Genomic DNA, 144,179 nt, shown 5'->3' on the forward strand with positions numbered 1-144,179 from the left:
CCAATTTACCATTTTCTGGACATTGTCAAGAGAATTCTGATGTCTCGCTAGCCATTAGGAGATGAGGATAGTGCAGTGTGGCTTGAAGATTGGTAAAGATTTCTGTTTGTAACACATTTTTCTCCTTCAGTTCTAAGACTACTTTCTACATCCTGAACTGACACTTGATTATCTAGCCAAAACTGTGAAGTGGTGAAAAACCCCACAGCAGCTCAGTTTGGTTTCCCCTGTAGTTAGTATTGTTTTAGTAAATGAACTGCTGCTGGTTGCTGTGTGTGTCTGCATGTGTTTGCATAACCCACACATGTCTGTGGGACTGCACAGAGATCCCAGCTAAAGAATAAGGTGTGCATTTGTCCATGATGCAAATGTATAGCAGACCAGTACAGTTCTAAATGCAGATATGCAAAATGTATACATTCATTCACAATTAACGCCAGGAAAGTATCATTTGATTTCTACCATGTCAGCAAAAGTTGAGCAAAGCAAGACTTCATGCAGCCACCTGGACTTGCACAATTGTTGGATTAATTTGAGTCCCAATCGGTTGAGCTTGTCTCTAAGAAAGGAATATACATTTTTTGTTTTGTTTTGGTCAAAAATGTTATTTACCCTTAATATTGGAACGTAAAATAAATAAACAATAATACTACAACTGTGAGAATGAATCTGGAGCAGCTGTGCTAATATGGTACTGTACTGCTGGAGCTTTTTTAATAGCAGTGTTACAGTGACAGTGGTGACAGTGTTGGTTCAAACTATTATCTTCAGTACAGAGCTATTGGATTGGCATTGCAGTTCAACAGCATAGTAGCCATTGAAGGTATTGTGGTAAGGGCTTGTACAGCATGTGAATATGATATGTGTGTGAAGGGGTGCTCGGTCCAGCAGCCTGACCACTCACATCCATTATTAATGAACTGTTCTACCTCTCCACATGACTTAACATACTGAATGCCAAGTCCTACTTCCTTATTATAAATACAGTAAACTGCCTCTTTGGAAACCTGGCACACTTCTCCATTTCTTAAGAATCAGCTTCAGAAAAGGGAAAACATATTTTAGAAGGTCACACTTCTTGTGACACAACACTGAAGGGGTTATTTTGAAATGCAGAAGCAAGGACACATGTTGTGAGCAAGAAACAACCTCGTTTTTATGAAGGAGCAGTTCAATTAGTGTTCTGAGTAACTACTCCACATGACTACAGTAGCTAGCTAAGTGTAAATACAATGAAAGTACAAGCAGGACATGGCCACTTTATTAGAAAATAGTCAGGCAATGGAAAGAAACTGAACCTCTTTATTGTGCAGGGTGTAGCTCCTAGAGTAGTTAGCTGTCAGTCAGTCAGAAAATGAAAAGTCAAATGTTTAAAATAGAAAACTAATCAACTACAGGAAGCACTACTGCAAGCGACATGTTGAAAATAGAAAACTAATCAACTACAGGAAGCACTACTGCAAGCGACATGTTGAAAATAGAAAACTAATCAACTACAGGAAACACTACTGCAAGCGGCATGTTTAAAATAGAAAACGAATCAACTACAGGAAACACTACTGCAAGCGGCATGTTTAAAATAGAAAACCAATCAACTAGAGGGAACACTACTGCAAGCGGCATGTTTAAAATAGAAAACTAATCAACTACAGGAAACACTACTGCAAGCGGCATGTTTAAAATAGAAAACTAATCAACTACAGGAAGCACTACTGCAAGCGGCATGTTTAAAATAGAAAACTAATCAACTACAGGAAACACTACTGCAAGCGGCATGTTTAAAATAGAAAACTAATCAACTACAGGAAGCACTACTGCAAGCGGCATGTTTAAAATAGAAAACTAATCAACTACAGGAAACACTACTGCAAGCGGCATGTTTAAAATAGAAAACTAATCAACTACAGGAAACACTACTGCAAGCGGCATGTTTAAAATAGAAAACTAATCAACTACAGGAAACACTACTGCAAGCGGCATGTTTAAAATAGAAAACTAATCAACTACAGGAAACACTACTGCAAGAGGCATGTTTAAAATAGAAAACTAATCAACTACAGGAAACACTACTGCAAGCGGCATGTTTAAAATAGAAAACTAATCAACTACAGGAAACACTACTGCAAGCGGCATGTTTAAAATAGAAAACTAATCAACTACAGGAAACACTACTGCAAGAGGCATGTTTAAAATAGAAAACTAATCAACTACAGGAAACACTACTGCAAGCGGCATGTTTAAAATAGAAAACTAATCAACTACAGGAAACACTACTGCAAGCGGCATGTTTAAAATAGAAAACTAATCAACTACAGGAAACACTACTGCAAGCGGCATGTTTAAAATAGAAAACTAATCAACTACAGGAAACACTACTGCAAGAGGCATGTTTAAAATAGAAAACTAATCAACTACAGGAAACACTACTGCAAGCGGCATGTTTAAAATAGAAAACTAATCAACTACAGGAAACACTACTGCAAGCGGCATGTTTAAAATAGAAAACTAATCAACTACAGTAAACACTACTGCAAGCGGCATGTTTAAAATAGAAAACTAATCAACTACAGGAAACACTACTGCAAGCGGCATGTTTAAAATAGAAAACTAATCAACTACAGGAAACACTACTGCAAGCGGCATGTTTAAAATAGAAAACTAATCAACTACAGGAAACACTACTGCAAGCGGCATGTTTAAAATAGAAAACTAATCAACTACAGGAAACACTACTGCAAGCGGCATGTTTAAAATAGAAAACTAATCAACTACAGGAAGCACTACTGCAAGCGGCATGTTTAAAATAGAAAACTAATCAACTACAGGAAACACTACTGCAAGCGGCATGTTTAAAATAGAAAACTAATCAACTACAGGAAACACTACTGCAAGCGGCATGTTTAAAATAGAAAACTAATCAACTACAGGAAACACTACTGCAAGCGGCATGTTTAAAATAGAAAACTAATCAACTACAGGAAACACTACTGCAAGCGGCATGTTTAAAATAGAAAACTAATCAACTACAGGAAACACTACTGCAAGCGGCATGTTTAAAATAGAAAACTAATCAACTACAGGAAACACTACTGCAAGCGGCATGTTTAAAATAGAAAACTAATCAACTACAGGAAACACTACTGCAAGCGGCATGTTTAAAATAGAAAACTAATCAACTACAGGAAGCACTACTGCAAGCGGCATGTTTAAAATAGAAAACTAATCAACTACAGGAAACACTACTGCAAGCGGCATGTTTAAAATAGAAAACTAATCAACTACAGGAAACACTACTGCAAGCGGCATGTTTAAAATAGAAAACTAATTAACTACAGGAAACACTACTGCAAGCAGCATGTTTAAAATGTACCATCTGTATTTTTCAAAGTAGTACTGTATTAACATCTTCATTGTGGGAGAATAATAACACAAAACAAATATGTATTACAGCACACAAAGAAATCTGCAATTGTGAGTGGTAACACACATATTTCCCTTCCACAGTCTATGTGAATACTTGAAGCATTTTTTCTCCGTATATGTTTTGTTAAAATGTTCAATATGTGAAAGCAAAACATTATCTGGTGAGATGGGAAATACCCCCCACCCCTCACAACAATTGTTAAATACTGATTTTGAAATGAAATAGCAGACATCACGCAATTTTTCATAACTTGCATATTTATAAACTACGTTTGGCATCAGGACTATGCCCTCTTGGCGTTAACACATATCTGATTAATATGTATATGCTTCATACTTCATCGCAGTGCAAAGATGTGCGGTTACAGGACCGCAGGCCTCAATAGCCCGCACTTCACTTCTCCCGCCTCCTACTCTCACGACCCTCAACAATCAATAGAGGTTCGGTAAACCACGTGAAAGACTCGTTTTTGTTCGGACGTAGTCGTCTTTTCCCGGACAATGCTCCCGAAGCCTTTTTTGTTAGCTATCCCCCGCCTCCCTCTTCTCTGCCCATCCCAGACTGGCTTTTATGTCTGGGTGCTCCGCTGCAGCAGGGAGCATGCGCCGTCGCCATGTTAGCAAGCTCTCCTCCCCCCAGACTCGTCAGTGAGAGAAACGCTGTGCTGTGCAAGGGTGGCAGGCAGAAAGAAACACAGACAGAGGGGTGATACAGCAAACACTGGATACAAACAGAGGCATGAAGGCTGCGATTAAACTACTGTTTTGAAAAACGAGGAGTCACGTATCATTTGATATCAGTTCCACTGCAGCTACGGACTGTTTCATTTATTTTGAAATATAATGCGCCTTAACGTCTGGTCGTGATGGGGGAAATCATCTGCTGCACTACTGGTAGATGTATATTACTGACTCTGCGTTATATTACGGATTTAAATTAAAATAAAAAGTAAGGGATGTTGAACTGTGTTTAAGAAGAATAACAACACACGCCCGGGGAATACAAAAACATTACGTGCGTACCACTTTGTTGAACAGAAGCTCTGAGGGGGAATATTAAAAAAATAAAATAAAAAAGTTGAATGGCGGCGGCTTGAATTAACATTACAAATTGGAGGTACGTTAATTTGTTTTTGTTTTATTCTGTGGAAAACAGTCAGCTAGCTGTCAGGCCCGGCTTGGTAAATACTGCTGTGAGTTCTGTCTGAATTTACAACAATAAAGTACCCTGGGATTTTACAAAATGCATCATCCCGAGTCTGCAGGAGAATCTACTAGTAGGAAGATGGCGAACCCGGCAATATTTCATAGAAGGGGTAGCAGTACTGGCAGCAACGCTTTGGCGACAGCAGCTGGTACCAGTATTAACAGTAATGTCATTCCTACTGACGATTACTCATCTTCGATATTGATACAGCCGCCACCACCACCGACCGGGTCTTCCTCCCCGGGGCCGCAGCACCCTCCCCAGAGCCTGAACCTCCACTCCTCTCAGTCGCAGCTGCAGCCTCAGCCTCTCCCACTGGCAGGGGCACAGGTGAAAAAAAAGAGTGGTTTTCAAATCACCAGTGTCACCCCAGCCCACATCTCGGCTAGCACCAACAACAGCATCACAGAAGACACTGAGAGCTATGACGACCTGGATGAGTCACACACAGAAGACCTGTCTTCATCTGAGATCCTGGATGTGTCATTGTCCAGGGCCACGGACATGGGGGGCCCAGAGAGGAGCTCCTCTGAGGAGACTTTAAACAACTTCCACGAGGTAGAGACTCCTGGAGCAGTGTCCCCCAACCAGCATCTCCTCCACCAGTCGCATCACCAGCCCCAACCTGGTGTGCTGGCGAACGGGAATATGCACCACCACCACCACCACCACCCCCAGCCCCATGGGCTTCCCCACCGTCCATCTCATGCTCACCCTGGAATAATGCCTTCGGTTGCAATGCCAGGAGGAGGAGGTGTCACTGTTATCCCGCCTCTCAACACTGTTACCACTGCTCCGAAATTATCTGCACACGCTGACACAGTTCCTGAGAATACCTCTGTTGTCGGCAATGTGGTTGCCCAGCCTCAGTCAGCCGGCACCCCAGGAATGCCAAGCGGCATGAATGCAGCAGCAGGTACCCCAGTTAATGTTGTTAATCCTGTGACGAGCAATGTGAATAATGTGAGCGTGGCTGGTTTGGTGGGCACTAGTAGTAGTAATGGCAGTAGTAGTGGCGCCCCACCTGGCTTAATGAACTTGAACAGTGGCTTAACGGGAACCAGCAACCCAAATGTTATTGTGATGCAACAGCAACAAGGGACTGGGGGTGCTGTGACTATGAATATTGTAAAGGGGGCTTGTAGTGTTACAGGTGGTGCCCTCTCAAATGTGATCAGCGGGGCATCAGGTGACATTGTAGTGGCAGCGCCAGTGGTTGTGATGACAACAGCACAAACTGCGCCAGTGGCCACCCCCCCAAGCCAGCAGCAGGCTCCACCTCCCACCAGCTCCCGCTTCAGGGTGGTCAAGCTGGATTCCAGCTCGGAGCCTTTCAAGAAAGGCAGATGGATTTGCACTGAGTATTATGATAAGGAGCCCCCAGTATCAGTAGCTGTAGCAAGTGCCACATCAGAAACTGTGCCCAGTCACAGGGCAGTGGAGAGCATCAGGCAGACCCAGCCTGACACTACTCTGGGTTCAGAGCGAGAGAGCACCAGTGGGAGCTCAGTCAGTAGCACCATCAGCACCCTGAGCCACTACACAGAGAGTGTTGGAAGTGGAGAGATGGGAGCCCCCTCCATTTTACAAGGCTTCCAGCAGCCACAAGTAGTGGACTATGGCAGCCCCCAGAGCTTGCAAGCTTCACTCCCTGGCTTGCCTCAGAGTGTCTCGCAGCCTCAGCTTGCTCAAGCCCAGATACACTCGCAGGAGGTGGCTCACTCCCTTATGAAAACAAGCGGGACCCCTTCTGTGCCCTCAAGCATTGGCAATGTTCAGCAACAGCAGCCTCCAATGAATTTAGGAAGCATACAGACCTCCATAGGGCTCCCCACTGCTACCATTCCTCAGCAGCAGCAACTGCCCTACACTCAACAGCCTCAGCAACCTGCCACAGCACAAATGTTCCACCCACCACTGCAGCAGCAGGCGGCACCTACTCAGATGGCATCGGAGCATGTTATGCCTGTGAGTCAAGGTGGTGGCGTGGTGGGCAGCCTTCCACCAGAGTTTGTACACCAACAGATCATTCAGCCTCCAATGCAGCCCGGGCCCCCTGGAATGGGAGCAGCTGGGCAGTCACTACAGCATGTGCCCCACATTCCTGGCACCATCCAACCTCCTCCGGTGTCTGGGAATGGCCAGATGATGGGCATGGGCCAGCATGGGGGCAACATACCGCCTGGGAATTACCAGACACCCCCCCAGGGAATTTTGCAACAGCAGCAGACCACTTCACCTCCACAAGGTGGGATCCTGCATCAGATCTTGCCTGGAACTGTATCAGGGCTGGCACAACAGCATCATCAGAGTTTGGCCCAGCTCCCAACACACCTGCCAGTAGAGCAGCAGCAGCAGTCAATGGCTCAAGGACTAGCCGGGCAGCAGCCTTGCGCTGTTTCCTTGGGTCAAGTTACATCAAACGTGCCTCTTCCAGCTGCGGCCCAGTCTGGCATGCCCCCGAGTGCTGCCCAGCCTTTGCAGAACGGCAGCATGATCCCCGGCGGTGGTCAGCCTACCATGATGCCAGCCAGCTCGGCAGCCAGCACTGGCCACTACCTGGCCCTGCGGCCTTTTTCTGCCGCACAGCTGGAAGATGCTCGCCGCCTGCTTCTTCAGGACCAGACCCTGCTCTCTTTGCCCAAGCTGGCTGTTGGAGATGGAGCTGCCAACAGCATGAGTGCCTTCGCAGCCTCGGCAAGCCTCTTTCCACTGAAGACCCTGCCGCTGGCAGGACAGGTGGTGGACGGTGAAGAGGACAGGTAAGACTCTGCTGTAAAGCTATTGAATGCAGTTAGCAGACTCGTAAAACACAACATTGAGATTTTAGCTTTCAGGATGTGAGACTGCAAGAACAAAATCAACAATAATATCCACACAGTAAGTTGCCATTTGTTGTGCTGATATTGTTCTCTGCCTACTGCTGTTTTAGGTATTCATGATGTTAAACAAACATTCATTATTTAATTTGTGTGTAAAACTGGAGTCTCTTTAGGCTCTATAATCAGGCAGGCTGGAGATTATGAACCGTAGATGTTAAACTTGGGATGACTTGCCTGAGCATCCCTTAGTAGACGGTAGGTCTGTTAATGTTTAAGTGATTTCTGTGAAGAGCAGGGCACGCTGTAAAATACTGAGTACATTTAGACACTCTAGGTTAATCTTGCTGCGCATTTAGTTTATTCATGTATTTATTTGTTAAATCAAATCCCCACTTGAATGCTATTGGCTGGTCAACAGCTGCCTAGTCACTGCACTGCCATTGTGCCAAACTGTCTATATTATGTAGGCCTGTAATTTTAATAATAGTAAGCCAACAGACTGCATTTTGCTTTGTAACTGCATTGTGTTACTTTCATCATTTGCTCCTGACAGCAGCTGATGAGTTGCATGCCTGTGCTGAGATGTTGTAGTTGCCTGTTTTAGACTTGCAGTACACATGTGATGGTAGTGTGTGTGTGTGTGTGTGTGTGTGGCAGCACAGGCAGTGTGGAAAGAAGCCAAGTGTTAAATATCACATTTCTGAACACGATTGTGACAAATCTGACCGCTGTAAAAGGATTATTAGCATGAACAAGGACTCTTGGGATCTTAGATAGTGAATTAAAGGTGTTCTTTTCACAATCAAACTGTTTCAAGGATCATTCAGAAATGCAGTATCAGTAGATGACTTCACAATAATACAATGAAGATTTTTTTTCAACTGTGCTACATCTTCCAGCTTTTGCTGGTGGTCATTGATGACTTTCAGTGGATCTGTTTAAAACTCTGTCTCTGCATAACCACATACTGAGGCCCTTACTTCTGTTTAGAGTAATTTTATGTATTTATTTAAAATAGCTTTTATATCAGCCTTTGGTAATCCCTGTATCTAATCTCTAGTATTTGAAGGTAGAGGCCCTGTACTCTACAGCCTATAGAAATCATGAACTCAATTCATGGTATTGATTGGTCTTTACATGAGCATTATATTAAAGGGCACCACTGTTTCCTTTAAAAAAAAAAGAAAAGAAAACGTTTTCAGTGATCTGTTGACACAGTTATAGTGTAATATGGATTTGCTTGTGCTTTTCAGTTAGTTTGACAAAAGCAGAAGGAGGCCAATATACATGATAGCACAGCAGGCTCACTATTAGGAGGGATGCTGGTGGTGCAGTCTATTCTTTTAAACTGGCAGAGTGCTTGCAAGGGCTGTTTGTATTATTTGTAATTAGAGGTGGGCTGCAGGACTTCCATGAGGATTGATTTCTAGAGAGTTGCTGCTGTATTGTTCTAGCCCTCTCTCCAGGTACCTCTGCCCTGTGACAGCCAGTGCAGTCAGCATGGTGGGGCAGTGCTGTACCTGCAGTACTTTATCCTGAGGGGATTACAGACCATGCTTTTACAGTACTTTTGTTTCTCCAAAAAAACCAAAAAATGCTTGCCTAGAATTTCAGTAGCTTTAAATGTACAGTAATTCTGTTGTCGATGTGGAACAATATAGGCTACGTCCTACAGTGCGTCATTGCAACGTGCGAATCTACAGACTTCTTTGTTTTAATACAAACATACATTTCGTGATCTGTCATGCAAAATAACATGTTTCTGTTGGTTACTGACGTGATATTATAATCCTGAAGAAACGGGTCCTTTGCCTGTACATTTCTTGTAAAGATGTACAGCATGCTTTGTGGAACATGTGTTTCTGGGGCTCTGGAATTCGAGGAAGAAGCCTGGACTTCATGGAGCAGCGACAGTGTTGTCTTAACTGCAGAGTCACTCCAGACTATGTTGCAGTGTTTGTGTTCGCCAAAGGATTTGGTCGGGAGTCGAAGATTAAATTAAGACATAGGGTCATATTTACTGTTTTCAGGATGATGGGTATTTGGTTAAATGTTTTATACCTTTTCTGTATATTCGTTCCATCAAAAGCTCTCAATTATAAATACAGTATTGTAAATGTAAAATTCCTACACTCAGCTAATTTATTTATTTGCACAGCAATGGCAATTTAGACTCCATCATTTTGGTATCATTTTATTCTACATCAATTTAGATGCCCCTGATACTTTTAAATTTTTTTATTACCTTCTGTCAAATCTATACTTGGGTGTCATTTACACAACACATTCAACTCCATCCCAACACACACTCGCGTGTGCTAAAGCACCCAATTCTACCGGGAATTTGTGCATTCTACACCATTTTTTTTTGGTAAATGACATTACTAATAGCTAAATAAGATTTAAAATAATTGACATTTTAAATAATGCTCTTTTCTGTAAATTAGTAAAATATTTAAGGAGGGGAAGCATATGAGAGGCATATTTAAAATGTTTCCAATAAACCAGTAAAGAAAGAAATGTTTACAACAGAGCTGTGTCTAAGATGTAACCCACAATAATGCTCATGCCGGCTTTGTCTCCCAACCCCCCTGATCTAGTGTCCCGAAGGTTTGTAGTCTGAGCCCTGAAGATTTTGGACGTTCTGCTACCCTAGAGTATGGGAAATTGCGATGTTCAATTTCTCTTAATACAATATTTAAATAGTTATATTTACATGTTTTACTGTAGAATGAGAAACGGAGCTGCAGCAGTGTCACAGAGAATACCAATGTGTCATAAACAAAATTGTTGATTTTGATAAGCCATATCGCTGATTTAATTTCATTCACCAGATACATACTGTACCAGGGAGAATTTCATAATAGTGACGGTTCAGTTTTGTTCGGTTTCAGTCTTTTGCAAGATGAAAATGCATTTGTGTGTTGAAGCAACACGAATAGCTTGGTCTGGAAATCCACCGACTCGCTTTGTGTCCTTAGGCAAGTAAGTGTCTTGTGTGGGTTTTGGTAACTGTTAGTTTAATGTAGCTCTTTTAAAGCTATACTAGTATCTGCTAGTAATTAGTGCTGCTATGTAGGGAAGTTATTTATAGCAGCTACAGGGCACCTGCTGTACATGTTCCTTGTTCTGTAATTTGTTAATTGATTTACACAATTCATAATAATAATCTAGATATTTTAATGGAATTGTCTACAACTATGTTTATGTTCAATAGAAAGGGTGTAGTACTGATTGAGAACAAAAAGAAAAAAATCATCTGATGGCTCATTTAATGTGTTGATATTAAAACTTGAAAAAAATATCAGGTTGGTATTACAGTGTTTTTAGATGAGCCGCTGTTCCTCTGTCAGTCTGTTGTTTTAATGGATCATTCAGGGAAGTACAATGATCCATGTGCATGGTAGAGGGTGGGCTCTCTCAGTCAGCATGGCAGCCTCCAGTAGCAGGGATTTTCTTCTATAGCAAAGTGTTTATAAAAATTGGCAGGCAGATGCAGGAGGCAAAGCGTGGATATATTTATCCGTCCCTGCCTTTGCTTTTGCTTGATTAGGTTTTATTTTGTATGTATTTTGTTGTTTTTATTGCAGTGTGGCATCCATCCCCAGAATGCTGCTGATTAAACCAGTGGACGCATCTCTCAGGCTTATCCTGGAGAAATAATTGAGCGAGAATTCTTTGGGAGTTAAGTTTGAGTTAATAACAGCACGCCATAAACAGAAAGGCAGAAGCTGAGCTGTTTCCAATGGATTGAAACTGTCATGCTTTTTATATTTGGGAGGAAGTATGCTTTAAGATTGATAAAGACGACATTAGGTACAGTTGCTGCAGATGAAAAATAATGAAATATCTCATCATTTAAAAAATACAAACATTTTGCAACAAGATATCATTTCACACATCAGCATAATTTACTCATATTAGGTTTGGCTTGAAAATCAGATGGCCATTATTATGAATGACATATGAACCATTACCATGGACATGCTTTCTAACATATGTCAGTGTTGAATATAGAATGACTGTAATATGAAATGCAATCTCTCACTTCATTTCTTAGAGAGTCGATGGACAGATGCAGCAGTTGTTGCTAGATTCTTCATGCCTGATCTGTTTCTTCTCAAATGTACAGAAGAGCTGTAATCAGAATTGACCTTGGTATCTCTGTCAGGTTTAAGTTTATTGTAACTACCGCTATTGTGTTGTGGCGTTGGCTGCCAAAAAAGAGCAGCTTTTGTTGGATTGGATCCTGTTGCTGCAGGCATTGTTTTTCCAAGAGGTTGCAAGTTTTGTTGCAGACTTTGAGCTTGCAGTGGATCAGGTTTAATGTTTCTTGTTGCTCGTACTGTAGCCTCCAAGTTTGCAATTAAGGAATTCTTTTAGAAGCTGTCGGCTGTGAAAGAAGTATAACGTGTACGCTTTGTCATGAGAAGAATCCCCTTCTTACATGAATCCATTAACGCATTACATCATCTGACGTATAACTTGTTTGAAAATATTTTGAGAATGGAATATTGAATTACATGACAATAATAAATGAACAACCCCAAAGTCTGTGTGCAGTGAAGTATTGAAAAAGTTCAGTTTTGAGGTGGCTGGTGATGGAATAGTGAAACAATATAACAAGACCTTGTTTTTCTCCAGGGATATTGTGAAGCAAAGCACCACTAAGTTAAAGTAAGTTATTGCTTTTCACATGTAAATATCTGTTAATGCCGAGATATTCAGATATACAAAGTAACCTTCTGAAGCTACAATAACTATAGCTTTTTATGGTACGTGCTATAGCTATATGTTAAAGTGTTAACAACGGGTGGGGATTACTACTATTATTATTTATTATTATTATTATTATTATTATTATTATTATTATTATTAATGAGTTTCTGAATACCTTAAAAGCATTTATCCTAGTGTTTTTGACAAAAGGGTCTTTTTAAAATGTATTTATTTTTTCAGTTTGTGAAACATTTGTTTTTGTTGAAATGTGGGCTGCACAGCAGTTTGGTCCAGAAAGCCTGCGTGTCGTGGTTTAAAATCCAGTCCAGATGAGGCTGGTCGGCATCACTAACACCATACTGTATGTGCTGGGGGTCTTCACTCAGTCTTGAGCCCCCCCCGCACCCCTCCGAAAAAATCATATCTTGCTCCATGCAGCTGCATATGCTGCCTAATGGGTTTTGTTTTATTTATTTTTATTTATTCAAATTGCAGGGACATTGAGCAAGCAAGGCTGGTGTGCGCCACTATCATCTGGGGCTGAAATAATTAGTCCAGGCACTTACAGGACTGCCTGCTTTAGTTTGATTCAAGTCACCAAGGAACCCATGGTGAGAACAGTCAGGCTTAGTGTGATGTCTTGGAGTGTGCTTGCTCAACTGATTTCAGTGCATTGAATGTAAAGAGGATTTAGTGAGTACTGGCTGCACGTGCACACCGAACCCCCCCCCCCCCCCCCCCCCCCCTATTGTGACCCTTGCTAGACCCATACTGCATCTTAATTTTTCCATACTGGAACATATAGTTCCACACTGCATCTTAATTTGCTGTTCGACCTCACTGTGCTTTTCAACTCGGAGGGTAGATACACGATCATGTCTTTTAAGGCGAGTAGAATTTCATTGTGATTCATGAGTGATTAAATTGTATAGATCCATGTGTTTTTTTTTTTAATATAACAAACTGGATTACCATTTTAAAGTACGGTTGCAGTATTACATTTTGAATTAAAATAACTGTACTAAAAAGCATTATTTTTGTTTGTTTAATAGCTGCTGTACCTTCATGGAACATAGTTTACATTCTAGCAGACCGCATGACAAGTACATTGGTTCTTTGGTAACTTAAAGGCGTGTCAACAATTGATTCTGAAAAGTAGTAGTTAGTGATGCAAAGTAGGCTATTGAATGAATGATATAGATAGATTTTGGCTGTGACAAAGGTGCACATGCAGTAAATCAAATGGATAATATATCTGATTAACAGGGCCCATGTAGCTGGCACAGGGAAAGAAGTGGTTTAAGAAAGGTACAGTATGTGCTTGAGTGACAGTACTGTAATAAGGGGTGTGTAAGTTGCAGTGTAGCAGACACCTAGCATGCAGAGTTGGTACAGTACAGTAGTGTAATCTGTTAACTGCTCTTAAATTACAAAATACCACTGGCACATCCTGAACTGTGGCCAGTTATCCAACAGGCAGTGCCTGTCGTGTAGAGAACTATTATAAACTGATAATGTTTTGTTTTCTGAGAAAGGGGGCTATTCAGATACTTACAGTAAAGTTACTGTGTGTTGAACATTGAATCCTTATTGGCTAGCTTTGCTGTTTTTAACAATTTTACGTAATCAATAAAAAAAAAAAAAATAATAATAATAATCATCATGTAACCTTAAATAATTTTTGTAGATTTTTTTTTTTAAGGGGAGATACTAAAACAATAAGTACCTTGTGTCCTTAGAGGAACTTTATTCCTAGAACAATCAAAAGCCTCACATTAGTAAGAGCTGTGGCTGTGGCATGTTATGGAGTGAGCGGGCATTGTAGCTACCCCTCCTAGCACTTCAGTTTTTGAATCAGGTTCTTAGGATTGCCAGGAGCCTGCTGTTGGCTAATCCTGGAGTATGCTCTGGAGTGGAACAGTGGGGGAATAACTGTAGCTCCCTCAAACAGGCAGGACCACAACCCTGAACAGGTGCAAGTCCACAGTTTTACTTTTTATATAAAACCTCATAAGCTGGTTTCATGGAAAAGACTGATTACTTTGAAAGTACTACCGCTGGCTTCCAGGCCTGACTGCAATGATGTTGACCCACTTGAGGTAATGAATGCTGTTTCTGGTAAGTCTTTTCTTTTCCACATGTAGTAGCTTAGACACCCAGAATCTGTCCAGTTTTGTTCCCAGTGAAGAAGTTCGACGCAATATCATTTACATTTATCCTACACATAAAAGGAGCATTGAACCAAAATAGCACTGAGGGTAGCAAAGACCACCTAAAATCAGTCTTTCTGTTGTTTGCAAAGGTTGCTGTCGTCAGCTGCAGCTCAATAAACAATTAACATAGCTTTCTGTAGTTATAATAGGAGACAGCTGAGACCCAGGGGTTTGAAGGGTATTTTGTGAACAAAGCATTTTAGATACTATTGTGTTTATCTTTTGTGTATCCTACTTATTTTGATGTGCTACAGAGACGACCCTGGTGTGTATCATTAATGAAATGATACTGCGATGTGTTGCGGTGTATTGTAAAACACTGAGCTGGGGTTTAGAGTAGCTTGTGTGTGACCTCTGCTAATGGGTGTTGAATTTTACAGCCAGACTGTTTTTAATTAGTATTTTACTGGCTCACTTTTTGTTATAATACGTAATTTAACAGTTTGAGGGAAGCCCATGGTTTGCAGTGGACAGGAATCGGGATGTCTTGGTTGCAAACTCAGGTTGAGCCGCAGGGCTTGGTTTGACCCCATAGTTGGCGACTGTTCAGTTTGAAAGTGCAGACTTGCGTCTTCGTCAAGCTGCCGTACATTGTTTGGAATGTAACTCTTCAACAGGATCTGCCAGCACCACATGCAGATGAGTAAACAGAGATAACTGCAGTAGATCCAGCGCCAGCGCCACTGTATGTGCTTCTAGAGATCTGTAGAAACCCCAGTGACATGGACAGTGCAGTACACGGTAGAATGAAGGTTGATAAATACATGGCAAACTGTGTAAGCCTTACTTTGCTAATACATCTTGTTCTTTGGTTCCACCCGTCCCCAAGACAGAGGATAGATAACAAGAACCTTGAGTTGTGTTCTGTGAATCAAAAACAGCAGACATTAAGAACGAAAGTGTTGTTGTTAAATCCATAACTCCATTTAAAATACAGAAGTCATAGTAGGGTATACATACAGTACCTGTTGCAGTGGCCTTGACCCCTAACTTCATATAACTGCAGCCTATTAAAGAAAAAAGAAAGGGTCATTTGAAGATTATTTTATATCCAGCTGGTTTTATCCACATTATATTTGAACTTGTGTTACAGTACACACCCTAGTGGAAAGACTTTTGTAATGAAAAAAGTGATTAAATATTTTATAAGGGAAGTGGATCACTTGATACTTGTGTCTTTAATAAAGGATGCAGTTTATATTACTTTTTAAAAGGTAAAAGGCACATTAAACATTGACGTGACTCACTTGGGCTTCAGGGGGGTAATGAGGGACTCTTAATTACATTTTGTTTGCTGCTGTTCATGATGTCATTACTTCAGAGTACATTGTTGTCAAGTCTGTTCTGAAATAACTTCTACTTTCTCATAAATGACTTTCATACTAATTGCAGGAGTGCAATTTAACCATCAGTTGCAGTTCTTCAAATTAAAAGCACTTCCCTTCCCTGTAGTTTCAGGGTTGGAGCTAAGCTGTGACAGCGTGTTGTTCTGAACAGTACATAAAACACCACTACTTTAAACACATCTGTTGGCAACGCAGGCGTGCTAAGAACCAAACTCCCAATTACTGCATGGCAGTAATCTGCATGTTCTTGGGCTGTACATTTTCTGGTGGTAAATGTTTAGCATTTTAGTGATAATGAAATGCAATTCTGTTTTGATATATTCATCCATATTCATATTCATATGGAAATGACAGGTTGCATTACTTTTTAATTTTTTTTAGATCAGGTATCTGATTTAGTAGTACTGTATTATACAGATGCCGCCTCTGAAGTTAAGTGTGTGTTAAATAAATAATAATTAAGCTCTTTTGTATTTATTTGTTGGGGGGGGACTGCTTTTTGCCAATAGGCAAGGCTCTGCCTCCTAGTTTTGGCAGTTGCAGATCCAAGTCTTTCAGTCATACAGTTTAAGAGATTACCTTTTTATATAGCAGTTTAAACTAACATGCACATCTTGTGCCTTCTTCCCTGGTGAGAAAACATTCTTGGGACTCCATTGGTTACGTTGGAGGTGTTCCCTTCTTCTTTAATAAAGCATGATGTCAGTTCTTAACAAATATTGACCGAAACAAGAAGCAATTTCATTACTCATTGCATGTGCACAGTCACAAATGCATCTCTCACCAGTGCTCTCTTGAGACGATAAGGTTGTGAGCATTTTGAAAAGTTTTATAGATGTTGATTTCTAAAGAGTGTAATCTTTGCTTCTGTATAATGGGCTGTTAGTTTTCCAGAGAAACTGCAATCTCTGAGTGTTTAACCGCTTGGATTTTTAAACTTCGAATCCTCTCAATTACTGTCGGGTACTGCAGTTTCTTTTAACACTTAGTGGTGTTAAAGAATGACATTGATTTCCTTTGATGCATTCCAGCATTAGTCACCCAGCATTCTGCTTAGCCTCCTCCTCTGGATAGATGACTAGGCAGGATTCAGAACCATAGGCAGCTGCTGTATCCAGCATCTCCTAGAACTCTAGAAAAATTAGGGGGTTTTGCACTATTAAATTGATTCAGAGATTCAAAGACATTTCGACCTGCTTGTCTTGCTGAAAAGGGGATAGTCAGCACAGCTTTGTATTAATGTGAGTGTCTGCTTTACACAGCACTTCACAGCTTTGAAAAAAATTATATCTATCTATCTATATATATATCTATCTATCTATCTATCTATCTATCTATCTATCTATCTCTCTATCTATCTATCTTCTATATATATAATAATATCATAGAATAGAATATCCCCCCCCCCCCCTTCATTGAGGATATTCCCCCCCGGGAGATCAATAGGATATCTAGATATATATTAGGTATATATATATATATATTTGATTGGTAATAATATATTATATATAATCTGACCTTTGTTGTAAACCTGTTTTCTGGTTCCCTTCTTGTGAGATCAATGAAGGTAATATTGTAGCTCTTTAATTAATCAGTTGGTCAAGCATTGGTTAGTGGTTCCGTGTTAAGAGGGATGCTGTCCTGTTTGCCACAGGAATCCAGTTGAAAAATACATTTTAAAACAGTCCTGTTTGTTTCCATCGAGGTCAGATAAATATCAAAGAGCTTTGAACTGGGACTCTTGACAGTAGGAGAAATACGTACTGGAGAATTCGATCTAGCCCAGTTACTACAATGGTGGAAGTTACCTAGTGATGTCCACAGCCATGACATTAGAGGCAGCATTTTCAAACAAGGAGTAAAAAAACAAAACAGAACAGAGGGGTGTGAATATACTCTACTATCAGAGACATATCAGAGGATCTTGAATTAATGTGCAAGTGGCAATCTGCTAAACCAAGCAAGATATATAGGTGATCACTGACCTTTTGTGTAATGTCCGGGTCTAGATGGATTGTAGATGGCAGATGGAACCAGTGGCAGTCCCAGTTTGATTATGGGTCGAGAGTTTTATAGACTGGTTTCATGGCGCAGATGGAAATGCAGCATTAGACTCTGTCTCTAGTCTTTGATTTAGTGTTCAAAAGTGGATAGCAGGCCTATGTTTGTTTAATGTATGATCTGCAGGGACTTTTGTGCGAGAGGCAGAGATCAGACAAACAGACTGAGTGATTGAAGATGGTGAAGCAATTTCTGCAATTGTATTTTCAGAGATGGCCCTTTTTTAAATTTCCTGGCTACCCTAAAGGGATTCAGAAAATTTCCTGCTGCTAAATTATCTTAAGGAAGAATTATAGTGGGGTTTATCATGCAGTTGTTTTGACTTTACTGTGGCTACATTTCTATAATATGAGAGTGATTTATTTACAGTATAGGATGGTGTGCACACACATTATAGAATACAGTGTATGTGCAGTGTAAGCCAGGGCATGTGACAAGTGCAGCGTTTGGTTTGTTTACTCTCAACTGCATAATAAACAGCACTATGAATCATCTAGCAGCAGTAACGTGATGCTAACGTAAACTTGTAAATGGAGTGCAAGTCCCTATATTGAAAGGTGGACCTGACAGCACGGCTGGTTTGCTTTCAAAACGGAAGTCAGTGCTGTATGTAGGAAACACATTTACCAAGCAAAATAAGCAGATCAACATTTGGTTGGCCTATGCAAAAAATCATGAAAATAGGTTTTTTGGGTCAACAGTTTTCAAAGTTTTCTCTTTCTACTTCTGTACTTTGTTCATTTTCCTTACCACTTTGTTTTGCCTTGTCAGTGATACAGACCACATGCTTTGAGATACTGTCTACAGTTGATATACTGCAGTTTTTCTTTCATTTTTCTCAGTCAAATTCCATTGCCGGTGTTTTCCACTAAAAAATTAACTGTTTCACTGCGACCTTGTTTTCACTACTAGCCATATGATCTTTTTCCAGATATACATTTCAGGCAGGGATTTAAACCCAGGATATCCCTTTGTTCTTTTCCAGTGCTTGCATTTCACATTTTAGAAATGAGAAATGTAGTGTAATGGCATTATGGGGCAAGAAGTAAGAGGAGAGGTGAAAAAGAAAAGCAAAGACCTGCCGATTTGAGACGTTTCGAGTACACGTTTGAAACTTTCTGATTATGAAATTAATAATGCAGTGAAATGCATCGTCTTCTCTACCGCAAAAACTTCCACACAAGATTCTATCAAAGAGCTCTCTACTGTTGCATTGCTACAATGTCACATTATATACTCTACCATGAATGAAGTAATTGGTGTAAAAATACTTTAAAACATCTAAGCATCAAAGTCGTCTGACCTTTGTTCTGTTTCCTTTGGGCTTCAAGAAAAATGTACCACACAGGTGTATAGATTTCAGGGTGTTTTAAAAAAAAAATATATATATATATATATATATATATATATATATATATATATATATATATATATATATATATATATATAATATATATAAATGATATTATGGAGTTATTTTTAAAAGCTTAACCTTGGTCACGTGTCTATCTGGGACCTGTTTCCTCCGTTCAGTGTACAATGCATTCTCGCTGACTAGGAAACCAGGCTGGGTGGAGTGAAATTAGGTCACTGAATTCAACGAAGAGCAGACTGAAATTCCTTTGTGGCAAACCTTTATGTAAGACTGCAGTTGCAGATAATTTCTTCTGCTAAGTGGTGCCAGTCAGAAGTCTTATTTGTTGGTCTTCCTCAGGATTAGAACCTGGATTTTTGGTGTGCATGTCAACAAAAAATAAAGGCAATCGATAATCTCCAAAGAAAGTATGAGCAGGCCAGAGCAGAGGATTTCACTGGTGAGGTGAACATGATGTACAGACTGTCCCCGACTATTTTCCCTTTTAGTCTATCGCATACATCATCTAGCTAATGCAGTTTTTTCAAAGGGATGCAGAGCACTTCAAGAATGATATCCTTCAAATGTGTTTTTTTTCCGTTCAAGCAGACATATTAACGTAATAACCACCACTTGTATCCAGTGGGCCATTCCCGACTAATTTTACACAAAACTGAAGCTAGCATTAATGTTGCACAAAAAAAACCCACATACAGTTATTTAGTAAATTGTTTAGTAAATGTGCTCAACAATTCAAAATACTGGGCTCTTGAGCACAGTTGCAGTGTTTTCAAAGTTGAAAATGGGAATGAATTTGCCTGTTTTTGTTTCTTAAAATATTGTTGTTTCAATAGAACGAGCTGGAAGGTAGTTTTGGCGTTCCATGTCAGCGGCTAATGATTGTGAAGTAGGACAGCTTGGAAAATGTGTCGTCCCCTCACCCAATTAGTGGAAATGGAACGGTCTAGTAATTCAGTAGTTCTCCAAACTCCAGTAGGCAGACAACTTGAGCAATTCACATTTGGGATCAGTCTGCCAGATTCTTTTAAGATTTCTCCTGTTTAAACATTTATGTCCAACTGGAAACCTGAGCTGAGTTTCCCCATTGTAATGGCATCAAAGTCATTAACCAAGTGTGCTGTTTTTGAAGTTGTGCATCCATACTATTGATAACCCACATACAGTATTGTCTTGTTCTTCATGCCAACATTCATGCATTCAGCTTTGAAAGCAGTGTCCAAAGTATGTATTTATTTATGTATGCAATTGGAAGAGTTTAGAAAAATAATTGAAATAAGGACAGTACCTTCACAGTCTTTGAACCTCTTGTGGATGATAGCTGGTACTTCAATAAGTGAGGCACTTATTGGCATAACAATACTCAAGCTTTGGCTATGTCCTCTGCAAACTGAGTTTTTAGAAAATGTGTTAGAGCTCCTTTTGACTTCTGATTTAGCAAAGCAGTCCTTTGTTAAACTCAGGGTCATTTTCAGAGACTTCAGTATTGTATAGTTCCATGACGACATACTAAACTTGCCCAGACAGTCCTGAAATGTACTGTAATCGGATGATAGGAAAGGTTCTTATGACAAACAGTTTTACAACTGAATTAAAAACTTGGTTAAAACGGCAAGTCTGCAATCGTGAGCTGTAGTTATGTATTTTTATTTAATACAATGGTATTGTTTGCAGCTTTGTAATATATTATGAACCGTAATGGAAATTATTATAATAAAATATTATAACCTTTTAATATATAAGGGGTGGGTGGGCATTTATTAAGGGAAATAATTTTAGTTCTATTTATTATGTTAACAATGGTGTTGGTATTTGGTCTCTGCTATAGTTAGAATTCTAATATAGTAAAAAAAGTTACATATGGAATTTTGGTTTCTATGAACTAATTTATTAATCTTATTGTTTTTGTTGTACTGTGCTGTTTTGCAGTTGTTGGTTGTACTCTATATCTTCTTTGGTTTCTCACAAGCCCAGGGACTTCCGATGTAAATTAGCTTCTAGCTAAGTCTGGGTACAATACATCTTGTGACTTGTCATGAATGTTAAAAATTGTATATTGTCCCTGACAAATAAAGAAGATTAATAATGAATGGAATTAAAATGCAAACTGCACTAGTGCTAATGTCTTCATAGGAAGGCAGTAAATACAAACTATGCCCTAGCACTAATGTCTTCATAGGAGGACAGTTAGGTCAAATTTATCATGCTTTATAATCATCCCTGGTCTTCAACAGGTATAGAAATCCAAATTCCTTCCTGGGTCGGTGGTTTCTCAGATTAATTTTTGCAAGGAGATATTGCTTCGTTTAAGCTGTAGAAAGAGGCACGTTGTATCTCTCTATATTAGCAGAGTGGATGCCTGTACTGAACTGGTCCTATATTGAGTTCCTCAGGAGAGAAAAAGACTGCAGATGCTGTGCAATAGGTTGTAATTGAATGCAGAGGAGCAGCTGGAATTGATGTTTCGAGTAAGTGTCTCCATAAGGCTCTCGTCTGCCTCACAGAATGTCATATCCTGTTGAACTTTGATGTCAGTTCTTATGGTTTTGGAGAAATTTTTTCTGTTGGACTTTATGGCCATGTTCATTTCAGCCACAGCTAAGCCATTTTTTTGGAAAGCACTCTGGGGACTGGAGCCAGTGTGACTGACAAACAAAAACTTTGTTTGAATGTTAAAAGTAGTCTGTTTTATTTATTTCGTGATGTCCACTAAAAATAACCGTTTTCACTGCCACATTGTTTTGACCCTTCAGACCATTTGATTCAGTGTGCCAGTGCCCTCATAGCCAGCTCCTGGGGATGCTTTGTTTTTGTTCACAGAAACTCCTATTTATAATGAAGTTGTTACGTGTGACTCTGAGAGGCCTTCTTCTAAAGCTGCAGAGGATACAGTACGTACCACTGATGCTGTGTTCTTTGCTCTCCTTGTAAATGTAGTTACAGTGCAGTACATGGGATGCCCCTTCATGATTCTAACAATTTTATTGAAAGGGTTTTGATTAAACTCTTTATTTGATCTTATTTCTGTGGATACAGAACTGTCTTTTACATCAGACATTATCCTGAAGAAAAGGACTGACACAGCCACAATTCCATCAATAACTAACACTGACCCCGATTATCAACAGTACAAGCCCCTTGCTGCAGTATGATACAGTACGGAGCTGGTGGGATCAAGACTTTTATTAAAGCGTGCATATTTAAAGAGTATGTTCTCCCAATAGGTTGCGCTTCTTTGTCTGATTTGTGTCTTTCTTACCTTACTGTGCCAAAACATACTAGAGTTTTGGGGGATTCGCATGGAGCAAGTCATTAGAAGACTAGGGATTTGAAACCTGATGGTCTTCAGATAAACTACCAGCCTCCTTATTGATGTATTTTATTGATGTAGCTTACTATGAACCTGCTTGACCTGGTAAAAATGCAGCAGTGTATGTAGAGCTACAGTAGGGTTACAACCAAGGCATGTTGTATCTTTGCTATAGCTTCACGTCTTATCACTTTCTCTTGAACTAATAATGCAGTGTATATTCGCACACTTTAAACTATGTATTGGTGAATTCACATGTGTGCCAAATAGGTACTTAAGACAACCTTAGCCTCCGAATTCTCTCAGGATAGATATATTTTCTGAAACATTACTTTTGCAAGGTTAAAACCACACATCTATTTATTTGTTATTAAGAAAACTTAACATGGTTCATGGTTTCTTTCTAACAAGTATAGGCATGGACAGAGCAACATGGTAGTATATCTATACCTGAACTCCACTGTTACTGATGAAGCTATCAGCCTGGAGGTACAGTAGTGGTTATCAGAAAAGTACAGCAGCCCAGTGTGACAAAGAGCAGGTAAGAGTTCTTAAATGATGCGTAGGGCTCCTGGCAGGGATAGATGTTCCAGCTGAATCTACAAAAGTTTGTCCCTAAGATCGGGGTGTTTTCTTTTAATTCTTTTGTGCTTGTGTTGCCTGCATTTTATCTTGACCCTTTTGTCGCAGAGAACAGTGAATTTCTACAGTATGTCTATAAGAAGCTACAAAGTTGAATGCATTGTTATCTTTGAGTAGAGCACTGTTTGTCCCTTGCCTCGACGTTGTGTTCAGTTCATTTTGTCAGCATGGAAGCCTCTGAATCATCCTCTCAGGCTGTAGAACCAGCTGTGGAATGTAATCCAGGTCATTTAAATCAGTTAGGAATGGATAACTTTTTTTTATTGGTTTCATCCTGGTTTGTGATAAATGTATTGTTAATGCGAGGTTATTGTTTATTTTCTGTCCTCGATCTACAATCTAGGTACAGAACAGGCAGCCACTATTGAAGTTTCTCATTGCCTTAACCCTGCCTATTGGAGGGACCATCTACTGAATAAACAGGGGTGAGGAGGTCATTCACGCTGTAATAACGACAGTCTACCACCTATCCAGTAGCACATCATCTTCACATGCAGGCTGACTGCAGTACAGTAGGCAGGATTGCAGTGTGTCAGCATCCTTAACAAGGGTAAAGTGCAATGTTCCGAGACACCCAAATGACTTTCAAACATTACCCTTTTACACTGCCCTGCTAATCCAGACCCCAGCCTTGAAACAGAATGACTAGCAGTGGGGCTTTCATCACTCTCTGCATGCTACTCTGACCCTTTACTTACTAAGTAAGTATCTTGGTACTGAGTCATTGAATAGATCATGATTTTGTCACTGCGGTCACGGGACCCATGAATTTTGACATTTGTTTCCACTCGGTGTGAAAATAGGACAGGAGCAGTTCACGGTTTTTGAATTGGATTCAGGGCAAAGTTTAAAACAGTTAGTAAACCTCAAATAAAGGTGAATACTTACACAGAACTATAAAAGTGGCAAAATTAAGTTCTAAGCAACTACCAGAGCAATATCCAAAAGAATATGCGGATGGAGCAGCTTGAAGGAGGAACAAACTTCAAATGAACCGAAGCCTTTTGTGTAGAAAATATACCTCTGCATACTCTTGGTAATGCAAAACGTAAAGGAAGGACGGTTTACACTTCTGCAGAAGCATGAACCCCGATCTGCAGCTCTTGCAGCCATTCCCCTGCGATGCTTAACCTGGTAACGGTGTAAATGAGAACGATCTTTCTCATCTTTTAATGTATGTCCTGCAATACCAGCACCACAGCTGTGTTTAAATAGACATTAATGAAAAGGAGCTTGTGTTATAAATACACTAAATGTATGTTTACTTTGCACAAATATTAAAATATTAGTGTATATATATATATATATTATATATATATATATATATATAATATAATATATAATATATATAAGGTAAGTTTATTTATTTTTTATTCCCCCCTCAAAGTCTTTGTAGCCGTGACCATTCTGTGAAATTGTCTATTTGTAGTAGTGACTGTGCTGTGATTTTAACCTAGTTTTACCCTGACAATTGCATCCTTAATCATGATCTCCTCTTTAAATATAAGCAACATCATTTTAATGAGAAGGTTAGTTTTTCCCACAACTGTTATCCATAAATATCTTGGAATCCAGAAGTGTCACAATTTTTACAGTGTTTCCACTATACTTGATATTCTATTTAGCTGTTCTTTCCTTGGTATGTTCCTAAAACCTGTTCTTATGGATGTCAGTGACACCGTTGTTTCCTTAATGCTTTAAGTCTGAAGGATCACAGATAAGCCTAGCATGAGTAGGGGAGCAAGCAGTCAGTAATTACACAGCTACACTCTATTCGGTTTTCCTAGCGCATTGATTTTGTGATTTTGTTCCATTGTGGTTTAAGCAGTGTTTTTATCTCTAAAAGGAGCACCTCGTGTTGCCCTGAGTGAAAATGCTGTACTGTGGCATGTTTCAATGCAGCTGTAATAATTTGAAAGATGAGATGAGATGAGATGAAATCATTAACAAAGAGGAAGGAAAAGTACAGTAATGCTTCCTTTGCAGTCGTTATTAATTCAGATTTAGTTTGTTGTTTTTCAGGAGCCCAGATGTAATGTCGTGGTCCTGTGTGGAAATCCTTTATGGCGCACACATCATATTTTGAAGCATAATATTTCCAATTTAAAAAATAAAATAAAAATACACTTCGGTTCAATAGTTCTATTGCTAACCCCACTACCTCCCTTTGATCTAAGCGTGCTATGTGGATGTTTTCATGTGCCAGTAACTTTGTGAGTTTTTTCAAGGCAGTAATACAGTATGTGTTTGTTGTACTATAAAATAACCCACCGATAGTCTTTCATTTACTGCCTCAGACACTTCTGGCAACAAATCAACTTTAATTACTGTTCTGTTCTGATTTTAGATGTGGGTAGAAACCACAGGGTCCTATAAAATATTTACAGTGCTGAACTGGATCCCAGTTTCAAAACCTTATGGAAATTTTTGAAGTGGTATAGATCCCTTTTAAAGTAACTTAATCCATCTTTATTGGTTCAGTCACTTTGCGTTAGTAGAACTTGGCCTGACGTTGGGCAGGTACTGTACAGTTCTGAGGTGCTGCAGATTATCATTGATCATCACTACCTCTGAGATGTGCTGGTCTTTAAGACCCTTACAGTGAAATAAGTTTTCAAGAACATGCCTTTTTATATTTAATCCACAGACTTGAATTTTGCAGCTGGAGGAGCTTAACGCTCAAGGAAATCATATGACTTTCATTCAAGGAGGGTCACTCTGTGAGTCGGTGGATTTGTAGCAGTTTGAACCCAGAACCTGTGCTCCAGCCCTCTCTTCTGATCTTGATTCCATGGCTTGCCTCAGGAGTGGCTCTAGATTGAATTAGCATGCAGTTAGTATGTGACGTGTCTGGGAAGCAGACCGCAGTGTGTGCTTCTGATGGCTCTCTGCCTTACTGTATGTTGTTGTAGAAACAGTAGCCATTTGTGTGTGGGAATGGGCTTTTCAACAGCGTTGATCACTGCAGCTACAGCTGTGAAGGTCTCTGTTACTTTAAGTGAAGTGTCATACTGCTATTGGACGAGGAAATCATATTCACAGAATATGATGTTTAAATGTAAGGTAAATTTTTGGCTCCTTGGCACTTGTACAGTTTTATTTTTTGTTTTTCGATTACCTCGATTTTTAAAGAAATATTCAGCTTTCCGCAGTTTAGAGTCCTTGCAATTCTCTTGTTTACATGAATTTAATTTCCTTCATTGCACTTTATGATATTGAATAAAGTGGGTAGGGTAACTGATCCATGCAGTATTCATGAGCATTTTCCTTTCACCCTACTCGTGCTATTCATTTCCTCCTCCACTGCAAGCTGCACACAGGGTCTGCTACCCGCTAATGGGAGAGAGTGCTCTTATTCCCATTGTTGTTTAAGTAGTAGAGAAGCATGTGCTGCAGTGCAATCGGGGGTCCAGTCTTCCTCCTCTGTCACCAGCAGCTCGCTCCCCTGAGGGACAGTAAGGGCAGTTTTGTCAGCACAGCTCAAAATAATCACGGCTGTCAGCTTAAGCACTGCAGTGGGATAAATATATTGATTGAAAAAAAGTGTTTTAACCCAGAGCAGCCGTCTGTGCCGATTTGGTAATAGTGGGGAGTTTAAAATCATAAAGGCAAATATTTGGAATTGAAATTGTGTCATTAGTGCCAGCGCATTATTCTAGACCTTTTTTTCATTGCCTTGATCATGCATCATTGATTAGATTCCTGGAAGGATCTGGTAGTTTGCTTCACAGTGGTGGATAACTTTTTAACTCTCGCTTTGGGAATGAAGGCAGCAGCATAACAGTTTATCCAGTCATTTGAAATATGTTGACTTCTTTTGCTAGTTCTCACAGCAATATGATATATTCCAAACAAAACACCCCATTTCTGGTGCTGCAGATCCTAAATGCCAAGTTAGGAGTGGTTGTATGTTGACTGTATTACCGACCACACCCCCAATCTTCTTGCCCAGACTCTAAAGAGAACAGCCTGGCAAATGTGAAATAAGACCACATGGAAGATCATTTAACACAGCACTGCACACTGATAAGAGGTGAGAAGAATTACTTTAGAGATGCTTAAAATTAATTTAATAAATAAAGTATATAATAAATGCCACAAATACATAGAAACACATAAATAGTGTGAAAGGCTGGTTGTATTTAAACAATGGGAGGCAGGGCATGTGGTCAGGCTACTGCAGGCATGTTCGCACAGTTAAACGTAGGGCTGCCTTAATGTTTGTCTTCTATTATATGGAACAGTGTACTGCAGTGATACAATTGCAAGTCTGGAGATTGCACATACGTTGTGCACATGTCATGTTTTACAGTAAACTTCCTCACAGTGGGTTTTCCGTTTTAATTACAAAATTTTCAAATATGTTAAAGAAACAGATTTATTGCTGAAGTTTAAGTGTTTAGTATTAAAACAAATTTTAAGCATTTTTTGAAAATGAATGGCTTATGTAGTTTGTAGTTTTTAGGAGTAATACATTAGTCAGTATTGAGAATAATTTTCCTTTATATGTACATCAAGCAGACAAGACCACATGTGCTGACTCAAGCAGCCTAAATAATTAAACACATAATCCATTTATTCTGTCTCGTATCCTCAACTCACAAGAACCGGCTCAAGAGAAGGGTCTGTCTCATTTACATTGTTTAAGCTTTACAGTACAAAAGGAAAACAAAGCAAAAAAAATATTTTACATTAGCTATATAATGTATGCAGTTTTTGTTCCTCTAAATTATTAAAATGTGCATATTATTTGATGGGTAATAAACAGGTTGAACTTGCAGAAAAATTACATATTCTTGTTGTTCTGAAGCCAATATTAAGGCTAATAAAATGCATTCTGACAAGGAGAACATTGGCTAGATTTGATACTACGCCTTAATAATCACCTGTCTTTAGTGAATGAATGCATCCTCCGCAAATGCACACACACACACTTTAGTTCTTTCCCTGCAGTCGATGGTGGATATGCACAGTTCTTCGAGCAATTGGTTCACAGTCTTATGGCATTGTCTGGCCCCTGTCATGAGATATAACTTTCAGGGCTATTTTTAAACTTGAGGCCTCTGGTTGTTGGTAGGAGCTGCCGACCGATTGCTTAAAAGTTTTGTTTAGCACATGTTGCTGTAAGAACAGATTGCCCATGACAGGTGCCTTGTTAATTCCTTAATGCATCTGTCTTTATGACTTCACCTGTGCTGTTAGTGCACTGGCCTGGAAACGGCAATGATTACAAAATAATGATAGTTTTAATGCTGCTGAAAATCTGCATCTGCATCTCAGATACCTCCAAAATACTATTGAATTGGGATTACTCTATCTACTCTGGTAGTTTTTAAACAGTTTGAGAGTACCAGTGTGAATATACTGGTGTCCTTCCTTTGGTTTATATTCTGTTCATAATACACAGAAACTTTACTAGTGCTATCCAAGGAAAGAGCATTGGAAGCGTTGCTTCAAGTAATAACCTTGCAGGTGTTTCCAGGTGTTGCAATGCAATTTTGAGCATTTTCAGATATCAGATATTTTATTTAAGTGTTAATGTATAAAACTTATGTATTTACATTTATAATGAGGAGTAGTCATCATAGTTTGTTTTTTAAATACTAGTTTGTAGTCATCCAAACATGTAGGAAAAGTAAAATACAGTAAATGGCCCCAATAGATTTTTGCACAGTGGGTTAGTTTAGGGTTATGAAAGGTCTGCAAAACAGATTATATCATTAAAGATGAGAGAACCAAAATTTAAAAAAAATTCAACAACTTAACAAAAATATATTTTGTCCCTACGTAAACTCCCAAAAACTCCGTGCATTTTTATTCTTCTGTGCATATTTTTAATATAGCCTCCTGGATGTGTGTTCTCTCTATGACAGCATTTCTAGAAATGCAAATTGCTTGAGGAAACTGGACAGCCTTTTCTCATTCCACACAGAAATGGGCCAAATTCCTTTGATTGGATGTGATTTGTTGGCAACTGTGTAACTTCATTTATTATCCTCAGAAAAAAAGCACCAAAAAAAGCATTTGTCTTTCCATTTGTATGCATAACTTGTTAGGTTACTTATCACAGTTACTTATTCTGCATAATAAGGTTCTGAAATGAATGAATGCAGAGTTGTCTAATACTGTCAAGTACTTTTCAGCCAATGGTGGTGCTTCAATTCAGCGTTCTGCACCCTTCACCCCCCCTATCTTCATTCCCTTCTGAAGTAATGAGTAGAGCTCAGATGATTTCCATGCATGGAACCGCATGTCTTTGTATTTATGAAACGCTCAGATGCTTATGCTGTTTATGGAAATGAAACAGGTTTTCCTCTGCTGAACTTCTATTGCACACCCATTCATCATTCCGCCATTCGGAAGGGATGGAACTTTACCAGGGCTAGCGTACAGAAAGGAATGGGCCTGGCTTGGTTGTTAATAGCAGTGTTTTGATTCAGTCTTTTAAATATGTTCTGGGCTGCCTCACTTCTGGATTGTATTTGGTTAGAGTTGTTAACTTTGAAGGTTTGTGTAGTGTGGGGATGTGTGAAAGGGTAGCATCACAGGCAAGACTAGTTACTGGCAGGAGGGAGACTCAGAGCCAGAGAGCTGCAGTTAAAGCACGGAGGCACACGTTTATTAACACAAACTAAACAAAAACACTGGAACAAATAAACAAGGTACTAGAACCCAAAATAAAAGGATTAAACAAAACACTACAAATACTTTAGCAAATGCACCTTACTGTTTTAGGCTGAGCAGTTGCCTTCACTGGAACACCTCCAAACTGCATCCCCCAAACAAAGGATTGTATTTCCTTTTATAATGCTCGTGGCTGGGGCTTGATTGACCATAAATTGTTTACACAGTGCTTTACCCTGTCACAGGGGGTATACAGTGTGTAACCCATTGCCTAAGGAGATGATGTATAGCCTTTTGAGAACACATTTTCTACAGTACAGTGCAGTGGCTTGCTGTGTCAACGACTTCATGAAACAGCGATTATCTGAAGCCAACTACTGTTGGAAGTTGCTGCTGTTGTAAAGGCCATAAAACATTTATAGTTTAACAAAGGAAGGGGTCAATGGGAAGTTTTGTGACTGCTGTTCTCAAGGACAAAGCACTGAAATATATACTGTGCACATGAAATAATGTGGAAATGAGCTCAAACTATTCATCTGTTGCAATGATCAAAGCAGAAACTGCAACTAATGGAGAACACACACATAACCTAAGGTAAAATTCATGCCTTCAGCAATTTCTAATTGCTAGCAATACAGTCCTGTAACATCTGTTAATCTGGAATTGGCAGTCCTTTTTTGTATTTTTTTAACATTATTATTATTATTTATTATTATTATTATTATTATTATTATTATTATTATTTATTATTATATTTTTTGGTTAAGTTAAAGGCTTCACTTTAATGCTATTCTGGAGAACTATGAATGACTTACAAGAGAAACGGTGCCAACAATGTGACTCTGCTTCTGGCTTGAACCTTGTGGTGAATACATTTCTTTCCTTGTATTATGATAATGTTGCTGACATTGTAATTGGGACTTCCTCTGGGGTTGGTTCCAATCTGCTGGTTCTCCTGGGGCCTCCAATGAGAGAATGAAGATTACTTCTGGGATTCACCAGGACTACTACCTTTTAAACTGCAAATGTTTACTTTGGTTAAGTCAAAGGGAAAAAAAAACACACTGGCTATTTTTGAAATCTCTACCTTTTCATTTTAAGAATGGAATCCTGTTGGTGAATTTATCAAAAAAATGCATCAGCCATTCAGATTTGTGTATTGAGCAGCATGATTTAGCCTCTGGTTATTTTGCAAACCAACAAAAAAGTACCTTTTTTATTTTATTTTATCAGTGGCTCGTAAAATGGCAATATGAGGCAAAGTAGGTGTTCTTCTCTTGTTTGGTTTGGTTCAGTTTATTTTTGTATTTATGCAAAGATTCAGGCGGTTTGCCACTGCTGCCAGACAGACCCTTATTGAGAGTGGATGGCATTCTTGCCAACAGCAGCTTACTGTCGCACATGATGTCAACGGCCCTTTTGTTACACTTTTCATGTCCATGTATAAAAACCCAGGGTGACATCACGGCTGGTTTTATTGAAGTCCTCTGTTGTCTTCATAGATTGACAATGGGTGGGGAATGCCAAACATTAGCACAGGTCTGCCATAAATACATGAGCTGCTTCAGCCAAAGTGTTTCCTGTGCATATTCCAATTCAGTTACAATGAACACCATTCACAGCAGAAGTATAGACTAGGATACAGAATGGGCTTGCATTCTGACCTCACAGTTGCCTCTACAGGTAGAGTGACATTATAAAAAGGAAGATGGTTCATGTTTTGTGTTTCTGCAACAGGCCAAGTTCAGTAACTCAATAATTTTTATGAGCAAGGCTCTCTCTCTCTCTCTCTCACTCTCTCTCACTCTGTCTATCTCTCTCTCTCTATATATTAAACGGTTTTATTGGGCCGTGTTCATGGACACTGATTGGCACCCAATATATTTTTGTTATTGGTTAGCTGTACCTGATGTACAGTAGGTCTTTCCTTCCTCCATCAGTATGTCACCTGGCCTTGTGAATGAAGTATGTGGCAATCTATACACCAATTTATACTGTATGTCATCAGCACATTCTTTCAGGGGGCATTTAAAGAAAGCAATCCATAAGGTAAAAGCTGATGCTTTCATTTCGTTCTCTTTCAAGAGAACAAGCCCAGTAATGCTGGAGCACATTGCAGGATTTTCAATACCATGCAAATGAAAAATGTGTAGAATCTAAAGTTAAGTTCCCAACAACTAATCCCAAATGTAAAACATTATGTAAACTTTAAATAGAGCCATTTTACAGCACTTAGAGATACTATTTGGGACATTGATAACTCATTTTCATGACCTCCACTGCTGTGCAATAGAGTAACTTCCCCTAGAAATGGTTATTTTCATACACTTGATTCAAAAGTACCTCTGCAACATAGTGTCCTATTTATTCACAATGCTGCTCTTGCCAAGCCAGCTCACATGACAGCGTAATAAAACATCAACAGAGGGCATGTTTACATACTTCAGGAAACAGGCAGTTTATAGCAAAGGTCCTTGTGCACTGACCTGGAAAAATATATTGAGGCCTGGAAGAGCTTGTTTTTTCTTGCTGTGTTTTGCAGCATGGACAGTAAAGCATGAACTGTTTGTGTGAGTCTAGTTACTGTGAGTGCCACAGGAAAACGGAAAACACACTGCTGCATATGGGACAACTTGCGCTTTTGTATTTCTATTGAGTTTCTACAGTTTAGTTCAACAGCTGTAAATTACCGATGATTCTATGAAAGATTTATAGAAAGAAATCTGGTTCAACCAAGTGCTGATTATGGACGATAGCAACGTTCTACACACATGAATTGAACAGTCAAACATTTTGGATTTAATGTACATGATAGCTGTTTAGATGTGAAGGGAGAGAGGTTAGGAGGGAATGCGGGTCATGTTCATATGAGTGTCTTTAATTGTGAACAGTATACCTCAGGGTTGACCATACTTAAGGCCCTTAATATTTTTTATTTTTCTTTAAATTTTCTGGGAATTTATCAGTGTTTGTTACACAAAATTAAAAACAGGTGAAAATTGGTGTAAATGTCGGCGTTTGTGGTGAGCAGCTGCAGTGTTTCTTTTTGCTGTCATAATCCTGCATGAAGAGAGGTGATTGGGAGGCCTGTCGGCAGTGCTGTCAGTGTTAGACTGTCTGTTCTGGGTTCTTAACTGCTTCACTGCTGTTGTCATGTGTGCTGCAGGAAGCTGGGGGAAGTTCTCATCATCTGCATTTAAACAGCAGCTGCTGTAAATGTTTTCTGGTTTGCATCGCCTAGTTACCAATTATCCAAAACAATTGCCCATTTACTTTAATAGCCACCACTGCTTGGAAAGATCCGTCAAGATTTTTTTCTTTTGCTAGCTTTTATAGATGAAAGCAAATAGAAAATTGAGTAATTGACTGCTTGGTTGTCATGTTAATGCTTAACCACTGAATGATGCGTCTCTTTTATGAAGATGTTTTGTAAACAGTGGAATGATTAAAATTGCTGTAAACTTTGTAGCCCTCGAAGCCACCACACCACCCCTTGTTGCAAGCAGCTGGTGTCACAACAATAATTCTGTTTGAAATGAAGCCACAAAAATGTCAAATATCTGCCAAAGCTTCCTGGCAAGAGACTTGTAATAACCAAGCACCACTGAGTGCTCACCTTTACATATACAGGCCAGCGAATGAAGTTTGAGCCTCATCAGCCATGGCTACACTTTGATCTGCAAAAATCCCTGATGGGTATTCTGCTCAGTTGTGCTGTGTGGTAATACTGCCCATCCCTGTAGAATTTGATCATTTAACAGAGTGGGTGGGGGGATGTGAACTATATATATGAGCTTTAGTAATTCCCATGTGGAATATAAATCTACTGGGAGCTAGTTTGTTTCCCCAGTTCAATGAGCGTTCTCTGCCAGACCCCATCAGTGGCTGTGATGAAAGTGCCTTGCTGTGCAGCATGTGTTCAGAAGCTTCTTTCATTGTCCAGCTGTGCTTTTTACACTTCATTTGTTCATCTCCTGTGACATCTAGTGTCTATCAAAGGAGTTGCACACACAATTTCTTTTTTTTTTTGCCATCCCAGTTATCTTTTTTACTGTCCAACAAAAGAAAGATGTCTCAGACTAACCAAAAATCTTTACGTTTTACAATTTTTAATCGGATACATTATCAGATAGTGTGATTAAAATGTCACAGGGTCTTGATTGTTTCTCACAGTAACAGACAATCAATTGGAAATATTTTCAGATCCGTTTCTGTATTGCCCTTTGATGCTATAATCTCCTATAGTGGTCCTGTGCAGTCATGATGCTGTAATCTCCTGTAGTGGTCCTGTGCAGTCGTGATGCTGTAATCTCCTGCAGTGGTCCTGTGCAGTCCTGATGCTGTAATCTCCTGCAGTGGTCCTGTGCAGTCATGATGCTAGAATCTCCTGTAGTGGTCCTGTGCAGTCCTGATGCTGTAATCTCCTGCAGTGGTCCTGTGCAGTCCTGATGCTGTAATCTCCTGTAGTGGTCCTGTGCAGTCCTGATGCTGTAATCTCCTGCAGTGGTCCTGTGCAGTCGTGATGCTGTAATCTCCTGCAGTGGTCCTGTGCAGTCGTGATGCTGTAATCTCCTGCAGTGGTCCTGTGCAGTCGTGATGCCAGTAGTTTCTAGTAAGTTTATTTCTAGTAAGATATGGTGTGTTCTTCACACTACTTGACAGTATCTGTTGAATAAAGTTGGAGAAGCCGGTATAGGGTTAGCATGGACTGTATTTTATGCGTTCCCAGTAAAGTGCAAATCCGTTCTGGCCATTAACTGGCGTGTAATAATGTGATATCTAAAATAGTGTCTGTGTTTGACTAAACATTGTACTCACGTTCAGGTAAATGAATTTGTACTGTGTGTTAGTATTTTTTTAAATGTAGGTACTATACTTTAACCTGTTGGCACTCTCAGTATAGAGTGAACAAGAGTACAGTAACTTCTGAGGTTCCTGTACGATCTGGCCTGGGTTTCCTGTAGTCAGTTATGCATTATTAATGTGTTTTAGTTACGGCCTTGGTGTTTGAAACATGAAATCAATGAGACAGCCCCATGGAAAAGTCTGGGCAAAATAAACTGTCTTAGAGTGCCATCTGGTGGTGGATTGGTGGCTATACCTCTGACGTATGATGATGATGCCCTGTTGCTGTTTTCTTTGTCACAGCTTGCATGGTTATTTTCATGAGTGACCAAGCCTTGTCATCTAATTTCATCTGTGGATTACAGAGAAAAATACTTAGTTTAACACAAACCAATTATTAATATAACTACTATTGGTTCAATTAAGCTGAGAGCACAAGAAATTAAAATAAATTAGTAAGAAAGCCTAATTGGCTTATTAAATCAATTCAAGGGGATCAGATTGTGTGCTTCTGTTTTCACTACAATCAGTTACTGTATGCTATAGGAAATTCAGAATGTGCAGATATTCCATACAACATAATGATCCAAAAGTGTAGCAGATTGTGTAATGTTCTCAGAGTGCATTTACAGTAGTCTGCAGTATTTAAGTTTGTGTGTAAACTGTTTTAAGATTACAGTTTGCTAAGACTACTGACCATGGGCTGCTGCATGTAGATGAATTCCTGTGTAGTGCCACAAGGGGGCATCATTGAAGCACCGTTAAACTCTGTGCAAGCTGCTTTTGGGGATACTCAATTTGTTTAAATATGTTTTGCTGAACATTTAATTTCTCAAAAAATGTTTGTAAATCAGAATATTGGAAGGCAAGCTCATTCAGCATTGCAAGTGCACATCAATGTATGATTTAGAGTCACAAGTATGGGAATGGTCCTGTGTCTGCCAACAGTACTGAAGGGTTGTCTGAATAGGTGTCTTCCTGGAAGAGTTTGTTTGTTTGATGATACTAGCTGCTGATAGATATAGGGAAGGTAAACAAACTACAATAACTCTCTGTCCAACTTTGAAACTTGCTTGCGACTACAGTATGTGAGGGGGCCGTCTCTTCGTGTTTTCTTACCGTGGGCATTCATTGCAACTGGGAAGATGTTCACAGTAATGTTTTGGTGGTAGAGCAAATGCAAAATACATTAAAAAACAACATGCTTCAGAACACTTGCTTTGTAAATGCATCCATTTCCTTTTCTGGTCCTTGGATAGCAGAGCAAAGACCTGAGTAATTTGATGCTGTAAATCATGCTGGGACTCCACTGCTGCTAGAATGGAAAGGAGGCATTTATTAACTGCTAAGAACACACTGAGGCCCCCTGCAGTATAAGGCTGCCAGAGAAGACTTTCACTTTGAACATGTGTGGTTATTTCATTCTTGTTCAATTTTCGGAAGTCACTTGGGAAAGCTTTTTGTTTCTTTTAGTGTAGAAGTGCTGTTGGAAATTGACAGCTGTTTTTTATTTTGCTGTCTACTGTACTGGTAACTAAGACCAGGCCCACACTGACAGCTGTGCCCACTCCAGCATGGTTTGATATTGGCTGATTTGAGAAGTGCCACTCTTAATAATCTGTTTTTTCTCTGCTCTTTTTTCATGTTTCCTCTTGGGCTCCCCTTGTTCTTGTTCTCCATCTTATACAGGTGTCACAAAGAAGGCCGAGTGGGTGATGTCCGACCAGAAACAGGAAAATAAACAAAGAGAGAGGTGGAGTTTGGTGGAGCTGAGTGAATTTAATTGATGAACAGACACAGAAAATAAACGGTTGTAACAATACAAAAACAGGACACGGGACATTCGCCAAAATAAATAGACAAACAAAACGGACTATACAGACAAAAGACGGTGAGCAGATATTTTACCTATTACTTATCACAATTATTACTATTACCTCCGTCTCCAATCCCATTCTCCACTCACCGAACACACAACCCAAAGTGGGTGAAAACATGCACCTTTTATGCAGCTGTACCAAGACTCAATTGCTAATCAGTCATTCATTTGGAGTCGCGGTACAACTGCACGTGAATTAATAAAGTGCAATTCCCCGTGCTCACATATTATTACTTTTTACTTGCACATGAAGTGCTGTGCAATCCTCGTGCCTAAATACACATATACATTATATACACTATACAAATATACATTATAAACACATTTATATCCCGTGTACCAATGACTATACACCAACATTAAAACACAACACATAACACAAAATACACACAGGGGTGGGCACTTTGCCACAACAGGTAATAAATGTATTTCTCTTAAGTTTGTGCAATTAATCCCAAAACACTAAAATTACCTACGGTATTAACAGAATGTATTAATTAAAATAATAATTATTATTATTTTTATTTATTATACAGGGCAGTACAGGCTTAAAATGCAAGATTAATATTTAAATACAGTATAGTTTTGAGTAAGTGCAAATAATACTACTACAAGTCGTATTGTAGTAGTGCAATAGTGCAAGGATAGTGCAGTAGCTGAGGATCTAGTAACATGGTGCGTTTAGTCAGGCAAGTCCAGTGCATAGGCGGAGTAGTCGATCCAGAGATCTACCAGTGCAGTCTAAACAGGATTCGCCTCTACCATAATGTGTGCATTTTTCACATTGGGAAAATCTGAGACCAACAACATGATAGGGTATTAGGTAAGATTTACTGGAATTGTTTTGTACTTTAAAAAAAAATCACATCCAGTAGCTGCACTAATGTCGTGATCAGTTTAAAATTCATTTTTTAAATAAACCTTTTTTATGCATGTTTAGGATTTGGGGATTTCTTCTGTTTTTAAATTTTGCGTGTTTTTTTTTTTTGACTAGCTGTATTAGAGATACATTTATTTGCAAGAATACCTTACTGGTTTAATGTTGTTAATGCCTGCCAAGTAGTGTATAAGTAAGCATGCGATGAGTGGGCACTGAATAAGCAGGGTCTGCCTTGGTGGGTTGTTCTAGTTTTTATTTCACCATTACACGTTGTGTGTAATTTATTACATGTTATGGCTTTCTGACAGAAGACCTTGAAATAAAACAAAATAAAAATAGGTGCATGTTTTTCCTTGATGGCTTTTTTCATTGAAGAAGATGAAATCCGAAGAATAATCTTGCATTTTTTAATGTAGGATTGTGTATTATGTTAGTAAAATATTTTACAGGTGAAAGTGAGACCGAGGCTTAGGTGAGTTTAGAAACTGAAGAGGAGGGTGGGTCTGTTCAGCAGTGTTCAGGGGCAGTGTGAAAAAAACTGTATTAGTGATAGTGCGGAAGAAGGTGAGTCTGTGGCTTTGAAACCCACTCGCTCTGTGATTTGAGGAGAATCACTCTGATTTCTTAGTGTGCTTCAGCAAGCTGTAAAAGTGGATAGAAGCTGTCCCAGTGGACATGCAATAGCAATTTGCTATGCAAGCTTTGCCCCTGTCCCCCACCCCCTCGGATGAATCAACCGCTGAATGAAGAAGTCCCTTCTTTAGGATACAGGGTCTACATGGATAATGTTGGGTTCAAGTTCACTTGGCTTGGTTGTGCTCTGCTAACTGCCCTGAAATTGTCCTAGAGCAGAGACCACCCATTTCCTAGCTGTGCTTTGACATCCGAATGGACTCTATTTAAAGGCAGTGCATACAAGTCGTGTTATACCCCTCTACAGTATGATGGACTGGATTTTTAATATAGGCTTAAACCTGACTTTCTATTTTAATTTAAATGATCAATTACTAGTGCATTGTGATGAGAGTTATAAAGCACTGCTGTTTTCAGTACAGGCTTTACTGTGTTTCACATTGTTATAATGTTCTATGAATACTACAAGACATTGTTTTAAAATGTGCAAGAGGGCATTTATCCAAATTGTTTCAATAAGTGACCTTGACTGTCAGCACAACATATTTTTTAAATATTTAGGCTAGTTTATGCTGTATACTTTTTGTAACTTTTTTTTTTTAAATATAAATTTGTGCTATTAAAAAAAAAAAAAAAAAAAAAAAAAAAAAAAAAAAAAAAAAAAATGCAAATGTGCATATTTGAAGTTTGATACAACTGAATTGCTTAAAATAAATAAATAAAAAGGCTCGGTAGCAGACGTGTGTTGCAGTGGAGTGTTGAATGTTATAGCTTGCAGTGACTGGATAAACCTGCCAGTATCTCAGTGTCCTACTACACTGCCAGCATAGGCAGCAAACAAAGAGGACCTCTTAAAACAAATGCAGTGTTACAGTCGACCCAAGAGGTGCAGCCCAGTAGTCAGATACAGGCATGGAGCCAGGAGGTCCATGGCTACTCCACTTCCTGTCCCTCTCCCTTTTTCAGCTGAACACTGCTGTGAAGTGGAACTACACTGTAGTGGCTCCTCCTTCTTTTAAATTCTGATCTGTATAGCTCTGTTCCAATAGATCATTTAAACAGAATGGTTTCTTACAGCAGAGGGTCACAGTGACAGATAAGATCATGGAAATCTGTGTAGAGAGGGAACAATTAAACCCAACCAAATTATCCAGGCATGGAGTTAAAGCAGAGACGCTCCTATAAATCCAGATTATACTGAACACCTCCACGTCATAGCTTTGTCATTGACGTGTGCCCCATAGTAATCTTGGTACATTTGTGACCCGTTTAATAGGGTATTGAACACTAAATCAAGGCGTGTGTGGCTGATCTGCAAATGCGTTCATATGTTACAGCCCTGCTCCAGCTATTACAGCTACTCCTAAACATTGCTAAAATGCACATTTTTCAGGATTTGGATATGGTAACAGAATAATAGGAAAGTACAGATTCTTGGGCCAGAATAAAAAAAGTTCACTGTGCTGAAGACCTGGGTCTGATTCACCTGACCTCACTCATATCATGAAATCAATCGCTATACTGCTAGGGAAGAAACTACTGGCTTTAGTGTTTTATATCGAGGGACTGGACTTCCTGTAGATTTGCAGTTAGCATAAAATGTAGAGGGAGACTCTTCTACTACAGCTTGAGATTTATCATGTTACAATGTTACAATCATAATATTTAAAATGTTCCATAATTTTACCATCTGTTTTCACCCCTCCTCTGAAGGACTGGTTTCAGAGTGTAAAACAAAAGTAATTCAAAGCAGTTCCCATAACCAACTAACCACATCCTATTTTCCTTTGTTCTACTCTGCAACAGTTTGAACAACGTGTTCGCTGAAGATTTGCCTGCATGAGACACAAACCCCATTAGCGCAGAACATTTAGATGTAATCAAAGGGCAGAAACTTTAAAGAAATGGTCCCTAAATTTCTTGTTTTCTTTAAGTTTTTTTCTTTACCTTGAATTAATTTTACAAGTTATCTGTGAACAAAAGGAGTGAGATTCTTCTGTCCCACTAGCAGCTTGTTGTTATAGTACTTGCCGCATACTGTTGTCTCAATGGCTTTTGGTAGTTCTGAGGCTCTTTTTCAGGAGTGGCTCATTGCCAGGTATCGACTCCCTTTAAAGATGATTTACACGCAGGATTTGGTCTTCACCTCTATAATAAATCTACATTACGCTGGTGTCTTGATAAGGCCATTCACATTTCCGATGCTTTGGTAGCGTTTCTAAAAGGTAGATGGCAGCATATTCCTATGCTCTTGTGAGTTATTATTGCAGCGCTGTAGTCACACACTCCTGATCACTGTTAATCTCTCATGCCAAGTCTGTTGTTCCTGACCAATGCTGTAAACAGCTGCACACGCTTGCTGGGAGATAAGAGCGTGCCCATTTCTACTCGGTGTTGCATCCACGAAATGTCAGTGGATACACATGTCCTAGTATTGTTATATTCAGAGTGGCTAATTAATTAAACTGTTGGAGCTACGGATCTCTACCTACCCCTTAAAAAAACCAAACAAAAAAAAAAACAACAATTTTTTACAGCACAATTTAAGACAAGACATCAGAAAGTAAGTGTGTGTGTGTGTGTGTGTGTGTACTAAAGGAGGACGAGTTTTTCTGTTGTAGAATGCAGCTTGTTTGATGCTTACAATTCCACCGTTGTCACTCTGGGCTTTGAAATGGTGCCATATAACTAGATTGCCGCTATTATACCCCCCCCCCCATTATGCTATTTATTTGAGATTTTGTGGTATGCTTGTTGATTTTGTCTTTGGCTGATTAAAGGGCAGTAGTGATATCCTGGCTGAATCTAACGCAGTTACTGTAGCATGAGTGATTGCATTTCAATTCTGTTTTACCATATAGCAGAGAACATACATAACTGGCCCTTCTCAGCTTGACTTTTTTGTTTTCTTAATTCGGACCCTTCTAATGATTCTTGCCACAGCGTGTGAATACAAATGAGTTTGACCTGCAATACACAGAATTAGATATTTTGATATACCCAATTGAAGCAAAAGGTGCAAGTACATGCCGTCTGGAGTCTGTAGCTATACAGTAGTTAAAAGCACTGTACCTGTAGGGTCAGTACTAGTCATGTGTCAAGTTAATAAAGTTTGATCATATTTGCAACCTGGTCATAATTAAGGCCCTGTAACAATTGCGGAAATTTTCTTTAAAATTAACACCAGTGTCATGGGTGAAGTATAGTATTTCACGGAGTGTTCACAGAAATAATTTGTAAATTGTGTGTACAGATTTTTTTTAAATTTTTTTTTTTTTTTTGAAACATCAAATAGAGGTAAATAAACTGACATCAAAATCAACTTCAGAGCTATTCAAGCACTTTACAATAGCTTCAAGGGACAGCTTTCAGTTCTAGTATGTCAGATTCATGTTAAAAACAAATACAATGTGTAACCCATACTGATCTTGGGCATCAGTCGACTCGTCAGTGACAACTGACAAGCAACCACACTGTTTTACCAATTCCATAATCTCCTGCTTGTGATACTCGCCACCTTTGGGTAAGTATTCATGTCTCAGCTGGGCTCATGAAGGAATCGCTCCACCATTTGCTACACTCGGTCTGAAGGATTTACGTAACTTTTTGTTGTCCAATTTTTCAAGAGGGATATTTGTGCAAACAAACGCCTCTGTCACGTCAAAATGTAATGTGTTTCCTGTTTCATGACCCTGTACCTTTTTGTAAAATCGATCATGTTTAAAATATTTTCTTTTAAATTTTTATGGTACTAATTTTTCCTGCTGCACTTTTGTTTTTAATAAATATCATTAGCCATTACATCACCACAGACGACACACTGAGGACGAAGTTAATGTGAAGGGCCAGCAAAACGATTGATTTTCAAGACGATGATGCTCCTACAAACCGATCCATTTTATACACTGAGCAAGTGGACAATGCTGCTGGGACTGAACTGTCCCTGATTCTCAAACACGAAATTGCCTGTGATTGGCTTTTCCAGACTAAATAAGTGCCGGTATCATAGATAACGGTAAAATAAAAACACTTTTTTTTTTTTTTTTTTTTTTTTTTTTTTTTTTTTTTTTAGTTTGTAAAATTCAATCGTTATCAAATATGTGCCTTGTCCATTTAATACTTTAAAGAATGGTGTATACCTGGCCGATTGTACTAATACCAGTAAAAAATGAATACATAAAACAGTGTTTAATACTCTGCTGGTTGCACCTCCATAGGGGGGTGCACAGTATTTCAGCTGTATTGAATGTTTTACAGTAGACCTTTTTGAAAGGTTAGGAGCAAGATAGTTAAAAATGTTTATCGAGACCCTAGAGTCTTTTAAGAGCATTTTCTCACTACAACAGCTTTTGAGAAGTGCGTCTTGCTGTATTAACAAGAGTAATAACCTCCTTCCTACACATTAACACCAAACTACCATTCAGAAGTGGGCTGCATTTAGCACAGGCTTGCCACATGATTGCCACATGATTACAGACCACTGATCTAATTAGCAAACGTACATTATTTTAGAACAGGAGATCTTGATTGGATAATAAAGGGGGGTGTAAAAGATGTATCTGAAAATGCAACATTCTCACTGAATTCCAAAACATGCACAAAATGTAGTTAAACTAGACTCTCTATGAAATGAGCCACTCTGCAGCTTGAAGGCAAGCTGCATGATATTCTAAAAGCATGAAAAGAAAAAGGGGCCTGTACTGTGTACTAGCGCAGCGTTTGTTCTTGTGCCAGGGATTGGGATTGAGCCCCCCAGCTGTGGAAATACAGCTTTCTGCTTCTCTGGGGTTTTCAGAAAAAAATATTCAATACCTTAAGTCACACAACTTCCCTGTGTGATCTGGTCTGCTCCTCTTCCCTTGTAGAGAGTAATTAAACTAAACTATGTGTGCACTGTTTGAAGATTGTCAATAACACATATTTGATCTGAAGTGATTAAAGAACTGGCACCGTTCCATGTAGTGTGCAGTGTAATAGTTAAGTAGGCCCTCGCTGGCTACAGAAATTACTGAAGTTACAAAAGAAAAGTGTCTGGAAAACATTATTGTTTTAAATAGTTTTAACTATTGGATTTTATTTTAATAATCCATTGTGTTTTATTCAGATTCAACCACCATAGTGTATTGAACTTTTTTCATGATAATTAGCCAGGAGGCATTGGATTGGAGGGATTAGGTGATAAAAACTATGGAGCTGCATACCTGATGAAAAGAGAAATGTAAGAGGACTCCAAGGAGGTGCGGTGCAAAGCAGACTCACAGAAGGCCTCCTGTGGTCCAATGTGTCTGTTTTCTATAATAAACAAACTCCGTAATGCTGGTGCACAGACTGTACTGCAGATGGTCTCCCTGGAATTAGGACAGTAAATGTTCACAGTAAATGCCAGCAAGACAGATGCGGCTACAAACTTATGAATGGAGTTTACAAATTCAGTTCTTACTTTGAATGACAGAATCTCCCTGGATTAAGCCATTATTTGAAACTAAAGTATTAAATCCTCACAGAAGGACGAGGACACCAGCAAAGGAGCTGTATTCTGTAGCATGGGTGTCGAATGTTATACTTTACTAGTGAACACAGTCACAGACGTCCGCTCTTCGCTGGCTTTCCAGACCCTTTCACACCAGCAAGGCAGTGCCTGCTGTAGATTGAGTCCAGTCCCCTGTGTGCAGCACCTCCACACAGCCGATGATTCTGCATTAAACCTCCTTACCACCTCTCGCCAAGTACTTTAGTCACAAAATGACAGCCCTGACTTCTTCAAACAGTCTATGCTTCACAGCATGATTACACCTCAACTGAGCAGACTACAAAAGGCTGCTTCAAGCCATGTCCATTGGCCCTCCCTTGCAGCTGAAGCAAGTCTTCATACTGTGGAATGGCTGCTTTCTGTGGCGTTTCCGTTTCTGCTGCTGTTGTTTTTTCTGTAACGCAGCTCATCAGCCTGGCTGTAAATAAGGGTTTGAGCGTGCAACTGCACATCTTATTAAGCTAAGAAAAAAAAGAAAACTTTTGCTTGGTTTAAAGATTAGAATGTAATGTTAACATGCCCAGATGTACTGGGCTGTTGTGTGCTGCTGTAGTTACAGTGGAGTTATGAGTAGTGTTACTGAGTAATAGAAGGGTCCAACGTCAGGGGGCGCCTTCATTGATTGGTCCCTGGTAGTCTAAATTTGGTTTGCAGACTAGCAATAGAAACCCATTGAAGACACCACAGATGCATTATTAATGAACAGACTGGGGTGTGTAATCTGGCTTTACTGTTCCTAGATTCATGGTGGACGGAGAGGTGTGTAACTGCACTGAACAAAAATAAACGCAACGTGAAGTGTTGGTCCCATGTTTCATGAGCTGAAATAAGATCCCAGAAATTTTCCATATGCACAAAAAGCTTATTTCTCTTAAATTTTGTGCACAAATTTGTTTATATCCCTGTTAGTGAGCATTTCTCCTTTGCCAAGATAATCCATCCACCTGACAGGTGTGGCATATCAAGAAGCTGATTAAACAGTATGATCATTACACAGGTGCACCTTGTGCTGAGGACAATGCCACAGATGTCTCAAGTTTTGAGGGAACGTGCAATTGGCAGAGCTGTTGCCTGAGAATTTAATGTTCATTTCTGTACTATAAGACGTCTCCAACGTCGTTTTAGAGAATTTGGCAATACGTCCAACCGGCTTGACAACCGCAGACCACGTGTAACCACGCCAGCCCAGGACCTCTACATCCGGCTTCTTCACCTGCGGGATCATCTGAGACCAGCCACTCGGACAACTGATGAAACTGTGGGTTTGCACAACCGAAGAATTTCTGCACAAACTGTCAGACACCGTCTAAGGGAAGCTCATCTGCATGCTGATTGTCCTCACCAGGGTTTTGACATGATTGCAGTTCGGCGTCGTAACCGACTTCAGTGGGCAAATGTTCAACTTCGATGGCCACTGGCACATTGTCGAAGTGTGCTCTTCATGGATGAATCCCGGTTTCAACTGTACCAGGCAGATGGCAGACAGCGTGTATGGCGTTGTGTTGGCGAGTGGTTTTCTGATGTCAGCGTTGTGAACAGAGTGCCCCATGGTGGCGGTGGGGTTATGGTATGGGCAGGCATAAGCTACGGACAACAAACACAATTGCATTTTATCAATGGCAATTTGAATGCACAGAGATACCGTGACGAGATCCTGAGGCCCATTGTCGTGCCATTCATCCGCCGCCATCACCTCATGTTTCAGCATGATAATGCACGGCCCCATGTCACAAGGATCTGTACACAATTCCTGGAAGCTGAAAATGTCCCAGTTATTCCATGGCCTACATACTCACCAGACATGTCACCCATTGAGCATGTTTGGGATGCTCTGGATTGACGTATACGACAGCGTGTTCCAGTTCCCACCAATATCCAGCAACATCGCACAGCCATTGAAGAGGAGTGGGACAACATTCCACAGGCCACAATCAACAGCCTGATCAACTCTATGCGAAGGAGATGTGTTGCGCTGCATGAGGAAAATGGTGGTCACACCAGATACTGACTGGTTTTCTGATCCACGCCCCTACCTTTTTTTTTTTTTTTTTTTTTTTTTAAGGTATCTGTGACCAACAGATGCATATCTGTATTCCCAGTCATGTGAAATCCATAGATTAGGGCCTAATGAATTTTTTTCAATTGACTGATTTCTTTATATGAACTGTAACTCAGTAAAATCTTTGAAATTGTTGCATGTTGTGTTTATATTTTTGTTCAGTGTGTATATATATATATATATATATATATATATATATATATATATATAATGTAAAACTCATGTGAGTTTGTGTAGCTTCAGTGGTTATTGGTAGAACTAATGTTTTCTGTAAAAAAGCTCAACTTTTTTTGTGCTTGCTAAGACATGGCTGAATTATCACTTTTTCTTACTTTGTTCTTTAAATCTGTTTTAAAAAGATAAGATGGTTGGTGTGGTCCTTGATGCAGATACACTTTAAAATAATGACTACAGTTTTTTTGTTTTTTTTCTGATGCGTGCATACATACATACATACCTACATTTCTGTAGGTCCAATAAAATAGGATGCTTTACACCTTTTCCAAATGTCTTTAGCCATTTCATGTTTTGGTTTTTTGGTTTTTTTCCTAAGACTTGATAGGTCTGTAAAGGGGTGATCTTGACACACCCGAATTATGTATTTTGTGTTGCAAGTGAAGGGCTTTGCAGGGGACATCTGTGCTGCTATGAGCTGGAATAGACAAAGTGCCTTTTTACTGTACAATGCTGAATATAATAAACACACTTGGGTAACCATTTACATTTCAAATCGCGAAATGTTGCCCTTATCTGAAGGATTTTCAGTCTGCCTTTATAAGCTTTGCAGTATTTACAGTATTGTAAAATGTATGCAGTTTTTGACAGCACATGTGTCTATATGTATCTCATTTGCATTTCAGGGCTCCGTCCAAGTAGTAGTAGTAGTAAATGGAAATGGTATTAATGGGACAGTGCTGTTCATGTCACGTTCCCAAGTTGCTCATCTTTTCATTTGTGCAACTTTGTTTTATTAACTAGCCCATGGATGGAAATGAGACTCCTATTGTTTTAGCAGGTTCACCCATTCCATGTTTTATGATGATCTTGATTGGTATAGGTAACAAGCTCAGATGTGTCTTATTAAACTCTTATAAAACCAGGAATGGATCAAACTGCTATGCAGTATTTCCATCCATGTAGCCTTTTGTATTCTCCTCTTGAAGGGCATATATGCTTATGATTATGTTTGAGTGAGAGAGCAGGTAAGATCTTCCTAAGGAAGGGTTAGGGATGAAGATTACTTGGATTTATGCATTGCTTGCATGTTGTGAAGTACTGGGAAATAAAACCAGCATTTTAAATACTATTCCACAGTGTGTGTGTGTTAACAGGTTTGTAAGATTCGTTTATAATGTAGTTTACAGTAATTGTGTGTGTTAATAGGTTTGTAATTCATTTACAATGTAGTTTACACTAATTGTGTGTGTTAATGGGTTTGTAAGATTCATTTACAATGTAGTTTACACTAATTGTGTGTGTTAATGGGTTTGTAAGATTCATTTACAATGTAGTTTACACTAATTGTGTGTGTTAATGGGTTTGTAAGATTCACTTACAATGTAGTTTACAGTAAGGGTGTGTGTTAATCGGTTTGTAAGATTCATTTACAGTGTACTGTACAGTAAGCTTGTGTGTTAGTAGGTCTGTAAGATTCACTTACAATGTAGTTTACAGTAAGGGTGTGTGTGAATTGGTTTGTAAGATTCATTTTCTTGAACTGGTAGGGTTACGCTTCCTTGCATACGTAGCGGTCAGGGACGTTATGATTTGTGATGTTTGACAGATTAAGCGTGAACAGAACAAATAGATTGCCGTATTGAAGAGAAAGTGAATTAACAGAGGAAAAAACAGAAACCCCTGGGAATGGATGTATTGGTTTATTGTATTTATTTATAGCGCATAACTTTGAAATTATTTCACTAGAGAAACAGGCTGTTCAAGCCACTCAGCTGTAACAGTCCATTCTCAAAACATGCTGCTTTCCTGGAGCAAAGTGCAGAATGAGAAACCCAGTTCGTCTCTACAAAAACTAAAGCCATTACCAGTGATTCAATTTCCAGTTCTTTGGTCTGTCACACTGTATCTGCACTGGGGCAGTGTACTATATAGCAATGAATAGCATCGTGTTGCAGTATTGTTATATATGTACTGGTATTTCATGTGCCTCTGTCAATTTAAAGAAACCAATGCTGTACCAGCGTTTCATTACTCTACCCTTTATATATGTTTTTTAAGCTTTTTTGTATCACTTTCGTTGCCTTTGGAAACCCTATAATAGAAATCCGAGTAGTTTAAATATAAAAATCCAAGCCACACGCCATGCAGTGAAATCACACCCGTATATTCCAGTCTCAATGGCTGTTTAGCCTGTAGAAAAGTAATAATTTGATCAAGATGACATGCTGGTATAATCATAGTGAGCAGTGAAAAGCAACTTTTAACCACTGCTGTTTTTTTCAGAGATGTTAACCCCATTGGTGATGAACAATAACAAAAGCAAAGCAGACAGCCTGGTGTTGTAAGGCAGTAGCAGAACCCCCGCTTTGCAGAGCGCTGCAGTCTGCATTTCAGATGGACTTTGCAATCCTCGATTTTATGGAACTCATTTTACATGCATTCCTTGTGTTCGTTGTCTGAGCAGTTTTGCTATCTGTTGTAAAACACTATTGTTTTAAATGTAATCATTTTAGTTTTTGCATTATGTATAGTGTGTTTTGTTTTATTACATTTGTTTCCAGAAAGTAAACCGCTCGATTAAACCGAGAGAGAGGTTTGTGGCCGAGGGGTTGTATTCTTGAGGATTGACGCAGTGTGTTTGTTCCATTTGCTTTACTCATGGGGGGACGGGGACGCGACGGGACTTGCCTGCATCTTACATCATAACACTGATTCATCTGCCACTTTATATAAAAGCTGCAGTGATTTCAGACAAAAGAGGGGAAAGTACAGCCTGGTGCAGATTCTGTGGCTATGACAGCACAAGAAAGACCAGTCTCTGCACACTTCAAGTCCTTTGTTCTGTGATGGCCCGAGGCACTTTTTCATGCTTCATGCAGTAACGATGATTCCAGCTATTTGTTCAGCGTTTTCTGCATTTTTTTTTTTTGTGGATATTCCGATAAATGGCAGGTTTTGTTTCATATTATTTACCCTACTGCCTTCCTAATTAGTAGTGTGCCTTATTACATGTGCCAGAATGTAGCAGGTAATCGGAGTTAAAGAAATTGTGTTTTTGCATTCGGCCGCCTAACATAGCCCATCCTCTTACAGAAGACAATGTGCTGAGTTGTGTCCTACGTGTTTTATATATCTCAATGGATGCCACATTTAGGAATCCCTTTTTTATACTGGATACTTAATACCTTGAATAAACTTAACTTTTAAAATAACAGAACTCTGGTTTCTTTTAATCGCGCTGTAAAATGCAAACGCTGGTCCAAAAAGAAACAATGTGGGACCAGAAGGAAGGAGGGGTTTAGACTAGAGGTGTTTTGGCAGCGAGGGAAAGGTTTTTTTTTATTTTTTTTATTTGAATGACCATTTATTTATTTATTTTCCCCTAATTTGGAATGTCCAATTATGTTTTTTTTTCTCCTCACCGCAGCAAGTCTCCACACATAACAGGCGTTCTGAGGACATGTGCACTTCCTCCGATCTCACAACCCTAAGGCCAAAATCGCTTTTAAGGCGAGCAATCCAGAGCAGAAGTAGGCGGGCTACCAATCCCGGAAGACGGATCGTCCCTGTGTCTGGCGAGTAGGGTTTGCTGTTGCGCAATGAGTAGAATAAGTCCCTGCTGGCTTCCCATACCCCACCCCGGAAGCGTCTGAGCCAATGTGACGCCCCCCCCCCCCCCCGGGGGGGCTCCAGAAAAGTTCGGCCTCTTTGCACAGCCTAGCGCCGTCCAAGCTGTATGACTCATCCTGCGCTCCCCGTGGCCACGCCTTAACTGGATGAGTCACATGGCGACCCCGAGGTAGTTTTCATAGGTGTAACTGATTTGTTTATTCAAAGGGTTGTCCTTCCTTGAGTAGAAGCAGAATGGGCCCAACACATTGTGTTGCATGCCAAGAAATACCTGGTGGGATCTTGTACTGAAGCACAGCGCCGACTTATCGACCACACTACAGCAAGAGTGCCTTGTTTAGACACTTACTCTCTACCCAAAAGAACACTACACAGATATTTGAGCATTATTTCCATTCTTGTTTTGCTGTGATTGTATTCTGCAAATAAAAGGGCCACTGTACAGTATGATAGATTCAAATATAATCTACTTCACTGATCATATTCAGAGCAGTACAAAAAAGAAAATCCACCGGGCGTTTGTGTGGTGCAGTGCAGGTGTTCAGCTGTAATGCTAGGGTTCATCCACTGTCTATTTGATTGACATTTGCCACACTTGGGGCATCAGCGGGAAAGTTATCAGGGTTTTGTTGGCCTCTTTTCCATATTGCATGTATTTTCGTCTGTCTATTTTTGTGTATAAGAAGTGTAAGCAAATGTATTATTATTATTATTATTATTATTATTATTATTATTATTATTATTATTATTATTATAAATGGCATTTAAGATGATGGGGAGCTAATACTAGTTGTAGTTTTATATACTGTCACTTCCAAACTCTCATATGCGTTAAACCATAGCCTCATCCTGTCTTCTAGTGATGTGATGTTGCAGCACTCTTAAATCATATAATTTCCTGATTTAAATAATAGCTACAATACATTAACATTTTATTGGGATTTTTAGAAATCAGTTCTTTGGCCTATTTGCAGTGGTTTCTTAGTTTTGAACCTCTTCAGCCACCTTTTCTTAATTTTAATATTGCATGTGGTTCATATTTGCTTCTTGCCGTTAGATAACATCTACTTATTTTGTTTAAACTGTCCTTCAAGGCATCTTCAACATTTATTAAAGAGCACCGTCAAATTATATTCACCAAATAGGTGCTTTCCAAATTCCAGCATATAACCTTTAGCTTTTACATTAACTGGACTGAAGTACATTATTTCAATATGTCGTTTATCACCCTCCCCTAACCCCTTTGAAGTTCACTGTGCAGCACAAATGTGATTCGGTCAGCCACAGCACAGAGCCATTTGAGAAACTGCAACAGCTTATTGCCTGGTAATCAGATTATAATATTTATATGGCACAATCTAGATATAAGGCGGTAAGTATCGGATTGCAAGGTTTCGACTTCAACCTAAACTGTTCATCTTGTCTGCACTACAGTATATTTCCTTTATTCAGTTCTGTAAGGAAAAAAAATCTTTTGCCCCTTGATGATAATATGGAGTGTGTTTGTTTTTTAAAAGTGTATTGCTTTCAACACAAACTCTAGAAAAGCAAGTAGTATCATACAGTCCAAAGACTGAAGTCTGTTTGCTGTTTTTGTTTACTTGTGTTTCTTGCTTACACCCTGAACAGCAATACAGCACTCACTTTTCAAAAGTCAGCGAGGTATTAGAATCGTAAAGCATTGTTAGCAAATATTACAGTGGTAATACATTTGTGTTAAAGAATTAAAACAAAAAAAGAATCCTCCCCTAAAGAAAATCTCTACAAGCTTGACCGGTTTCAGTGTGAAAGGTGTATTTATCCACTCCAAATCCTTTAAGACTCACTATTTTTACAGCATCGGGTCACCTTATTCCCAACAGACTGATTCTCTGTGCACTGGTCACTTGAGTCTTAAGTCTGGTCTTTGCTATGAGACAGGAAACTGAGATTGCTATGAACTAAATTTAATTATAGGGCTGTTAATTCATTTTCAGCTTCAAAAAATTGGCATTGTTTAGATCACATGGTTGCTGTAGAGAGTCTCGAAACCGTCAGAGTCCAGGATTTGGCAGGGAAGGAGTCCAACTCAGCGAGTTGTAAAATCACTAATCGTCAAAGATTTTAATCTGTGTTGATGGTTTATGTAACATCGTGTCACATGACTTGAGAGCTGCGTGACATCACGACTTGCCCTGCTTATTTTTTTTTAATCGCCCACAACCTGCCCAGAGAGCACATTGCACAGGAAGGCAAGTGAAGGAGTACTGTGCACTGAGTGTGGACAGGCTGGCCTGCTTTTCTCTCGTGTGATATTCCACGGGATATTCAGTTGTAGAAATCCCAAGGCAGCAGATCTGCAGTACTCTTCTGGAAAGTGGAGTGTTTTCAGTAGTCCGAGGTGGACGACAGATTACCAAATCAATGAGAGAAACTGCTCTTCGGGAGCAAGGCCGTGACAGGATGGCCATCAAAGTATTGCTTTATGAGCTGGAACAGCACTTGAAGAGGTATTTGTTTTATTAAGAGTGGACCAATGTTACTTATGTGTATTTTTTGTTTGTGCTTTACATTGGATTTTGTAGATTTTCTTTTTAGTTTTAACAATTTTTTTTATAGATAACTTATTGTATTTATTTATTGTTTTGTTGGTGGTCATCGAAATGTTTAAAATGTATTGAAAAGCCAGTTTACAAACTGTTTTTTTTGTTTGTTTGTTTTAAAGTTGAGAGTTGAGATTCCAAGTTTTGGTGCACTCTAGAATGTCCTGTACCTGCACTATAAAAGCCAATGCAATGCCTACATTATGTGTTTGTGGTCCAAAAGCTAACTCTTAAACTAGAAAGCTCAGGTACATGTGCTTAACCCTGCTCTTCCTAATTCCCTTGGGCTTGGGTTTTGTTGTTTTCTCTTTTGGATTTACTGAATGTTGAAAATGTGGTTATGTCAGATTTTCCCTTTTATTGATTAAATTAAATTCACGGTGGAGCAAATAGTTCTCAACACTGTGGCAAAGGTATGAAATAATTGTGGCCACCAGAGGTTTGTTGTCATCCTTGCCTTTACCAACAGGGCAGGGTGTATACATTACAAAGTCTCCTACCGCACAGACTCTCCCTGCTCAGGCATGCAGGTTCTCCTGCTGTTTTCTGTTTTGTTCTGTGTAAATAGCAGCAGGTATATTTTCTGATTTTGAACTGGTATTCTTCAAAGCAGGATATATAAAAAAAAAAAAAAATTGATCAGTGCAGTGAAAATGTACAGTTTCCTGCTTCTGCAGTGCATACTTTCAAGGTAGCTAGTCTGTGAGATATAATAGGGCTACATAACAACCTGCCATGAAGTGTGCAGGATAATTATTAACCATTCATTCAAGTATAGTGACGGTGTGCCATAATATTTCACAATCTGCATCGTTTGTGCTGCACAAAAAAGATGTGAATGTGTTCACTACTGTATGCTTATATAACATCAGGGGATAATAGGGCATGCCAATGTGAAGGGAAAGTGTGCATGCGTAAGAACACTGATGTTAGAGTATCTGTAGAGTCTGTTTTGGGGGGTGGGGTCTTCATTAATGCAACTATTCTCTGGTCAAAATACCTGCTATCTGCAAATGCAGAAGTCATATATTTAATCTAGAAATAGTACATTTCAACTGGATTGACTTTGTAATGACCTAAATTATTCACTATCTGGAGAACAGCTAGGTGTGACGATGGAGAATTAGGGTGATGGCTTATTGAAATGCAGCTCTTCCACAAAGCAGACCTAGTTTTGTGTTTTTCCACTGGGACAATCAGCCTCTAACTTGGATATGTTTCTACTCGCTGCATTCTGACCTGAATAATGCGAGAAAAGAAGACGACTAACCATTCTTGAACTGCATACTAGATGTTTTCTTCTAGTGAAATGCACAAGGTCTAATCCCTTTCTCAGTACATACTTGTGTGTGTGACGTTGTGTAATTATTCCATTCTACTGTATGGACTGTAGCCTAACTATTGCATTCTTTGTTGCTTTTTTAAAAAAAAAAAACATAATTCCTTCTAGGTGCAGTTTTATGCACTTTATGAAAAGTTTGATTTAAAATTGTTTTCTTCCTGTGTTATCTGACCTTGGCAATTAGCTTGTTTTGTTCACTGTAATTGCGTTACTCAATTTGAGAGTGATTTCCACCATTACCTGCACCATTGGTTGTCTGCATGCACTTCTAATTTGCTAAACATCCTATTTTCGTGAGGATTTTTGTATGGGGTTTTAAAGGCGTGTCAGTTTAACCAGAAGCATTTGCTTTTATTGATGTATGCTTCCTTCTGAAATGTCAGTTGAGTTGAGAGCATGGTTTCTGAAGAAAGGCTTTTGGACAGTAAACTTTCATGTTAATTGGGCTGAACTTGTACTTCTGACACCATCTGAGATTACTGATCGGTGAAAAGTACAGCACATACTAACAAGCGCTGCCCCATCTTTTTTTATAAAAAATATTGTATCGTGCGCTTTAGTGCGAGAGGTCCCGGGTTCATGCCCGCCCTCCACCTGTGTGTGGATTGCCTTGCCCAGTGCGATGCGCATACCTGTGGGAACTGAGGTACGCTACAGTATATTTGGATGTCCTAATTGCGTCACCCAGCTTCCCGTCAGAGAACTTCAGAAGAGAGAACTGTTTACTTGAAGCCACTTAGTTGGATTCATGGCATCATGGGGTAAGCAGCTACATTCAGGCTAATTGAGGATTATCTGTGTTCTGTTCTGTGCAAGGACAGGGCCCACAGTGTTTTACATTGGCATTTAACACTTTCTGGGCTTGCCAGTGACAGTGGCATGTAGGCTAGTTTATTTGAGCGTAGGTAGTGTTTCCATCAGCCATGTGGGATTCAAGGCATGTATTTTTTCAGAGTTTAAATAACAAATGGGAATGGAGCATAAAGTTGTTAGGTTTGTTTATATTTTGCCTGCAGTACAGGACACTGTTTCTTACAAGTTTACCCTGTTTAAAAATAAGTGTATTAAGAAGATTGTTGCCTTCTAGTTCTATGCTGTTTTAAAAATACCAGCATTTGTGTAAGCCATTTTTTTTCAAACAATGGAGTGCTGTCAGCTTTGTGATGAGTGAGATTGCACAGGCAGATAGACTGAATTAGTGCAGTTACCAGTGGTGTGTGGGGGGTGGCATTGGGTTACATTGTAGAAGTATGTGTGTTTTAATCCCAGGTGCTGATTCTTCTAAAAAGCCTCTCTCCAGTCTGAAATGCTGTCTTTAAGGATGCCCTGGGGCCCCTATCGTGTTGACCTCATTCTGAAATGTGTGATTGCCAAGGGAGAAGATCCCCTGTGAATTAAATTACATGACAAATCATGCAAAATCAGTGAAAAGGTCAAACTTCCCCAGTCTCTGTCGCTCCTTAGAACTCTTCAGTTAGGGTGGATAGCTGGGAAACGAATTTTATAAACCCTTGGTTTACCAGTCCGATCATATAGCAAGTCTAACATGGCTGTTCCTCCACTTAAGTTACAGACTTAAGGGAGGAGGTCTGTTGCAATGACATTGAAAGCATGTGTTTATATTATACAGTCCAGACGACAGGACAGGTTTTATTCGGCTGGACACTCCTTCGGTTACTGGATATTCTAAGGACCGGGCTGAAATATGAGGACCACTGTTTTATTGGTCTGTGATGAATATTGATAATATTGTGTAATATGTCCTCCTCTTTCATGTGTTGTTCCTGTCTCGGGTTGTTGCTTGTTTTGTAGCAGTGTGTAGCTCTCTTCTCTTGTAATACAGGGCAATGAAAGTGCCACCTGCATCACACTTACTTCAGTGGCATGCAATTCTACAGTTTAGTAGGTTTAGGTTCATAAGGAAAAATGTAAATAGTATTTATTAAAGCTGTTGGTTCAGGCGTGTTTTCTGCAAGATGTTGTGCTGCAAGGTGCAGGCTGGTTTAGCTAAATATTTATTGTTAGTTAACCAATTGCATGTCAGAAGATGTCATTAAAATTTTTGAACAGCACCATTACAGATATTTTTACTTCGGAGAAAAAAGAAAGTCAGCTGATTTGAATGGGTTTATATGTGGTATCTCTTAAGAATGTGTGCTTTCATGGTAACTGGATAATTTTGTATTGTGGTGTATTGATAAACCTGGGAATGTTGTACATGTAGCATGTCGTATAAACCGGTAGGTGGCAGTGTGGGTACATATTGTACCGAGTCTTATGTGAACGTAAAAAAAGCAACAGCACCAGTCCTGCAGCAATTGCACTGTATTTATTTTCCGTACTTTATAGATAAATCGGTTTAAATAACGTAACTGGCTGCCCTTGTTAAGTAAATGTGTCTTATTATTTTATCACGCAATAGTCTAGATTTGTCATAGTAAACATCCTACAATTCGTTCTATAATATTAATAACCACGGTGTTTTTTGTTAATCAGTTGAAGTACTGTACAGTATTTTCAATATATACTGTAGCGTCGTGTCATGTATTGTTGAAAATGGTTTAGGGCGTTCTTTCGTCTTCCAGCCGGTTCTTCCCAGTTTGTAAGCAGCCTCTGAATACATTATACTGAAACAGGTCGGCTGAGCGCCAGGTGGGGGCGGGGTTGCATATATTATTTTAATATATCGCTCTGGGCCAATGGGGTTGCGCTTAGTGCTGTTTTTCTGCCATATATTATGCAAATGATCCCGGAGCCTGCAGATTTTCAGCCGAGTGGAGATGAGCTGACCTTGGGTTTTGTGCAGCAGCTGGAGAGAAGCGGTCTCGCTGATCTGCGAGCTTTTCCATGAAGAAATAGCTTTTTCAACGAAAACCACTGAAGAAAAGCGATCGCAGCAGAATCTGAATGCTGACCAGCGGCAAGCAGAGAATCTGTTCTTACTGCATTGTGGTGTTTATGGGCGGAATAGCATGAATGTGCCGTGTTATACTGGGGCGATGGATCTTGGGGTTTGCCAGCTGAGACATTTTTCAATATCTTTTTTGTCATCATTGTTGGGCACAGACAACTCATCTGTGAGACTCGATAATAGGTAAAATAATAATAATAATCCGATGTTTTTATTACGGTTTTGCGTAGCGCTGCAGAACAACAAAACAGGACGATGCTCTCCCTAGATTGCTCATATTCCTTTTGCTTCTACCACCGCTACAGTGACTTTCTTTTTGGAATATGCGTTTGGTTTCGTTGATCGCTATCGGCTTGGCCAGCTTTTCTCTAAATGTGCTGTAAACGGGGGTCTACATTTTTCATTTTACATTCTGTTTGATATTTTGCAAAGGGAATTGTAAATGCCACTGTATCGCCACACAGTGTAACACAAATGTGTATACATACTGAACAAGCAGGCGATGTGTGTTCACAGGTTGTCATATTATGTAAACGCATCCACTCCTCTCCAGCATTTCTTGGTGCAGATGTACAGTGTTACAATTTTGAAATGGAGTTAGTAAATGCGCTTCAGTGAATAATTATCATGCCGATGCCTGTCTGAAGATTGCACAGGTGTTCCATTTCCAGGTGCATGTTCTTGTAGTCTCAAGTCGTTCAGTCAGTGAGGCGATGATAACGGTGCATTGTATTTACTGTATGGGTACTCCATGTAGTTTACGGTATTTTTAAAGTCTTTCTTGATTCTCATTTATCCTGACTCATCTTTTGGTCTTTTTCAGTTCTTCGGGTGCCAGTGTGGTGGCCATAGACAACAAAATTGAACAGGCAATGGTAAGTGCGGTACAGTAAAATACTGACTAACACAGTAAACATATTGACTGCAATACAGTAAACATACTGACTAACACAAACATACTGACTGTAACACAGTAAACATACTGACTGTAACACAGTAAACATACTGACTGTAATACAGTAAACATACTGACTGCAATACAGTAAACATACTGACTGTAACAAACATATTGACTGTAATACAGTAATTGCATTCCAAGAAATAGAGTATTTGTAACACAGGCTGGCTAAAAAATATGTGTTGCACAGTACACTCCTGACGTCATTTAAAGCCAGGAGTATGCACTGTGGGGGGTGCCGCAGAATGTACAGAGTAGGGAATACACAGAGGCGATTGGAATAGCAACGTAGCCAATAATAATGATAATAATATAGTGCATTTTTAAATGTCTGTGTAATAACCGCGTTACTAGAGTATGCAGCCAGTGCAGTTATAATGAATTTGTGCGCACATCATCACTTTTGACAAGCGAGGTTACATAGTAAGGAATACATGCTGATAAAGGCGGGTTGAAATACTTGAACACCTAGTTATGTAAAATACAAGCACCGTACTGTGTATATGTGACATCAGTTGCGTGTGTGTGTGTGTGTGTATTATATAATTCCTGCTTGGCTGTTCTTTTGTTATTGGATCTGTGCCTACAGTCGTTCTCACGCGATCTTCTCAGTGCCGGCTGTTGCCAGGCGAACATGGAGTGTTTAACACCCTGTTATAAATAGCTCCATCGCTGATTGGCTCTGCGGCGTGTGGGCCGGCCTTGTAGTTCTTTCTGACGGATTTTGTGGTTCCGGTAAGGAAGAGGGAGTAATCGTAGTGCTGCAGAAGCGCTCTGCTCCGTGACGCGCGTTTACAGAATACAGAAGACAGCAGCTAACGAAATGCTGGGCTGTGGATCAGTTTGTGTAGGTGTTCATTGTACAACTGTAATGCACAATGGTGTGTTGCACGATCCCTAGCACATACTTCATATTTTAACGATGAGCTTTACATAATGAATAATCGAGCAAATACATTAAGTAATGGAGAAGTAATGGTAGTTTCTAGAAATATAGAAAGTTGACTTGTGTAAAACAACAGTGCACAACACTGGAAAATAATATATTTGAAACACAGTCGTTTGTAAACAGCTGTATATTTAAGTATGTTACTGGAATAAACTTCACTCTTTTTTTATTGTGTTCAGGATCTAGTGAAGAGTCACTTGATGTATGCCGTGAGGGAAGAAGTGGAAGTTTTAAAGGAACAAATAAAGGAGTTGATCGACAGGAACTCGCAGTTGGAGCAGGAAAACAATCTCCTGAAGAATCTGGCCAGCCCGGAGCAGCTAGCACAGTTTCAGGCGCAGCTCCAGAGCGGCTCCCCTCCGGCCTCTTCACAGCAGCCCGGGACAGCGACACAGCCTGCCCAGCCATCATCACAGAGCTCCGGGCCCTCAGCGTAACATCCCCCGCCGCTTCCACAATGGACTGGACACAATGGGGGTCGAGTAAAAAAAAAAAAAAACAACGCAACGAGGACAGTTGCGCTCCAGTTACAGGCATATTACATTTGCCGTTTGCACATCCAGATTTCAAGGAAAAAAATGTAAAAAATAAGTAAAAGTATTTTTACTTTAGACAATCGCATGTAAAATGGAAGTAATCCCTGGAAGGGACAGTGATACTATGAAACGAATTCATTGAAATGAACAGCACGCGTCATTACAGCGCTTTGTTGTTGTTGTTTGTTTTTTACCGTGACTTGGAGAGATGCACTCAGCTGCTTCCCTGTCGTGTATATATATATATATACACACACACAACGAGTCCAAGGCTGTGGCTGACAGGTGCAAACACTTTCTTGATGGCAAATGTGAAGAACCTTAGAAGGACCAGAGGCAACTGGGGTGCCCCCCTCCCCCATCTGGAATGGGGGAAGGTGTTACAAAAAGGACACCTGTCTTTTACATCACTGTTTGGACGAATGGAGAAATCTCAAAGACCAAGGTGGTGTAAGGAATCTTTCAGTATTTAACTTGAAAACTCTCCTCATACTAGCCGTTTAAAAGTTTCAGTGTTTTGTATGTTGCACCGCTTCTTTTCAAGCAGTTATTATGAGGCTGGAGTTCAATGAGGGTTGTTAACCTAATGTATATTTGTGTATGTAGTGTAAGTACCCTGTATTATAGTAAACTGTAACTATTTAGGTTGTACAGATTGAATCTAGCTGTTTCATTGGCTGATCTGAACAAGTTTAGACGGTCTTTTTTATGCTGTAAAAGAGGAATGCAGCATTACACCTGCTTAGTGAATTAAAACTACGACAGCGACTTGTGAGTTTTTTTGTTTTCTTGGCTGCATTCTATTCTAAAGTATAACCGTTGCTGACTTAAAACTATTTTAAGTAAAGAAATGCACCGCTGTGAACTGTAGCCAGTGAAGCACTCCAGTTGTTGATCAGTACTATTGCCGACATTAAAACCACATTCTGTTTTGGGTTTTGCATATAGGTATAGTTATAGGCTTATGTTTTGTGCATGTTCCTGAAACAAAAACAAACAAACACAATGAAAGTTGTAACATTTAATTCAGTTGCACTTCTCAGCCTTCAATAAAAACCTTCCATGTTGTTCAATAAACAGTTGTCTTGCGGTTTGTAATTTTTAAGCGCAGATTTAAAATACATAGACATTCATAAAGCAGATGTCAATTACAGTTGCATATTTTCTTTTCCACAACATTTCCACTCAAAATGCTAAGCTGAAAAGCAAGCGTGCCATTGTGGACCAAGTAAATGTCCCAGTAAACAGGTTTAAGTGCATTTTTTTTTAATCATTTCTCCCCACAGTAATGTGTAATTTATACACAGTAAAACTTCTTCTCAACATGAACTCTCTACCACCCCGAGCAGTCTGTGAATTCGGGCTGGAGTTTTGAAGCGTGTTCTCTCCCCCGGAGTCCCTCCCAATCCCCGCCTCCTCACATGGTGCAGTGCGAGGGGTTCCCCGGTGACGCCAGGGGAACAGGATATGGCATGGCGCGGGTAACATTGTTTCGAAGCGCTGCAATGCACATGAGAAAGCTTTCACGAGAGAGTGTTGTTTTAACGGTAAATAAAACATCGCAACCAGTGGCATAGCCTTGCAGGAAATCCCTGAAGTTCAGCAGGGGACAGAGTCTATAACTGAATGCTGGTTGCTAAGGAATCCTGGTAACGGCAAACCTCCATGGCGACGCACTAGCAAAGGGATTCTATTTACAGGTTGGGAAAGGGGCGCATTTGTAATATACACTTGGAGCTGCATTGCCAGTTCTTACTACAAATGTGTGCTTTTTATTTTAATTTGTGAAAGTGGAAGAATGTATTGTTAATATATTTATTTATTTGTTTTTGTAGTTTGTTAAAACAAAACAAACAAAAAAAAACCGTTTTGTCTCTTTTTACCAAATACCTTTAGGTAAGATGCCAGCACATTTTTGTAAAATATTCTGTGGCTCATGGTCCTAGAAAAACTGGTTGTCATTATTTATTTATTCTCTCTCGCTATCTCATTTGGAAATGTGATCCCCAGTCAGTATCCAACAGGAGCCTTGTTCTGGTATGGCACTTACTACCCGCTGATTTGCTCAGCCTTACACTTTCAAGTGTGACGTATGCCTGCAGATATGTTGCTGCTCTTTGTCATATACATTCCCTAGCCCATTCTGAATGCATTGCTATCAGCATTGTGCATTATGTCTGTTTCACTTTCCCATTTGGTACTGAAGAAAGTGTAAGTCAGACTAAGAGATCATGGAGATATAGTGCAGGAACACATGCAGGGGTGCAAATCATTTAGAAAACGAGCTTACTGTTGCTAAATTATCAAACAGTCATCATCTATGGTTGCTAAGGAATAATAAAAACAACTAAACATGTCTACTGGAACCACAGTTTAATGTGGCTGTCACTGTGAGGTAACCTGGCAAATCTGCATGTCAAACATGAATTGGTTACATAAGTGTAATTATTCATGTTGTTTAAGATACCATACTCTAAACACTGACAGTATATACACAGCTAAATCCAAGCTCTTTTTTTTTATTGTAGCTGGATTAATAGAGTAAACACACAAGACTGGGTCATTCTGTGTCAAATCAACCAAAATCCAATTTTCATTTTGCTTATGTTTTGTGTAGTGGTAGATACAGGTCAGGTATGAAACTAGACAAAATATTTAAGCTCAATGGTGAAGATTTGCTGAGATAAGCCCCCTTTTGTAGGAGGGAGTGTGTGATATTTAGAATGTCAGTGTAGCCCTATGAATGCTTCTGTACAGATAGCAGGGAGGTCTTCTGTAGAATTCATGCAAAATAAGTACCACTGCTTTGTATTTCTGTGTTGCTGGGGGCTTAAAATTGAAACATTGTTCAATTGTCCAATTCTTGAGTGATTTTTAAGTGCATGTTTCTTCTAAAGCAGACAAGATATCACTTTACTGTCTGATTTAATGACCACACAAAAAGGCTTCAGGATGAAAGTGTTGAAAATGGCCCCATCTTTGAAGGGCTGAAACCCCTTGTGGGACACGAGTTAACAAACAGACCTTTGGTGGGCTTATAGATGAGGATTTGAAGGATTTGTGGTGAATTAATTGACTTGGTAATCTCTCTCTTTCACAGTTTAATAAATGCACAAACCAGAACATCATGCATTTATGTTGTTTTGGGTTATATTGTACACACATTCATAGGGCTACTGACATTATAAATATACTTTTAGATGCTCAAAATCACGCAAAAATGAGACGCATTTCAAGTGTGACTGCACCCCCCTAAAAAAAATAATAATAATTTGTGGGTGTATCTCAGCAAATCTTCATCATTCAGCTTAAAAGATTTGGCCTGGTTTCATACCCGACCTGTATCGATTACACAAAATATAAGCAAAGGTGGGAAGCTCTGGTTGAGTTGACATGGAATGACCCTATTGTTGAACTGCAGACTTTGCTAAGTGCAATGTGCCAGACAAAATCTGCCCTTTTTGTAGTGACTGTGTCAACAACATTTTGAACATTTACAATATATGTCCCACTACTGAATCTTGCAGCCATGGCTTAAAGTACAACTATATTGGCACATTTGTGATCAGCTTTTTACTATACTGGTTCTACCTAAATAAAACCAGTCTGCAAACTACAAGAGACTTGAGCACAATAGGAGGGTTTCACCCAAATCATTAACAAATAGCAGGACTGTGCCGTTGTATTACCCATGTATTGCTTAGATCATGTACTCTTTATACAATAACGCTTGTGTCCCTTGATAACTTCAGTATTGGTTAAGGCTCGTATTTGCATGCAGAATGACAATTGGATGAAATAAACTAAGCACTTTACTGTGGACACTTGGGTTATTGGAAAAACATGTTTGTTTGGTATATGCCAACATACTTCATTTGCAATGTTTAGTTCACCAAAATGGTTAAATCTGTTGTCACCCATCCATAACTTCAAAGATTACAATAAAAACTTGTAAGAAAAGTGTTAAGTGCGTTCATCGGTGCACTGTAACATCATCATATCCGAATCCTATTTGGATGTAAAATTGTGTGGCATGCTGTATGGCTGGACTTGTATGATCTTTTTGGTGCCCAGCTGACGTGTAAAATATCAGTCCTATTTTTGTGAAGAAGTGTAAAATTGTATAAAAGCCATTACTCGTTCCTTTAAATATATTTTTACACGTGATTCACAATTACACTGGTGTAAACATTGTTTGATTCTATGTCCTTAGGAAGCAACCAGTCGTTCAGATCAATCAATGAATTCACATGCTGCTTCAACAGGAATCACTTCTTGCAACAAACAACGTCCTGGACTCAGCACTAATCCCCTCTTTCTTCAGAGTTTCTTTGTGTCCAGTACAGTTAGTCACATTCCCAGATTCTCATTAAACTGTCATTTGACTTCATACAGGAAAGGATGTTTGTCCGCAAGGAACAGCACCTTTATTTACAAGCTACATGTTCAGGTACGTTGTATCAGTTATTACATCAATAATGTTTTTATTAGTTACACACCCTAAAAATCTCCTCTTGCGTTTATTACATAATAACGTGATAAAATGTTTTTTTATTATAAAAGTGTTTTTAAGAGATAATGTTGCCTTTCAGATTTCAGTCAGCAGTTAATAGGTTAATCACAGCTCCCAATACTCCAGCGAAGGAATAAATCACACCTGAAAAAGCTGCTCCTGTTTTTATAACTTAATGTAGTGACTGATCTTTTTAAAAGCCCCACCCAAATGATCATTCAATATCTCATTGTATAAAATACAGACATCACTAAAACCATGTCTTTAAAACACAACAAACAGGAGTATTAAACACATTTATTTGTAAAATGTACTCTATAGATCATACACACATAATAGTAGAAATGAATTATGGTACATAGTATTGAGCAATTACATTTTCAAACACATACATTAGTCAGGTGAAACAAACACAGACAGCACTGCTACAGCCAACCAATATGGTTAAACCACAGAGTCAGTATAAAAGCAAGGCATCCCCATTGTCAAGGACATTTCAAACATGTATGCACCAAGATGTCACGTAAACAGGTTTTCTGGGCTGCACTTGAGGAATGAATGTGCAGGCGAAATCCAGCAAGATTCTTCTTTTTCTGTTTTCCATTAATTGTGAGGCTCCAAAATTGCATCTGGTGCACAAAACTGTAGAGTGAAGAAAGGATCCACAGAAATTGCAGGTCCTCACATGCCCATTCTGATACTCTGTATTATCTGAAAGATAGCTGCAATAGAAAGAACAGAAGCAGGTCCGAGTGACATTGTTCAATACAATTTACTGGGCCGCACAACACCAATATGTGCACCTTTTTTATTATATAGATATTACTAGGGAAAATACAATGTATTTTAGGTCATTATAGGAAGAATACCCACTGAATTATGTCATGAATCAATAGTTGGCAAGGGAATTTGTTCCAATTATATAAGAGTACAGATTTAGTCCATTAGGTTGACTAGGGTTCAGTGTTGGGAATGTGGCAGTTGCTGTGTACTGATGAGTCTCAATGCACATTAACACAACACTGAGCCTACACAAGGTAACTGCACTGCACCTGGGACCAGCTATTTGTTGGACATGTTTGAATGTGTCTGAATAAGTTATATAAATTATATTATAAATTATTATAAAAATTATTATTACTATAATAATAAATAGTATAGCAGTAATTACTAGGTAGGTACCTAATGATTACCCTGTTACTGTGATTACTCATGTAATGTGTGCCCTGTAAGTGTTAGATAAAGACGAGACTGGGGCACAAAGAGAGCCAATGAAATGGATTCAGCTAGGAACCTTTTGTTTTAACATTTGCACTTGTAAATTGACTATTAATAAGAGAGAAAGGGATCCTGAGATCTGGCTGTAACCTGTCACAGTATGAGCTGAACTGTTTGCACAGCAAGCGATGCCCAGGTCCTGATCCTAAGTACCCCTGTCATTCAGCCCTGGGCCTCTCCAAAGAAAACACTACAGCTGTGCTGAATTGCATGGCAGTTTTGTAATGATGCCTGCTGTCCACAGAGGACTAAGTCAGATTGAAACCCAAGCTCCACAGAGGTGAAAGACTGGCACTGAACACAAACCATCCATGAGAAAAGCACAACAGAGTGGCACCCTCCAAAAGAATAACACTGTTAAACACATATTAGGCTTTAGGGTTGGATAGAGAGTGATGTCAGTCTTCAGTGTCTCTAATAAATGAATGAAGACCAACTATAAAGAACAGCAGATTGGCCATTCTGAACAAGCATAGGTGCAACAAGACCTGTCAGGCACTGTACTACTGATGTGGAAATTATCTGGAGTTATTTATGTATGTATTATACTGTATTTAAAATAGTCATTTAAACAGGTCGACTTTATTCAGTGTTTCTTTTTTTAAGGTAATTCGATGTTTATAATAAAATCTGATTTATTTTAACCGCTCTGCTGTGTTGTCACCATGGTTCCTAGAAACCATTTGTGTTGTGGTATATCATTTCTTAAACCTGCATAAAAAGTAATACAATTTCATGCAATATTATACAACTGAATTTCCATTACTTAAGGACATCAGCTGTTATGTGAATTCTCAATTACTCTGATGACTGCACTCCCCTTTATAAAGAGGCCTCTAATGCTGCTGGACTGGTTATAATGCAACATTGCCGTGGCTCCCATGTTACCTGTAATGCTATTGCACTTGCACTTCCATTCTTCCATTCTTGCTAGACAGAACACAAATAGCACGGTCTCAACGATTATACTGCATAAAGGGGCTGCACTGTATTATTTTATTATTTTCAAGATTTATGTCTATAAAGTAAGATTAAATTATTAATCCATGGAATATGGTTTGATGTGATAACAAGGGTTGAGGATATTAGTGGCTTCATGACTAATGACTTCTGAATGGTCCAGCTGGGTACTGTAAAGCACAGCCCATTGATTGGAATTCTTTCTTTTGTATCTCTTGTGTAATCCAGCTCTGACGCTTGGTCTGCCCAGGTGAGCGTGGCTTTCGGTTTTTATAAAAGTTATTTTTAAAGGCAACTGCAGCCAAATAGGGGATCCAGTGGTAAGACATATACCCAAATACATAGCAATATATACATTGTAAATGTCTTCCTTATGCAGTGAGCAGCGAGGATAAACATTCCAGTGGCACTGTATATAGGCTGTGATATATTAACACAAAGCCTTGGACAATGTTAACATGTTTTACCCACTTACCAACCAGAGGCGAATGACTTGATGCCTCTTTTTACCAACCAAAACAACTGCTGTTACCAAGCTACTGAAACCTGGGCAGGCCTCAATCTGGGAAGTTGTTCCTCCTTATCTCAGTACGCGTCCTCAGCTAAAACCAATAAATCAGGGCAAACAGGACTGGAACCACACTGGCTTTACTCTCCCTACAGCCTGACACTCACCAGTGCTTTTACTAGGTGAGCCAGGGAAATAAACTGTCAGCCTTACATAGACAGGAAGCACAGAGTGAAAATCACAGTCAGATTCTGTTTTTTATGTAACACTATTATTAAACTGATAGAAGCCAGACTATCTCAGTCTTCAAGTTCTTATATCAATATGAGCAGACAGTCATCTCTTTATATCATCTCAGTAATACACTGTGGACATAATGTATAATGTATTGAAAACAATGGAAACAGCAACTGCTGCCCTAAAATTCAGGTGCCATTCTGTAATCCCACTACTAATGAACGAATGCTTTACACACATTAATCCATAGACACTGAAAGAGTATTCTTACCTGATCCGCATACAACAAATACAAAAAGGGCCAACAGCCAGGGTCCCACTGGATATTTCTCTTCTTGTGGTCTCTGGAATAAACCAGCACATGAATAATAATCTTCATATAGCACCTTTCATAGTGGACCACCATCACAAAGCACTTTACATGATACAAGACCAGGCTGCGTGAACCATGCATCAGCTGCAGAATCACTTACAACAACATCTCACCCCAAAGACGCAGCACAAGGAGGTTAAGTGACTTGCTCAGGGTCACACAATGAGAGTGGCTGAGTTGGGATTTGAACCAGGGACCTGCTGGTTACAAGCCCATATCTTTAACTACTGGACCACACAGCCTCCTATATGCACCATACAGATCCCCAAAGGGTTATTAAAGAACAACCTTATGACGGATGTCACTCGTGTGATCTACAGCTATGAGGGGAATGTTACCAAACAAATACCCATGCAAAGTCTGATCGCATTCCTATACAAACAGAATGGAGAACCGCAATGTGTTCTTGTCACAATGACGGTACTGCATGACTGCACAATGCATGTCACTCTTGTCAGATTAAGAACCAACAACAAAGGAAATGTGGGGGATCTATTTTATGAATGAAAACACCTTTCTTGAAAGGAGAACAGAAGAAAAAGGTGCAGTCAGAGTGAATACGATACGATACAAAACGATACTGTGCCAGCCTACACTATAGGAAAGCAAGTCGTAAGATAGGGTGAAGGGTTTACCTTGTTTCCTAAAGCACTTGAAATCTCTGGACTGTGAGTACATTTAACCCGAAGAATCGTAGCATTGTCAAAACACATGGAGGGGGTATTCCCTCTCGGTGTATTGACAGCGCCCAAAATGATAATCTACTTATACAGGTTGTGGTTTAAAAAAACCTTTACACTCCATACATTGACTGAAATCGCGAAGGGTTAGCTTGAATTGAGACGTGCACGTATCTATAATGACATGATGAAACCCCGATTGCATTTTCTGTGGCGTATACATTCTTAATTTATTAAACAGGGTGTTCACGCTACACTATCTGTTTAACAGGCAATTACGCTGATTTAAAAAAAAAAAAAAAAAAGATCTTAAGCTGTTGCAATGAATTCCTTTCACGGTAGACACGAGCTCGTTCATTGAATGGACTTGTTTCTTACCAGGGTCTTTGCAACGTTTCCCCTCTGTGTGATGTTTTTGCTGTGTTTCTCATTTGCCATTCGGATTCTCTGTTTTGCTACCATCTTCTGAATAATTTCCGTAATCAATGTGGCCAGTATCGAAGTTATTTTACTGAAAAGATGATGAATGGTGCCAAGACCGCTATCCTTCAGCACCTGCAAGGCGAACACGTAACACGAAATGGACGGAAGCGCGTTCCTCAGCGTCAATTGCCAAAACGCATTTTCCAGCATTTTTAAAAGACTAGCCAGCATTCCAGGGCAGGTGTCATTTTACAGTCCTGACTCATAGCTTATGGTTGTTCAGTTAGGAATTACAAAGCCCAGTGTAGTACTTCTCTTAATGCAGAGGAACTACTGTGCTATGGTAACATCTGGGAGTTAAGGTGAGTAGAGTCTCTTGATGTAATTCTTTTTTTTTGTGAACCTGCTAGGCTCAGCGAAGACAGCCAAATATAAAAGTATGTGTGAATTAAACCTCCTTACAGATGTTGTTTGCTCCCAAAGTACTTCTGGTTATGGACAGTCACACTTCATCTTTATTTGTGACTGCTTACAATGGATTCATGTTGATTATGGGTTTAATATAAACAATGGATGTAATTTAATGTGTTAGTTAATACATAATTACCTTTTCAATTTATGACACAACACATTATCTAAAGGGCTCATTAAGAACATTTTAGTTTCATATTAGCAATTGAAATCAAAGAGGCATTTTTGTGGATAAAGATACTTTATGGAAAGACAAAAAGGGTTGTGCATCTCAAATTTACACATTAATAGGGAGTGGTCAGCATCGTTGAAGAGTGGGACCATGTTGCAAATGTCATTTTAAGTCAGATCCCCATTGGAACCTATTAGCAGCTATTAGAAGCAACTACACTTAGAATTTCACTGAAGTTGCACAATCTCAACTACACTTAACTCATTTCACTTTGTAGATCTCAACTACACTTAGAATTTCACTGATTGAGAAATCTGAACTACATTTATGAATTTCACTCTGGAAGGATAACTAGGTCACTTCAGACATAAATGTAAGTGTACACTTTGCTGGATTGCAGATCTCAACTAAACTTAGAATTTCACTGTGCAGATCTCAAATACACTTAGAATTTCACTGAGCGTGTAGATCTCAACTACACTTAGAATTTCACTGAGCGTGTAGATCTCAACTACAGTTAGAATTTCACTGTGCAGATCTCAACTACACTTAATTTCACTGTGCAGATCTCAACTACACTTAGAATTTCACTGTGCAGATCTCAACTACACTTAGAATTTCACTGTGCAGATCTCAACTACACTTAGAATTTCACTAGTGCAGATCTTCTTTACACTTAGAATTTCACTGTAGTCAGTGGATCTCAACTACACTTAGAATTTCACTGTGCAGATCTCAACTACACTTTATTAATTTCACTTTATAGATCTCAACAATACACTTGAAATGAATTTCACGTGTGCAGATCTCAACTACACTTAGAATTTCACTGTGATATTAACATCTCAACTACACTTTAGAATTTCACTGAGCGGGAGTGGGAGGATCTCAAGCCTTACAGCCCAGAATTTCACTGTCTGAAGATCTGCTAACTACCCTTACTGAATGTTGGGAAATGCCCAGGTAATCTGATGAAGAAAACCAAAGCTTCAATCTTGTCATGAAAGTTTATTCTTGACTCGGTTTCAACTACAAACCAATTTCTGTGAGACCTGTGTAACAGAAAGCAGGGCTGGGGTTCATCTGTGAGCAGTACTACCTGGAACTACACTTATCTTTAATTGTCACTGCTTGCAATGGATCTCAATTATGGGTTTAATATTTCACTGATGTAATCTCAACTGTTAGTTAATACATTTCACTTTTCAAGATCTCAACTACATTATCTAAAATTTCACTAAGAACATTTTAGTTTCATATTAGCAATTGAAATCAAAGAGGCATTTTTGTGGATAAAGATACTTTATGGAAAGACAAAAAGGGTTGTGCATCTCAACTACACTTAGAATTTCACTCGTTGAAGATCTCAACTACACTTAGAATTTCACTGTGCAGATCAGAACTACACTTGGAACCTATTAGCAGCTATTAGATAGCAACTACACTTAGAATTTCACTGTGCAGATCTCAACTATACTTAGAATTTCACTGTGCAGATCTCAACTACACTTAGAATTTCACTGTGCAGATCTCAACTACACTTAGAATTTCACTGAGAGTGTAGATCTGAACTAAACTTAGAATTTCACTGTGCAGATCTCAAATACACTTAGAATTTCACTGAGCGTGTAGATCTCAACTACACTTAGAATTTCACTGTGCAGATCTCAACTACACTTAGAATTTCACTGAGTGTAGATCTCAACTACACTTAGAATTTCACTGTGCAGATCTCAACTACACTTAGAATTTCACTGTGTAGATCTCAACTACACTTAGAATTTCACTGTGCAGATCTCAAATACACTTAGAATTTCACTGTGTAGATCTCAACTACACTTAGAATTTCACTGTGCAGATCTCAATTACACTTAGAATTTCACTGTGCAGATCTCAACTACACTTAGAATTTCACTGAGAGTGTAGATCTCAACTACACTTAGAATTTCACTGTGCAAATCTCAACTACACTTAATATTTCACTGTGCAGATCTCAACTACACTTAGAATTTCACTGTGCAGATCTCAACTACACTTAGAATTTCACTGTGCAGATCTCAACTACACTTAGAATTTCACTGTGTAGATCTCAACTACACTTAGAATTTCACTGTGCAGATCTCAACTACACTTAGAATTTCACTGAGAGTGTAGATCTCAACTACACTTAGAATTTCACTGTGCAGATCTCAACTACACTTAGAATTTCACTTTGCAGATCTCAACTACACTTAGAATTTCACTGAGATTGTAGATCTCAACTACACTTAGAATTTCACTGTGCAGATCTCAACTACACTTAGAATTTCACTGTGCAGATCTCAACTACACTTAGAATTTCACTGTGCAGATCTCAACTACACTTAGAATTTCACTGAGAGTGTAGATCTCAACTACACTTAGAATTTCACTGTGCAGATCTCAACTACACTTAGAATTTCACTGTGTAGATCTCAACTACACTTAGAATTTCACTGTGCAGATCTCAACTACACTTAGAATTTCACTGTGCAGATCTCAACTACACTTAGAATTTCACTGTGCAGATCTCAACTACACTTAGAATTTCACTGTGCAGATCTCAACTACACTTAGAATTTCACTGTGCAGATCTCAACTACACTTAGAATTTCACTGTGCAGATCTCAACTACACTTAGAATTTCACTGTGCAGATCTCAACTACACTTAGAATTTCACTGAGAGTGTAGATCTCAACTACACTTAGAATTTCACTGTGCAGATCTCAACTACACTTAGAATTTCACTGTGCAGATCTCAACTACACTTAGAATTTCACTGAGAGTGTAGATCTCAACTACACTTAGAATTTCACTGTGCAGATCTCAACTACACTTAGAATTTCACTGTGCAGATCTCAACTACACTTAGAATTTCACTGTGCAGATCTCAACTACACTTAGAATTTCACTGTGCAGATCTCAACTACACTTAGAATTTCACTGTGCAGATCTCAACTACACTTAGAATTTCACTGTGCAGATCTCAATTACACTTAGAATTTCACTGTGCAGATCTCAAATACACTTAGAATTTCACTGTGCAGATCTCAACTACACTTAGAATTTCACTGTGCAGATCTCAACTACACTTAGAATTTCACTGTGCAGATCTCAACTACACTTAGAATTTCACTGTGTAGATCTCAACTACACTTAGAATTTCACTGAGAGTGTAGATCTCAACTACACTTAGAATTTCACTGTGCAGATCTCAACTACACTTAGAATTTCACTGTGCAGATCTCAACTACACTTAGAATTTCACTGTGCAGATCTCAACTACACTTAGAATTTCACTGTGCAGATCTCAACTACACTTAGAATTTCACTTGTGCAGATCTCAACTACACTTAGAATTTCACTGCAGATCTCAACTACACTTAGTGCAGATCTCAACTACACTTAGAATTTCACTGAGAGTGTAGATCTCAACTACACTTAGAATTTCACTGTGCAGATCTCAACTACACTTAAAATTTCACTGTGCAAATCTCAACTACGCTTAGAATTTCACTGTGCAGATCTCAACTACACTTAGAATTTCACTGAGAGTGTAGATCTCAACTACACTTAGAATTTCACTGTGCAGATCTCAACTACACTTAGAATTTCACTGAGAGTGTAGATCTCAACTACACTTAGAATTTCACTGTGCAGATCTCAACTACACTTAGAATTTCACTGAGAGTGTAGATCTCAACTACACTTAGAATTTCACTGTGCAGATCTCAACTACACTTAGAATTTCACTGAAAGTGTAGATCTCAACTACACTTAGAATTTCACTGATATTGTGGATCTCACACTCAGAATGTCAACGACAGATAATTCTAGACTTGTTTGGTGGCTACCTCTAATCAATTTGAGAGTGTGTTTTCTCTTAACAGACAAAGTATGACACAGCAAAGAGTGCACAAGAAATGCACCTCGACCTGGTTAGAGGTATCCACAGTAGAACTTGGCTTAGCTTTCTTCTATCAACACAAGTTTGTAGATATAAATACTGGCAACCAGAGACAGCACAGCAGTTAAAGAGTGAGATGGTTTGGTTTCTGGTTGGTTTGTTCACAGATGGTTTTCTAAACTCTGCACATTTGGATTTGTGTTTTATATATATATATATATATATATATATATATATATATATATATATATATATATATATATATATAACTTGAAACAAAATCATTTATTTTTCTAATAATGTGGCACAGAATCTTTAACCAAGAACCTGAGGGATCAAGATTCTAAGGAAACCATGTGTACTTAGTCCCAGTGCGTATGAGCCTGGTGTTTCAAAAATGGGTCAACAATAAGAAGTATAGGAAGATGGAGCCTTACCCCTAGGAGAAAGGCAAGCCTTCAGTCATTTAAAATGAACACTGCATCAAATACAAGGGACTAGCTTAACTAAGCCGTGGGGCAAAGAACGGACAGAAACAACTAAAAACCAGAAAGAAACACCTTTTTAACATATGACTGAACCCTTTTGAAACTGCAATTTATCTGATCATGCGAGAGCCTGTCACAGAACTTGGGTGGGCTGTGGCCTGTCTGCGGGCATCTGGCCTACTGCACAGAGTTATTTTATTTAAATACAGTTTTAATTAAACAAAAAATAACAAAATAAATAAATTTATATGTTATATATATATATATATATATATATATATATATATATATATATATATATATATCCTTTTTTGAATAAAGGACTGAATCACATTAGACCATTTAAACAGTCCTGCCTTCATGAACCCATGTGGTAGAAATACGAGACAGCTTTGAGGTTACACCATAACAGTGACCTCACTTTCTGATATTCTCCTGCACACAGACTTCCAACAACCAAAATTATGCGATAGGATGAACACACTCGATAATGGATTTGATAAAATGACAAGACAAGCAGATTCAGTAGCAGTTTAAGGTGTAATGTGTGAGCAATTCCACGTCACCTCTTTGAAGGTGTTATTTTGAACGGAATTAATTGGTCCGGTTATTCAACATGATTTCCACAACGCTGACTCGCTGAACTATAGAAATACCTACTGAACCAGTTTCAACTGGAATTAATGAGTAGGGAATCCCTGCCTTTCCATAACATAGCAAGTCATTAGATAGGAGTGGCTGAGTTCAGGTGTTTAGGTTTGCCGGGCTGAGAATGTCACTTCCAAACAACGCATTACATTTCAACACATGACATGCAGATACAGAGACTTGCAATGAAAGCAATAAAACTCACAGCTAAACACAAGGCAATTGCAAAATAGAAAATTTGCATAAAAAGGTATGCTTAGACTGCCGGCTCAATCTAGATACAAACTTCTGTGTGATTGCCAATTAAAAAAAAAAAAAAAAAGTGTAAACTTATACAGTACTTAAAGTACAGTGTATACAAAATTAACATATAATATATTACTATCATATTCACTCCTATTAAATAAAGTGCTTTCTACTCGTACTATTTTTATATTAAACAAGGGTTCAGACTTGGCTGTGACTTGGATTAAAAAGTACCATACTGTAGTTCTTCTTCACAGTCACATTATTTACATTGTGTCTTTGTAGTGCCCATCCTCACGAATTAATACAAATACCTCAAGCAGCATGGCTCAGAACTATACAGGAAATGAAATAAACAAGCATGGGCAGGTACTGTTACTGTCCTCAGCTCACCTTCACAAACCACTTTGGAGCTTCTTCCACTTTTCACTTGCACAATAATTATTTACCTCCTGATTGTCTGCTGCTGTGAAGATGAACAGTATATGTTACACATGGATGTTACAGGCTTGCAGAGTGACCTTAAACTGTATTTACCCTCTGATTAGTAAGCCACCATAGCAACTACTATCATTAATTGTGCTGTTGCCCCATGATGCCACAGTGACCTTTGACAACCTACTAATCAAGCCACACCCATGACAGCACACGCACTGAGGCTCATTCCTGTGAGGAGTGCTGCAGTTTCATGCTGTGTCTGGTGAACGCGGGTTCCAGCAGAGTGGAGAAGTTTATAATGCACAGGTTAAAGGGTATTTGGTGTTGGGCAGAAGTTTTGACTAACTGTTTTAAAATGTCTAAAAATGTAATTCAGCTATTGTGACCGAAGGGGATATAGTTACATATATATTGTTACTTCCTTTTTTAACTGTTTGATAATTATTATTTCAATGCACCACTTAGGTTACACTTATGTAAAAGAGAAACCATTTCTGCTGATGCAATGTCTTTACCCTTTCACTGTTCCTCTCAAAGGGACTTGTTTCATACTTCTTGACAGTTTGGTCGACGGTCAGCAAGCTCACATTGTGTATTCACAATGTAGACAAATCCTCCTCTTCACTGCTGTTGTCCTGGATCTCTCTCATGTCTAGTATGGCCATCTCTTCAGGGAGCTCTTCCTTTTATATGGACAGTCCTAAAAGGTGGTCAGAGTGGATACATGATTTCCATATATATATGTATATATATTTTTTTTATAATGCTGGACTAATGCTGGGCTGATTGGGTTTCCAGGGGTGGAGCATATGGGGTGGAGGGGGTGGAGCATATTTATTTGTGGACTATATTTAGTAATCCTCCCTTCAAGCTACTAACCTTATCAGTTGAATCACTGATGCAAACGGTATCATTGACACAGTAATTAGAGACACTTATTGTAAAGTGTTACCCAGCTTATGAAGTCACTTTGAGTATTTCTGAATTCAGCACTGTTGCGTGTTTAATAGTCGCGGATGATACATCAGAAACAAAGCTGCTGATTTAACATGGTTAAAGTTTACTATCTCCTTGGTGCTTCAAGTGTTCCACTGAGGTGCTGTGCATAGTGTGACACATTTGGTAACCTCTAGTACTCAAAACTGCTTCTCTGATCCCGACTGCTCAGGATCCCTACAGCCACTGTTGGCCCCATTAGCCTTCTCCTCATAGTTTGGTTCCATTGCCTCAAAGCATACACAAGTTCGTGCCGCTAATTTACCCATTTATCTTACAAATGTCCCAAGAAATGCTTGTGATAAACAATCTAGTTTTCAAAACCAATAACATAGACCTTGCAAAGCACAGATTACATGCAGAGATTTCCATAAATGGCAAAAGTATTCCTCCATGGCCTTGAGAATGATGAGAACTTGACCTTGTGTTTTGAAATGTTCTGCCAAGAAAATAAGAAAATGCTGTTCTCCTCTCTCTCTCTCCCTCTCTCTCTCTCTCTCTCTCTCTCTCTCTTTCTCTCTCTCTCTATCTCTCCTGTCTGGTGGCCCCTTGATGTCCTCTGTCAGTGCCTAAGATTTATCCCATGTTTGCTCTTGAATGCATTGAGTTTGGTGCATGTACTCAATGGAGCATCGCAGCCAATCAATTGTATTTTGTTGTTTGAAAGCCAATGCAATTCTACTAGTTCTCTATTTCAAAACATGTTACAGTAAATTAACCTTTGTACTTCTATTTCTAAATACTCCTGTAGGCCCCATTGCATCAGACACTAAACACTGTCTCATTGAAAATGAATGTGACTAATGCAATACTGAATGCGTACTGAACGTTTTACAGGTTGTTGAGTTCGAGTTAATCTTGAGTGAGACATTGTTGTTGCTGTGTTTGGGTCAGTAGCTGCAACTATTAATGATGTATTAATTCCTTTTCTAGTCCCTGAGATTTTAGGACTTGTTTAATAAATGTATAAACTCTTCTCTTGTCAAATCATCTTCATATGTCTGTAATGGGCAGTGCTTTGTGATACGTTACGGATTCTATCCTGTCTTCTCTTTTGCATTGTGGTTAAGACGCTTACTTGCAGTGCAAGCTCACTGGTTCGTGCCCAGCATTTGCAAATATACTGTATAAGGCAAACTGAAACGTATTTGTCAAATCATATTAAGTATGCTCTGAATGAACTGTTATGTTAATTCATATAAACAGCATCCACCAATCCACAAGTCACCACCGTGCAGTGAGTGCTTATTGTTAAACTTTATTTTTGGTCATACGGACAAGATCTTTTATTTTCAGTATCAGCAAACATATATATCAAAAACAACAGAAAAGCAATATGTTATTAATATTACAAAAAGCTGGTTGTAATGTAAGTATATTATTGTAATGGATTCCTTAAGGAACCCGAAGCTGAGGGTGGTTTTAAATTGTGTATAAGCGAAAGCTCTGGATAGAGTTCAAATGCCTCTCGCTGGAATAATTTGTAATCACCCCATTGCGGTACCAATGTCTTTAAAAATGGAAGTTGCACTCCGCATCCTGCAGTGTACTTCATGGTCCTATCTTTATTAATTAGCCACAGGCAGTTCATCTTCCACTGTTCCCGCTTGTAGTTAAAGATACTCAGGTAGTGATAACAGCCACTGAATACAAACTCCCAAGAAACCTTAACAGGCAATCGGTGAGCTGGCGCTGGAGTCAGAAGGCGTTCCTAATTGCATCCTGGTGACTGCACGAAGTGGAAAATCCAAACCGCATGCTGAGCAAATGTTTGTTTCTTTGTTTGTTTGTTTTTTGAAGCGGAAAAAGACAAACAATTGAAAGGAATTGTTCCATTCTCTCAGCTGTTCCAATCTATAAATAGAATCCCTTTTTAATGAATAGTCTTTATGTGCCTTTGAGGCTGGCACAAAAATAATATCAGCTTGCTGTGTTCTTTATAGCAGTAATTAGTTATTTTCCTCTTCAACAAGTGGGACAATACATTCTGAAAAATGACTAGATAGAGTCAAAATGGCATTCACAGAATGCTTATCTGAAAAAGCTAAACAAAGAAGAAAACAAAAAACTACCTCATTAGGTTAATCTTATGTGGATTAATAACTATCTCTTCAGATGTAAAATTAAAAAAAAAAGAAATGCAGTTTTTTTAAATCTAGTCCGAGGAGTAGAAAGTTATTCTTAATTTGGAATGTGCGTGCATTTACCGCAGCAAGGAGCTTGAAAGACACACACATTTAGAAACCAGCTGGATTAATAAATTTACCCCTGCTGCTTGACCTGGTTTTCTGCCTGTACTGAGATGAGATGCACTTCAGCAAGTGAATGCCTTGCAGTGCGAGAACAGATTGAAGGGAATCTGGGCTGAATTCATTATTTTAATTAGAATATTTATGCAGAGTTTGAAGCAACAGCAAGCTTATGCTGTAGTCACTCCATTGACAATGTGACACATGTTAAGTAATCTGGAATTTGATGTGCATCCGGTAGACAATTAATAGAACTATAAGACCTGTGCTGATACTCGTGTTTTGTAATTGCCTTTAAGAAGTAATTTTCAGCAGGTGTTAAATAAATAGAAACACACCTACTTACTGATGTGTTGATTTCAAAACAAGAAAAGCTGCCCTTCCTTCACCTTTACAATGGAGTGCCAATCAGAAATTTTATTGTGGTACTGCCGCATCGAGGTTGTAAACTGACAATGCAAATGTGAACTTGTATTCAACCTAACTCTGGGAAATGTATTTCTTTGTGGAGTTTCATCACAGATAACACCTTGCCCAGAACTACAATCCGACAATTCACTGCAGAGATGACGCATTTCTAAGGAAACTAAGTAAAATAAATACATAAATCATATCAAAAGGATAAGAGAAAGGTTAGACAAAAATGGCTCTCTTTTAAAAAACACTGTCAGCTTGTTATTGATTGATACTCAATAACTATGTAAGCAAGGGAAACCGAGTGTTGCAATGAGGGACCCCTAATAACGATATCATTGAAGTGTTGCAATGAGGGACCCCTAATAATGATATCATTGAAGTGTTGCAATGAGGGACCCCTAATAACGATATCATTGAAGTGTTGCAATGAGGGACCCCTAATAACGATATCATTGAAGTGTTGCAATGAGGGACCCCTAATAACGATATCATTGAAGTGTTGCAATGAGGGACCCCTAATAACGATATCATTGAAGTGTTGCAATGAGGGACATCTAATGATATCATTGAAGTGTTGCAATGAGGGACCCCTAATAACGATATCATTGAAGTGTTGCAATGAGGGACCCCTAATAACGATATCATTGAAGTGTTGTAATGAGGGACCCCTAATAACGATATCTGAAGTGTTGCAATGAGGGACATCTAATAATGATATCATTGAAGTGTTGCAATGAGGGACATCTAATAACGATATCATTGAAGTGTTGCAATGGGGGACTCTGGGGTTGATCAAATAAACACAAAATGTTATATTTGGAGATGGCATTGAAACCACAAGTATAATATACTTCTCATGCAAACTAATACGCTGAGGATAATCATGGCAGCTCACTTCAGAAGCTAATGGCACGTGGGGGACTGCAGGATCAAGATAATTAAAAGCCCTCAAACAATGTATATTTTGTTCATTTAAAATGCAGGCATTGACCCAGCAAAACACAAGCATCAGATAAAAAGCTTTGACTTAATTCTGTACAGAACAGAAAGAGAGTTTTCATGCACCATTCAAATCTTTGTTTTGCTGCTTCTTCAGCTATAGTTCACTTTGAGGTGATTCTAAACATAGAATGCAAAAGCAGGAGGGCTAGTCGGGGCACAGCCCTGCCAAACTGACAGTCTTCCACATGCTAGCTATCCAAGGGCACGATTCAATGAACCGTTTAACTGGAAAATTAACAAAGCCACTGCTTATTTAGATTTAATTAACACATCTTGATTCTATAGTATGTAACCATAAGAGACTTAATTCAAGAAACTCTTTTGCAGCTCCCTCAGCAAGCATATGTCTTGAGATGAAACAATTGATGATACTGTGTAGCCATAAAGACTGCCTGCTGCTGTATCACAACATATTTTAACATACATGCTACCAGGAAGTGCTTGTCTCAGCTTCTCCCCACTGCAGCCCTTTGGCTTTCAGTATTGGAGCATGGTGTCTGTGTCTGTATACTTATTAACTAGTCTTCAAGCATAACATTGAGAGTATATGATCTAGTATCTGACAGCACACATGGTATGCAGCTGGAATTGGCTATTGTTTTGAACTGTGAGTGACCCCTCACTGAACTATACTATCTCAGCCTCTCTCTCTCTTTATGTAAACAGCAGGCAGCTGCCAGCGTGGTTGCTTCATGCTATGGCCCAGTGCACTGGTAATCCTACTTTGCTCTGTCTGTCAAAGAATCCTTTTTAATGAATAGTCTTTATGTGCCTTTGAGGCTGGCACAAAAATAATATCAACTTGCTGTGTTCTTTATAGCAGTAATTAGTTATTTTCCTCTTCAACAAGTGGGACAATACATTCTGAAAAATGACTAGATAGAGTCAAAATGGCATTCACAGAATGCTTATCTGAAAAAGCTAAACAAAGAAGAAAACAAAAAACTACCTCATTAGGTTAATCTTATGTGGATTAATAACTATCTCTTCAGATGTAAAATTAAAACAAAAGAAATGCAGTTTTTTTAAATCTAGTCCGAGGAGTAGAAAGTTATTCTTAATTTGGAATGTGCGTGCATTTACCGCAGCAAGGAGCTTGAAAGACACACACATTTAGAAACCAGCTGGATTAATAAATTTACCCCTGCTGCTTGACCTGGTTTTCTGCCTGTACTGAGATGAGATGCACTTCAGCAAGTGAATGCCTTGCAGTGCGAGAACAGATTGAAGGGAATCTGGGCTGAATTCATTATTTTAATTAGAATATTTATGCAGAGTTTGAAGCAACAGCAAGCTTATGCTGTAGTCACTCCATTGACAATGTGACACATGTTAAGTAATCTGGAATTTGATGTGCACCCGGTAGACAATTAATAGAACTATAAGACCTGTGCTGATACTCGTGTTTTGTAATTGCCTTTAAGAAGTAATTTTCAGCAGGTGTTAAATAAATAGAAACACACCTACTTACTGATGTGTTGATTTCAAAACAAGAAAAGCTGCCCTTCCTTCACCTTTACAATGGAGTGCCAATCAGAAATGGGCTCTCTGTTCTGCACCTCCCCCAGTCCTGTCCTGTGGTAAACCCGTTTGTCTTTTTATTATTATTATTATAATTTTCTATCAGTAACAGGTGGACAAGTCACTTACACTGATGACAAGGGAACAGCAGCGTGTGGCCCCATTGACAATATTGGGGATTAAGGTTTAATAAACAAACAGACTCACAGTTCAGAACTGTAATACTCGTCTTGAGGCAAATCATTGAATTGAAATCAGGGCATGCATACTGTGAGTTAGAAACACAGCTCTTGCATCAGCAGCTTCATTTTGTTTGCCAGTTTCTGTTGCTGTAATATAATTTCAATGGGCAGCACTGTTTAGAGGGGGGGGTGGGGTGGGGAGGCTGGGTTGTTGATATCAGACAGACAAAGCGCCACAGACAGACTGCAGCAGAACACAACAACAGCATGAAACCCACATCCAATTCACTTTCTAAAGATAGTCCTGCTGTTTTAGATAAGTTAGATGTGTTTCAGCTTGTGCTGTATATCATTTTCAGTTTCTGAAGTGTGTGCAGACATGAATTAAAATCAAGGTGCTTTAACTTTTTAATGTTTAAAATTAATGTTCCCTGTGGTTTGCTGTACTATTATAAAAGCTTAGGAAAGTGTTGCAGAACATAACAAAAACATGGTAAATCACAGAAATACAGTATTGCATCAAACTGTGCTAAGAGCTTTTCTCCTGGTGTTAGTGTATTGCATGCAGTGAAAATAAGCAGATATTAAAAATCACATGTGCAGGGTTAAGGTGAGCAGCTATAGATGGATGGGACCCTAACATGCAGGCAGGTAGGTATAGTGTGAGGTTCTCAGTTCACTGTTATAAAACCCAACTTGTATATGTTAGTTAGTGTAAAAAAAATTACAATGCAAAATGCAACATGGGATCTTGAAACAGGAACTCAAGGGAGATTGCCCAGTGATTTGATGGATTTACACACACACAGAAACACACACTATATACCCTGACACAAGCAACTGTGCTTCACACATGTCACGTGTCGCTCTGTTTCTCTTTCCCCCACCAACACAAAACCCACACAGAGTGTAGCAGTGAACACATTCTAGTGAGTGTGGGCTTTAAAAAACAAACAAACACACACAGGAGCAGATTGAAAGATCTTTATATTCAACTACATGACGTGGAGCGGTCCAACCTCAGGAACGGAAACATGCCTTTTCTGAAGCTGTTTCCTGCCAGTGAAAAGAAAGAAATGGCAGGTGCTTCTGTCCTAGTCTTACACTCTGCAGTAATGCTGAGCGTGACAGGATAAGATGACAACTGCAGTGTCTCCATAGCAGTTAAATAGAGCATTCCTCAACACAGTGGCGAATGCAATGAAATATAATACTGCTGTTTTTTTAGGGTTTCACACTTTCCATTGTATTAGCTTTACTAATTTGATGTTATGAGAAATATATAACACTATGGTTAAATCTGGTTCAGTGCCTATCAAGTTCCCTTTTATTATGAATTCTGTGGTGATGTGGACTGCATGACCCTTGTCCTGTTTAAACCACCACTGTACTCCTTACACTTAAGCCAGATTCAAACCTGTTCCTCCAATGTAAAGTAATAGCAGGTCTTATAATTCAGTTAAGCTGTTTAAATGCATTGCATTTAAACTACACTAAGGCCAGGACAGCAACTGTTGAGAATAAACTGAAAGCAAAAGAAGATGGCTAATAGTAATAAATAAGAACTAGATGAGGTGAAGCACCAGGGTGCGAGTTCATTTCTGCCTTTCCGAAAGGCAGAGGAGCCTTGCAGAGCACACCACCAGAAGGTATCTCATTGTTGTTTGGTTACTGTGTTGCCATGACATCTAAATTGCCCGCAGCTCTGAACAGCTGTGCCAGCCTGAGAGGCTCAATCCCACATTTTCAATATTGCTATTTCTGTTACGCAAGTCATGTTTATGTCCATGAGAGAACGTGAGTTACAGGTGTCATTGTCACATGTGATGTGAGTCCTATTGAAACGTTCATGTTATTAAATTGCTGCTCCCAAATACACACAATTGCATGCATTCTCCAAAGGAACCATTTCTAAGACTTGCACGCAATTTAATAATTTATCAGTTGCATAGAAGTTTTTAACCCATTGAGCATCAATGTCCTCATTTGAAGACAGGCTATTTTGTCATTTCTTGGAATATTTTTAACTGCCATCTACCTGTTATTGGAATTTTAGCTTTAACTCTTTTGTTATGATAACTTTCATTTTGTTAACAGTAAAAGTTAAGTCCAAATGTTATGTATCAAATTACATAAATGCAGCTTTTGTTCTGATTTTATAAGAGAAAAATGTACTTGGTACTTAATGGGTTAAAACCCACGTGTTCCATTTTATTAGGTTTGTCCAAATGTTATGTATCAAATTACATAAATGCAGCTTTTGTTCTGATTTTATAAGAGAAAAATGTACTTGGTACTTAATGGGTTAAAACCCACGTGTTCCATTTTATTAGGTTTGTGCCGTTTTCACTGCTCCCCTCGTCATTGTGCTGCTGTTGTTTTCATTTCCAAAGCCTCTCCACTTTGATCCTGTGCACCGGGGTGTGGCTACACACTGTAGAAGCCAGATTGTGTGTGTGCTCTACACGTCAGTGATGTGTTAATTAAATCTAAATAAGCAGTGGCTTTGTTAATTCTCCAGTTAAACGGTTCATTGAATCATGCCCTTGGATAGCTAGCATGTGGACGACTGTCAGTTTGGCAGGGCTGTTCCCCGATTAGCCCTCCTGCTTTTACATTCTATGTTTAGAATCACTTCTTGGTACTTAATCAATGCATGTGATAGAGTTCAAACTGTCTCCAAATGATCTAGCTGTGATCAGTCAGCACAGGTACCAGGATGCATCAATCTACCTGCATCCTGGTACCTGTGCTGACTGATCACAGCTAGATCATTTGGAGAGGATGCAACATCGATAATGGATAATTGCAAAGCATATGACATGGTTTATTTAGATTTCCAGAAAGCTTTTGACAAAGTCCCGCACAAAAGATTAATTCTCAAACTGAACGCCGTTGGGATTCAAGGAAACACATGTACATGGATTAGGGAGTGGTTAACATGTAGAAAACAGAAAGTACTGATTAGAGGAAAAACCTCAGAATGGAGTGTGGTAACCAACAGTGTACCACAGGGATCAGTATTAGGTCCTCTGCTATTCCTAATCTACATGAATGATTTAGATTCTGGTATAGTAAGCAAACTTGTTAAATTTGCAGATGACACAAAAGTAGGAGGAGTGGCAAACACTGTTGCAGCAGCAAAGGTCATTCAAAATGATCTAGACAAGATTCAGAACTGGGCAGACACATGGCAAATGACATTTAATAGAGAAAAGTGTAAGGTACTGCACGCAGGAAATAAAAATGTACATTATAAATATCATATGGGAGATACTGAAATTGGAGAAGGAATCTATGAAAAAGACCTAGGAGTTTTTGTTGACTCAGAAATGTCTTCATCTAGACAATGTGGGGAAGCTATAAAAAAGGCTAACAAGATGCTCGGATACATTGTGAAAAGTGTTGAATTTAAATCAAGGGAAGTAATGTTAAAACTGTACAATGTACAATTGAATCTGTTCAGTCTTGAACAAAGAAGACTACGTGGCGACCTAATTCAAGCATTCAAAATTCTAAAAGGTATTGACAGTGTCGACCCAAGGGACTTTTTCAGCCTGAAAAAAGAAACAAGGACCAGGGGTCACAAATGGAGTTTAGAAAAAGGGGCATTCAGAACAGAAAATAGGAGACACTTTTTTACACAGAGAATTGTGAGGGTCTGGAATCAACTCCCCAGTAATGTTGTTGAAGCTGACACCCTGGGATCCTTCAAGAAGCTGCTTGATGAGATTTTGGGATCAATAAGCTACTAACAACCAAACGAGCAAGATGGGCCAAATGGCCTCCTCTCGTTTGTAAACTTTCTTATGTTCTTATGTTCTTATGTTAAAATGTGTACTTTTAAATACCCTAAAGTATCTTAACAAAATGAAGAACTGAAAGATTCTCAACACAATAAAAGAGGGGCCAATCATGTGGTTAATAAAGAGGAAATCAAATGCATTTAAAGTATTGTATAGTCCTCCTGTAATCCCTTAAATTATCAGACCAAGTAATTACAGTATCCGCTAAACTTTTGAATTCAATTTTTTTTGTTTTCAATTCACGTTATTTGCCTAGAACAACCTGTGTAATCAAAGTCCCTGTAATGCAGCCATACCAGGGTGCTGTGCTGCTCATTGCAGTGCTCCTGAGGTGGAGCCCATGAGCACCGTTCAGCACAGACTCAACTCCACTGGTTTACTAGGAACTGTGAGGCAGCAGCTCAGATCCTACTGGTTTTATGAGTGCTGTTATGTGTTGTGTTATTGTATTAGTTGGTTAGTTTTGCATTTTAAATGTTTATAATTCTCCATTTGTTTTTCTGTGTCTTTTCTCTCCGTATCCTTATATTTCTTTTCTATTTACTTTTTGTTTCTTATACAATCAATATGGCTGTCACAGTCGCAGTGTGTGTATGTGAATGCCAGTTTAATTTAAGTTAATGAATGGTTTATTTACATTTTAAAATGTTAACATATATATATATATATATATATATATATATATATATATATATATATATATATATATATATATATATATATATATATATATATTGTCATTATAGAATGATGGAAGTGTAAGAGTTTCTGATCCCAGATTGAATGTGTGATGTTGTCATTGTTAATAATGTTAACAGTGATGGTCATCTTGTCACACTCTTGTAAATGAAGCCTCAGTCTCAATGGATTTATTCCCGGTTAAAGAATGAATAAATAAATAAAATCCAAGGGATTCTTGAACAATGCCACAACATTTCCTAAAGGCAGGGACAGCCAAAGGAACAAAGCCTGTGAAACACGGCTCATCACTCCTCTGAATGTCAGAATCATCATCTAAACAGACAGAAAGACAGTTCCTGCAAAATTACTCATTACATTTTATATAAGATAATACGTTGGTATGCATGGTAGTGCGTTTTACTGTAATACCGTTTTAACATAAATATATTCGGATTTATTATACAAAAATTATAAGACATGTTTTGTATTTTATTATAACACACTCAGGTTAATATCACATTTCTCAATCGCCCTACTTAATATTATTTAATGAAACTGAATACAAATTATCTCAAATACTGGTAGCATAACATATTGCATGCTTAACTACATCAATTTTTCTATTTAGACATATCACATCTGTTCAAACCCTCAGCTGTGCCTATATTATTAAGAAGGAATCTGGAATCTCAGACTATAACAAGGCTACGCTGACAGATACAGATAAGGATATCTGAAAATGTTGGTATTGATAATGTTGGAATTCATCATTCACGTCAGCTGAAAACCATGATGTGGTTGCTTTTATTAAAATGAGGGTGCGTAATTTATTGGAGCACACAGTATTTATTGTAATGGCGTAGTACAGGAAGGTAGCACATCGTAAATAATAATATTTGTTCAGGTTCTAACATTGCAAGGTCAGTTACGAAACACTTTACAAGAACTCAGGGTTACCATTAAAGCAATACAACAGTCTATTGAAATATTGAACCTTTTAAAGACCAGGCTGTCTGACAAATCCATCTTTAACAGTACACTGACCATACAAGCCTTTTTATTAAGGTTCAAATAAACTGAAGGAAGCCTGGTATAGTTAAATTGAACAGCAGTTGACATTGAATATAAACAGTGTGGATAAGTGTGAAGCTGATGTTATTGAGTGTGAGCCCACACTCAGCACAATTAGAAGTATAGCTGACACAGATTCTAAATAGGAAATGACTTCTGATTTCAAATCAGAAACCATTCTGTTGCTCACAGCACAGCCCTGCACTGGAATGTTATTAGCCTGGTGTTTTATATGGCTAGCCGGGTCAGAGAGACCTAGACATAATGAAATAAAAACAACAAATGCCAGCCTGATAGGAATAAACTTTGACATGTACTGTCAGTGTGTCTGGTGCACGCGTCACATGTTTACTGGGTTGCCAGGTAGACAAAATAAATAGTAGTTATTTTACAACCAATAACATGGAGTATATGCAGTACTGTATGCTTCAGAATAAATGAGAACAACATACACCCATACAGAATACAGTACATCCAATATATGCCTAAGAACCATAATTTAGAAGCCAAGAACAGTAGGCTGCTTAAAAATTTTAAACTTTCCCAAGATAGGTGTTTTTAAAAAAAAATAGACTCTCCAATTATTTTTCCCCCTGATTTTCTCCTAATTTGGAATGCCTGATTATTATTATTTTTCTCCCTCAGCAGGTTGATTCCCCACACAGGGTCAGTCAGGGACCCGAGGCTCAGTGGGCATCCTTCGATCCCACAAGCCAATTACCGTCTTTATACACCCAGGAACTCAAGAGCGGATGTCTGCAGGCTACTGGCCTCTGGAGGACAAAGACCAGCCCAGCAAATCTCCGCCCCCAAGCCTGGCCTGTAGGGGTCACCGCATAGCAGTGAGGAGAAAGAGTCTAAGCTGGATCCCACCTCCCCAGAGCCAATGTGGCGCCCCTCTGGAGTCCCTAGCGAAGACCAGCTGCCTCGCACAACCGGGATTTGACTCACCCTGCATGCTGCGTGCCAGTGCTTTTACCAGGTGAGCCATTTAGGGACCCCTAAGAGAGGCTTCTTATATTAGATGACATTTATAACAACATACTGTATGGACATAGCAACTACACAACTATGTGCGTAATTCCAACACACGTTACCTTTTTCATTACTAAGGTGTTTTGTAAGAAGCATTCCATGAAAAAAAACCCACTACAGTATAAGCACAAAACTACACATGTAAATTCAGTGTCATTCAAGAGCATTGTCAAGGGGATTCTTAAAAAATATTTGAGATGCTTATGTGTATGACTCATAGGTTTGAGACATTTCAGCAATGCAGGTGTGAATAGGTGGTATTTTCACTATTTAATGGCTGTTGAAAACCAGTGAAATAGCCAGGAGGCAGGGAGGAGCAGACAGAAACTACACCCAGGTGTTAGCTAGTTGCAACTCAAGTGAAGCAGCAGTCATGTATAAACCGGTGTGATTCTATCATAGGGACGATTGATGTGATCTTCAGACAGTTGGTATTTTGTGAACACAGATATGTAGGTCAAGCAGAGCACTGTGCTCGGCACATTCAACATCCCCTGGCACATCTTGCTGCTCTGCCCTGACAAAACATCCTGCTGCTAATATAACAGGAATGGGCATTGCATTATTTGACTTTCAGTCCTTAAAGTGATCGCAGCTAACAAAGTCATTTTTGCACGACAATTAGCTGCACCGGTCTCAAACGTGCACCTTTTAAAGAAGCGATGTTTAAAATGTGATTGCTGGTTATACACTGGTCTTTAAAGTTTTCGTTTTTCACACCTTACTCGTGTGAAATCTGATACATTTGCATGTCATAGATCATTGCACCCCAGTAGCCTCTTCTGGGTCAAAGCATGTTACTGGATAAAAGCATGTCAGTCAATAGGGGAAGCAGCTGAAAGAAGGAAAGAAGGGGTGGAGACAATTTCACCCTCCAGGTGAAAGGACCAAGGAAGTGCAGCACTACCTGAAAACATGGCTTACAAATAAATATTTATTTAACTTAGTTAAGTACCAGATATCATATTTTAAAATAAAAACATATAGATATACTGGTATGTGTTTACTGTAACATGTTTTTCTTTAAAAACTAAATTAACAAATTGCAGTGCACAGCAGGTAATTCTACTTTATGGTAGTTTCAGTCACTGTAAGCTTGTCCTGTCAGATCTTCAGGATCCCTCTGGGGAGGCTGATGATGGGAACTCATCAGAATTCATGGGATATGGCATTGCCTCTGAGCTAACAAGCTTATGAAACATGCTTGTCTCTTGCTAGTTTTGGGACATCATCAGTTTGTTTTTCTTTAGTGCCCCTAGAGAAAGTATGTGAAGGAGTAGCACCTTGGGACCTTGGTGACAGTCTGATGGGACCTCTACAGCCTGCCCAATGGACAGGATAATAACACTGTTGTTTACAACAACTGTTCATGTTGGAAGAGCTGAGAACCAAAGCATGCTTCAGCAGAGAGCTCCACTGTACATCCTGACAGCATCTCACTCCTGGAACTAGAACCAAATTGCAGCCCACCTGGAAGCACTGAGAGATCACTGCTTTAATGTGGAACTGCAGACCACCACAGTGACAGGCCGCTTACCCTCTGTAGAACAATGACTAACACTTCCCATGCTTTGTACAGGAGAGTAAAGGCATGCACCTGTATTCTAGATACAGCAGTTAAGCTACAGCATGCAACTAGGATGATGGCATGAAGTGGTCACTATGTAACATACTGTACCCTGTATAATGCACTTACATCTAGCTGCTTCACTTGGGTAGACAGTCCTTTTGTCAGTAGTGAATAGGAATAGCTGCCTTTGAGCCACACAATGTCTACATCCTTGTCATTGCCACTCCTAACAGAAAAAATAGTGAAAAAATGTTATCATGCTAGAGTTAGGATAGAAATAATCATAGCAGAACCATTAGCAGAGCACATGATGTGTATTTCACAATTTGTGTTTATTGCACAGTGGCTCTGATATGGTAGCATGCTGTACTGTTATGGTACAACGGGGCTGCCTGTGTGTATTACCACTTTGGAATTATTCTACCAATGGCTAAAAATAAATTTTAAAAAATGTCATGAAATGTAATGTTTAATAATAAAGTCCTACAGCTGGAAAGTGATTAGGAAGCCATGTTAGAAATGTCTGCTGCTCATTGAACCATGTCAGTGAGCTAGCAGTGCAACCTGAGTGACTTTGCACACAGAGTCAATGAGCTAGCAGTGCAACCCGAGTGACTTTGCACACAGAGTCAATGAGCTAGCAGTGCAACCCGAATGAATTTGCACACAGTCAATGAGCTAGCAGTGCAACCCGAGTGACTTTGCACACAGAGTCAATGAGCTAGCAGTGCAACCCGAGTGACTTTGCACACAGTCAGTGAGCTAGTAGTGCAACCTGTACAACCTTTGCAAGGTGACGTTTGTCATGTGAAAAGCATCAAATAGATTAATGTACACTATGCAAAGAAAGGGTTCAATAATGTAGCTCTTATCTCAAATCAGCTTTATCTCCTAGTGTGATGGAAAGAAAGATTTATGAGAAGCAAAGCTGCTGTAATCTTGAGACAGCGTGCTTATTTGTTTTATAGCGTGTGTATGTGCCTGTGCGTGCGTTGCGTGCAGCAAAGCTATTTCTCATTTGGTTAGCTACTTATTTAATAGAAGTGAACAAAGCCTAGGAGCTTAAACAGGAAATACACAGTATTTTTGCAGGGCCACATTTTCAAAGCATTTACTTTTGTTTTTATTCACTGCCTATTTTTTTAAAAGTATGTGTTTTTACTTGGACTTAAAAATTCATGGAAGACTGTAGCTAAATCTTCTGATATGAGTTATTTCATAGTGCTTATTTCAGTATGCTGCTAATTCTGTGGTCAGGTAGTGACTCTTGCTAGTTTTTTTTTTTTTTTCAGGGTAATACACTTTTGTTAAAATGAGATTGTAATGGCATCTAAACAGGAATTTTAGGCAATGCTACTTGTTTTCCAAACACATACTTTAAGTAAAGTAAATGTGAGCTTAAGTTAGGAAAGCTAACCTTTATCTTTAACTTGCATCTATTTCTTCTTATTCATGGCTGTTAGTTCACAGTAGCACACAGTCATCATTAAAGTACTGTACACTAGATGAGATGCCAGATGCAACGAATCAAATCAGTTGTGAGAACAGAAAACAAAAGCAATCCTTGATCTATAGGGCAATGGAGTCTCTACCCCTACACTTGCAACTTTGGAGAACTATGGGGCAATATCTAGATGGAACAGGATGTTAGCAGGAACCAAACACTCAAACATTAACAAAGCAAAGTACAGTTTGGCAATGGCTGTCTATATGTGAAAACACAAACCATGTTATCCAATACTATGAACAATGGACATGAGCCACCAAATTTTCCTTAACCTTAATCAGAGCACTTAATCCTCTACAGACGAGGGGTCTGACATTCACCATCACACGCAGGGCAAAAGGGACTGTGCCAGCTTTCCACAGTGAGTTCAACTCTTGTGACACACCAAACCGCCTCTTGTGACACAAATATGACAGCAACAACCATTATAGGCTTTACTGAAATACAGCACATGCACTTAAAAACAACAACAAAAAAAGATCTTTGGTGTCTTTGTTTCATGCAGTGCCAGATCAAAAAGCTGAAAACATTTTTGAAACATGTACGAGTCGGATCATCTTGAAATTCCTCCCGAGATTAGGTTTTGTGAATATGACCCGGATAGAAGGAGAATGGGTCAACCTCCATGAGAATCATTCAGAGCAGTTAATATTGCACATCCTCACATTGCTCCAGAGCCATCTGTAACTGAACTCAAGCTCTGGATGGCTCTTATTGTTATGAGCACCTGAAAATAGTGCCAAACCTAAAGCAGGTGCTCCTGACCCAAACTTTCTCAAATATATTCCAGTATAAGTCTAGGGCCATATTCAAGAAGTGTTACGTGATATATTAAATATTGCATAATAGACCATTTTTTGTTAAAGTAATAGCCAAGAAATGCTACATGAATTAAAAAGGGGATCTACCACAAACACTGACAGTAAGCCAGACAAACTCCCATCATTTTTAGAATTTCTGTAACCACCTATCAGAGGGAGCTGTGATGAGCCACTGGAGTCAGTAGAATGCCAGCAGTGTGCTGCACCAGGAGCGCTTTCCCTTTTGATCGGGTCAGCAGCAGCACACCAGCTACTGTATGTGTTACTGAACTGGTCTCTTCCCAGGATGCCTCACTCAATCGCTTCACCGTTAGGGGTAGGGTAAAGGTTAGGGCCAGTGTTAGAGCTAGGGCTAGGGTTAGGGGTATTGTCTGGGTTAGGTTTAGTGTTCTGGTTTGGGTTAGAGTTAGAATTTGACTTGCTAATAGCTGCCTGTAAAGGAATACAGATCTGAGGGCTGTGGGTGGGAATGTGTTTTTGCCCACATACAGTTTTGCAGTTTCAATAAATCATAAGTACTGGTGACTCATGTAACAGCAGGATCTGCACTCATGTAGGAGACTGAGCTCACAGGGGGGATGAACAGAACAGCCTGCATGGTGCTGGGGAGCAGCTGGGTGTGGTCCGAAATCTAAACTTCGAAACACTGCAGGGACAACATTCATATCTCAAGAGTCATTGAATGTGTCTACTGGAATGTTCATATCAGACCAACCTCTAATCCTAACAGCACAAACTGCAGCCTCTCTAAATAGCACAGACCACACTGTAATCAAGACTTCAAGATACGTATTCAAAGCAAGCAAGGTGCATATCTTGATCATAAATGTGTACTGGTTTTCTTAAGGCATAAGTGTACCATGTTCTTAAGGGAACTTCCACTTCCTCAAGGAAAAATGTGAATTTGAACTTAAGCTAAACAAATAGGTAAGGACCAAGAAACAACCTTCCTGCTCAGCAGAGACCTGATAACGCTGCATTTCCAAGAGAATTGCCTCATACTGTATCTCTTACCTGGAAAGTGTCATGAAACTCTAAGAATGTCCTTATGGGTTATTTATAAGAAGAGTGGACTGAGACCATTCATTAAGCCAGTACTTTTTCAGGCCAAGATAAGTTATATTTGATAAGGAAATGCTAAAATATTACATTTGTTCTGCTGCATTAACAAACTTGTGTTCCATTTTCACCTTAACAACCAGCCACCCTATCTGGCACTTTAGCAATGCTGATCTTGATGTTTAAATCTTTTTCCACAACTGTCCCTAGCTCTAACCTTAACCCTAACCCTAACCCATACCTAAACCCTTTCCTGATATAAATGTGTGCATACATATATCGTGCAAAAAGATGTACGTAAGTTAAGTACATTGTAACTTTGCATAATGACATTGTAATGATATGTAAGTACACATGTATTTACTAAGTAACTACTATGTAAACACACAGCACTTACAGACACTTAGTGTAAGGTGTTACCCAATAAACTGTAAGCAGATGTCATCCAACAAATCCTTTTTTGTTGTTATTGCATGATTGTTAGGTTACGGGGTGACTAACTGAAATTGGGGATCCATTATGGATTTAGATTTGGCATTTCTCAAATCTCTCCCACTTAATGAGACTTTTCAACCATACAGTATCTTCAAGTAATCAATTTGCTTTGCATCAAGACAATATTGAGCTGAAGCAGTGGAACATATTGGAAAATAACTGCAGGTATTGCTTGGTCAGCAGATGCTCCAAGCAAATGATCTCTTGGCAGTCCTTCAAAGCGAGCCCAGATTGAAGGATTGCACAGCAGCCCTGCGTCCTGGTCCCTGCCTACAGTATCTTTATGCTCATCAGACGTTCATTAACACAGCGCTCTGCAGAAAAGGGCAGCAAGTACTAAGGAGATAGAACAGATACCAATATTTCACGGGATGCCTGCAAAGATGGAAGGGGAATGGAGTGCTTGTGGGACTTGGGCAACAAAGTGGCAGTAACAAAGTTGCAGACAGGACAGGTCCCCTACTGCTTGGAGGTCCGCTAGCTGCTTGAGCGGCTGTGGAGAGTAGGGGAAAAGTGGTGTTCGGTATGTTTGGAGACCGAAACACAGATAGAGGAACCCCCCACTCCCCTCGGTGGAGGACCCGTCCAAGCAGCTTGTCTGGTAGTAGGGAGACCCGGCTACCCCGGGGGGACAGAAAGGTACCTGGACCTGGAAAAGAAAAATATCTAGACAGATCCGTTCCATAGAACTGATCTCCATCAGACATGAGCCCCGAAGTGAGGGCTAGACACCTGCTGGATGCCCGCGGGAGCTGGTGGAAAAGGGGAGAGGGTTAGGAGAAAGGCGTATAGATTAAAGCCTCACTCAGGCTAAAGCGCACGAGCTGTGAAAGAACAGGTGTGACAGGTGGTCCCCTCTGACCTACGAGGAACCTGGGCGGTGTTGCCAGGCCTGGCCGGGGGAGTGAGGCTCACCTACCCCCCAGAGGGAGCCCTGTGCAGATAATGCGGTGAAGGAAGAAGAAGCGGAAGAGGGAGGAGGAGGGAAAATGAAAAACGAAAGACAAGAGCAGGAAATAGTGCACAGCTTAAATAGGGAAGAGAGAGAGAGATTGACAGATGGTACAGCCATTTTTGGGAGCAGCTGGAAAGACAGAGCTGCTGAGTCATCCCCCGCCCAGAAGCGGATATTAAAAAATGCGACCGCTTCCATTCCCTGAACTACGTCATAAGGATGCATTTAATAAAAAAGAAGAAGGAGAAAAGCACTCACCAGCTGTTGTTTTGTTTGACTTGGTGCAGTGGCTACATCTGCAATTAAAATAAATTGAAAGTGGTAGTGTATTTCATTGCTTTTTAATAAAAGTGGTAAAAGTAAAAGAAAAGTAATGCTTTGCTGTTGCTTTGTATCTCCTGCAGTAGACCGCTGTCTTTACCTGGTTAAAATGTAGATTCCTGGTTTCAAGGTGCCTTTTGGCTTTGTAATTAGCTTTGATAAACACACGTTATTCACAGCACAGGCATCACAAAAGAGCATCAATATGGAAATATTGGTGAACCCAAGATTGTATTTTTTACCTGGTAGAAATGTTTCAAAATACTCACATGGCAATCATAGAAAAAAAGGTTCAATAACAGGCTTGCTTTAGGTGCTCAAGCAGTTTGCTGACTTTGGGAGCTTAACTGTTCCTGCTGTCTATTTTATTACAGGTGATATGCTGAGTAATACAAATGCTTACTACCTCTGTGTGTTATTCTGTTATTGGTTTTAGCTTGTGTGTGTCGTTGACTCATCCCTAACCACACAACATAAAAGAAGGAACAAAAAATACTTTTACATATTTCTAAATTATTGCTGCCACAAAACATTAAACTTTAAATAAAGAAGTGCTATTCATTGTGACCTTTCAAAAGGCTTAACAACACAGAGAATCTGGCAGCGAACCCTTCGCTATGAAACTGTGGTTCATATTTCACTGTGGCACAGCGGAATTTTGTTTGCTTAGGAACCCTTGCGAAAATATTTGCCCAGACAGAGAACATCCTGCGCAGCTCTGCACAGCGCTGGACTGGCACTGACTGCAGCCTAGTGGTTGTTTGTGTACAGGATGAGGGAAACAGGAGACACAGTATCTTGTGTAATACCAAGCCTGTGGCTTGCAGTGTGACCCTGGGTGTGAACCACTTGTCTTCATCTGCTTGAGCCTCAGACATACTCAGCTGTTACACTTTTTACTAGCAGACCCCTGGTGATAGAAAATGTCTGGCATCTGTTGGTTTCCAGCTGTCTCTTGTGTTTTCTGATAGTGTTTGGTTCATTGAACTCTGTACCTGTCATTGTTTTCTTTCGGGGTTTGAATTTTATTGGAGTCTTTTTCTTGTCCTTTGCTTAATGGAGAACATGTCCATTGTACTGTAGTGTGTCATGTGTGATCTAGGTTTGAGTCCAGATCCAACTGTTGCTTTTTTCTCCTCCTCTTTGTGCCGTTATGTTGCTTTTTCAGTTGATTGTATTGGACAGAGTTGCGCTCTGAGCAGATGTGATTGGGTTTTATGGGTTGGTTTCCATTGAAGCCTGATTTGTATCCCTGTTCCTTCAGGAATTGGTCCCAGTCTTGGAGAGAAATATCGCTATTTGGTATAAGGTACATGTTAATGCAAATTATTACTATGTTTCAGTACATTAGGTTACATTAATGAAAAAAAAATTGCATTATAGAGAGCTGCATTCATACAACATTTACATTTGGTTGGATTGAGCCAATGTCAACCTAACATGCAGACCAAGCTCCTTCAGGTTTGCATGTTTTCAAAGAGAAACCCTTTCCTCAGTAAACAGCATTATGGCTGATTCAGTAGTGTAAAAGCAGCAGTGTCCTCTCTCACTTTCTGGTCAGAGAATGCAGACTGTCAGTGCTGACTTTTTTTATTATGAAAGGGTGGGAGTCAGGTTGTCAAGGCAAGAATCAAACAGCTGTCTGAGCAGGCAAATATTCTGCTGCCATTTCAAGTACACACGCTAACAAATTTGCACTTGGTTGCCCAACATGTGGTTTGTATCCAGGAATATTCAATGGCAGGCTCACTCCCAGCCATTTCAACCATCTCACAGATTTCCATTTTGTTACTGTGCAACAGGCCATTAAACTCCAAATTAAAACAGTACATTTACCTTTGCTTAAGAGGGCGTATTTACATTGTGACTAAAGGAATATTATCCATGATCTTAAATCCATTGTCTTCCCTTTTCTCAGCTCCTGTGGTATTATCACGTCCCCCTACCTTCTGTGGAAGACCTTTCAGTTCTGTGTTTCTAGTTGATGCACATTATTTCAAAGACAAAGCCGTAGATGTAAAAGCTGCTGCTTGGTAGTTTGCGATCACTTCCTGTGCAGTAGGTCCATTTCACACCAGGCCATGTGACTTAAAATACAGGGAGGAGTTGGATATGAGGGTTGGTTACACTTTATGATCTACAACGTGGCACTTGACAAATCTGTTAATCCTGAATTAAAGAGCAAATAGAACAACAAGAGTTTGTCTTACTGCCCCCTTACCTTTTTATGACTTTGTTCTTTACAGTTCTGAGTGCCGTTGTTGAATTTATATTTTCATATACATCCTGGGTAACGTGCTTTGAGAAATCAAAGTTGCAGTTTCTTTTGGAGTTCAGGTAAGGGGCACAGGTGATTATTTCCATGGCTACCAGAGCCCCCTTAGTTTGGTGCAAACTTCTTCAAACAGTTTTATGCCTCAGGGAAGTTTTTGTTTTTCAAAAGTTCCTGCCATGTCTTGCTGGATAATCAACTGCGTCCTGGCATTTAATTGGTCTTCTTTTAATACTGTTTTATATGCTCTCAAACAGGCAGTAGGAGGAACACATTGTTAAACTTTTTGGCAGACAAAGCTATAAAACCCAAAAGCCAGTTAACACATTTTTACAAGTCTGTGCATTTTGTTAGAAAATTTCCAGACAATAAACACAAGAGATCTGAACTGGAACAGCCAATCAGAATGGATCCTGAACAGCAGCACTTGTCTTTTAGGACTGTAATCTGAACTGGAACAGCCAATCAGAATGGATCCTGAACAGCAGCACTTGTCTTTTAGGACTGTAATCTGAACTGGAACAGCCAATCAGAATGGATCCTGAACAGCAGCACTTGTCTTTTAGGACTGTAATCTGAACTGGAACAGCCAATCAGAATGGATCCTGAACAGCAGCACTTGTCTTTTAGGACTGTAATCTGAACTGGAACAGCCAATCAGAATAGATCCTGAACAGCAGCATTTGTCTTTCAGGGCTCTGTTATCTGAATGGAGCAGCTCTATTCTATTGTTAATATACAAGTTAAACATCTGTTTTGTATTCATTAAAAACAACCTTTAGTCCATTATGATTTTGAGGGAAAATGTTACTGAAGAGAGTATTGTAAGGGTTTGAGATATGTGACCCAGTGTTATCATTTTCAGTTGAAGGGAATACTGAGAGGTACCTCAAGTATGATTTTTTAGATCAAGTAAACCACACCAGTATATGAATATAAAGCAGAGTACAAACTTCATAGGGAATATGGAACAGTTAATGTCATGAATGAGGTTTCTCTGCGACGTGTAATTGGTTAGAGAGTGAGAGAGCCGTGCTCTGATTGGCTGAAAGATCCCAGCAGTCTGTAATATAGAGCTGTCAGTTCAAACTGTGAAACATACACAGTACAGTGAGAGCACATTGCTGAACATCTGAACAATTCCAAACAGTCCAAAGGTTAACTGAAGATGTCCTTAGAGACAAAGCTAATTACTTCTCTCTGTCAACTCCCTACTTACTGTCTGTGAGCAGGCATAGGTGAGCAGGAAGAGTCTTCAGTAGCTCTCGTTTTACATGTACCTGACTCAAGATGCTGCATTTCCAGGGCCCTTGCGATAAAAACACCTGATCTTCAAACGCCACGGGATATCAAATGAAGCTGTGTTCATGAATTGAATAAAGGTTGCTATTCAATGTTGGCTGTTTTCACAACAGTTAGGAAACATTTCATGCATACAAAATGAAGTACGATTTGTCAAAAATGTTTTTAAATAACTCATGATTTAAGTTAGGGTTTAGGCCCAGAAATGTATTTATGTATTTATTTATTTATTTATTTATTTATATGAATTGAATTTATATGAATGAATTGAATGTTATGAAATGAAAAATAGCCTTTTCTGTATGGAGGCCTCTTTAAACAATGTGTTTCTGTGATTGAAACAATATGTGAAGTCTATGTGAAGGCTAGCAGTATAACTCCAGCAGAGTGCCACCACTTACTCTGCTGGGAGTGGTCAAAATGACATTCCACCCTCTCTATATAGCGTGACTACACACCTAGTTTAATGCCGTATTTAATACTTCAGGCTCTATTTGCTTTGTGTGGGAGCTCACCTATATAAATAATAGAGCTATATTTGCATCGTGTCAATGCCCTGTTTTGAGAATTTTACTATTCCTTAGAATACTTTGCAATGCATTTACCATAGCATATACTGAATAAGGGGTATGTGGCAATTCAAAGTATCAAGTAATTAGTTGTGAACCTGGTTTTCTGAAACAGGATAAAACAGTTCTAATAATCTAATGAAGTAAAGGGCTGCAAAGTTTAACCAGAAGTGTTGGAGGGCAGTCTTATACAATACAATGCAAGTGTAAACTATTAGATTTTTTAAAAAAGGTAAAAAAAAAAACAATCCGATTTGCATGCTGCATTGTAATGAGGTTATACATCCCCCTCCATTGCTGTAAAAACTAAATTAGAGAAATCAATGTTATGACAAAGAGAACCACCAGGACCTACATCTGCATGTGTGACATATACAAAGGCAATGGCACAGAGACGGGTTGCATCCATTAAATACCCTCGGTTCTGATGCTCTCAATTACTTGGATAAGCAGTTCTCCAGACACGCTGTATGTCCCCCGATGGGTCACCATGTTTGACAGTGATCTACAATAATTTGACTGGACTTATTTAAACATATGTGTTCCCTAGTGAATCAATTAAACCAGCTTTTTCCTGTACCATATTTGTGACCATCTCTGTATGGAGTTTTTGGTATCCAGTTCAGGTTTTTGGCATTGCTGTTGCTGCTTCCAGTATACATAAGTTTATTTCCCCTGAATCCTTTCTTTCAGCTTTGAGTCTGCATGCGTGTGTCTCAGCTAAACCTCGGTGCTATCTGGAGCCCCTCTCTCCAAACTGTGTTAAAGTAAACAGCACAGGAGGTACAGATGGTGGGAGGTTAGCCGGAGAGGAAACAGAGAGCTCTGACAGATAGGAGAGATATTTCATAGGAAACAGCTGACAGCTCTTTTTCTTGGGTAAGGGCAATATCTCACCAAGTGGATAACGCTGTACCTGCCTGGAGCAGGGCAGCTTCGGCAAAGACGTTTGATTTCACATGCCTGCTAGAGACCAAAGAAAGCTGCCCAGAGTTGTAACACCAGAGTGTATGAATCACTTCACTGTGTCTGCCTATACAGTGTGGCTGCGTGTTTATCTTTCTGTCTGTCCAGCAAGCTAGCATGCCTCAGCTGTTAACTGTTAAAACCTGAGATGTAATGATGGCTCAAGGATTGGTGGTGGAGAAGAATGAAACGACCACAAACACAATATGTTTTCTTATTAACAGCATGAGATGAAGATCCTTTGCCTCTCTGATGTAGAATCTGCATTTAGAGCATTTAATGGTGAGGGTTTCTTATAAACCTTTCTTTCCCTTATTTGACCCTGGAAAGGACTAAGACATTGAGTACAGTGTGTGTGGAGGGTGGAGCTAGCTAGCCGTCCTACACCTACACCTTCACCTACAGTGTGAGCTGGTGCAGGTGTGCTGACATTTAACACAGAGTATTATGTCAGCACTCTGACAGTCTACCACCTCCCCCAGTTTGCTGACTTTTGGTTTTGTGGAGGAGGCTTTTAACCTGTAAGTAAGGCCTTAATTAAATTGATGATTAATTTGGCTCCAGCCAGTGTAGTTATGGAAGGTGTTAGAGAGGAGTTTTGGTGAGTGTGTATATACTGTATTTTGTAGAACTTGGCCTGACAGCCGCATTTCATCATTGTTTAGCCCCTTATTTTGGTCCTTGTGCCTGTTTATTTGTTTACGTGTTTTGCTTGTTTATTAACAGATGTGCACACCAGCATTTTAAAGTGCAGCTTCTTGGCTCTGAGTCTTATTCCTGACACTATCCTGCTACAAACACCTTCAGTGCATCTTTTCCTGTCCAGAATGTTGTATTGAAAGTACAGCAGAGGAATGTCAAATGTAATGCTTTCCTCACTGTTACCATTAAGCCTCAGAATGTATGAGTAAATGACTGACCTTAGGGATGTATGGATGGCTTACATTGATCAATACTATAAGGGTTACATGAGATCTAAAGTAACCACCATTTACTATGAGATCTTTTATAATCTCTGTATAATTTCATTTAGTGAAAGGGTTCACCACAAAGAGCTTAGGCAGACTAATATCTGTGGACCTTCATGGAGAATATGTAGTGTGCTTTAAGGGATTTTACTTGAATTGATTATTTGTGCTTGTTTATACCACACATAATGAACCATTTACTTAGAAATAGATTTCATTAAATAATTTTTGTTTTGTTTTCCAGATTAAACATTGCTGTTGCTGTGAGGAGCTTTGTCAATAGAAAGCTTGACAAAGCTTTTATCACAATGTCATATTTAACAGGCTCCTGCTGTCTATCTATCTATCTATCTATATGTGTGTGTATGTGTGTGTGTGTATATATATATATATATATATATATATATATATATATATATATATATATATATATATATATATATATATATATATATATATATATGTGTGTGTGTTTGTGTATATATATATATATATATATATATATATATATATATATATTAGAAACACACACTTTGCCACATCAGCTGACTGGCAGTTCTGTAAATTAAAGCTAAGGTTTCTGCTGCTGGTGCTTGCTGAATACACTACTTCATGGGAAGAAAAAATGAGGTTTCTCTTTCAATTTAACCATTAACAGAAAACACAGTCACTGGCAAGTGACTAGAACCCCCCAGCTGGCTTGCTTTGATATTTGTTTTTAACGGAAGTTTGAACAGCTGGTGTTAATAAGCCCTTGCTCAGATGATGGAAAGATCTAGACTGAGTCTGAGCGTTAAGAACTATTCCAGCAAATGTACCAGCGCTTATTGCCAAGCGTGGCCCTGAGAAGGCTCAGAGTGTTCTGTCTCTGTGTGTCTGTGCCTCTGCTCCTGTGAGTGTATATTTAACCAAGTAGACCCAGGGGATTGGGGTGTTGACTCGGAAGGGAGTGTCCCTCGTGTTCACATGCACTGCTCTCTGAGTATGATGTCATTGTTTTCCATCTAACCTGCGAGAACAAGTCAAACTGTAAACTGTGATGCATTCATCTAGATTTTATGAAACAGAAATATAATAAACTGGTCTTTTTTTTTTTTTTTTTTTGCTGTTGTATATATTATGTGACATTGAAAAATTGTTAAGCGTATCTGACCTGTTCTTCCCATGGGTATCATATGGTGTCAGGTTGGGTAGGTGTGATATTTGCTTGGTAACATGCTTTCATTTTAGTCAAGTTATTCTCTTTACTGAACAGGTAGGGCACTGGTCTACTCTTCTACGACAGAACAGTCATAAAACAGCTGTAATAGACACCAATGCAGTAAGAACGCAAGTTGTTAAATAATTACATAGTTATTCAAGTGAATTGTATCTTAGGACTGATTGAATCATCCTGTGCACATATTTCTGTCAGTATTCATTTTTATATATTCTGACATGTTGGGTCAAAATTTAAAAACACTGAAATACAAAATAAAGTGACAGACAAAAGTAAAACTACACCATTAGACAGTCTGCCCAGCTCAGCTTTACTAGAGAATGATTATTACACACATATTCTAAAAACTTTTGATTTTGTTCAAAATAAATAAACACACACATAACTTGACTGTTACTAAAAAAGGTTGTGGAACTTATTCTTGTTTATTCTATATGCTCACATTACTAATAGGAAAACAGCATACATATATATATATTTAAATGCTTTAAAAAGCCTCTTAAATTTTTTCAAAAAGAGGTTTATCCACAGAGGACCCATGCACGCACACTTGGCAATAGCGCTATGATGTTCAGACTGTTTTGAATATGAATGTGTTGATTTATTTGCTTCCGAGGATGTGGGATTCAAATTTACCAGGTGTGCTTCCAATACTGTGTGTGCTTCAGGCACTGTTTGATTGTTTCTATGGGGTCTGGAAAACAAACACTACTGTTCTGGAAGGGAAGAGTCATTTGTCACATTTTTAGATATGTAACTAAAAATATACGTCCTTGTGTGAAATCCATTTGATTTATCTGTCTACTTTAACTTCCCTCCTTTTAAAGCCTCCTCAGTATTTTAACTCAATGCCGCAATAAACACTTCAATCACGTATTCTTAAAGCAACTCACCCTCGTGTAATAAGGGCTGTTAGTCAGATTTTAAAAGCACTTGTTGCAGGACTGTAGCTTCCGCTTCTTCTGTTCCCCAATTTGATGATATGATCTTTCACAAAGAAAGCGTTCTCTAGTTGTAATGTATACACACGTTTTCATTTCAGTCTGTGGTTTAAAACAAAGAACCACATCTCTAACTGCAGTAGCATGTGCTGTGGCTTTCTCCTGGAGTTAGGACTTCAGCTCAGCTGATCTTAGAAACATTAGGGTATTTGTAACATTATATTGTAAGTCGTCATTTGAGTTCATTGGCACTGTATCTGCAAAAGTGTATATAGCTTACGTCTAATAAGAAGGTCACCAATATTTTTTTGGTTTTGAAAAACAAAATGAAAGACGAAGAACCACCATAATAACTATTATTAGCTAACTTCAAGACAAAAGACTTTTTCATGACTTTTGTGACTGAGCATGCTGGTATTTATAGAGGCCCACAACCTGTGTATAGATGCTGGTGTGGGAGACATGAAGGGGTATATTTATATAGATGCTGGTGTAGGAGGCACGAAGGGCTATATTTTGAAAGCATTTACACCAGTCTTTAATTAACTCATATTTCTTGACAGGAGAAATCCATAAAGGTTTTCTAAACAAAGAAATACAGTGTTAAAGAGACCTTGAATTATATTACTTAATAAAATTGGAGTTAAAGACTGGAGTGAAAAACCTGAATCTAATGTGCTGTTTTGAATTATTCCATTTTGTTGCACCAGTGCACAGCAGAGAATATACCAAAATGTTTCCTAAGCTGCTTCTCATTGTACACCCCTCCTCATCGGATTGAATGCATTGTAGAGCCTGTGGAATATGATATCTAGTGAACTCGTCATCCTCAGCCACTCTGGGTCTCAGTTAGCACATTGTATATGGTTTCATTCAACCTTTCTGGGAAACACACCCTCCTAACTGGAGAACACAAGTGAGCTCATTTTCTGAGAACTCTTTTAGGAGCATTATTACACTGTAGATTGCTTTCACTTTATTAGAGGCACCAACTAAGGACCACAGGGCTAGCTACTGTGCAAAGTTAAGCAAGCAAAAGTGGGCACCACCTTACATTATAGGTCTCATTTACAAAAGGGCACTTCCTGTAGATGTAATGTGCACATTAAGTAGTGAGCCTAGCGACCACCATCAATCTAAATGTATTGTCTCATTTACTAATAGAGAATGCATCAATATATGTGCACACTGTTTGGCTAATTTACATACCATAGCGTGCACACTACATGTATTGTGAGTGACAATTTAATGTGCACGATAATGTCGAAGACTTACCTGAGACCATCGTGATATAAAAAGCCCCATCAGTCCAGTCATATCTTTTGGTCAGTGGCTTATTGTGAAAGGTGCAGGTAGCTTACATTGACCAGAAATGAGTGATCAACAGCCACAGCCCTCCGCAGGGGACAGGCAGAGGCAATGCAAACTAGTTAGACATTCTAGTGGAGGAGGGTGTTTCAGAATAAAATTACTTGTTTGCTCCAGTGTTTCATTTAACCACTCTGTTATTTATACCCTTGTAATGAACTATAAAATAAATTCTAAGAAATGATAATATTCATTCATGTTTATCCATGCTTAATAAAGCCTGTTATTTGCAGGCAATTTTCACTGCTCTAGATGAAAACTGTAATGCAAGTAATGCCTCCATGATGCCAGATACATTTCAGCTCAGAGCAATAGGTTTAAATAGTGCGCCTATCAGTGGCCTGGTTTCCAAACAAAGTAATTATCGCTCACTTCAAGGTGCACACTATGATTATCACCCTTTAGTAAATACAGTGTGAATAAAGCTCATCTCATTATTCAGAGCGGGTTGCCTCATTATCATGCATTACCATACAATTCACATATTCATTCTGATTACCATAGTGTGGCACAATGAACTCAATGTGTGCTATAATATGCTCACTATTTTGTGCGATAATAAATAAAATTGCAATAGTAAATATGGCAATCATGAACATGCTGCACACTAATTGCAGTTATGGTGCAGCAACATGTTTAGTGGCCTTTCGTAAATGATGCTCATTGTGTCTCTGTGTAATGTGTGTTTACATAGTAAATACATGTGTACTAACACATAATTACAATGTTATTATGCATAGTTACAATGTACTTAATGTGTAAATCTTTTTAGACGATATATGTAAGAACACAATTGTATCAGAAAATGGTTAGCGTTAGAGTTAGAATTAGGGTTAGGGTTAGGTTTGAAAAGAGATCAGCTGCATTGTGTTATTGTTACCTACCTTTTTAAATGCAAGGAAATAGTTTATTCAAATCTAGAGTAATTTGTATTAGATTCAATTAACACGCAATTAACTAAATACAAATAAATATTGCCCCACATTTATTGTGACACACTTTTCAGTGTGTAAAAACTACAGTTTTCCATTTCCAATGCGGGGGCAACTTGTAAGCCTTATTTTTAGTAGAGCAACTGTTGCTACGTGTTGATGAAGTCACCACAACATGTGATGTAAATAAATCCACAGGCTGCAGACACCTTCAGTGCCGGGTTCTGGAAATATTGAAATGCAGGACACTTATTTTGCTCTTCCAAGTATAACTTTTTTTTTTTTTGGCAGCTAATGATGACACAACAACAGCAAAAGTAGAATATAATGTCAAGTACGTACAGTGTATAAATACAATTCTGACAGTTTTTTTTCTTTTCTTTTCCATGCTGCTGCTACTGTCTTCACAAAAGCAGTGCATGATAAAGTATGAAGAAGACTTCCAGAAGAAGAAAGCATTGATTTTCTTGAATGGGTTCTGGCAGAGAAATTGCATTGGTCATGAAACTCAATGAGATGATATACAGACCTTGACATTTTTACTGTTGCTTCACTTCCTGTAGTCAGCTGAAGTACACAGCATTAAAGAAAAAGTCCTTTCCAGAATTGTATAATTAGGAAAGATTCAATGTAGAATTGGACAGTTGTTTCTTTGCTAAGTTAAATACAGTATAGGAATGAGACAAGGCTGACACAGTTATAAATCAAACTCCAAAGCATATTGCTAATAAAAAACACTGCCAGGTGGCACTTCAATATAATGAAACCATTATAGAAGGTGTTTTGTGACACCATAATAAACCAATACAAGTAAAATGAACACCTTTGCAAGATAGAACACAAACACAAGCTGGAAAGCTGCTGAAAAACAACAAGTCATGATAACAAGCATGGCTGTACAATACTATGTCATCACCCAACAGAAGGCAGTGACATCACCATGACATCATGTATTAGTAGCTGTGGAAAAAAGAAAAAAAAAGAAATGCAAGAAACCTAAACCCAGAAGTGAATAGAAATATTCACCCGTGTGACGAGTAGTGTCATGGGCCAAGCTGTTATTAGCAGGAAAGAGACCCAGAGATAGAGAGCTGCAGTGTAAGAGCGTATGCACACGTTTATTAACAAAACAAACACAAACACAGGAGCAAAATAAAACAAGGCACGAGGGCCAAAATAAAAGGTTCAAACAAAAGAACAAACCACCTGTAGGCTGGGCATTAGCCTTTACTATAATGTTACAAAAAAATACACCAATCACAGCACAAACACTCACCCCCAATACACCAATCACAGCACAAACACTCACCCCCCAATACACCAATCACAGCACAAACACTCACCCCCAATACACCAATCACAGCACAAACACTCACCCCCAATACACCAATCACAGGACAAACACTTGCCTCCAGTACACCAATCACAGCACAAACACACACCCCCAATACACCAGTCACAGCACAAATACTCACTCCCAAACCCCTCCCACAAACAAAGGATTTTGCTTCCTTTTTATACATGTGCCCACTCCCCAGTTAGTATGAATTACCTAACTGGGGAATGGCCACGTCTGTGATTGTTGGCAGGGACAGATTTAACCCCATCCCTCCCAACATTACATTCCCACACACACACTATTTACAACAGCAGGGCTTCTGTCTGCCACAATCCCATACACAGCAGGCGGAGCAGGTGTTATAAATAGTGTTGAGGTAATACATTACTGTAATCTGATTAATTTTATTTCCAATGTATAGGGAAACCAGTATGTTTGCAATCGCACACATAATTTGAAATGCATGCTAGCATTTCCTCGTTTTGCTCTGCACATGCTCTGACTGCTGTGCCGCAGCTGGCATGTTGTGCCATTGAGCCCACAGAAAGGCGTTTGCCGTGCCATAGAAACCTAGATGACTCTATAGAAGGATTAAGGAAGCCCAGCCCACCGTGGCTAGGGTCTTTATTTATTAGACTGAGAGCAGTCTGCTGTGTCTAGCACATCGCTCTAATTGGGAAACGTGAACACCTGTGTTCAAAATATTGCTACTATCCCACTTCCCTACGTGGCTTAAGACTGTATAAACTGCCTAGCAGAAATAAAAGTACAGCAGTGGTATATTTGGTCCCTCTCAGAAATGTGCCAAGATTGAAAAAACAACAAGATAATAACAAGAGACTGTGCTGTCCAGGAGGTGAAACGAGGCAAAGTGGATGAGTGAGGACAGGGTCAAAGTCTTTGAATTGGCCTTTATAAAGAGCTCACCAGCCGTTGATATTAAACTCAGCAGCAGTAACCGCACAACATCCCAGCGTTGTGCTTTACACTCGACCCAGCCACAGTTAGCCAGTCAGTTAAAACCCACTAACAGGGGCTCCCTTGTTTCACAAGTCTAAACTAGCCATTGATGTCACCCTCTTCCAAAAATAACACCTGTTGTGTGAAATGCATCCAGTTATAACGGCACACACCCCACCCTAGCTCAGCTGAGTTTTGCTGCGTGAAGCAGACCAGGTTTACCTACATGTTGGTAATAAGAGAGATGGGCCTGTTTTCGAGTTCTTTGTTTTTTAATACCCGCTCTGTCTGTGGTGGTTATAGGTTGAATATTTATATTGAGTTCTGTGGTTAAGTAAACTTGCCATGCCTTTCTCTTTACTGACTAATAGACGGTGTATTGGAGATGTCACTGCTTACTGTTGGATGATGACAGAGCTATTGCTTTTTTTTTCAATAGCTTTCCAGCTTGTCTTGAATATATAGTATTATCCTGTAAAGTTGTGAACAAGAGGAATCAAATGAATTGAAATTGTTGTAAAATTGTATAGGACACTACAGCAGTTTTAAATTAATTAGGGGGTGAATGGATCAATAGGATAAGCCATGGCTGGATGTTACTGTACCCGGGAATCCACCTGGCTTGCATGTTTCTATGGATAGTCCTGGGATTACCACAGAGAGGTTTGATACAATCCAGGGTTGCACACCCCAGCTGCTGTTTATTTCTGAGAGGTATACAGCACCTTGAGCACATCTATCTCTTCGTCTCACTGGGTGGACAACACAGGCAAGATTGATCAGGTTCTGAGAAAAGTGCATTTTGAGGATTTTTTCTTCTTTAGATAAAACTGCTACTGTTCTATATAGAATATATATATATATATATATATATATATATATATATATTTCCATATATATAATATATATGTTCACAAGTGTACACTGTAGAAACATGAATCAATGTACAGGAATATAACTGTTGCAGACACACAACTAAAGATGCATGTATACAGCATTTCTATCAATTGTCCTCAAGGCACAATACAATCAATCAATCAATACATCAATCAATCAATCACAACATCAATCAATTTATTTTTATATAGAGCCTTTCAATGCAAGCCATCCAAAAGAACACATAAGCACACACACACACAGTGCTCTGATGAAGAAACACATTCACTGTTATTATAATTTGTGGTATGCTTGTTCCATACCCTTTCCACTGATGATCTTGTTGAAGCCTGATGCTTCTCAAATTGTTTAATGTCAACGAGTGCAGAAGCAGGACGCTATTGAGCACAGCTACTAAATGCTATTATTATTGATGTCGAGTGTGTACCTAAGAGAGGGCTGGGTGTCTGCTTGGGTTTGTCCTGTGGCAATATAATATCAGGGGGTTTCCATTAAGGAAAGGTCACTAGTTTAGTTCGTCCAGATCTGTGTTAACTAAACAATCTAACAGTCTATTCAGTTGATCATCGTTTCCATAATTAAAAGAACTGGGGCTTCATGAAAACCATCCATCTTTAAAAGTGAAATGCCGGCTCGTTCCTGTTATTAGTATTTAAACAGTGGCAGTGTTTATGAGTAGTAGAAGGGGCTGGTTCTGGAGCAGTCTGACTTTTATTATTGACAGACGACTGTTCATGTGTTTCTAATGAATACCAGTCTGCTTTAATGAGAAACAGGAGTGTGCTCAATTCCACACTCCCTCCAGCAACTAACATTAAATGGAAACTACTGTTGACAGTGTTCTCCAAGCACGTTGCTATTTTAATTTTCTCTTGGCATCTCAGTGAGTCACAATGCAAACGTGTACAATATAATATGCAATAATACACAGTATAGCTGGCTATGGCGGTCATTATTGACTGACCATGGTGATCATGAAATATCCCAAGCCAAAGGATACATTGAGGTCAAGATTAGGAGCTGGGCATGTATTGGTTGTGGAATATTAACCACTGAACTCAAAATCTGATTGTCTGAGGGGATCCGTGATAATATGGTTTTGGTTCTGCCAATACCTCACAACACTCACATGTTTTAAAGTTGAGGGTAATTGCTTTACTTTTGGCAGTACTATAACATCACATCATGCTGGCAGATGGTCTTGGAAAAAAATAGAAATCCATGGAATTAACTATTTCTGTCTGCAAAATGCATCATGGCAAAGCGTGGGCTAGTGTAAAAAACAAAAGCAGACAGTTCTGTAGTCTCATTTAAAAGTCACATGCAGTTGCACTACATGGAATGCAGTAAATTGACAGAGAAAACCGTTAGCACAGTTCAACTGCAGTTTTATTAAATAGAAATAGATTCAGACACAGAAACGTAGACTCCACTGAGATGCTTACAATATAAGGCAGCAAAAAAACACATTTGAAGTACTCATAGTGGACCACCATCACAAAGCACTTTAGAAGGTACAAGACTAGGGTGTGTGAACTATGCATCAGCTGCAGAGTCACTTACAACAACATCTTACCAGAAAGACGCAGCACAAGAAAGTTAAGTGACTGTGCAGGGCCACACAGTGAGCTGGGGTTTGAACCAGGGACCTTCCGGTTATAAGCCCCTTTCTTTAACCACTGGACCACTACTGTTATGGCTTATGGTAGACGCTGTATCATTTTCTAGTTTCTTTGATACATGATGTTAATTAAAAAATCTAAATTATGTTCATTTTTTTTTAAATTTATATCTGTACATACATACATACAATCTTTACATGATCCATCCCAGAATAAGTGGCCCTGAGGCTAGTGAAATTAAATAAGAATAAAATAAATTCACAGTTGGTTACATATGCTTAATATTGCTGAGCATGCTAATAAACCTTGGACTCTTGAGGGCTATATAAAACCGGTGGACTAAATTCATACAACGCCTTAATTAAACAAATTCCTTTGCTCTTCAAAATTAGCTCCTCATGAACTGAATTAAAACCCTTTCCAGTACTTGGGAAGCAATGTGATGGGGTTGAAATTATTCATGGTATGGTAGATAAAGAGGCACGCCACAGAAAGCTCTGGGCATGGGGCTTTCATTTCAGTCATTAATCATTAGCTATGCAGTTTCTGTTATACCCTTTGGAAGCTGAAGACTGTAACCACTCCCCAGATCACAAGACCTCTCTTACAAGCCATAAAACCTGCTTTTCCTAAAAAATAAGATTTTATTAACTTTTTTCATTAAATATACAGTACTGTGCAAAAGTTTTAGGCAGGGGTGAAAAAATGCTGTAAAGTAAGAATGCTTTCAAAAATAGACATGTTAATAGTTTATATTTATCAATTAACAAAATGCAAAGTGAGTGAACAGAAGAGAAATCTACATCAAATCAATATTTGGTGTGACCACCCTTTGCCTTCAAAACAGCATCAATTCTTCTAGGTACACTTGCACAGAGTTTTTGAAGGAACTCGGCAGGTAGGTTGGCCCAAACATCTTGGAGAACTAACCACAGTTCTTCTGTGGATTTAGGCCCTCTGCTACAGCCAAATATTTCAAATTTTGACTCATCAGTCCAGAGCACCTGCTGCCATTTTTCTGCACCCCAGTTCCTGTGTTTTCATACATAGTTGAGTTGCTTGGCCTTGTTTCCACGTCGGAGGTATGGCTTTTTGGCCACAAGTCTTCCATGAAGGCCACTTCTGACCAGACTTCTCCAGACAGTAGATGGGTGTATCAGATTCCCACTGTTTTCTGCCAATTCTGAGCTGATGGCATTGCTGGACATCTTCTGATTGCGAAGGGAAGTAAGCATGATGTGTCTTTCATCTGCTGCAGTAAATTTCCAAAGCTGACCACTGCGTCTACGGTCCTCAACGTTGCCTGTTTCTTTGTGCTTCTTCAGAAGAGCTTGGACAGAACATCTGGAAACCCCTGTCTGCCTTGAAATTTCTGCCTGGGAGAGACCTTGCTGATGCAATATAACTACCTTGTGTCTTGTTGCTGTGCTCAGTCTTGCCATGGTGTATGACTTTTGACAGTAAACTGTCTTCAGCAACCTCACCTTGTTAGCTGAGTTTGGCTATTCCTCACCCAGTGTTATTCCTCCTACACAGCTGTTTCTGTTTCAGTTAATGATTGTGTTTCAACCTACGTATTGAATTGATGATCATTAGCACCTGTTAGTATAATTGTTTAATCATACACTGACTATATGCCTACAAAATCCCTGACTTTGTGCAAGTGTACCTAGAAGAATTGATGCTGTTTTGAAGGCAAAGTGTGGTCACACCAAATATAGATTTGATGTAGATTTTTCTTCTGTTCACTCACTTTGCATTTAGTTAATTGATAAATATAATCTATTAACATGTCTATTTTTGAAAGCGTTCTTACTTTACAGCATTTTTTCACACCTGCCTAAAACTTTTGCACAGTACTGTATATTAGCTTTATGATCCACATAAACTCTCCCAAAGTTGTCCTGTACTACAATAGTGTATTCAGCTGACTTTTATTTTTATTTTCTATGGGCTGTTAAAGTCTTCCTCAAGGTGTTTGTTTATACTGAAATGATTTGCCATGGGCTCCACGATCTCGGGTGTATCTGCTCTTCTATGTGATTTTATATCTGGGTAAGACTGAGGTGTTTGAACTCACAAGGTTGCATGTTCAATCTGGAATTTAAACTCTAAAAGCAATGGACCCCACTGACTCCCTGATCTTCCATTTAGATGAACACCACTCGAATAGCAGCAGCAATGTCCCTTTGTTTAAACTGCAATCCTGTGTTCTGGTAAACTCATTAACAACACGTACATACTAGTTTGGAAAACATCAAGACCAGGGTAATAATTACAGTGACTGGTCACTCGACCCTGATGAGTCTATCTCCACTCCAGGGAAACAGAAGGGTATTATAATGTTGTCATCAGGGATTTATGGAAATTACTCCCTTGTCATGTTCTACTAATTGTGAACAGCAAATGACTTCACAACCCTGCCTAATCCTCCCCTGCAGATACACAGATAATTTCACTGTGATCATAAATACTATACTAGCTGACAGTCTGGTAAGAAGCAAAGCTGCAATGAACATGCCACGGATAGCAAGTGACATTGCTGGACAATCGAATCATTGCTGGACAATAGAATCATTGCTGGACAAAGGGAATCATTGCTGGACAATAGAATAATTTCTGGACAATCGAATCATTGCTGGACAATGGGAATCATTGCTGGACAGTCAAATCATTGCTGGACAAAGGGAATCATTGCTGGACAATATAATCATTTCTGGACAATCGAAGCATTGCTGGACAAAGGGAATCATTGTTGGACAATGAGAATCTTGTCTGAATCGATGCCAAGAACCCAAACAAATGGATGTTCCTTTCTTAACTGCTTATCATCTGCCAGTTGACAAGAAAAAAACAACAAGCATAGACTCTCACCCTGGCAGAGCAGGTTCCATCAAGGCATTCAGAAAGAGACGGTTATGCCAGCACAATGCTGCAGTTACTTGTGCACACAGGATTCCACCACATACATATATAGAGAACCATTGGATACAAAATGGCACCCAACAAAATATATAAATAAATAAATACAATCCGAGTGTTCAGGGTGAAGCGTCCTCACCTCCTTTTCTGTAAACCTTGACTCATACAAGTCAGACTCAGATCACCAGCTGCAATACAAAGACAAACCGCTTCCAGGCACAAAGCTTATTAATAGATTGCACACTGTTAAACTCACCTTAATCTAGACCTTTCAATGTATTTCTGCTTCTGTGCACATTCACATTATAGAAACATGTGAACAACTTTCATAAAATGTGGGGAAAATAAACTCTATTACAAAGATATACTGTATGTGCTGTTATAAAAGTCTGTGCAATGTATTTGTCATTCTTCAGAAATTTGTTAGAAGAATCCATCATTCAATATGATTGAAAATAGTATTGTGCATGACTGTATATGTCTGTGACAATGGTAAAATAAATACAGTGCAAGACAACCTCTGCCATACAGTATCTTTGTAGCTATCATGACAAATTGCTCAAAACAAAGCTGTATCGATCTCGCAGCTGCAGATTTCAGAAGGGAGGTCAATAGTAGTAAGTAATGTGACTCCCAAGGATGGATGACTCACAATAAGAAATGGCTTTTCTACAGTATATGTCATGTATGCAGTGACGATAGGAACAAGCCTTTCACTTTTATTAAAATACTGGGAGTGTCACATCACTGGTAGATGCTTTATGAAGGGATATCATCTCAAAATTGCATCGTTGTTATATAATGCTGCAAGGTTTGAAATACAGGAGGTTTAGTGCAACTGGAATACAGGTCAGTACCAGGGTTGGTTTCTCTTGTATAACTGAAGATGAATGCTTTCCCTTAGGGCTACAGTATAATACAATACACATATTGATAACTATTGGCAAACTGACCTGAACTTCCATATCACTGACCTTTCTGTTACTCTGTGTTTGAAAGAGATATTAAACCAAGGTCACGACCACTTTGTGGACACCACATCACCATCTTTAAAAAAAACACAGTGTCCCAAATGATCCTGTAAAATATACACTTAAACACACTACCCACCAAAAAGTACTGGCATCTAATAAAATGTACAGTATCACCCTCTATTTAGAACTAGAATGAGCAAGATTTACTGAGATGTCATAAAATCATTTTCAATTACTGTACAGTGGCACCACAACACATAGTCATTTACTAGCAATACAGACCAATGAGTTGGTGGGACATTTGTTTTGAAATAGGGTCTACAGAGACTTCAATAAAACATTGAAAAAGAAGAGTTTTCAATGAATAATGTGTGAGTGTCACAGAGACGGCCGAAGTGGGCGGCGTCAGACCAGGAAAGGTAATGCAATACACAAAACACAGGACGGATGAAATGAAGTGATGAAGACGCCTGTTGGCGCCGGTTTAATACAAAATAAAAGGTTTACACAAACACGAAAAACACAGGACACGGCACTCTACGCCAAAATAAATAGACAAACGAAAACAGACTAAACTTAACAAACACGGTGAGCAGATACTTCGTTATTATTATTACTTTACTTATTTCCTCCGTCTCCAATCCCGTTCTCCGCTCACCGAACACCCAACCACCAGTATGTGACAACGTGCATCTATATATACTATTGTGCTGGGATTCAATTACCAATTAATTATTCACTTGAATCCCAGCACGTGAATTAATAAAGTGCAATTCCCCGTGCTCACATATTACTACATTTTACTTGCACGTGAAGTGCTGTGCAATCCTCGTGCCTAAATACACATATACATTTTAAACACTCGTGTTACACAGACCCGTTTATATCCCGTGTACCAATGTCTATACACCAACATTTAAACACACCACACGCAACACATAACAGATAATATACACAGGGGCGGGCACTTTGTTACATATACCCCCTCCTGTGCAAAGCACACATGGCCTCAATGGCCACCTCCCCCCTTAAAAGCCCAAAAGTCCCGCCCAAAGTCCTTGGCCAGGACCAGAGGCTTCCAGGGGCCCACAGGTCGTAATGCTGTCAGCAGGGTAGCATTCTCCTGCCAGGGTAGTCCTAGCAGCGGAAAGGCTGCTTGGGGTGTGGTCTCCTGACCTTCCCCCTCCTTCGGCGCCGGCAGCTCCCCTTGGTGGGGCTTCAACCACCGTTCTTCCTGCAGGGAAGAAACTGCAGAGGGAGCAGGTCTCCAGACCTCCCCCACGATCTCCGGCGGAGAAACTGCTGCTGGGGTTGGCGGTCTCCAGACCTCCTCCCCCTCCTCTGGCAGCGAAACTGCTGCTGGGGTTGGCGGTCTCCAGACCTCCTCCCCCTCCTCCGGCAGCGAAACTGCTGCTGGGGTTGGCGGTCTCCAGACCTCCTCCCCCTCCTCCGGCAGCGAAACTGCTGCTGGGGTTGGCGGTCTCCAGACCTCCTCCCCCTCCTCCGTGGCCGGCAGCTCCCCTTCGTGGGGTTCCGGCCACCGTACTTCCGGCTGTGATGCGGAGCGGCGGGCAACCCCAGGCGATGCAGAGCGGCGGGCAACCCCAGGCGATGCAGAGCGGCGGGCAACCCCAGGCGATGCAGAGCGGCGGGCAACCCCAGGCGATGCAGAGCGGCGGGCAACCCCAGGCGATGCAGAGCGGCGGGCAACCCCAGGCGATGCAGAGCGGCGGGCAACCCCAGGCGATGCAGAGGCATCCTTGGGCGAAGCGAGGCTGGCATCCTTGGGCGAAGCGAGGCTGGCATCCTTGGGCGAAGCGAGGCTGGCATCCTTGGGCGAAGCGAGGCTGGCATCCTTGGGCGAAGCGAGGCTGGCATCCTTGGGCGAAGCGAGGCTGGCATCCTTGGGCGAAGCGAGGCTGGCAGTCAGGACAAGCTGGGGTGCGGGTGTTGGCCCTCTTTTCGGCCACTGCGGCCGGGAGGTTCTTCCCCGTGCTTCCCTCAGCAGCCTATGCAAGGGCTGCTGAGGACCGCCAGCATCTAGTCCTGGCCCTTGTGGTGCAGGGAGAGGCAGCTCCTGCTCCTCTCCCCCTGATGGAGGTGGAGGCAGAGGAAGCTCCAGCTCCTCTCCTCGTGATGGTGGGGGAAGTGATACCAGCAGGCATTCACCCTCTGCTGGTGGGGGAAGTGATACCAGCAGGCATTCACCCTCTGCTGGTGGGGGAAGTGATACCAGCAGGCATTCACCCTCTGCTGGTGGGGGAAGTGATACCAGCAGGCATTCACCCTCTGCTGGTGGGGGAAGTGATACCAGCAGGCATTCACCCTCTGCTGGTGGACAGGGACCCAGCAGGCATTCACCCTCTGCTGGTGGACAGGGACCCAGCAGGCATTCACCCTCTGCTGGTGGACAGGGACCCAGCAGGCATTCACCCTCTGCTGGTGGGGGAAGTGATACCAGCAGGCATTCACCCTCTGCTGGTGGGGGAAGTGATACCAGCAGGCATTCACCCTCTGCTGGTGGACAGGGACCCAGCAGGCATTCACCCTCTGCTGGTGGCGGAGGCAGAGGCAGCTCCTGCTGCTCTGCTCCTGCCGGTGGAGGTGGCGGAGGCAGAGGCAGCTCCTGCTGCTCTCCCCCTGCCGGTGGAGGTGGCGGAGGCAGAGGCAGCTCCTGCTGCTCTCCCCCTGCCGGTGGAGGTGGCGGAGGCAGAGGCAGCTCCTGCTGCTCTCCCCCTGCCGGTGGAGGTGGCGGAGGCAGAGGCAGCTCCTGCTGCTCTCCCCCTGCCGGTGGAGGTGGCGGAGGCAGAGGCAGCTCCTGCTGCTCTGCTCCTGCCGGTGGAGGTGGCGGAGGCAGAGGCAGCTCCTGCTGCTCTCCTCCTGCCGGTGGAGGTGGCGGAGGCAGAGGCAGCTCCTGCTGCTCTTCCCCTGCCGGTGGAGGTGGCGGAGGCAGAGGCAGCTCCTGCTGCTCTGCTCCTGCCCATGGAGGTAGGAGCGGCGTGTAGTCTCCTGGTGGTGGAGGTGGGAGCGGTGTGTAGTCTCCCCTTGTTACAGGGGACTGGTGCGGCTCTCCCTCACTTGCAGGGGACTGGTGCGGCTCTTCCTCCCTTGCAGGAGACTGGTGCGGCTGTGGAGACAGCGGTGGGACCTCTGCCTTCCTCTTCCCCTTTCCCCTTCTCTGCCACCTCCTCACCTTCCTCTCCTGCGGCAGTTCCTCCTCTCCCTCCTGGTAGGGGCAGCGGAAGGGACAATTGGCAAAGAGATGGTCCTGGTTGCAGAGGAGGCACCCCGGCAAGGACTGGTTACATCGCCGGGGATGTCTGGCCCTTAGGCGGCACTCCTCCTCCCTGTCCCTCACCTCTTTATCCTCTTTCCTGCTTCTCCCCATTTCTTTCTTTTTTTTTTTTTGTAATCCAAAAACGCCCCTTTTTTTTTTTTTTTCTCCCACACAAAAAAACCTCTCCTGGTCTGACGCTTGGAGGCGCTGTTATCCCACGCAGGACACCACGTGTCACAGAGACGGCCGAAGTGGGCGGCGTCAGAACCAGGAAAAGTAATGAAATACACAAAACACAGGACGGATGAAATGAAGTGATGAAGACGCCTGTTGGCGCCGGTTTAATACAAAATAAAAGGTTTACACAAACACGAAAAACACAGGACACGGCACTCTACGCCAAAATAAATAGACAAACGAAAACAGACTAAACTTAACAAACACGGTGAGCAGATACTTCGTTATTATTATTACTTTACTTATTTCCTCCGTCTCCAATCCCGTTCTCCGCTCACCGAACACCCAACAAACCAGTATGTGCCAACGTGCATCTATATATACTATTGTGCTGGGATTCAATTACCAATTAATTATTCACTTGAATCCCAGCACGTGAATTAATAAAGTGCAATTCCCCGTGCTCACATATTACTACTTTTTACTTGCACGTGAAGTGCTGTGCAATCCTCGTGCCTAAATACAAATATACATTTTAAACACTCGTGTTACACAGACCCGTTTATATCCCGTGTACCAATGACTATACACCAACATTTAACACACCACACGCAACACATAACAGATAATATACACAGGGGCGGGCACTTTGTTACAGTGAGACTTCAATAAAACATTGAAAAAGAAGAGTTTTCAATGAATAACATATTTTTTAGGTTTTTTTTTTCCAAACAGAATGCAGATACTATTTGCTCATAACAGGCCAGTAAGGGATCTGTACAGGCAACTGTGTCATTGAATTACGCTTGGCTTGCGTCCATGACTGTTTGATCACATTTTGATGTCCCTGATGTGTAGGTAAATCTTGCAAACCAGAGGGTGGTTATCAGCCCCAAACCCCTGTGGAATCATCAATCCCTGCATCAGGAAACACACAATGCTAGCAGGGAAAGGGTTGTGCTGCAGTTTTTACACCACCAGGCTGTATGAACGACACCCTTAAAAGAGCTCCCTCTCTTCCCTTTAGTGTGTTTCAATGCATCTGTACAAACCAGAAAAAATATCAAGAAATTATTAGAATAATACAGCTCTACTTTCTAACGATCTATAGGTTTTTTTTTTTTTTCTCTCTGCATGGAATGTCACACAGTACTTCCCTCTTTGCTGTTATGTAAACTAATACTTTGAGCTGTCTGGTTTTATATGAGCAGTTAGGTGTGACTTACTGCTGCTTTTCCTTTTAGAAACCCCCATCAATGAGTTCTCAGAGACTCTCAGGTCTATATTGTGCTATCAATAGAAATATGTTAGGAACATGGAGATGTGTTTTCACAGCAGCTATGCATTTATTGAGGAGAAAATAGAAACTGCACTCACACTGCCCTGGTTGTACTCTAATTTGTATTCACTGGATACAGTAGATGTCTTAGCAAACTTCCGATGCAAGTGCACTGAAAGACCTTGTCTAAACAGAAGCAGCATTAAAGGACCAGGCCAATACTGAATCTATAAACCACAGAGAAATGAACTGAAAACCCAGTGGAAAAATAAGAGACAGAAAAACACAAGGAAACAAATCTATTGCATCTGGTATCCTATTTTACTTGAAACATGTGGCAGAAAAAATATGTCCTGCTGATAGTGCACTATTGATATTACAAAATGAACAGAACCCAAAACAAAAAGCCATTTTTTAAATCTTAATATCAAAACTGATATTAAGATTTTTTTTTTTATTTAATCCATGATATTATATACAAGTCATTATACGGTAGTTCAAGTCATATAATAAAAGAAAAAGAAAAACAGTTACTTTTGTTGTGACAAAAAAAAAACTAAAAAAAAAAAAAAAAAAAAAAACCTGTAGTTTTCAGGAGCAGTTTTGGTCGTTGCTGTGCAGATCCCGAGGCTGACAGCTCAGCAGTGTTGTGCTGATGTGACTGACAGCTCAGCAGTGTTGTGCTGATGTGACTGACAGCTCAGCAGTGTTGTGCTGATGTGACTGACAGCTCAGCAGTGTTGTGCTGATGTGACTGACAGCTCAGCAGTGCTGTGCTGATGTGACTGACAGCTCAGCAGTGCTGTGCTGATGTGACTGACAGCTCAGCAGTGTTGTGCTGATGTGACTGACAGCTCAGCAGTGTTGTGCTGATGTGACTGACAGCTCAGCAGTGTTGTGCTGATGTGACTGACAGCTCAGCAGTGTTGTGCTGATGTGACTGACAGCTCAGCAGTGTTGTGCTGATGTGACTGACAGCTCAGCAGTGTTGTGCTGATGTGACTCACAGCTCAGCAGTGTTGTGCTGATGTGACTCACAGCTCAGCAGTGTTGTGCTGATGTGACTGACAGCTCAGCAGTGTTGTGCTGATGTGACTGACAGCTCAGCAGTGTTGTGCTGATGTGACTCACAGCTCAGCAGTGTTGTGCTGATGTGACTGACAGCTCAGCAGTGTTGTGCTGATGTGACTGACAGCTCAGCAGTGCTGTGCTGATGTGACTGACAGCTCAGCAGTGCTGTGCTGATGTGGCTGACAGCTCAGCAGTGTTGTGCTGATGTGGCTGACAGCTCAGCAGTGCTGTGCTGACGTGTCTGTTTTCGTCAAGCAGCTGTGAGAAAGGAATTAGTTTATGTATATGTATCTAAACTATATTAGTTTTCCGAGGAACACAACCAAAATTGATGTTACTGCCAACAAAATAGATTCCGCTTTAAACCAGAAACTACAGGAGGCTTTTTATTCAGCCCTTGCAGCTGCTGCTGATCATTTAACCTGGAGCCTTTGTGATGCTGAATATATAAATTAAAAAAATCTGTTCTTCATTTGCACTTTAATTATTTCATGCAATCATGACGTTAATACACAAAACATCTTATTTAATCAAAAGCATAACAAATCCCACTTCATTAGACATCAAAGTGAAGTACACATCAAGAAATATTAGATGGATCAATGGAAAAAGTAAAGAAGTCAGATGAAACCTGCTAAATAAATAAAGCTACGCTAACATATTGAATTACACACTGCTTTGTACTTTTCCAAATATTTATTAATTAGTCATTTAGCTGACGCTTTTATCCAAAGTGACTTACAGAGACTAGGGGGGTGAACTATGCATCACAACTGCTGCTGCAGAGTCACTTACAACATGGCCTTGGTTTTACATCTCATCCAAAGGACAGAGCACAAGGAGGTTAGTGACTTGCTCAGGGTCACACACAGTGAGTCAGTGGCTGAGCTGGGATTGAACTGGGAACCCCTTTCTTTACCCATTGGACCACCAAGCCTGCACAAACTGATATACATTGAAAATGTTTACATTTTGAAATCTTGCATGACATACTGTACTATTATGGCTTCCGGTAGACTTTTGCAATATTGTTTTGTAGTTTATTTGAGTACTGATACTAAATAAAATATTTTAATTATGTTCATGCAGTTCAAAAAAAAAAAAAAAAAGTCTAAATCCTAAAATTCTAGGTGATGCAAAACCGTTGGCCATACCTGGATTAATCTCACTGGAGAAGTCCTTCCCCCTTGAACCCTCTATGGAAGTTACAATAAAATGGTCAGGGCAGCTTGGCTATAGCTGCTGTTGTAAGAGAGATGAGGCTGTCTAGTTGGCTGGTGTATGCCTATGCATTTTAAGCCATCACGGTGGGTCACCTTGCTCAATAAAGCCCCTGCTTCTGTGCACTGTAGGTACTTGAGTTGATATACTGTCACTTTCCAGAGCATATGGGTTGCATAGCAAAATGGCGGATGGGATTGGGTTGTGGTTCTGTCCATCACAGTGAGATAAGTTTGGTAGTGGGGCTGCGGTAGGCAAAAAGGCAGCATGCCTCCAACAGGCAATGTTGTAACACAATGATCAGGAATGGCACCATGCATAACATTTTACATTGAGTGTCTCTAGGTTCGTTGTTATTACACTGTAGTAACAGTAATTATGCATATAGTTGTGCAGTTATAATGCGACAACATGATTAAATAAACAGTGAAATGTATTTTTTTAATTACACTGCATTTACACATGTGGTTGTGTAATTACAATGTATCTAAAATGTAACAACACATGCAATTGGAGTTTAATTACAGCAAAGTTTGAGATACCTGTAAAATGTAAATAGTTGTTCTTCTCACTGGAATTTTAGAGGAGGCTAAGTAGAGACAGGGTGATGACTCCTGGAGTTATTCAGCAAAACAGCTTAAACCACAGAGTCCCTCCTTTCCTAAATTAGCTCACGGAATTTGAGTACGATAATTATCAAGGAATATTCATGTATCCGTCCAGCGTAGCACCTTTCAGGCTTGTAATGTGGAGTCAGTGCCGAGCTGGGGGTGACGCTACACCTCATTGACAGTGTTAGGGCAGGTGTTTTTATCTGTTGTGTCCAATTCCTATAGCTGCTGTTAAGATGCACCTACTGTTTGTCTGAATGAAAAAAAAAAGAAAAAGAAAAAACAAATGCGAGACTTCCTGACTGCAGGCTGTCAGCAGGCTCCCACGAGCTAGCCTGCCCTTGCAGGAATGCAGACAGTACTCTTCACTCTGGCAGGGCACGAGAGGGCTCTATTCTGCTCTGCCTGCCAGCACCATGGCATGGGTTCATTGTTTGTTCAGCATCAGCTCAACATGTGTGAAGAGGAAAAGGAAGCTTGAGGCATATCTCAAGGGCTGGTGCAGCATTCGAAAGACCACGGTTTGTTTGGATCCATTTGCTACTGTTTAAGCAAGCTAAATTAAATGTATTTTTGGTAATGTGTTTAGGGGCGTGCTCGCCCAAACAGACAGTTCTTGAACATGTAATGATCATTGCTGCTCTTCCAACTTCAGTTCTCTTGCAACAAACACTGGCATTGCTGGCTGCATATGTAAAGAATAAGAATACGTATCTCTGTAATTATAGTGCATTATAGTGTAGGGACTATCAGCTGCAATGTTGTTCCTCTAGTTTCAGTCTGACAAAAAAGGTGACTTAGACTGTGCCATTTACACCCGTAGTACTGAGCAAGAGTTATATAGACAGTTTAATGTCTCACTTTCAGATATACAGGCCTCTGTTATTTGTACTTTTGTAATTCACTTTGCTATTGCAGTGTTTTTTGTAAAACAATCCTGGGTCTCTAGAAAGTACACAAGCATTTCTATATTACTAAGATAATAGCAAATGACAGCCTGGGGTTTGGTGAATTTAACTCTTCTTATCTACCTGGTCTTATTGGTCAGTGCCGTGAGCCAATGAAAATACAAATTCTGGGTTCCAGAAGCTGTTTTGTTTCTCCACAGCCACGCCCTTGGTTCGATAATGGTGTATTTTAGGTTGTGCCAGGAAGTTTACAATTCTTCCACAATAAGACATACGCTCCTGGAGGATCAAATGGGAAACACAGACCCACGTGGTAGCAAGGGCCAGCATTGCTCTTTATATGATTGACAGCAGCTCCGTGCGTTTTCTGGGAACATAACCAGTCCATTTTGGTGTGTGTGAATTTCATAAAGTACAGAAAGTATTTCTCAGTCCTGTGTCTTTTCATCTGGATTAGAAAAGTACAGAATGTATTTCTCAGTCCTGTGTCTTTTCATCCGGATTAGAAAAGTACAGAATGCATTTCTCAGTTCTGTGTCTTTTCATCCGGATCAGAAAAGTACAGAATGTATTTCTCAGTCCTGTGTCTTTTCATCCGGATTAGAAAAGTACAGAATGCATTTCTCAGTTCTGTGTCTTTTGATCCAGATTAGAAAAGTACAGAATGTATTTCTCAGTCCTGTTCATAAATATTAAAAACATTAGTTCATGTTTTTAACATTTATATAGTGCATTACAACACAGTACTTGACATCAATGATTACACAGAATTATCTCATATTTTTCTCAGTACAGCAGTTTAGATCAAAGCCATGTATTATTCCCTTGGAGATAAGCAGGAAAAGAGTTGTTTAAACTAAGTAGCAATACATAGTGTGTAGTTAGACCCACCACAGCCTATTTTTATTTGTATTAGATGACAGGCAATCAGAAGAGAACATGTATTTTATTTAACAGCTTCTTCTACTCAAATTGTCGCCTTTTTTTTTTTTTTTTTTTTTTTTTTTTTTTTTTTTTTTTTGAGGCCAGGACATGTACTAGGGTGAACAGCAATAACCACAAAAAAAACAAACAAACATGAAAACAAGAAGTCGTGGTAAAGCTGCAGAACTGAAAGCCCTTCTTATGAGGAGCGTGTTTTCTGTTCAGATAACCCTAGCTGGCCTGTCTAACAGAAACAATGTGTGCGCGTCAGGGTGCAGTCACTGGCAGCAGCACAGGAAATAAAGGATGCTGGCTGGCAGCAATGTGGACAAACCCCTCCTTAGACTGCCTGCCAAGAGGAAAGGTTCAGCTGTACTTTCAAACAGCAGAGCATCAGCTGACTGACCCACAGACAAGGCTCCTCCCTCGAGAGACCATTTCATAGGCTCAAAGCGTCATTAACACAGCTTCCTCTTTCCTTCTGCTTCTTCCAAGGACTTGCTAGACATTGAGTCCCAGTGAACCAGAGACACATGGTGCAAGGCTCTCAAAGGTCTTTATTAAAATCGCTGTTCGATTTTCAAAATAGAAACAAAAAATGCAGTAAAGTTACCAGCAACACATAACTTTTAATTGCTTAAATTGCTTTGAGAGTTTGGCCCTAGGTGTATTCAATACTGAATGCATTTGAAAGAAAATCTGTATTGGGAGGGGACTGGTTCCATTCCTTATGTCTATTGAAAATGATATGCAGTACATGATAAATGTAGCTGCTTGGGGCTCTTTAAAACATGAGATGACAAGTAAAGTCTCTTCCATTTATGAGTGAGAGTATGTGAGAGAGAATGGAGCTGTTCCTCAGAAACTCAAAAATAGTAAGAGAGGAGGTGATGGGTAAAGCGACCGTATGATTTCAGCAGTGTGGAGGTGGGTGAGAGGGTGGGCGGTCCCTATAGTTTTTATATAACAGATATCAAATTAAATGCAAACCCTAAACAGAAAAGAAAGAAACTATGCAAACAGCATCAAGTTACATAACCTATGTATTTTTTCCCCTAGCGAGGCTATAGCTAATTTTGGTAAGGGGTTGTTTTCAACTGAAGCTCTCAATAATGTGGCATCTAATCTGTCTGCTGACAGGCTGATGTGAAAAACAAGCTGTTGTTGGTTAAATAGAGTTCTCTCTGCTCAAAGAACACAAATCAACTGCGTTCATCTGGTTTGATTGCCTTATCCTGGCTTTGCTTTTACTAGAACATGTATTGCACCTGGGAGACTACCAATATTAAAATGAATATCAAGAAAATAAAACCTATATCTGCTTTGCTTTGTAATGTTGCATTTATTACTGTACGGATGAGTGACGCAAAGCTTCTGTCACGTTATGCATAGTGAATTTGACATAAGTAGGTGACTTGTTTTCTGTAAACCAAGCAACAATAACACTGATGTCACTGAAGTCAAAGTGTCTCTTGACATAGTCCTCCGAGTGGAGGATTTCTTTAAACATGAACATTGCTTGACATGCTCTTGTGTTTCCCTCTCTCCACATACAGCTTGCAAACAAGCTCTACAGTATTTATTCCATGTCATGTGACAGCATGCCCTGGTCTTGCTTATTATCTTCTGCCAGAGATGTAATGCTCTGTGAAGGGAATACAGCGGAGGCACTTGTGCTATGTGTCTGTCTGTCTGTGTGTGTGTGTGTGTGTGTGTGTGTGTGTGTCTGTGTGTGTGTGTGTGTGTGTGTGTCACACTTACAGGTGTGCAAAGCTGGAGAACTGCTTATCCAGAAACTTGCTATTAAAGGTATTGACCACAAGTTATTGAGATTGTTGTGTTCTGTGGATGTAGCGGGGTGTCTGTATAGCTGTTGCTCTATCTGTTTATATGTCACACTTACATGTGTGCATTCTTCTGGAGAATTGCCTATAAAATTGAGATTAAACATTTCATTACTGATTTTCCTTCTATAAGATTCTGCATTACTGCTGACATACATCCTGGTCAGCACCTCTAAATCATACTGATAGCTCTGATTTAGAATTCACAGCTGTGGCATAAATACTTGTTTTTGGTTGAGTATCGCTGACCACCTACTTTCTATATTCCATTTTTCTGTAAAGTCTTTCATGGAAAATGATGATGTAACCTATAAAGTAGCTACAGGCTTGAATAGCATAGTCAGTAGGTGAGGGGTGCATTTAAAAAAAAAACAAAAAAAAAAAAAAACAGTCAACTGAGGAAATGTACCAAGCGATGTACAGTATATGTCGCTTAGCAACTGAACTTACTCAATAATAAACAAAAGTGACATCTGACCTATCAACCTCTGAGTCACTGAGTGACCTCTGAAGGGTTAGTAGCTCAATCTTCATTGTTTCCTGTCCCGCCCAGTTAAGAACAGGCAGAATAACAACAACAGCACATCTTCCATTTATAGTGCATTTCATGCCGAGATGTCACTTTTTTTTGGACAAGCCCAATAAGTAACGTTAATGAATACAGACACACACACACACACACACACGTTTGTATTCCTATACTTGTGGGGACTTCTCATTGACTCTCACTATATTTTTATTTACTATTTCTAACTCCAGTCAGACAAAATTCCACACAGGTTGAAAGTCAACAACAAACTAAATATTTTGGCACTTTTAGATTTTTTTTAAAGGGCATTTTACAAAGTGGGGATGTCCCCACAACATCGTTTTTTTTTCAGGAGTTACTATCTTAGTGGGGACATTTTCTCAAATGTTGTCCCCACATTGATACCTGCAGCAATACCTGCACCCCCCCCCCCCCCCCCCCCCCCCCCCCCCCCCCCCCCCCCCCCCCCATTGTGCTCTTGCAATGAGTGGCAGTGGTGACTCAGCAGGAAGGCGTGCTGGCCCCTATACCACCGGCTGAGAGAAACTGAATCCTGTCCAATCAGCGTCCTCTGTGTGATCTGGGTTTGTGAGCATCAGTAAATAGGGTTTCAATTAAATGGCTATTAAAATGTAATTAACAGTATGTAAGCATGACTAATAATAATAATAATAATAATAAAAAAACCTAACGTAGATAGAGTATGTATTAAGTACATTAAAATGTGGTGTAATCACTTATTTCTGCCCGTTTGTGGTTAAATGCAATGGATTTGTACAGTAAAGAACTTCATATGAGAGTCCTTGTATGACAACCACCTCTCAACAAATCTACTTTTTATAAAATATGTAAATGCTTTGGTCTGTAGGGTATTGATATAATGTTCATGCATTTGATATTAATATTCCTGACTAATACACTACCTTAGCTTGAGACATGACCTTATTTGGATAGGTGTGGGTTATTAAAGTGGCTAATGAAAAATGTCCTCTGTTATGAAATGTATTAAAGGATTCAAATGTATTGTACTGTTTCTAATATAATTAAAATATCAGTGTTAGGATACTGAAATAAATAGTTTTTGTGCCCCTGTACTGTACCAGAATTAACAAGAATTCCCTTTTCAAATTCACCGAGCAATATCTACAACATGCTGGCTGCAAAGTTCTCAATCATGTGTGCTGCAGGCAGTCCAGAAAGCGATCTTCATAGAGGTTAATGACAAAAACAGTTCAATGATAACATCCAGGCGTCATGAAGTTCTTCACATGGGCTCTGACACGAACATGCACCCTTTAATTAAACAGGGGCTATAAAGAAGGGGTGGTGAAAGTGGAGTGAGTCGTGATACACAGAAACCGTGTGGAGTGGAAAGTGAACCCTGTGGAATGAGGGGAGCAGCCCACCTTCTGGGCATGCTTCTCAGTCTGTACCCACAGCAAACATGAACCTAACCAGGCTCCGGTGACTTTCTGCTTTGATGATGCATTGTTTCCATCCAGGGCCGTTTGCTTGTACTGTACTGTAATCCAGCCACATCAGACAACTGCAGATCACCTCAGGTTTGTATGTGCCTAGTTTTTGTAACTTTTGATTGGAAATGTTTGTTCTAGGGCAGGGTTTTTTTTGTTACTGTAATTCTCTCAGGTCCTACTTTCATGTTTTGACAGAACAGGGAACGCTGTCTTGAGAAATCCAATAGGCGATGTACTAGTGATGATGCCTGTTATTAGCATGTCAAACACTGTGGTGGATACAGAGAGTTGAATCACAATGTTCATTAATATGTTTTACCATAACTCATTGGTCTTTACTATGCTTCCCTATGCTTTACCATGCCTTCACTGTGCTTAATTAGTTTGCTATGATTTTACTCCCCCTTTGTAAGGGAAGGTAGCATGGATTTATGTTTCTAAAAGTCTCTAGAAAATCAATAATGCACTTGAAATATAACCGCATTGCGCTGTGACATTCCCCCAGTCACAGGACCAGCAAGCACTCCCCCTTAGCATTGTTTACGTGCTCTACATGGGATACATATTACAAAACTAAGACTTCTAACTTACATTACCGCAGGATTGCTTTCTTCATTATTTAAGTTTATTTAATATATAGATATATATATTATATATATATTATATATATATATAATATAATATATATATATATATAGAATTCAAGTTTTAGTATCTGCAACATTACAGAAGTACTGAAGTTTTGCCACGTACAGTATGCTATATAGGTGACATCACTGTTTTGTATTCATTACAATGACACCTAATTTAACCTTTGCCACCTGGTGGATATCAACTTCTACTCTACTGCCCACAATACATCACCCTGCTGTGCTCTGCTAAACCACCTGTTACAGCACAAGCACAGCATAAAACTCTGCCTACAGACTTCAATTTCAATTACTGCACCTCGCGAAATTCATTACCAGACGTATACATTGTGATGTCATTTAAACCCAGAACGTAGACTCCTGATTGGTCCTGCTTGGCTGAGTTTCTGTTAAAACAACAGCTTTGATAATTGTGAATTTGTTTTTAGTACTCGTGACTGGGCTGAGACCTCGCACTACACTCGCTCTTATTCACTCCACTTACTTGTACTACTGACTGAAGTTTCAATACAGTTAAACTGTGGTGGTTTAACTCATAGAGGCTGATAAGAGTACTTTACAATATATAAAGGGGCATGACAGCATTTCATTCTTCAGTTGTGTAATATAACCAAGCTGTCTTTCCTCTAACCAGAAGACATTCACCACAGCATGAATATTCAATGGCACGGATGTTGAGTCAGTACCATGAAGAAGTGCAATCCACTGCAAAGTATATTTTCCTCACCAGTTCTATGATGGTACAGCCCATAACAGCAATAACAGGCCGGCATGGCAAAGCTGCCATGTGCTCAGACTCCATAGCAATCCTGCTGGCATTTCACCCTGAAACACCTTTTATTGACAGGGTTACTGTCAGTGAAAAGTATACCCTAACCTGCATTTGATTTTTTATTCCATAAACCAGCTGACAATGTTAAAACACCCACTGGTTGCTTGTGCAGACTTCATCCACTCAAATATATATATTCAAATAGAAAATATGCATACTTTACATATAGAAAATCGACACAGTCAGATAAACACATTCTCAATAGTGAGACTGGTTTTGTGATGGTTCTGCTGTAGATGGGCCGTCTTTTAGGTCAGGCTGCAGTGTGCTTGGGTTATAGTAATCTACACAGCACATTGCACACACAGTGTTTCTGCTATGATCGTATACAGAGCAGTGCTTTATACAGAGGATGTAACCAAGGCTGCTCAGTCAGGGCGTGGTTAGATTTCTCTGTCAAAACCTCTGTGTGTACAAACAAGCATCGACATCAGTGTAATTTGACAGGCATACATGTTTTTTTCCTAACTGGTTGGCTCTATGTTTATAGAAAAAAAAATGGAAATGGGAAGTTATTTTGCTCATTTTCAGTGTCACTTTACATGAAGTGTTCCTAACTATGCTTGTACATATTGTTGTGTAGTTAAATGCAGCACAATGGAAAAGCACAAAATGAAAAAGATTGACCTTTGTTAGTGTCTTTTCTAATTGCACTGTATTTACATGTGCTTGTATATTTACAATGCAGTATTTACAATGCAAGTGCTGTGTAACCCCACTTGCAATGACAGTGTTATTACAGTGGAGTTATAGATTAAATATAAGAGTTATGGAGTTATAAGAGAACACTAGATTGGGGGGGGGGGCTGGCTATAGAATAGAATTCCCTCACACCTCAGGTCTGATGTCTGACCCCCCCCTCAAAGAGAGACGGACAATTGCTTCAAATTGTGTGCTAGGATATTTAGACAACCAAACCCAGGGCCTCCAGTGCTGAAGGGCACATATTGTCAGAGCTTAACACAGAACTAAATAATACAACCTGCAGTGTCCTCTGATTCCAGCCACTTCTCTTCATTTCATATGACTGATACTTGTACCAAACTTGTATCAAACCCCAGTGTAACAGCAATTAGAGCTGCTGCTGAGAAATAGAAAAGGGACAGGGATCAAGCTTTATGCAAGCACACATCAAGTATTTTTCAATTGTATATGTGTGAAGAGCACGTCATGTTGGTATTTGTATTCTTAATTCTTAATTATTGAGCTTGCTTATTATATGCTATAATTGCCATGTATAGAAATGACTGGAGAAGCGGGTATAACTATACACTTGATTAGGACTAGGAATTTGATACCTGCGACATGCTTTACTCCTCACCTTGTAACGGCATCAAGCTCTAGGGTGCCAGATAGTAATCAATGTCCTATCAAATTATTTAACTTAACCATATTACCAGGACCAGAAAACCCATCATCCTAATCAAGTCCTATATAATCAACCAGAGAAAAAGGGGACTATTAATTAATTGAATAACCAAACAAATTGACATCACACAATGCCTTCCATCCCAGACTGCATAGCAAACAGGAGCTGAAGTGACCTCCAGCGAGCCTTCCTCAACAAGCGAATTGTTCCCTTTTTATACGTAATTAGTTCTCTTTTAAACGGACAATATCGATATGTCATGTTTGCCACAACCTCTCTGGTCAATATAGACGGCACTGTCCCAGAATGCTTAATGTGCATATTTACTGATGCCTTTTCAGATTTAGCAGTACTCTTTTAATCATCATATCCCCTTTCATTCAGCTGCCACATTGTTTCCTAGCAGGTTCCTAATAAAGTGACCACACCCTGGTTAATGTCTAAAGCTGCAAACAGTGCACCTCCAGGAGTCTATCCAACCAATACTTTGGAAACAAACAGCAGCTGTTGCATGTTGAGTCAATGTGGGTCACACACAGTGTCTGCTCTTGAGCGTGTCAAACACTCTCCACCTAATCACTCACACTGACATAAACCAAAAAGGGTCTCTGTGAAATACTGTTTAAGAACCGAGCTTTCTGAACAGATCTACCTCACTGTCAAATCTCAGGTCCATGCGCTTTCTCTTTGTACACTAATTAAGCTGTAACAAGTTCATACTGTAGCTTTTGCAGTCAGCTCTGTCTCATACTGTAGCTTTTGCAGTTAGCTCTGTCTCATACTGTAGCTTTTGCAGTTAGCTCTGTCTCATACTGTAGCTTTTGCAGTCAGCTCTGTCTCATACTGTAGCGTTTGCGTTTAGCTCTGTCTCATACTGTAGCTTTTGCAGTTAGCTCTGTCTCATACTGTAGCTTTTGCAGTCAGCCCTGCCTCTCACTTCACTTCTCAATTCTCTTATAAGAGGTCACAAGCTGCATGCTCCTAAGGACTCACCTGCATGTTTACTAGAGCAGTAGCCTCTGCTTGCGCTCATGGTTTTGAGATTCCTGTTGGGGTTTCAACTCGATTTGCATTTTAAAACCACTTCTCTGCATTCTTTCTTCAATAACACTGTCCAGCTCCACTCTATTTACAGCTAACACTCATTCTTCACATGCTACTAATGGAAATGCTGGAATGGCTAGCTGGTGTTCAGTGTCCTTGATGTATCACATAACATACAGTGTATATATATATATATATATATATATATATATATATATATATATATATATATATATATATATATATATATATATATATATATATATAAAGAAAACATTTTAAAACTCTGCCATGGGATATTCTTAACCAAGCTTAAAGTCACAGACAAAAAAGAACAGTACCACACAAAACTAACCTTCAGCAGAACAGATGTTGTGCTGTAGGTTAGACGGCTGTGTTGAGAGCTTTCAGTTTGATTAAAGAAGATTTTGGTGTAGACAATGCAGTTAACTCTTTGCACCTGCATAGAAGAAGAAAAAACAAAAACTGCACCAGACTTTCTCTCCTTGTGATCCGAGTGCTGCAAAAACAACCCACAGTTGTTGCAACATCATGTTGGTTTTCAAACAGCAAGATTGAAATGTAAGGCAGCAGCACTTTGGAAACATCTGCCATCATCTCATGCCAGGGAGTATTTTCAAACAGACTGCTACTTCATTACAGAGATGAGTCTGTGTGTGTGTGTGTGTGTGTGTGTGTGTGTGTGTGTGTGTGTGTGTGTGTCTGTGTGTCTGTGTGTCTGCTCACTAATGTGACAACACAGTGCCTACTGAAACTAAACTCAAGGAAAGGAACAAAACAGGCAGCTGCAGTGAACTTGATCAAAAGGTCTTTAATAAAATATCAATATCCTACATATTCTATTTAACCCCTTCATCTTTACCCATAATCACAGTTGAATGTTCATGAACATTTTAAATCGTTATGCTTTCAAAGTGTGCAATATTGGGAAGAGGTTACTGTAATGCAGGGGGACCTGTGGGAGGTATCTGAACAATACAGACAGTTCCAGAGGTACCTGGTTAAAAGAAGATGGGATTGTTTGAAACCACTCAGTGTTGAAAAGAACCTCATGCCAGCCAGTAAGTATCGCATTTCAACATATGGCAACCATACATGGAAATACTGGCTTCTGTTTTAGTTGCTTTCTTGAATTGAAACCTTTGATCAGGCTGCAGGCTTTGAATTCTCGCAATGTGCAAGAGATCAACCCAGCGACTCACTGCAGGGAAATGAACAAACAGTGCTTCCACTGAGAAATAAAATCAAGTCTTGAGCAAAGATGCGTCCCTGCAGTCTGACCCAAGGCCAAGCTAGCAGCTTTAGCACATAGCCTTTAACAGGGGTTCAGCACAGTAGGGATCCACCTGCTCCATGACATGCCTACTGAGATATAACAAGTGCATTAACCACATTCCTGGCTGCCTTAGGTCCTTGTGCTTTTGAATAAGCAGAACTGGTTACTTTTTAAAATGTTCTGGAATTCCACTGAAACATTTATCTGAAGCTGCATGTACTCGAGAAATATCCCTTGTCAGCAAAAGTTGACTGCCTCATGTTGGGCCAAAAACCCCACCTATTCAGCATTGCAGGAGATTAGCAGAAGTAAATTGTTTTTGGAGGAACGCCTATAGGTTTATTTCCTGCTGCTGTGAAAGAGAAACAGTGCCATCTCTACATAAATGACTAAATAGTGCCATCTAGTGGGTAAACAATGACATGGCAACAAGACCATGAGAACTGCACTAGCAAGCAATCCACTTTCCTCATTTTTGCAATCATAGTAGAATGCCCCATTCCATGTAGAAATGATGAAAGGACAGATGTTTGATGTACAGTATGCTAATGATAACAGCCATATGTCTTAACAGCTTCTAAATGAAATTGTCTACGGTGACTAACTTTACCCAACTCTCATGACAATCCAACAGTTCAAGATGTTTACAGAATATAAATCGAATCTTGAGGATATGGACTCAGAGGCTGCAGTTAATTGGCAATATTATTGTTCCACTCCTTGGGGTTCCAGACGGCTGGCTTCACTTCATTGATCTAAAACCATTTATGTTATGTAACTGTAGGGGAGGACAATGCAATGGAAATTCAGCTGGAGTCTGCCCAATAAAGCGAACAGGTGTCTACACCATGTTAACAGCATAACAACTGCAACTAACTGATAACCTGCGTGACTATTCTTTCAGTGAGGCCAGGGATGGAGTGCGCATGGACCTATCCCTCCCCCCCTCTGACAGGACACTCCCCCAGGGCAAGGCTGAGTGGTGACACTGTATGGACGATCACACCCCGTGGATTCCCGTGGATGAACAGACCTAACTGAACAGTGCTGTTTATATCCAGCACCCTTAAAGTGCTTCTGAATTTGTAACGATTACATGTACGGATAGAAGGAGTAAAACAATCTGAATGCAATCTCTTTAGAAATATCCACGATGTTAGGAAAAAAGCATGAACGGCTTTTCTTATCATTCAAATGCAAAATGTCCAGGTAGTCAAATTTCCTCCCACCCTGCCAAACAATATACAAGAGGCTGATTTACATAGCATTTTCAGCGTGTCTTTAGATTTACAATAAAAAAGGAAAGGTTTAAACTCTTTCCCATTTAATGTCATTTAACACTGTCCATTCAAAGATTTAGTTAAATGACTGCACAAAGTGAAACGTTCACAAAATGCCTTTGTGAACGTTCCTCTTACCATGAAATAATGCCGAACACCTTCTAGTCATTGTGATGCAAAGCAGGTATGAGGTGCGATGAAAGTACTCGACAGTGCAGGCTGTGCTGGGAAAGCGGATCCTCATTGTCCACCCTCCATACCCAATGTGGTGTGTGAGCACCATAGACAGTAATACTGGCCTGGCATCGATTGTGAATACTGAGTGTGTCAATGGGTGCAGTATTGGACAGTATTCATAAAGCATGGGCGTGCTGCTACATGCATAGGGCATTACTGAATCTACTTGCACTGCAGTGTTTTATCAGACAGGGCATGTCCACGGACTGAAGGAGCATCCTAAACCAAGCAGGCTTTGTGTTTGAGCAGAGCATTCACTGCATCTTCATCTGGGACCCCTCCCTAACCCTAAAACCAGCAGGTCTTGTGTTTGTACAGAGCACTCACTACATCTTCATTTAAAGGGAAAACAATGCACATATCTGAAATGAAAAGTGAATTCATATCTGAAGCGAGCTGTATCCAAACCGAAGGAACTATTTTAATGGTGAACTGGTCAAAACATTTTCTTTGAAAATGATACTAATGATGAGAAGGACTGAACAATTCAAATGTTTTACAACATCAGATATTTATTATTCACTTCTTTGTTAGAATTACATTTTTGCTGTTAGAAAAACACTCAAAAGGAAATTATGCTGAGAGAATGTTTAATAAGAGACTTTCTTAAGACTCAACTAAATAAAACTGATTATATTTGACTCAAAATCAACCTTTATGCCATAAATTCACTTATTGTCATGAGAAATATATTTTTACACCCATACTGCTGTGCCACAGACCACGGTTAGCAGTGATCTTGAATTACTACTAGAATTCCAATGTGCTGTATCATGCTATTTATTTTAGCAACTCTTACATTGTTTGCAACTACTGGTGAAAAAGGTTGCAAAAAGGTTTTAGCAACCTGCTACATACTCCCATGGAGTTTCTAACACATGATGCTAACATTTATCAATATGAACCCAAACACACAATCAAAAACGGGCAATCATTTTCATATGAGTGCTCAATTACAAAAAAGCAAGGTTGGCAGCAAATGCATACAAATCAAGTAAAAATCATCAGGATGAACTGCATTAGACTACTGTACTTAACAGCACATTTAGTCATGCAGTCAATTGCAATGTAAACAGTAACATGCTATGATAAAGGCTGACATGGAAGTGAAAGTTATTAAAAACACATCAGTATAATCTGCTAGGCAACAAAATACACAAACAGTAGAGTGGTTGCTGTCCTTCATTTTTTCTACAAGTACAAATCACCCTAATGCATTATTGACAGCCCAAAACCCATGCATGTCTCACATGATGGTAATGGATATCAGTTATGAAAGCTGTAGTGGTACTATTCAAACTGGTCACAGTTAACGTGCATATAGAATATACTGTCACTCTAGTCCAAGAGAAATGAAATTGTAAATCATATCTAGCAGTTACATACCCCTGTCACAGTCATTACGAGAGTGTCAGCCCATGGCCATGTGCATATATTCCTGTCAGGGCTTGTGCGATTATGAGGAGTAAGAGTTGAGGTAGTGAATGCATGAAAGAACAAGTCTGCTCTCCTCGTGCATTCTGTAATGACCAAACATGGTTTTAGTTCCCCCTGCTGTCCTTTCACTGTCAGTGCAACTGTAAAGTGCCTTTGTAGAACATGAACCTGCAAAAAACAAACTAGAATACAACATAATGGAATTAGAGAATAGTAATGTGATATGTAATCCAATTTTAATAATGCAATCTTTTTCTAAAAAATAATAATAAAAAAGAACTTCAGTCACTGTCTCATTGTACTTTATAATGCAATTATGTTTTTTGGATAAGTTACAGTATGGCAGGGTAACTTCTCGAAGCCCATAGAGTTCACACAAACTGTTTTAAAAGTAATACAATTAAATAAAACATTTGTGACTGAAGGGCATATACATGAAAACAAAATAAACAGAATTATTGCACTCATTTAGATTACTGAACTAATTTTTTTAATCTTCAGCATGTTACAAATAACTCTAGGCTCACCAGTTGAGTCCAGGGATAGAGTCATGAACACCAAATACTTGAATCGTTCAGGTACTGTGTGATTATTAAGAGATTATGAGTACCCTCTGTATGTACATGCACGGTTTTTAATAAGTTCTAGAAATCCTGGATACAGTATTTAAGAATATATAATAAATACAAATAAAGGGATCTCTCTCTGCCTGAAGATCACAGCAATTCAACTGAAGTCACACAACTGGCAGAAAGAGAGGTGATTAAACAAGCCCACAATGTCAAGGGTCAGTCTGACACCAGCCTCCAGCTACATCACAGTCACTGTGGAAAAACTAAAAAAACACAGAAAAGAGAAGCAAGACCCTGCTGTGCTCGCCTCTCCCACCGCACAGTAACACCATGTGCAGTCCAGTGTAGTTACTTCCCTAGAAGTCAGAGGTTTAGCTTGGATGTGAAACCACATCCCTGTTGTGAGTCACGCAGCCTCTAACACTGACGTTGTTTTGGTTTTTCTTCTAACATTTGGAAGAAGTGAGGAACAGCGTTAAGAATCAATGATTCCTTACCTGGGGAGGTGAAATATTTCTATTTTTCTTTCTGTTCCTTAATCGATATGAAACCGATCTGCGTCCCAAAGTTGTTTCTATCTCGGACGTGGGAGAAAAACTTGTCAGCGTGACAAGCAGTGCACAAGCCGAGGTTGTGAGATTCACTGGACCCAGAGTCGTCTTGAATATTGTGAGGAAGAACCCCTCCTCTTTCAAGCAGAATCCTAAACAAACAACAGCGTGATTCTATTCAAGCAGCCATGTGGTGCCAGCACACCATACTGCTGACCTTACAAAATGACATACAATTCCATGTGCGTGGGAAGAAAAACAAAAAGCATACTTATACACAATTAATGTACATTTATTAGATTTTTGGTAGCTGTACTGCAATAACACATGGCAAGGCATTCAAACTGATATGGTCCAATATCTGCACATGTAGGGGTGCAGACCACTCCAGGCACACGGTAGTGTCCAAATGAATACATTAATTGGTTTTTTTAATACAAACTTGATCTGGAGCAATAGCATACAAAAATGTTCACCTGGAGGTAAAACCACATTAGTTTAGATCAGCCATGACCAGTACAATGTTAATTAGCTCATTTTCAACTTTACCAAATGAATGAATATATGCATGTATCATTACCTGGTAGCCAGCCTTATGTCAACATAAGGTTTAGCAGAATCCATTTCTCTAACACACTTCGGGTTGATCTCATGAAATTCGATGGCTGATTTTTGGTCCAGTGTAAAGCAACAGGATCCCACTGAAGGACCTACCGCGACCACAATGTCTTTCACATCACACCCATACTCTGAAACCAAGGCATTCACTGTAGCCATGGCAACACCCAGAAGGGTGCCTTTCCATCCTGGAAACCCACACCCCCCGAAAAGCAAAATCACATTAAGGTTTCTGCTATTACATTTTATATAATATAAAAAAGTTATGCTTTAAATATATATATATATATATATATCTATATCTATATATATATATATATATATATATATATATATATATATATATATATATATATATATATTCAAACTTTGCAACTTGAACAAAAGCTTAGTACATGTGACCATTTTTGTTACCATGGTAAATGTTACCAGTAAACAGTTATCAGTACATTTATATTAATGTCGCCATTCTTTTCTATTCACTTACTGTGCTTTAACTTTGCTAGCTTTGGGATGTTAAGACCCCTAATGGAATGAGATGTCTGTAAGAGATGCCACTTTCTAGGTCATGCACAAGCTTATCTAAAAAAGGATATGAGTGGACTTGCAAACTACTGTACTGTATCTAATGTCTTATTTTCAGACAAGGTATTATTGCATTAATATGCCACTGTCTCAGGTCACCTGCATGAGCGGCACCAATGGCTTTTTGCACGGGATCAGCGAAGAGGAGAGGCATGCAGTCCGCTCCCGGGGCCACAAGAGTAACCCCACTCTGATTAGTCACTATTCCATCATAGCTCTCAGGTTCCCTTCTCCCCATAATCCACACATCACTGCCATGATCCACCTACAAGTTAAAATACAAAGCCATGCTCCCATTCCAATGTTCAAACTGCCATTATATTCACGCCGGACCTCCTGAGCAAGACTGCGGCTTAATGCAGCCAACTTAGCCAAAGCTACTTTGGGTGATCCATGTGTTTCACAGGAATCGTGTGAGGGGTCACTGTTTATTCAATGGGTTAACGCTACCCTTGTTATATACTGTACCTGGACACGGCGGTAGCTTTCCTGGTCAAAGCCTGCCTTTTGGGATAATCGCCGTATATTTTCTGCAACGACAGCTTTGGGATCCCTGCGACTGGAGCTGCTAAAGAGGTTCAGGGAGCTCAGGGTGGGTGTGTACGAGATCCCTCCTGTGCGTGTCGTGAAGCCATGTAAAAAACAGACGTCTGCGGAACAGAAACCGTGAGAAACATCTTGATGACGAGCTGATCAATCGTACTGTAAATTAAACCCAGATGACTTCAACAAATTCTAAAGTCTTTGTGAATAGGAAGGGAATTTTAAATGATCCTAGAAAACCATGTCACTGAGACTTAATACAGTCAAACAAAACTTACAACAGAAGCCATCAAAGATAATCCTCATAAGACCGTGAATTTGTGTCTATTGGGCCTACCGATTTCCACAGTCTGTAGAATATGAGGGCGCGGGTATGTTGTATGATTCAGATGCTGTTAAAAGTGAATTGGCATTGGAAATCTGGGACTGATGGGTGGAACAGAGTAGTACTTGTTTTAACAAGAACCAACTAAACTAAAGAAAACACCTACTACACCATGACAGAAGAAATCATATCATCACTCCTGCGTGAGACACTGAAGCTGTTACTGTGATTCATCTGCCTGCATCAAATGTACTGTTATACCTGAGATGTGCAAGCGCTGGTGGATACATTGGGAAATGAAACCTGGATAATTCTCTCTCATTCTTTTTATCTAACCAGTAAACCAAGACAACACTCTAGTGTTTATTAAGGGTGCATTTACAGTATTACATTGAATTAAATAAGGACATACCAATTAAAGACGAATGCAGAACTGTGATGTCTCCTCTGAGGCTGGGTAATTGTCCTAGGAATGTGCTGACCTCTCTTTTGATCTGTTCAAGTTGTTGGCCTGCCAGAGTCTCCCCATCTCTGCAATGTCCTGGCCCTGGTGATTCTATGTGCATGCTCTCAGGCTCATCTGGCAGGACTTCAAACTCAAACTGGTAGACTGCAGTGAACAGCAGATCTAAATAGGCCTCCAATATGGCTTTCCTCGGAGTGGGTGCAATGATCTTAACAGTGCTCAGGTTGAGTTCATCAATTTCTCTCTTAAAGCGATAGAAAGCAGCAGCCATACTAGGCTCAGCCACTGTTTCAATGACTTCTTTGAGGGCACCAAACTTTTCAAGCACATTGATAATGGCATTTTGTGCACTGTTGCTCGTACTTTTAGGACTTTGCTGTTTGCACATTATAAACACGTGTTTTGGTTTTTTAGTAGCGTAGTTTCTTATGATCGCTTCTCTTAGCCATGTCACCTGACTGTCAGTCAGCAATTGTCCATGGAAAAGATCAATAATCACAGCCTCCGTCATATTGCTACTGAAAATGCATGTAAAATATCTGAAGAATACACTGTAAAGAAAAAATAAAAGTTTATCCAGCAAAATGTTTAATTCAAGAAGCTCAATAATGGTTTCAGGGGCAAAAATGATTTACTGTGCATACCAGGGACAGAAAAAAATAACTCCCAGACCTAAAACCTCATTATTTCTAGTCATACTAGACACGCTGGTTGTCACCTGGTGGCCGTAAACAGTCCAGGTTTTTGCTTTAACCAGAAGTCTACAAAACGACAGTATGAAAAGCACAGTCTGGACTGTTCAGATCCACCAGGAACTGCAGATCATATAACTAAATCAGATACATGCAGAAGTCAACGCATTGTCATGTGACTACTAGCAAATACACAAGTACGGCTCCGTGTTCAGCGGGACAGTCTGGGGCAGTTCAGACTTTTCAACTCACAACCCAATGCATTCTGGTAAGTGTAGTCCTGTTTCTCTTAAAGGAAAGAAGGGTACCTGAGACAGGTAAAATGTACCAGAATGCATTGGGTTGCGAGTTGAAAAACCTGAACTATCCCTAACTGTCCCGCTGAACACGGAGCCATAGGTACACCTTAATACAGTACATACCTGCAGACTTATTCTGCAATCACATCTACATATAACGGCCGAACAGTAATACGTTTTCTGCCGAATTCGCTTCAATATCGCATAATTTAAAGAAGTAACTATAAGCCAATCATTACGACTGGCAGAAGATCGTGTTTCAGAATACATTATTTAAAGTGCCACTATGTCACTCTGGTAGGCTACTTTACCGCGCAGCACACAGAAATGACTGTGCTTAAACACCCTTTTACCTCCTCAATTCAACAGATGTGCTACTTACCTTTACAGAAAGCAGTAATGGACACTGTCTACTAAACTTTGCAAGGAAACCTGCGCCTCTGTTTTATAACAATTTGCGTATGACTCCTCACGTCAAAACGGAAGGTGTTCTGAACTGCAGTACTTCCTTTTTAGATCTGAATCAAACTTTGCAAGAATACAGGCTGTAATAACCACGAACACACCTGAAAGAACATTAAACCACTTGTATATGTATAAAGTAATATTAATGCTGTATATGATCATAGGAAAACCACATGCAATCGTAATGCCATTCTCTAGAAGTTGTTCTTTTCAAGTATTGAGAAAATGGATTGACAAATGAATGGCACTTGTAGCAATATTTGGTGATATGTGATCAACCAATCTATTTAACAATGTTTTATTTGCATGTATTTTAAACGCTGATGTAAAACATATAGTTTTGCATATTTCTTTTTGGGGAGGTCTACAATCTATGTCGTAATGTAATTAAATTGACGTGAAAACCTATACCATTCCTAAAAATGCACATTTTGAAGCTCAACAAAACATTCAGTCCTTTTGGATTGAACCTATTATTTAACAAACATAACAAACATTATTATTATTATTATTATTATTATTATTATTATTATTATTATTATTATTATTATTATTATTAGTCGTAGTAGTAGTATTATACTAGACTAATAATAATAATAATAATAATAATAATAATAATAATAATAATAATAATAATAATAATAATAATAATTGTTTAATTTTAGGAAAGCAAGTAAGTAAGTTTTGCAAGACATACTGCTCACTCTGAAGTCATAATTCTAGTACACTTGAGTGCTGATTTGCATACATAACTGTAGATGCACGCTCTTGCCAGCGGAACTTTGGAGGTCGGGATTTGGGTTACCCGACAGAAAATTGTAGTGGGACGATTTTAAGTTGCGGCCAGAACCAGATGTTTGGGTGAAGTGTGGCTGCTGTGTAATTTTTGGTTGCACAATTAAAGGATATGTCGGGACTGTCCGAAAAGGAGACAGAGGGCTGTAAAGAGATACTAAACTCTCTGTCGAAGGCGGAGTTGTTTGCTCTGAAAGATACCGTGACAAATAGGATGATTACAGTCGAGAGTGTGAAAGGTTGGTCAGGCATAACTCGTCAAGAAAACCCGAGAAAGAATTGAGTGGAATACCCACGGTATTGTGTCAGTTTGTTTGGCTTCCACATTTAGAAGCATTTGCGTTGTATTAACTGTCATCCAGGGCATTAGTCTAGCTTGCGATTTTAATAATACTTTCTTACAGATCTCTACTTCAGGCTTAGCTCAGCTTGTCATTCTCTAAGTTACTGTACTGCTTAGTTTTGTTTCCTCTCTGTTCTTCTACCCTGATTTATAGCATAGATAAAGCGAATATATTTATATCGTCGTCATAACATCTGAATTGAAAAACTCAAGTCTAACAACTGTTCTGTATGCTCCAGAATGAGAAACAGTTGTATCTCAAGGAAACAAAACTATGACATCTAACAGAGGGGCGTTACGGTTTACCTTGATGTGTTTATCAGCGTGTGTGTGTGTGTATATATATATATATATATATATATATATATATATATATATATATATATATATATATATATATATATATATATAACATTACTGTTGCAATGCTGGTTCCAGGGATCAACCACAGTGCTACCTCCCTAGCGCATCAGTCTGGACTGAGCGTACACAAAGAGCACAGCATTTCTTCTGTCTGTTTCTGAGTTCAAGGCAGAGGTTAAAGTCCAAGGTCAGGACATCAATAAGACTCCATTGCATATCAGTTTGAGCCATTCCATGTTTTATCTCAAGCCTAATAATTTGACACCTGTACTTGTTACCTAGTAAAATCTGGAATGGCTCAAAGTGCTATGAAATGGAAGCATTATTTCCATCGCTGCCATTATTGCTAATGGTTTTCATGCTTGTGCTTTTTAGAAGCAGTGCAGGCCATCATAAGTTACAGCCAATGTGCAGAGGAATTGTTGAAACGCAAGAAGGTGCACAAAGAGATAATTTTCACATACCTGGTTGACCAAGGAGTCGTCATTCCTCCAAATGCGGAAAAGCACATGCTTGTTAAGAAGGCACTGGATTATTGGAAGACCCCAAAGCCCATCGTGGAGGTATGTTACATTGAGGTTAACTGTACTGGCACACTGCATTTGAAATGTATGCAAAGAACTGCAGCAGACTCTTTGGCGTTTTCCTTTTGGAATATATTATTATTATTATTATTATTATTATTATTATTAATAATAATATCATATTAATTATAGTAATAATAGTTATATGTATATTTTCTATAAATATTTAGCCAGTTTCCATGCTCTGGTACTCCAAAGGTTTCGAGTCAGTACCATAAAACAATTTTCCATTGTGAAAGGTAACTACTGAAGGTGTATCGGTCCACATAGCCAAAAATTCGTTATCAGACAATAGTCTATAATCAGTTTCTTAAACCAGTCAATTCGACTGATTGACTATATATATATATATATAATATATAGATTATATATAATTATATATATATATATATATATATATTATATATAATATATCCGTTATACTTGATTCATTTTAAGATCAGCTGGATAATACTTGTATATCAGGCTTTGGCAGTAACATGTTTATTTCTTCTTTTTGTTAAACGCTGCCACCTAGTGGCCCCTCATTAAAATGTTTCCTGTGAAATAAATGGACAAAGAAAACTTGGAATGTTTTGGCTTTTGTGCGAAAGGAAATAAAACACATTAAACAAATTGTCTAAACTGGTCAAATTACGTATCCAATTTTTTTTTTAAATTTGTGTTATTATTTTGATTTTTTTTAAACAGATTTAGCTATAGTTCAAGCTGTAAGCGTTGATGTAGTTGTAATTATTTTACTTCCTTCTCCTATAAAACCTGTTTTTCCAGTCTGGATAGCCCTGGCAAACCATTTCATCGAAGCAGTTTATACGCTTTGAAGTGCATAAGGTAGTATAGATAATATAGGTTGTACAGAGCTTTAGATATTCTAGAATATTGTATGTGATGTGACCCCCTGCCCCCATAGAGATTATTTGATGTCGTGCTCTTGAGCACTTTCACAGCTGCATGGCCAGAAAATCTCAGTTGTTTTAACAGTTAAACACTTGAGGCTATTGATCAATTATATTATCCCTCTTTTTCAAGAGCTTCCCAAGCTGTTCTGTATCCAAATACCAACTGGTGAGATATGTCCCTTCAGGTGGATTCAATGCATCCTAACTAAGGCGTGATTTTTACCCCCAAATGGAATTTATTTGATCTTTGTGTACATCATTTACCATTGATAAGGAGGCTTTGTGTAAAAACAGTAAGTTATTTATATCAAGTATTTTAAAATGTAAAGCTTCTGTTGAATTGTGTGTGTTGGAGTGATTCAAATCAGAACCCCCATTGGAAATACCTTGTTATTGTGTGTTAGTTTGTATTTATTTATCTTTTAACAATCACTTTGGTCTTGTGTCCCTGGCTGGAATCACTTTTTACTTTATTATTTTAATGTCATAGTGACCTTTTACCTGCAAATCACAATGCATAACCCCAGGCTGCCAACTGATGACAAGCCACAGACAAAGAAAAAAAGCTGTCTCCTTTGTAAATATTTGTTTCAGATTGCACATTAATTCACACGGTGGAGTATTAAAATGCTATGATTATAGCACGGTGTATACACTGGTAGCCAAAACAGCAGTAGAATGTATTCAAAGGGGTAATAGCTATAGCATAGTAAATAACTAGTAACCCTCTTATCTTCTGTTTAATGTATATGCTAGGTGAGAAAACCAGTGGCAGAAGTTGAAACAGACAATGAAGTACACAAAGAGGGAGGGAACTCCAAGAGCTGCGATTACCAGGTTTTAGGGGAGGAGTTTTGCAAGTGGTTCTATCAGATCCTCAACTCCCAGAATGCTTCACTGGAGCTGGTGCCACAAGAGTGGGGCCCCCAGCACTTCTGGGAGGACGCCAAACTCAAGTTCTGCTACAGCACCTCAGAGCAGCAGTCTGAGGAGTACCAGGGGGCAGAGCTGGTCAGCCTACGCCTTCTTGCACTTGTAAGAGATGAGCTGCTCTTCTTTAACCCCAACCTGGATGCAAACGGGCTGAAATGTGTGTCCTCTCCCCACGGACTGGTGGTGGTGGCAGTAGCCGGAACCATTCACAGGAACACTGCCTGTTTGGGCATTTTTGAACAGGTCTTTGGTCTTATCCGCGCTGCAATTGGAAACAACAGCTGGAAAATAAAGTTTGTGAACTTAAATATCACAGGGCAAAATGCTGTGGAAGATGGGGAGGCTGAGCACCACCCACTGCCTACGTTAACATACCAGTCCAGCGAACTACAGGGCTTCTACGGTTGACCATGTCCACAGTCCCCCCCCCCCCCCCCCCGAGAATGGCTGCCAAAATATGTTGGCTATATATTGCAGCATAGGGGGAAAGTAAATGTTACATACTGTTCATGCAGGCTTTGTTTAAAGGCATTACTCATTTATGTTACAGAGTAGAAGTTATGAAATAAAACTTGCATGTGTTTTGGAACTTTCACTAAGATCAGGTTCTTTGTTATCCAGTATTTTGTCATTGCATTGACTGAGGAACTCCAGCATGTTGCTGTTAAACACATGGAAATGATCAGTTTTAATGTGGTCAGGCTGAGTTGATCTAAATACATGGTCTTTCTCTG

The 144,179-nt window shown here is 39.5% G+C and overlaps 4 protein-coding genes across 4 annotated transcripts in view; 2 read left to right on the forward strand and 2 right to left on the reverse strand.

Moving 5' to 3' along the window:
* Positions 1-4,062: 4,062 nt before the first annotated feature.
* On the forward strand, positions 4,063-59,524 carry LOC121320972 (TSC22 domain family protein 1-like). The gene is made up of 3 exons (XM_041259831.1): positions 4,063-7,392; positions 57,031-57,082; positions 58,294-59,524. The coding sequence occupies exons 1-3, from the start codon at positions 4,667-4,669 to the stop codon at positions 58,549-58,551; spliced, it is 3,036 nt and encodes a 1,011-aa protein (XP_041115765.1). The 5' UTR covers positions 4,063-4,666; the 3' UTR covers positions 58,552-59,524.
* Positions 59,525-59,815: 291 nt separating this feature from the next.
* On the reverse strand, positions 59,816-67,959 carry LOC121320971 (stress-associated endoplasmic reticulum protein 2-like). The gene is made up of 3 exons (XM_041259830.1): positions 67,578-67,959; positions 66,418-66,490; positions 59,816-63,885 (listed from the first exon to the last, which is right to left on the reverse strand). The coding sequence occupies exons 1-3, from the start codon at positions 67,851-67,853 to the stop codon at positions 63,845-63,847; spliced, it is 390 nt and encodes a 129-aa protein (XP_041115764.1). The 5' UTR covers positions 67,854-67,959; the 3' UTR covers positions 59,816-63,844.
* Positions 67,960-133,525: 65,566 nt separating this feature from the next.
* Positions 133,526-139,529, reverse strand: lacc1 (laccase (multicopper oxidoreductase) domain containing 1). Its single transcript, XM_041259832.1, has 7 exons — positions 139,446-139,529; positions 138,019-138,623; positions 137,207-137,388; positions 136,838-137,003; positions 136,116-136,341; positions 135,482-135,687; positions 133,526-134,594 (listed from the first exon to the last, which is right to left on the reverse strand). Exons 2-6 carry the CDS (start codon positions 138,581-138,583, stop codon positions 135,501-135,503), a joined length of 1,326 nt encoding a protein of 441 aa, XP_041115766.1. The 5' UTR covers positions 138,584-138,623; positions 139,446-139,529; the 3' UTR covers positions 133,526-134,594; positions 135,482-135,500.
* An 829-nt stretch (positions 139,530-140,358) lies between these two features.
* The window catches only part of LOC121320974 (uncharacterized protein C3orf38-like), a 3,825-nt gene continuing 4 nt past the window's right edge, over positions 140,359-144,179 (forward strand). Inside the window, exons 1-3 of the mRNA XM_041259833.1 lie at positions 140,359-140,562; positions 141,405-141,592; positions 143,269-144,179. The exon at positions 143,269-144,179 is cut by the window's right edge and continues 4 nt beyond it. Of these exons, the coding sequence (XP_041115767.1) occupies positions 140,436-140,562; positions 141,405-141,592; positions 143,269-143,853 (900 nt within the window). The 5' untranslated portion in view covers positions 140,359-140,435 and the 3' untranslated portion in view covers positions 143,854-144,179. The remainder of the gene's footprint in view (positions 140,563-141,404; positions 141,593-143,268) is intronic.

This window comes from Polyodon spathula, chromosome 9 (genome assembly GCF_017654505.1).
Source record: "Polyodon spathula isolate WHYD16114869_AA chromosome 9, ASM1765450v1, whole genome shotgun sequence".
In the NCBI taxonomy this organism is placed as follows: Eukaryota; Metazoa; Chordata; class Actinopteri; order Acipenseriformes; family Polyodontidae; genus Polyodon; species Polyodon spathula.

What these genes read in the sequence shown, in the direction of transcription:
- LOC121320972 (XM_041259831.1), top strand. Translation starts at nt 4,667, where the DNA reads ATGCATCATCCCGAGTCTGCAGGAGAATCTACTAGTAGGAAGATGGCG. An exon ending in GTGGACGGTGAAGAGGACAG is followed by an intron (nt 7,393 to 57,030) that starts GTAAGACTCTGC and finishes GGTCTTTTTCAG; the next exon opens with TTCTTCGGGTGCCAGTGTGG. An exon ending in ACAAAATTGAACAGGCAATG is followed by an intron (nt 57,083 to 58,293) that starts GTAAGTGCGGTA and finishes TATTGTGTTCAG; the next exon opens with GATCTAGTGAAGAGTCACTT.
- lacc1 (XM_041259832.1), bottom strand. Translation starts at nt 138,583, where the DNA reads ATGACGGAGGCTGTGATTATTGATCTTTTCCATGGACAATTGCTGACT. An exon ending in TCTGCATTCGTCTTTAATTG is followed by an intron (nt 137,389 to 138,018) that starts GTATGTCCTTAT and finishes TCTGTTCCGCAG; the next exon opens with ACGTCTGTTTTTTACATGGC. An exon ending in AAAGCTACCGCCGTGTCCAG is followed by an intron (nt 137,004 to 137,206) that starts GTACAGTATATA and finishes TTTAACTTGTAG; the next exon opens with GTGGATCATGGCAGTGATGT.
- LOC121320971 (XM_041259830.1), bottom strand. Translation starts at nt 67,853, where the DNA reads ATGCTGGCTAGTCTTTTAAAAATGCTGGAAAATGCGTTTTGGCAATTG. An exon ending in GAAACGTTGCAAAGACCCTG is followed by an intron (nt 66,491 to 67,577) that starts GTAAGAAACAAG and finishes GGTTTATTCCAG; the next exon opens with AGACCACAAGAAGAGAAATA. An exon ending in ATTTGTTGTATGCGGATCAG is followed by an intron (nt 63,886 to 66,417) that starts GTAAGAATACTC and finishes TTTCTATTGCAG; the next exon opens with CTATCTTTCAGATAATACAG.